Here is a 132,118-nt window from a genome sequence, read left to right as displayed (position 1 = left end):
GATTTCGTCTAAACAAATAAAATTGTTTTATTATTATTTCAGATGCAAATTTTGTAGGAAAGAGAATTTAACAATTATTTGGAAACGTGAAGATTTTTTCAAAATGTTGTTTGATCATATTTTTGTGCAAAATTTTAATGAATTGTCTCTGGATGGGGCGCGCGGTCTAAATTTCCAGGAAGTAAAATTTAAAATTGATTTTATCACTTTTGTGAGATTTTAGTTGTTCCTGAAACCAAATATGTTTCTTTTATTTTTGCTTGTTTAAATTTAAATTTATTTTAAATGGATTGATTAAAAACTTGGTCTTGACAAACTATCCCAACAATTTCTTCTCTGTATGTTCATTTTCTGATACTTAATTTTCTTATGTTCAATATACAATATATAAATACAAAAAAGGGGTATGCTTTTATTTCAGCTCCCGTTTATTCAGAACAATTAATGGTTAACAAATGTTCCTAATTTAATTGAAACAGTAAAAATCGCTTTTAGTATGAACTCAGAAAATTCTTATTTCAAGGTGTTGTTGTCCTAATGCTCATAGAAATTGAAGTAAACATTTTTTGCATAAGTCTCAGGTAGAGTTTTTTATAGTAGAAGTTTAAACAAATTTTTGGGTTCATAGATTAATCTAATAATTCTCTTAGAAAAAAATTAAAAAGATTCAACGCAACTTAAGCCAAAAATGAAGTCCAATTAAAAGGCTGATAAAAATAAGCTTTTTAGGAATTTTTGTAGAAGTAGTATAGACATTTAGCAAATAGGATTTTACAGTAAATTTCAATGACTGCTTACAATAATTTTTGAAGGGATTTATTTGGAATGTACAAAATTTAATTTTTAAAAATTCAAGGGAGACCGAAAGTCTTAAATAAAGTGGAACATTTGCTTTAATTTTTTCTTATTAAATTGTTTCCATTTGTTTTAAGAAGTCTTACATAAAAAAAATTAAATTATTGTGGAAGTACATGGTATCATGTACATATCAATACTTTTTACAGCTTCTGTTCTTGTAGACTATTAAGTCTTCCATAATATTCTGGACAAAAAGACAGAAAGAACAACTAAACCGCTTAGATAAAATATTTTGACTATCAAGTTTGCACTTCTGAAACGTGTAACTCCAGCCTATTCGAAACCATAATTAAGTTTTTAACATTTTTCCAGCTTTTTTTTTATTTTCGCAATCAGGGTTAGTTTAAAACTCTTCTACGATTCAAATACCAATTGCATTCAAATCTTGAGCAATTAAACAGGATAAAAGTATTGTCCTCACGAATTAACAAATTTTTTTTTTATTTAACGACTAATGCGGCATGCTAACTAAAGCTGAACTTATAATCAAGTATCTGTTCAAAAACTTAAAAATTGTTGCCCTTAGCAAAATGGATGTGACAAATATGTATACCTTTCTATAATGTTGTTCATGCATGTATCTCTAACACAAGGTTTAATTGTAAATAGACCGCTATTTGTCTAGCTGTCTTTTTTGAAACTGTCATATTTTAACATTTAAGAACAAAAACTACTCCATTGTTAAAAATTGAACGATACACACTTTAACAATGCATTTAAATTGTAAATTTCGCAGTCAAAGATCGTAGTTCAAAATTTGGATGCAAATTTTCCTGACCATTTATAGCCACCTAAATATTCTGTTGTTAAATGTTAATCCTTTTTACTTGCGACAAATATCAACTACATATATGGCAATTTTTGCATTCGTGCAAGATTTCGATATATCAAGTGCAGAGAGTATATTTATAATCATTAAACAACTGCTTACCCAAAATATTTTTAAACCAAATTGAAAAGTTTTATATATAAAAATTAATTTAAAAAAACCGCTCAAACGATTTTCGAATCTTTTTTGAAAAATCAAGGGTTTTTTGATTTATAAAATGGCATTTAAATTTTTGAAAAAAAAATTATTTTTCAGGTTAAATTTTGAATCTTAAAATAATTTCTTTTAAATTATTTTACTTGTATTAAATTAACCCCTCCCATCTTACTGTGCGTGAGCCGGAAAGACCGCATTATTTTGACAACATTTTTATTACATTTCTATCTTTTATTAAAATTTATTCATTTGGTACATATTAATGTATTTTTATAAATACCAACGATCGCCGAAATATTATCTTGGTATCTCTGTATATATGATTCTAAAATATTATTCTTTAAGAATAAGATTGTTTCACACATTTACTTGCCTTCGCCTGTATAAAAGAATAAATACTTAGTACAAGTTGAAGAAACGGGCCAGCAGCGTTGCCACAATGTTACAAGTGTAACAAAAGTGTTACACTTTTCTTAATTTGTTTGTATTTGTTACTATGTTACTTTTTTTTCTTTGTTACACTTTTTTCTCCAAACTTTTCTTTTCTTTAAAAATGTACTTTATGATTTTTTTAATCAGTGTGAAGTGCGCTTAAATAACACTTTCATCTATTTGTACACCTACGTCCTAAATTAGGTTGAAATCACCTTCATTCGACTCTATCGAACTCGTTCAGTTACAGTTTAGTCCAACTCTAGCTATCTTTCACTTAAAATTCAAACTCGATCTCTCAATCCAGCATATAAACTTATGTTTCTATTAAAAATAAAAATTGAGTTCAAGAGCATCCTTTGATTTAAATCATTTTTCTTAATTTGTTACATTTTTTCCCTTTTGTTACGTTTTTTAAAAAAATGTGTCACACTTTCGTGAAGCCCAGCGGCAACGCTGCGGGCCAGCAATAGTATATTTATTTTCTATTAGAATCACTTTTCAACGTATACACATTATACCTGAATAGGTATTAGGTACAACCTCTACAACTACTGCTTACGTGTAACTTCATAACTAAAATCCATAACGCACTAGAGCCTGACTGTAAACAACACATGAATAGCAAATTTTTGTACCTGTTCGTATGTTTTTTTTTTCAAACTTTAACAACAAAAAATAAGCTGAACGTTATAACTCCATGTTTGCGCTGGAAACTTGTAGGAAAGAAGGAATGTAATTGGATTGTAGTAAGTACCTTCTACCTACCAATAACATTCCTTCATTATCATCATAAACATGTCTAGTCTATATCTATCTATCTGCATAAAGTTGAGCACGCCAATGAACTATTCTTTATTTGTTTTAGAAACCTACCGAATTACACAACCAGTTCGCGATCGCTTTACAATTTAAACATACATGTTCTGCCTCTTTCTTATCTTCATATAATTTATTTTCCATCCTGCTTCTTCTAATATGAAATTAAAATAAAGCTATCTCAAAGAAAAAGCTTTGAACGAACTAGTTAAATGCACAAATAATTGTTTTCGTTAAGTATGCTTAGAAGTATTTTTTATTTCCGGGATGAATTTTCCTAGGATGAGTTGTGTCTTGGGATGAAACTAGCTTATCGTCAAATGGTTTGTATTCGAGAAGTTCATTCAAATACACAAACCATTTTCCTTAACATAATATTTTTCGAGTATTTCGTATTTTTATTACATTAAAAAAATTAAAAGTTAAATTAATTTATGTAAAACCGGTCTAACGATTTTCAAATAAAAAAATTGAAAAATGGAGTTTTTTTTTGACAAATCAAATGCAATTATCTTTGAAGACAAACTTATCTTACAGGTATATTTTTGAATATTATAAAGGTACTTTTTTAAACAGACTCTTTGCATAAAGGAGCCAGTAAGTGCGATCCAGTGGCTTATTTTATTTATAATACAAAAATGAAACCTCTTATTGGAAAACATTAAAGTACCTACTTCTTTAACAAAAGGGTGCTCATAAAGATGATATTTCATTCTTCATGTTAGGTACGAAAAACAAGTCACTCAGATATATTTAAAAATATGAAGGAGTTGTCTTTGTCAAGATGATGTTCAAGTAATTTTGATTTGTTTAAACTTCATTCGCTCTATTTTTCTACAGGTACCTACTTTCTTCAAGTATGAAATAACAATCATTACGTATGCCTACATACATATGCACGGGTACTTCCTTCATACATATAGCAACATCCTTAGAAAAACTTGAAACTTTATGAATTTCCTTTGAAATAATAAACATTTCATATATGCATTCATATATACTTTTCACATTAAGCACGATAATGACGAGAAGGAGTGACTACGGGTGGTGGTGGTGGGCGCACCATAGGTACGGTACTACGGCTATACCAAACCATAAACTAAATGAAGCAGGAGCATGTTTAAAAAAAAGAAAAATATTACAAAAACAAAATTAAAAAACAGAAAGAAATTAAAAAACAAAATGTAAAACAAAAAACGATATGAAATTGTATTTCTCTTCGGCAAATAGTTTGCCAGGAAAAGAAAACACAGGAAAAAGCAAAAGCGAGCTCTTATATATTCACTGCACGACTTTATCGATTTATCGCCTCATTTCCTCTGTTTACGTCAACTTTTAATTAAAATCGAGTGCCTACTCTTTTCCAACTATAGACTTACAATCAAAATATATACATACTTACATACATATGCGAACGAAAAGGATATAAAATGTTAATATGTATGTAACACACTTATACAATCACAATGTTTTGCCTAGAAAAACAAAATAACGCATGCAGTTATATAAAATATATGCACTGCATTGCATACTGCACACGTACATACACACATACATACATATATAGAAACCTACAAATACACCAAAAAATACTTATGCATGCACAAAATTTATATTGTTTCGATTTTACGCCACCGATTGGGTTGAGTTTCCTCTCAATTCACCCCCACTCAACTCAAGACTCCTTTTTTGTTGTTGTTGTTTTTTTTTATTTTGTTAGAAGTAAAGCTTTTAGTAGAAAGGATAAACATTCTTTTTTTTTTGTTCCTCTCAGAAGTACCCCACTTTTCGTCCACCCACGTCCCACATGACGAGGACGACGAGGACTAAGACGAGGCATGTGTATATCGCAGTAGATTCAAGCTAAGCGTTTTAACTTGTAAGGTGGCATATACAACAACAAAAAAGGAAAAAAACAAAAATAAAAATCACAAGGAAACTAAAATAACAAGCAAAGAAAGATCGTCCTTCTTGGAGTCTCCTTCAACATTCAACGTACACATACATGCATACATATTTTTAGATAGTCTAAGCTTGAGCCCAGGAAGAAGTCTTTCCTGTTGGGAATTCAAAATAAAAAGAATTCCAAAGAAAAAAAAAGAACCTACAAGGATGACGACGACAACTACGACGACGAGAACCAAAAAGGACTATATACAATAGCAGGATAGAAAAACAGGATAAAACGATACAAAACGCAACGAAAAAAAGTCGAATTTATATTTTAATCCATGCTTTGCTGATAGTGAATTCGTGGATCTGGATATAGTGCTCCACTTTCTTCTTCGAGATACCAAGGTCCTTATGGAAATATCAAGTGTTAGGTTAGATCCTGCAGCAGCAACAGCAAAGAAAAAGAAGAAGAAAATACCGATATTAAATGAGAAACTACTTATACTCTTATACGAGAAAGAAAAAATGCGGCAAGTTAGTGTCCGTGTTCGCATCCTTATATCCTTATCCGAACTCTATACCTACCGTGTCGTCCGATATATGTTTTTTCTTTCTAGCACCATACATACATAATACAGTTATAAGTATTAAAAACACATCATCTCTTAAGAACTTTCCTTATTCTATCCTTCTATTTTGTATTTTGTTGCTTTTGTAATTATGATGTCAAGAGTGAAGTGCTTTCTTTTAAGTCAGTATCGCGCATTGTGAAAAATGTTTTTTAAGTTCTAGAACTTTTGACGTTTTGTTTTCTTACACTTTATAAAAAGAAGAATAAGATAATGCAATGTAGGAGAAGGGCACCTCTTATTCCATCGAAAGCATTATGTTTATGTTTTGATCATTTTCATCATCTTGCGCAATACTTCTCAATCTTTAACCTTTTTTAACAATCTTAAATCTTTAGGAGTATATGGAAAAGATGTAAGTAAGTATAATTATAGGTACGTGTCAACTAATGATGGCACTTAAAAGTTTATGCAACAATATAAAATAAGTGGGGTAAAATTTCTTTCCATAAAGTAGGTACTTATGTGTGCACTTAAGATCTTTAACAAGTTTGAGTTGAACAAAAAATAAAACAGGGCCATCTTAATTATTCTATAATAATAATTAATCACTCTATATCTATAGGATAAGTTGGAACTTGAGAAAAACTACAATATTTGTATCGATAAGTTGGATCAATAAAGTAGCATTGACGAATAGTACGTGAGGCTTTCTGTAGAAGCTCTCTTTCGGTTAAGTTAATTGAATGCTTTCCTCGTAGGGAATATTATCAATTATGTTATGACAGAGCTCTAGTTATGCTTCTTTAACCCTTTTTAAAGAGTACTTTAAAGGTCAGTTAAAAATGTTAGAATTTAATTTTCTTTATTTATTATTTGGACTTTAAAGGACTTATAATTGAAACTTTTGGTTGAAGAAGGGAGTAGTTGACATTTTTTCGATTTTTGGTTTTTTCGAAAAATGAGGATGCCTTGCGAAAAATTTAAGTTCTGTCTTATCTACATACATATGTACGTTGCCCTACGATTTCTATATTCTTTTTTGGTGCTTTTATTTTTGATCTAAAATGGTTACTAAATAAAAACCGTCTAATATGAGTGGAAGAATGGGCTAACAGCACACTTAACTCCTTTTTGGGTGAAATAAAAATAACTTGAAAAAAAATGTATTTTTCATGAACGGCTTAAGTTGTTACTAACCTCCTTCTTGCAGATAAATAAAAACCCATATTTTAAGTGGTTATCATAACGATAAAGGTTCTTAGCGACTATGTACACCATAAACGGATGTTCTTGAAGCAAAACAAAAAATAAATACCAAAAGCTGAATAGATGTGATAAAAGAGTTGAGCATATCAGTCACCAAAATAAAATATCTGATCATTTAATCGACTTTACATATATTAACGAATTTCCAGACGATGAATCGCGCTACTCAGGAAACAAAAATCCAAGCAAACTCTCTCTCACCTTTGCTTTATAGCCTTAGATAGTCTTAACATTAAAAAATGCACCGAAAGAGAGAAAAATGTCTAATATTTTGTTATGTAGTCAATATTTGTACTGACAAATATTCAACAAGAAATTCAATCTGGCTTTCCGCCTACCAAGAAGTGATAGCTAAAAACCAAAACAGCTATAAGTACGGATTAAATAAATAAATTGGGTGGCGCAACAGTCCGTTGGGCCTAGTGACTGGCAACTCTCAACAATTCCTGTGTGCGAGTAATGTTGTCAAGAATGGAGGGGACCTACAATTTATATGCGGAATCCGAACGGCTAATTTGAGAAATCACTTTTTCATGACAAGAGTTACTCTTGGATAATTTGTCGATTCCTAGCAAGAGGCAGTACCCATGAAAAGACTTTAGATGCGTAGGCAGGGATCGAACCTAAGACCTCTGGCATGACAGTTCAACGCACTAACCATCATACTTAGTCCGGATTACAAAATCAAAAAATTGACCGCGAAAAAAATCTGTCCGATCCCAACTTCTCATATTTTAACTTTTGCAAACCATGACTTTAATAAAATTAACCACGTCTAAGGCATTTATGGTTTTATAATCTAGGAATCCAAATCATTACTTCTGATGCAGGATGTCGTATATGTCAACCTTGACCGAAGACGTTCTAGACAGAGGAAGCACCGAGGTAACGAGTGCACTCTATACATTCTTCCAAGAATGTGAAATTGCCAAAAAGAGAAAACATGAATGGACCGATACTTGCCCTCCGCATAACTCCTTATTTTGACGAAATATATTTTGAACTGATTGAATACAAATTTCCTGAAGTTAGCTGTACTTATTTTGACAGCGAAAAAGATTTTGGAAGAATCGAAAAAGAGCTATGAATACCGACAAGTAAAAAAAAGTTTCAGCACACGAAACACCGTTATAATTGACATGAAAAACCGCTTAATTTAATGTGATAGTTGATTTCGAAGGAGGTTTGTTCGTACACTACTAAATTAACATGTGCTTTTGAAGCGAGCTTGAAGCTCGCCTTAATTCTTTATATACTTGAATCGTGTTGAAAGGAGCTTGATTTAATTCGATTCCCGTCGGGGATCGGAGTCGAATCAAATTTGTGTAGAAAAACCTGTGTGGAGAAGTTGGTTTTACAGATAATATATTATGGTCTGTTTATTTACAGGTTTGTGTACACAAAATATAGTTTTATTTTAATCAAATAAAAAAAATCATCATGGAGTAGGTAGGAAATTCTTATATTATGCTGAACTATCAAACTATCTCACTTGCATTTATTATTTTCTCTTGCCAAATAAGCAAAGCTAGACCATTTTTATTAACTAAACTAAATAATATCAATAGTAACAGATTGATTTTTTTCCTCAATGAAAAACACTTGATTCCAAATGAACAACTACTCGACGAACACAGCCATCGAGATACGAATACGATATCAATCGTACCAATATTTTAGAACGAAATCCCATTCGTAGTGAGATTCCACTTTAACTTTTATCGGTAGTATTCATACTGCGGAAATTGTTTTTGTTATTCGTGTAAAATCTTACTATACCATTGATAGATTTTCCAACAAAACACGGGTATTGTTAAAAAGCTCTTATTTTAGTTGTTTTATTAGTTTATTCAATTTTATTTAGATTGGAATACGAAGAAAAGCTCTGAACAGATAACTTTAAGTCCTTATATCTCGAATTTGGATGGGAATTTTTTTATACGAAAATAAATGTACAAGTACATGTGCATTTTTTAGTACATGTTCAAAATGTCAATTCAACCGGTTAACACTTGTTTGAATTAAGAATCAATTTTAAAAAGAAGTTTGGAAATAAACGCGTTAGAAGATCTGAGAAGAAGAAAATCATGAACATAAATTGCAATATATTTATTATTAAAATCCCAAACCCGAATATTTAAGAGTTTTTCTCATAAGCCATAATCTTTTAGAAAATCATTTCTCCGATTTTAGTCAAACATTTAAATCTCAAAATATGTATGTTTGTAGGTTTTTCGAAAATATTCAGGAGGACTTTAAATAAAGCTTAGTAAACACGATTGGAAGATCCTTCAATAATGGATGAGCTGTCAAAAATTTCCAATATCATCCCATGAGGTGACAATTACCAATTTACTATCAAAAATTTTAATAGGCTTGTTTGATTAATCCAAACATTAGACAATTTTTTGGTAGAAAATTGACAATTTACAACCATTTTGTATCTTTCAATTGATAATTGTCTTGGCTTTAAGATAACAAAAAAATAAATGGACTCATTGAAAAACAATTTTCTCGTAAGATGACAGAGAACATAAACTTTTATTCCAGAAATGAAAACAACATGTCGTGCTAAAACATTTCATTTTTCGTAATTTCAAAACGTAAAGTTGGCTAATTTTTTTTCGATTTTCGTGGTTTTCAAATTCTTTCAAAATCAATATTTTTGTTGATGTTTCCTGCTCAAAAAATATCTTAAAATTAAAAATTGGATGATGTTGTTTGGAAAGTACATCATGAATTATCCAATTAAAGGACAATCGTCCAATTTTTTTGATAGAAAACTTGAATGACACTTTTTGTTCTGTCATTTTTGACATATAAAATTGGATGCTAACATGCTTGATAGAAAATTGGTTAAAATGTTTTGCAGAAAAATCGGCGAATATTTAAACATTTTCCAATCGTGTCTACTTAACTTAGAGCCTCAAAATAACTTTAAGAAGTCTTAGATAGTTACCTTGTGATGTATACCAAAATTGGTATGAATTCAAATATAATTTACTAACGGTTTTTGTTCATAAATAAAAAAACTGAATAAAAACAAAGTCACTTCGAATATTTTGCTCACAAAAATGATTTTACCCCAAAATTAATCAACATCAACATATAACGTTTTTGACATTGTGGTAAGGTTTTTTTTTACAAAAAATGAAGACCTATACACATTTTACTAAAAGGTGTTAAAAATTGATTTCCGACTCGAAAATCTTGGCAACAACCAAATGAACTGGTTCCAAACTAATCTATTTAATAAAAGACATTGTTTTTAAAATTTTGTAAAATGTTTAGAAAAATTATATTGACAGTTTTTTTTTAAACAAAAATCTTCAAAAATACAGCTTAAAATTGATAAGAACCGATTTTTGACTCGAATATCAAAAACATATAAAGATATTGATATCAAAATCATTTTATTCTGTTGTTTAAACAAAACACTATTTTTTTATAATATATTAAAACCTTAAAAAAATCGTTTTCGAATAAAATATCACGGTAACAAAAATGGATATTGAAATTGTTAACTTTTAGTTAATTTTAAAAAAAGAATCCATTTAAATCCTTTTTTTGAGAAGAACCAAAAACCTACTGAAACAACTATAAAAACTTATAAAAAAAAGTTTTCCGACTTGAACTTGAATTAAAACTGGTTTTACCTTACACAAATCATTGTTATTAATATTTTGTAAAACTTTTAAAAATATCCATAGATGGATACGAACGTTAAGTTATCAGTGTAATTTGAATCCCAGTCACTTTTTTATTTTTAACTTTGTTTAAAATCTCGCTAGAATTTATTTTTTAAAGAAATCGAGGAAAAACTTTTAGAAAGTAAAATAACTTAACGATGCTTGTACGTTAATGTATTCCTGAAAACTAGCGGTCAAAGTGAAGTTTTTCAAAAAAATAGGAATTGAAAGTTCTAGATCTTATCTCAGCTATTTCAAAATAAATAAGTTTTTTTTTTTGATAATGCTCATGATCTATTTTGTAGTGACGTGTAAAGACTTTTTACAACCTTATCTAATTTTCAAACAAATAAGAAGCCAAAATTTTAACTATAAGTCAATATCAATGACGGTTTCATTTTCGTTCAGTTCTGGACATCAATCAGAATCAAAGAATAATCGTCTATTAAATAACCAGGAGCATTTGAAGAATTGACTCCTGAGTGACATTTTTTTCAATTTTTGGTGAAAAATCGGAATAAGATTGAGCTACGGGTTGAGTTTTGATTTATTGTTTTTCAAGAATTTTCCATCGCTGAACGTGGATTGCAAAATTTATTTACCAAACACATAGTATATATTCATTGGTCAATACATTATCTTTTAAATTCAAACTTAATTATAGTTTAGTTCGAAATTTAAGAACTGGCCTAAGAGTTTTAATTTGAGTTGCATTTTTGACAGCATTCAAGTATTTAGTTGAAGCTTAAGAGCTGAGAGGAAGCCAGTTGAAACTAAAGTTGAAGATGGTCTTGATAAAGGCGATAACAAAAACGTTCATCTGCCATCACGTAATAGCAACGTTTCCGAGAAAAAAGCATCAAAATTACAAATTTTCCGAAAACTTAAATAGGGACGAAAACACTTCAAATACATTTCATCTTGACGCCTACGACTCGTCGATTTCAAATATGGTATCGACAGACGTGTAGAAGGCCACATTTATCCATTTATCTGCAGAGTATTAGTCGCATTCGAAAGCCTTCGACTTCCCGAGAGTGAAGCACGTCTTTACTAAAGAAGCAATAGTGCTAAACTCTTAAAGACCACGATTTAATTTTTACTAGTTAACCCATTTTTGAATTCTGACACTTGACTTTGATTTTGCATCAACCATGTGTAATTCCTGTCTGACTTGAAGTTTTGAAATTTTAACCAGAGTTCTGCTGGATGTGCACTTAAAGTGTTCAGAAAATTAATATTAAAAAATTTCTTATATTTAGAAAAACCAATTGTATCAATCTGAAGTCAAATACTGATTTGATCTTAGGTCAAATATATGTCAACATTTTGTATTTTTACATCCTTAGAAAAATCGTTGCTACTACATGGATTTTGATTTTGCATAGTGAAATGTTTAGTTTTTTCAAAAGTTATCATACTTTGATCTAAGTCAAAAACCAACAAAACTTGATATTGCAGTTCTGGAAATATACTATTAATGAACTTTAGAAATTTAATTTCTCGAATTAAACATAAATTTGCAATCCTAATTTAAGTATTTTAGTAAGGCTCATAGATAGACCACATAAAGTCTTTGATTCATATTTTTCATAACAACGACATCAAGTCAAGTCTTTCGAAAAATTGTTATCTATTTGAAGATCATATAAACCAGTTTCTTTTAAAGGTTAAATCCCTCCTGACTATTATAATAAATCAAGGTACTTCATAAGCAGTCCTAGTGCAGATCCACAGCTTGTAGAAACACCTGTCAAAACGTCAAACAAATTGTACACGTCACTGAAAAGCAGACAGAAATTCCATAAAAATTCCATAATACCTTCCTATAAAAACAATAAAACAATATATAAAATATATGTGAGAACCTTCCCAATCCCAATAATTCTTAGGTCATAATCAATTAAACTTTTTGAATACTTCACCTCAACCTACGAACATATTATTATTGGTATATTTTAAAATACCCAAAGCCAACTCCAATTGTAAAAACAATAAATATGCAATATAAAATTTTTCATTGCGGCACACAACATGAAACTTGTTAGCCATAAATTCAAGAAAACCCAAAATCACGTTCCACACCACCACCGACCGCACTCACTACTGACAGATGAACAAGTTACATTCGACAAAAAACATGGGTTTTAAAAACAAAAATGAAATACGAATAAAAATAAAAATAAAATATCCCAGCAAGCGAGCATTGTTCGATAATTAAGTCAATTAAATTATTTAGCTGTCAGTTGATGGTGGCTGCCTCTTGTTTTATTCATACGATTTTAATTGTTTCAATGCAGCAGCAGCACCACCAGTAGCTGATGTACGTACGAACCATCACTATACGAGGAGTATACCCTATACAACTTTATAGGTAGATAAAAGGTATACGGAGCGGAGGTACATCCAAGTGCAGTGATGCAGAAGTTTCCACTCCGGAATCAATGTAAGCCGAACAACAATAAGGCATTTGGAAGCAGTGACACCCACATTCAAATAAAAGGACGAGAACGAGAACAGCAAGGACGAGATTGTTACAGTTGCAGTCCTCACAAAATGCCACCACCTGCACCTGCAACTGCAACTGCTTTTGCACCTCAAAGGACACAACAAAGGATATACCAACCAATAGCATCTGATGCTACTTCACTTGAAAAACGTCAATTGTCAATGGAAAAGCCAGCAGTGAAAGTTTGTAGTCGAGTTTTTACCAAAGAAGGGGCTGATGCTGAAAATGTTGCCACTTGGAATGATGTTTTGAGTAGGAGCAGTTTTTGTAGTATTCGTAAAGACTACTCCAAGCACAAATTGAAGCAGGACCAAAAACAGAAGCAGCATCAGGTAAGTTTCTCTGATATGATGTTGAATTGCGTTGGATTTAAGGTTGTAACTACATATGTACGAGTATGTATGTATGTAAAGGGCTTGTAGAGGGTGGGTTTGGGTACAAAAGGTATGTTCAATGATCCTTTTGAGATCCTATTAAAATGCAAATTAAATTTTATTAATTCAATGCGTAAGAATATGAAAGTAATTTTTGTTTCCTTTTTAATGAATATTTTTCATGACCTATTATACATCCATTCATGTGAAGGACAAAGATTTTTTGGAGGTCCATTGTCTTTTATGATATGTACAGAAAAAGGTCGAAAAATCAACAACCGCATTGAAATTATAACAAGACAACATTTATGAGCCATTAACTTGACTCGGGATTCTATTAAAATAAATCTAAAAGGTATGCTTTGCCTTGCAGATCAAAGATGAACTAATTTGAGATTCGTAAGACGCATCGAAATCATAGAAACTATAGAAATGCTTTTTGTTTTATGAGGCAATGAATTATAGTAGCATTTTAAACCCTTATACGGCTTTTTCGAAAACAATTTGTAATTTAGGAAATACATTTGCTTAAAATTCCTAAACTCAAATAATAAAAAGCTGTTCAATTCAGCTTAAAAGACCCAATTTTCGATAATTTATTTGCGCCACAAAAGCAACTGAAATGCTAAAGGGGTTATTACTACCGCACCAGCGTTAGAACAATAGAAACGGATTTAAGAGAAGTCATTGGTAATGGAGTGCAAGTTTTTGATGTCAAAATGAGATTGTAATGCAGCCTTCATTCTTATTGTGCGGATAAAAAAAGAATATCTGTAATTGAAATTAAGTTAAAAATTAAAGTCGATAGTTTAACTGAAGACCAGTTCCAGAAATTCAAATATTAGGACAATTGATTGAGGACTGGAAAACTTTGGCTATTTCGATTAAAACATTGCGTTTAAAAATATTTAATATTGATAAAACAACAGAAGACATTAATATTTTTCAAGCTTCTGTCAGAACATATTTTTCTTAACTTAGGGATACTTAACTATTTTTCTAATAATGTTTATTGTGAGAATTCATGTTTTAAACGAATAAAGGCTTTGAAAATATGATACCCCTTAGAATAAGTAAAATCTTTCTTGCAATGATGCAGAAATCTTCAATACTTGTTTAATGTTAGCAACATCTGATAGAAAATTAATGTAAAATTTAACAGACAAGTTGATTTTCAAAAGGACTTTTTGGATTGTTTGATCCAATACAAGACAGCCAGATCCAGGTCTAGTCTAAGAACTCAACTAATAATTTGACTAATAGGATTCATACAAGCTAATTTCTGAGATATTTTATGCGTGCTACAAAAAGATTAAGAATTAAAAACTGTATTTTGTTTGGCAGTGTTTTATTTCTTACTATTTGCGAACCGCGGAGTTACTTTCATGATCTATTTTAGAACACGTTTAATAAGCATAAAAAAGGTTATGGTGAGCTATATTTAAAAGATAGAATCATGTCGTCGCAGACTTTGTCTACAAACTAACAAAGAGGAATAGTTCTGTAATACATTTTTTTAGCGTAACTTTAATCGTTTGAAGTGTATGCAGTGGAAGCTCTGAAAAGTGTAAAAAGTCGCTGATTTTGAATCATTTCTTATTGGTGCTTCCCTTGTATTTGTCTTCTTAGCGTAATGTTATAAAGCTTAAAGTTTTTTTGGGCGTTTTAACACTGATGGAATTTTTTAAATCGGACCAGTAGTTCCTGAGATCAGCACGTTCAAACAAAGAAACAAACAAACAAGCAAACAAACTCTTTAGCTTTATAGTATTTGAATAGGTTACTGCACGGCCACCTTGTTCCAGTAACAGAAACTTGAATATTTCAAAATTATTTCACTACCAGGCAATCAAACAAAAACACAGTTTACAAAATAATGCAGATTCAAAAACAACCCACGTGTTAAGAAAAGGGAGGGTTACAAAATAACTCAGGCTAGAAAAGAACTTGGCAGGAATACCAAAACTCGACATGAAACAGTCCCAGTTGACATTTCCAAAGGCTGCTATCATCGATGGTCGATTTTATAGTCTTGAAGGCAAACTGGTAAGAGCCAATTTAGTTAAATCAATAAATGGCTCAAGGAGTTCACAAAATACACTTGACATTATCTTATATGCGATTTTAAAAAAACTAAATACTTTATAGTCAGAACAAATAGTGTTTGAGTTCCACTCATCAGGAATACTTTCATCCGACCAATTTTGGCTACAAGTTGGTGCTCCTAAGTTCCGACTGTAGCCATCATCACCAGCCCTTGTAGATATCTGCTGCGGGATATCTAGTGCTACTCAAAACATATTTTCCTCGGGTACTAAGTGGATAGAACTGAGGCCGTTTATAGACGTGATGTCATGTGGGCTATGTCTTTCAAATGAACTACCAAACTATTATTAAGGTTATAAAATAAGAAGGGTTAAGAAATAACTCACGTTAAGAAATTACTTAAATAACGTCAAAAACCCTTAAAACATTAAAAACTGGAAAAATGTTCAATCTGAAAAATCTAGCCATTGAAAAAAACTTCCAATCGGAATAAAAGACATTTGGTATAAGACAAAATTCTGGAAATTTTTAGCGATGTTTTTTTTTCAAAGGTCCTGCCAAAAAACAGATATTGTTAATGATACCACTGGTCAACAAAATTATGTTTTTTTTTGGAGCACTAACAAAAACAAGATTTTTTTAAAGGATTAAGATCTCCTCTCGCATTTAAATTCTATCACATCAGGTTTTTAAATATGCCCCTTAGAAATGCTAAAAATAATAAAAATCAGAGTTTTCAAAGCTAAGTTAAGTCTCAAAATATCTCAAATCTTACTTTTCTAGATACACTTTTAATCATTTTAGTATCTTATGGTCATTTACTGAAACAAAACTTAAAGTAAGTAACTTAAGTAAAACGTAAGCGTTTACGTTGAAAATAATAAATAAGATTCTGGAAATTCTTATTATTATTTGTCTCCATATAAAGCTTTGAGCAAACCTTGAATTTAATACTTTCATAGTTATGAAAAATGCTATTTTCAGTTATTTTTGAATGCTGACTTCTATTATGAATTTTAATTTTAACTATTAGCTTGAGTTTGCAATAGGCGTTTTATTTGAATGACAATTGTCACACAAACCAATTGGTGTTGCGAAAGAGGTTATAGTAACGTTTTACTTAGCGTTATTCTACTTGACATTTAGCGGTTAGTGGAATCCAAATTTTTGATAGAAAAATGTCACTTTCATCACTATTGTAGGTGTCGTTTAAGTTTCCTTTTATGACGAGTAAAACGCCACTTTCTGTCGACGGAAAATTTTCAAACGCCTTGTGAAAAATTAAATAAAAATGCAAGTTTTTCTAATGGTTTAATGTTATTAATTTTATTTTTACTAAAGGGTGAAAGTTACGAATCCAGGTGAAATGAAAAAGCTCACAGAATTAATGGGATTAAATCCTTTAAATTAGAACAGAAAAAAACAAATTTGGAATCCGTTTCAAACACCCTCAATTCCTTGGTGCCACTGGTTAGAACGGTAAAAGAGTTGCAAAAGGTATGGTTTAATGCCAAGTTCAAAGTAAAACTTCATCGACTTTTTTCTTCTTAGGTGGTTCTGAATGGTGTTATTAGAAGGGTTCCAGGGGATAGCCTTTATTTAAATTATTCCTGTTGTACTAGCGATGTTCATCTTTTTAAATACTTGAATTTGTAAATAGCTGAATTTATAAATAGCTGCAAGATTTAAAACTATAGGCACCAATAACATGCTTTTCCTTTTCGGTACCTTTTCTTAAATTTCATTTAAAAGGTAAACAAAGGAGTCCTTATTCAACTTAAAGTATATTACATGCCTTGAAATAAAACAAAATTGAATGATTTGTCCCCTGACTACGAATCTGTTAAGGACTTGATGTCGATCTTATTCTTCTTCTCTCTCTAAATACGTTTGATTTTTAATTTCTATCCTCTTCAAAGCTCACGTAAGAAGCGTTATTTAACAATATATACATTTGTGATTTTTTTTTATAATTCACTAAATAAGTTTTATTTAAATTTTAAAATTGAATTTATTCTTTCGAATATCAATCTCTCATTATCAGCTCTTTATGTGGAATGCGTGAGGATTGCAAATAATAGCGTTTAAGCAACGTAATACGGACTCTTAAACGCCAAGAAAGTTACTCGACTCAAAAATTGACAATTGTAGTTTAAGAAAAACGCCTGTTATAATAAGTGTGAATATATTTGAAAATCTTGATATAATAGAATTCTTCAGACAACGACGATGTTCAATGGTAGACATGTGCATTCAAGAGGACACAAGCGTCCACAGGTTTTTCAGACAACGACAAGAACAAAACTTACTTTCATATCGTTTTTATCTTTTCTGTTTTAAAAACCGTTAAAGTAAAAATATTTTAGGGTTTCCTCTCAGGTTTTTAGAAGAAAGTTGAAATCTAACAACTTAGGGAGAATTTTTGAATATTTATGTAATAATATAAATATTTCAGCTAAATATTGAAGAAAGGTATTAAACATTTGAAAACCCATCAGGGAAATTTAACGAGTTTTTCAAATTTGTTAAAAGTAATATCTCAAATGTGCGCAGGTCAAGCTTCAAGAAATGAATAACAATATTCTCAATTAAAATAACATCTTTGGACCGTTGTTTCATTCCAAACATCAACAATTTAGCAGAAAAGTGGGTCCCCAGGAGGCTTAATTTGTGAAAGCTCAATTTTGTCTTTAAAAGATTCTATTAAAAATTCTGCATTGCTTAAAGGCTTTATAGTCCGAATTATCTTATGCTTATCTATTTAGTTTCTATATCCTTACCAAAAAAAATTTCAAAAAACTAAACTAGGTATAAAATTAATGGAAACATATTTTCTGTTTCACAAACATGCTCCAATATTTATGTTTAAACTTATTTTTTATAGGTTTGTATATTAATTCAAGTCCAGTTTGGGCTTTAAAAGAATAAATTGACATACTTTTATAAGCGGCGCTAAAAAGTGGAATATTATACATTTTAAATGGACACTTAAGATGACAACCTCTCTCGCAATGTCGATGTTAGTCGTTCCCCAATATATAGACCATAAGAGTTAAGCAGACCACTTGACGTCTTAACACCTCCCCAAGTAGGTTTGTATCTATCTATGAGTACAAGTTTTATATGGATATACGTATATATTCAAGACCGACGAAAAGAGTGTTGTATTTTTATCGTTAGTTTTATCGTATATCGTTTCTCATTCAATGAGGCTAATGTCCATTTCATGTTGAGGTATCCTTCGTTATCCTTGCTTGTTGTTGGGTGCCATCACCATCGCCGACACTGATGGTGATGGTGCTGTTGGTGGTGTATATGGTTAGATGTCGTTTTCGACGTCTTTACGACAACAAATGTCGACTTTTTGAGCCAAACCAAACTCAAGACAACGACAAACGGAAATTCTTATCTTTATCGATGAATGTTAGCAACGCTACTATTTACCACTATCCATCGTCGCAGTCGTCATTCGTCGTTCGTCGCTGTTCGTCCTTTCGTCCTTTATTTTTCATTTCAAATCAATTGTGAAGGACCAAGGAACGTTGGTATAAGAACCGTATACAGGTACACATATATCGTTTTGTTAGTTTAAAAAAGGTTGCAAAAATAACAACAAAATATTACAACCAAAGCTTGTATGAGAAAAAATTAAATATAACAAACAAAACACAACAAAAAAGGACTAACAAAAAAGGACGAACAAACATTGAAATGAACTTTAACTGGCACCTTTATGTACGAAAGGAAGCCATTAAGATAAAAGAAGGAAAATAATGTCGGTCTATGTCCATCAACAGGCAATTAAAATGCCCTTTTAACTGTTTCTTTTTCACCGTTTAAGCTATTTTTTCATTCTTTCTTATTCTTTCTATATCAGGTCTCTGTCGCTCTTTTTAAAGGTTTTAGTAATGTGGAAATGTGGTGGATTGGCTGGTAGATGGCGTTTTTCTTTTTATTTACTTGAATGGTAGAATTGGCGGTGGATGGCGGCAGTGTGATTGAAGTTTATATATTTTTGTATCCTTTCTTCTCACAATATTGTTATAAGGCTCTTTAATGGAGTTTCTAACGCTTATTTTCTGTTTGGTGTTGTTGTGCTATTTACCAAGGACAGGGACTTTATTTAAGGATTAAACCACTAAGCTAGATTTTATTAACTTTTATTTTAGATTTGTATCTCTATGGATTCAAATAATGAAAAATAAAAGGAAATCGTGCTTTTACATAGAAATTACATTCTTATTATATTTAGTTGTTTAATTTTTGAGAAAATTAAATATTACAGAAGAGAAGGTATGAGGTGTAAAGGAAAGTATTTTGTAAAGTCAAAACTACAAAGGTACCATTAAACTATCTTTGTTTAAACATTCCTTCTCATAAAAATATGTTTTAGAAATTTGTCAACCAAAAATGTGCCTATGAAAAAGCTTAGGAAGAAACAAAACCACTCATAAATATCCATATGTAGAGTTTCTATAAATAGTTAAGAAGTACATATACACAATTTATACCTCCCTAACTACATAGGTACATATGTAGATATGTTTTAAATAATTTTTGTATAGACATTTTTGATAGAAATCACTTGAACTTCAAAGAACATAGGAATGTAGCTATAACATATTCAAATATAAATATCAAAGAATTTATTGAAAATTGTGATGTTAATACTTGAGGAATTCTTTTGTATGGCATTTTTTTCTATTTTTTTGTTTCTGGTTATGAATGTTTTTAGTTTTAAGAAACTAACAGGTATTTTTGGTCTTTGAAGGCAATACTTGGAATTTTGCTGTTGAAAAATACTGTGTTCTTTTCTATTTCTATTTTGTTATTTTTAGAAATGGTTATAGATATGTAACTCTAGGTTACTAAAAAGCTAAACAAAAATATATCTTTAAAACTTCCTTAATAAAGCCATAGGTATTCCAGGCAACTTTTGATTAATTGAATCCCAAAGGCGAACGATATTCTTCACCTTTGGTTTGAAATGCAGAAAATTTCCGTTAATAGTTATTCCTGTTTAAGTAGTTAAATTGAAAATGCTGAAATTTTTAGACGTTTTAAGGTCTTTAACCTTATAGTTTTTAGAGAGATATTCCTAAATGCGCCAGTTTACCTTTTTATTCAAAATAATAAGAGATATGGACCTTAAACAAATTGTTTTTGAATAATAACATATGCAGAATGTATTTCTAAAATAATCCAGTTTCGGATTATTTTATTACAACAATTTGAGATGCAATCCACACTGATGACTGCCCGTCAGTCGATTTTTCTAAAAGTTCTACAAAATAGTAATAACAACATTATGTTTGAGATAAAAAAAATTAGGAGTCAATACCCGTGTTTTTTGGCATTCTATAAATGGTATAGTAGAAAATTCGCAAGAAAACCCATCGACAGTAGCCAGATTTTTGTATTTAAAAATTGATACAACAAAAAAACCACAAATAGAACAAAGTTTAAACTAATAAAATGGACATTTTTCAAGAAGAAATAGTAAGAAAATATCTGGAAATTGAGATTCTATAAAATAGATCATTTAACAATTGCATCTTTGACATAAAATAAAAACTTTAAAAAGGGGATTTGTTCGTAGATTACTACATTAACATGGGGTGTTGAAGGGAGCTTCAAGCTCGCTTCAATTGATTATATAACTGAATCTAGTTAAAATGAGCTTGATTCGACTCGATTCCTGTGGGGGATCGGAGTCGATTCAAAATTTGTGAAGCAAAACCTGTGTAGAGGAGTTGGTTTTACAGATAATCCATAATTGTCTGTTTATTTGCTTGTTTGTATACAAAAAATATAGTTTTGTTTAAATCAAATTACAAAAAAAATTGAACATGAAATAGATAGCATATTCTATGTTGCTGAACTATTCAATTCTTCATTGTGTAACATGAATCAAACTATTTCACTTACACTTCATAAGAAACATCGAAACACCATTCGCATTCTAGAAAGTGCTGTCAAACTTAATCATTTTTAAATCTTCTTGTGTAGTGGAAACAACAAAAAGATTCATTTAATCTAAACTGAGGTACACCTTTATTGGTGGAAACATACCAAAACTTAATTATCTTTTCTATTGTTTTCTCTTGCAAAATAAGACCAGTTAGTCCATTTTCATTAACAAAACTAAATAATATCAACAGAAACAGATTGATTTTTTTTTCGCCAATGGAAAACACATGATTTCAAATGCACAACTACTCAACGAACACAGCCATCGAGATACGAATGCAATATCAATAGAACCAACATTTGAGAACGAAATCACATAAATGTCGATAGATTTTCCACAAAACAAAACAAAACACCGGTAATATCTTTCTTTATTCTCATAATACTTAGTCGAATACCATTTTTTATCAGTTTTTTGTTGTTTTGGTAGGGTTTCGTGTTTTGTAAAATAAAAAAGCCAAGTGGATTTATATAAAAAAGAAATACTAAAAATATACAATCATATCTTGACAAAATAAGTACAGTGGACGTCCAGTATAACGAATGATATAATGTTCGAGGTCATTCTCTATATCGAGAGCGTTCGTTATATCGATCGACTTTTCCATTCAAAAAAATTTAAGTAAGTGGTTGATTTATTAATTTTATTAATAATTTTGGCACACGGAATTTTATTGAAATTTCCTTAAGTGAAACGCCTTTGTTGCACTCACCAATAATTTTGACTTTGTCCTTTAATGAAAGCCGAGTACGTTGAGATTTTGTGTTCATTTTAATATTTTGTACACAAAACTAAATCTACAAAATTATTACGGAGCGTTTCAACCAGACGAGACTTTAAACAACAAAAACACTGTTTAACTGCTAACATATCTTGCCGTCGTGTCATTGAATATGTGTGTGTAAGACCGTACATAAAATTCAAAGCTGCATAGCGATAGACAAACCAAAAAATAAGAATTCTAACAAAAATGTTTTAGTAGGCGATGCGAAGACTAAACGAAAAACAGAAAGCTTGTTATAGTTTTAAACCTTTGGCGCACACACATACATATGTACGAGAATAAACTTATGTGTTGACATGAAAATATATGCACAGATCACAATGGCAAGAAAAAAAATCATTTTAAGGCAATATATATACGCGTTCGTTATATCGGATAGCAAATTTTTATCATCGTTCGTTATTTAGAGATGTTAATGTAAATTTCAAAAGCGTTCGTTATATCGCAAATTCGCTATATCGGGCATTCGTTATATTGGACGTCCACTGTATGTTTTCAATATTTTTTCTTGTTCCCGAGATATGTATTCTCAATTTTTACCAATTTTATACCAAATGGATTTCTTTAAAATATTATTTTACTTTACCGACACTTTGTATAGAACTTTTCAAGTCAATACTTTAATTTGCACTGGAGATATTCGAAAAGCAGTTTTTAGTTTTTACCAGTTAGAATGGAGCACTGAGAATCGGATGTTTTTATAAACATCAAATGTTTGTATTCGATAAAATTAGTTTGAAGGCAATATGTTTAATTTTTGGCAAAATATTCGAGTCGAAAATCAGTTTTACGCAATCTTTTAATTTAATTTTTTTATGGATATAATTATTTTGGACGGAATACTAGTTTTTCAGTTCTTCTTGATTTTCAAAAAAAAATTATTGAATTTGTTCTATATTTCATAAAGATCTCCAGATGTTAAGAAATGTCAGCATTTTCGAATAGACGAATAGAACAGAGTACAATAATTATCTATGGAGGTTGAAAAGGGTTAAAAATTTAGTTAATCCCAAAAATCTCACAAATAAATAACGCTTTCATCTTTTAATTAATTTAATATTTTTCATGATGAAGTCGGTCGTACAGAACTAATATGAATTTATATTTTTCAATTAATAGTTTGCTTTTGAAAATTAAAAAAAAATCTTTTACTATTTTACAGTTTTATAAATCTAAAATCTAAATGAATAAAGATGCTTGAGTAATTTAAGTATCTTAGACACTAAAAGTGTAGAGTTAAAGTACAAGTGCGTCATCTATACCTAAAAGTTTCGAGAACAAGTTCAGAAAATTTGATACTTGTTCTTAAAAAATCTAGTGCTAAGGAATCTAACTTGAGTTCCAAAGCAAATAAAAGTACTTCCTAAGGAGCATATTTTGAAAATTCCGGGGACCTTGTTGTGCATTATCCAAAAACGTCTAGAATAAAATGTCTATATCGTATAAGTATTCGAGAATTGAGTGGTTTAAGTCCAACCAAGCAGAAAAGATTCGTAATTCCAATGGCAACTAATGCACTGTCATGAAATTTGGCGTTCCTTAGAATTGGTACCAAGTCTCAAACTAAATGCAAATATTTTGGGTTAAATTAAAGAAGTGATACTTTTCTTGTATACTGTCCGAAGAACGACTCTTCTCCGAATAAGATGGTGATAAAGAAAGGCAAGTTCTGTTCAAGCAAAAGCTTTCAAAGTGTTGTCAAAGAGATCTACACTTTTCACGCAAGCACTGCCGAGAGGATGGGAAATGAAAATCAATTCTTTATGAAATTTTTAAAAATTAAAAAAAACTCGCAAAAATGTCTGCTGCCTTGAATAATTGTATGAAAAAAATAACACCATATACAAGGAAAGTGGGAAGATACTACGCCCTTTAGTTATAACATTATATTTTAAACTTTGGTTCCTTATACCCATGGGCACATGCGACTCTGCCTAATTTCATTGCTCTAAAACACTTAGGATTGGTAGTTTTAACTAATGTCTTGAATATTTTTGTGGGTGGATATTACGCCCTCTTAATTGAAGTTTTTCTAATTTGTAAATTGTAACACATTCTGCGATATCAAGAAGTCGTTTATAATTTTGATGATCGTTCAGTCAGTCAGTTACAGTTTCTTTGCAATTTTTTGATTTGGAAGTGCTGTACTTTTGCCTACGAAAATAAGCAGTTGTATTTTATCAACTAGCTTAGAAAGTGTTACTTATTTGAAGTTTCGGGCGTAATTGGGAAATTAGGGGTTTGAGAGTCAAACATCGACTGAGATTGTTCCTGTAAATAGGTAGTTTTGCCAGAACTTTGCTGGGTACTAATGTGTCCTTTTATCTATGTCAGTCACAAAAATTAAGAGAACATTAATAAACCAATAATATCTGGTTGTATAATAAAGACGATGTTCACTATTTTTTACCTTTATTTGTCTCACTCTGGATATCGAAGAAAAACAAGCCTTTAAAATTTACACAAAATCTGTAATAGTTTAACACCAATAGTCTTGAAATTACCCATTAAGCATCTCAAATCATCCACTTCCCTCAACAATTTCTATGAAAATTGAACAATTTTTGCTTGAATATGTATCTTTTAGCTACCAAACCCATTATGATATAATAAAGCTTTTCTTTTTGTTCACATAAACAAAAAGCGTTTAATTAAAAATAAGGGTTTTTTACTGTACATAAATAATCCTTACATAAGAACTTAATAATAACAACAATAAAAAAACTGATAACTCAATAATTTTAACCCAAACAAAATTTATCAACCCTTTACAATTCCAAAAAAAAAAAATAAAACATCTAAATACAATGTTGTATGCACCACATTTGTACATTAACAATTCTCTTCGGGGAATAAAAGTTTATACGTAAATAAAATAAAATTATGATAACAAGTTAAATTAGAAATAAAACAACATTAATATTATTCTAACTAACATAACATCCCTTAAAAACCCTCTTTTGTCCCAACAAAATGAATTAAACCATCCCAGCAATGGGATGGTCGTTCTTCTTTTCCCATTTAAATTAGGGCTAACCAAAAAAATAAAACAAAAAAATTGTACAAATGTATTTTATTCCTTCTCCTCACTCCAGACCCCTTTTACCGTTACATTCTTATCACAATCTAAAAAGCTCACATATAAATAAAAAGCACAAAATGTTTTTCACATTTCAATTTTCCTAAAAGTAGAGATTAACCGAGAAGGATTAACAAGAACAACACCGAACAACAAAAACACCATCAATTCCATTTCCATATACCGCACAAACCAACCATACACTATACATATACGACACGACGACAAAACAATTACATGATTATGTTTCATAAATTTGCATAAATTTGCAGTTTAGTATCTTTTATCCTGGGCTTTTTCACCAGATTCACAATACCTCTCTATTCCCGTTTTCATCTTGTTTCTGTTTTTTTTCGACTGGCTCTGCCTCGCCTTCCAACAAACCGACAACATACTATAACCCATCCTGACACCATCATCATCATCAGATAGAAGAACATTCCTTCCCAAAAAAAAGAGGAACGCCAAGCCTCCCATATAACTCCCTATCTCCCTATACAACTCCTTATTTATATATAGAGCCATCGCGGCAGCACCCAAACCCCATACATTCATTCTTCGTGAAGCCATTGTGACCTCCTTTAGCCATCAAATACAATATTTTGCTATGCTATAGAATTGGTGCTTTAAGAACAATAACAACAAAATCAAAACTGAGCTGTTACAACAATAGAGTCACACCGAGCGCCGCGAGCCGCTCCGCACCGATGAAACGTTAAAGTAATAACAACTAAAACAAATGCCGTCATTCAATAGAAAATATGTGTACAGTTTTAGGACATACTCGTATACCTAGATTTAGATACTTCGTGCTTCCGTCAGAAGATTACAATATTCTTAGCAGGATTATGCATTTTGGACTTTCTGGGACATGACCGCACTTTTTTTTTTTAAATTTCCCACTTTAAAAGGGCCGATGGATCATAACACAGGAACAAAAATAAACTGAAAGTTCGAATTGTCAAACTATCCACTCGAATAGGCCGCTATTTAAGCAGCTGTCACTTTAGAAGCTGTCATATTTTGACATTTAACAATTGCAAACTACGGATTTATTGTGTAAATGTTAATAAATGAATATGGTGCTGCAACCGTAGCGTTGGCGGGCATTTGGTTGATATCGTTTACAATTTCTAGTAAGGTACCTTTCTTATTACAACGAATTAACCATCCAATGATTTCTCTCATTGGAAAACCCTGTACTTGAAAATTTTAAGTACCAGTACTTTAAGTACTTTAATTTTGAATTCCACTTTTTCAATTTACAAAATATTTCAGTTTCTCTTCAATTTCTTTTCAATTACTTCAAATGACTTGTAAACACTTCAAGTACTCCAATTCCATTTCAATTTCTGAAGTACTTTCCTTCTCAATTTTTCAAGTACTTCGAAACTCATTTAATAACTTTTAATTTCCTCAAGAGAAATATTTTAAAAGTCGAATTGATAACACATACTTGAGAAATGTAAAATAAATTAAAGTACTGTAAGTATAAAATATATAGAAACCAAGTACAAGTGCCGTGAATTTAAAAACTAGTACTCGTGCTTTTAAAAACTCGAGTAGAGCAGTATTTTATTTGAGTGCAATCTGTTTGCAATACATAAACACTTCAAATTTCTTTTAAGTCCCCCAAGTACTTTAACTCCCTTAAAATTTTGCAAGTACTTCCTTTGTAAGTACTTCGAATCTCGTTTAATAAATTCTACTTTTAGCAAGAGAAGTCTTTAAACACTGAATTTGAAATAGGTACTTGAGGATTTTAAAATTAATTGAAGGTACTTTATGATAAAAAAAAGTTCGAAATCAAGTAAAAGAACCGGTCAGTAAAATGTTCAAGTTCAAGGACGAAAAATAGTACTTGTATTTTACTTATGTAAGTACAAAAATTTAAATCATATTCATGGTGTGTATTTAAAAAATATTAGAGGAACAACCTTAGTTCAAAAACGAGCTGTTAAATTGTCAATATCGCAGCAGTATTGAGTCTTTATGGTTTGAGTCCAGATTAAGTTAGGTTGATGGGCTGATAATTGAAGGTCTGTATCTTAGAACGCATAATTGGCTTTACCACAGTGCGGGCCCTAACCGAAAAGATCCGTAAATGATCTAATCCCTGAATCAGAACAAAAATGTTTGCCAGGAAATTTGGAGTTCGTGAAAAATTGATGTTAAGTCACAAATTTAGTTCAATCAGCTGTAAGAATTAGATTGTGATTAAGCCCAACCAGTTCTTGAAATGGGGACATCAAACTGTTTTGTCAAGGGTTTGAACTTAAACCCTGAACCATTTTTCAAGAAAGAACTGCAAAGGAATGAAAAATCGTTTTTCCGTTTGATTTGACATAGAATAATTGTAGGTTTCCTTGACTCCTGTCAAAATACTTACAGGCAAGAATAATGCAGACTTTTAAATCACTACATTCGGGTTTTTAACGTGTTTTCATTGCAAATTAATTAATTTTTTAAACTGACAGCTGTCAATTTTGTTCTTAAGTTGTTTCCGTTTCGTTATGGCTATTGCGTCCCTGTCTGAACCACTTTAAACATTTTTTCACCCCGGTAATGTCTCTCGCAAGGAAACGATCGAATCGTCTTGTTACGAGTATATAATACTAAGTCTTTGTTTTTTGACACAAAATTGTAGGTTCCCCTACTTCCTGTCATTATTGAAACACAACACAGAAATTTTAGGGAGATGTAAATCACTAGGCAATAGATTTTTAAAGAGCTATCATTGCACGACAAAATTCATTAATATTTTCAACTGTTAGAAGTCAAATGTTTGGTCGTAAGGGTTTTCAACCCCATTTTTTAGCGACGTTACAGTCAGGCCGTTGGATTTTGTGGGTTCAATCCCTGCGACAGCTTAAAGTTTTTTTCATGGTAGTGCCGAAAGTAATTTTTGTCATAAAAAAGTGCTTCTCAAATTATTCGTTAGATATACAAACTATAGGTCTCCTCTATTTCTGACACAACTCGTACGCAAGAATTATTGAAAGTTAATAAGCCCTGATTTTCAATGAGCAAAATAGAAAATTGGTGACTGGAATGTCAGTTTTTAACGGACTGTTTTTCTATTGAGACTTAAACTTTCACGGAATGCGGGGGGTCATCCTGATTCATAGCTGTAATAAGGCCAATTACCATATCTTGAGCTGAAATGTTTGGAATTTCACACCTGACCAACTTTTAAGTGGTGCGTCAAAATAGAGAAACACCTAATTACTTATCTTTATCTAAAGAAGTGTCAACTCCAAAAAGACATTTTATAGAAGAGTTACGTGCGACAAGTCCTAAAAAACTTGGATAGCACATTATCACATTATCCATTAGCAGTTCTCACTAAATTAAATGACTTAACTACGCGGATTAAACTTTAATCCCTTACTGAAAAACTGTGCCTTAGAAAATACTGTACTTTTGGAGATTTGTGTTTCTATGGGTATTTTTATATAAGCTTCGCAAATACGGCCCTGCAAATCTAAAGATAAAAAAAAACCTCATACCCAACGAGCCACACAGTATACAGACATTATTTTATTAACTTTTTAGTGTTCATGCTTCCGTGGAATGATATGTGGTTTTTAGCCACGGTTTTCTGGGATCTAGGACGTTGGATGTCTGGACAAAGTCCTGCTCTACAACGACGATGAGTACAACTTCAAAAAAAATAAAGAAGTAAAATTGTGTAAATCCCTCCTGCTGCTTTGCTACTGCTCCATGCTGCTAAAAATAAAACTTTTTAACAAATTAAATATTTAACATAATATCCTTGTGCTGGGTTATTTATTGAGAAACACACAAACACACACATACACAATTTCTCACTTTCTGCAGTTGGTTGTATTTTATTATTTTAAAGGATTTTTCCTTCTGTTTTCTTCTCTGACAGAGCAAATCTTTACTATCGTCGTCGGGTGTATCCTTTGCTTTGGGGAAGGATAAGGATGTGGAGGTAAAGAAGGTGGTAGTGGTGGATTCAGATATTGCACCAGCAGAAAGGAAAGAACCATCGGTGCAGCGAATAACGTCAGCATCAGCAGGAGAAGGAACAAAATTAGAAGTGCCTTGCAATGGAAGTGTATCATCGTCGTCGTCCAACAAAAATACCAACAAAAACAACAATTCTGATACCAATGGAAACAGGAACAAGGACGACCATGATGATGATGACAACAATCGTCGTCGTCGCAGTCGGCTGGAGCTAAAGCTGGGACTGGAGCAGAACCAGCACCAGCACCAGAACCAGAATCACCAGAGCAAAACACAGGCAGAAGCTGCAATAATGTCGGCAGCTGCCTCAGCTCCAGAATTTATAACCTCTGAAAGACTAAGACTTGGAGATCAAATAAATTTTCTTCTATTCGATCCATATCGTACGTTAAAGTTCTTGATTACGGAGTTGAAATCAAGATTGAAGACCGTGGTACCAGGTAAGTTACACATTAAATACATACAAACACGTAGAATCGAGGATGGAAGGACCTTATGTGGTGTAGAATATGGGATGGGGATGGAGATTGCCGATACCGATACCGATTCCGAGCGAGGTGGTAGTGATGATGCTCCGAGCTGATTGTGTGGTGTTTGCGTTATGCATTATAGTTTTGTTGAACCAGCAAGAACAGGAGCAGGAGCAGTAGTAGTTGCATCAGAAGGAACACCAACAACAGCAGTTCAGAGTATAGTATAATAGGAATAGTGTAGCATTACGGATCCGGGTACATTTATCCTTGTTTGGTTTGTAACTTCATATATACGTGATTAAGTTGGAGAAGAAGGACGAACGTGGTTTCAAGGAGTGAATTAATATTGGGAGCATGAGCTAAGTTAATATTGTTTTTGTTGTTGTTGTTGTTGTGCCCTGATGACTATATGGGCTGATCGTTCCTCCTGACAAGAATAGAATAGAATACGTAGACAGACAAAGGCAGAGAGAGAGAGAGTGGGATAGAAAGGATATGGATGAATTAATTTAGTTATTAGAGCAAATGATGAAGACAGCCTAATAAGAGTTTTGTTACCAAACTGATTTTGTCTGGTGCACTATAGTAGATAACTAACCTACACACATAAACGCTATACAGTTGGCTGTCCTTTGCAGAGTTGTTAACATCATACATGATGCAGAATGGTTGCAGAATGGATGCAGAATGGATGCAGTGTGTGTGGTAAAGGTTCGTTAAGTCACGATAAGTGCATCATGTTTTTATTAAGAACTTTTGGTATGTGTAATGTGTATAGAAAGAAGGAAGTTAGTTAAGAGAAAAATTTACGAAACGTATATGGAAATATTTTCTATAAGGAATAAGGACGATGATAGGATTTTTATATTTTCATGTAATTAAGGATGAAAACAAAATTGTATTGTATGTGTTGTGGGTTGATACAAAAAAGAAAACAAAAACATGGACATAAGATCCTCAATCTAGGTCTTGTATGTTAATTCGGTTTTCAAGGAAATATATTTTGAAAACAGGTTATTTTCTCTTGCAAATTGATTTTAATTAGCTTCATGTTTCAGAAAAATTCACTATAAGAGCAAAGTTTTAAAGAAACCAGGACATTAATGACTTCAAAAGTATAGCCGTTTCTTTATGCGTTACGTTTGACAAAAAAATACATTACATTACATACAACTCAGCACATAAATGTACAGAGTAGAGAACACAGCACCTTGAGCGTCTAGACTATGCAAGGTGATAACAACACAAGACATTAATACAAGACAGAAAGACAGTAAAAAAGAACAACAGACAGAAAGAACACATGGCAACAGCACGCGGTAGGTTTCAAGACGGTACTCCATCTGTCTACTAACCAAGCTCATTGATGCTTGATCTCGGTGATCGATGGAAACCGAAGCTTTATCAGTGATTAGGCCGTTGCAGAACTGACAGAAATATAAGAGACATAGAATATGAAATCGACTTTGAATGGATAATGAACAAAATATTCACTGAGTAATCATAAAAGATTTCTGGAAACTTTGTCAATACCATCAAACAATAAGTGCCTAGTATTAAGAAATAATCGTAAAGCCAAAGACTTTAAAAAAGTACTCAAATGTTAGCAGATTTTATCAATACTGTTCACTATGCTCAATTATGTCAAAATCAAAGAACTTTGAATGAGTGTATTCTATTTTGTTTGATAGTATTCTTTCTCCAACTTTTAGGATTATTTCAGGTCATTATCTTGTGTGAACTTCTGTCTTAGTTTTTCCTAATTGTCTGCAAGAGGCATCATTACTAATTTTAAAGTCCGGACTTAGCCGTCAGAACATTTGTTTAATCCGAAATATTGTTTCGGTTTCAATTGCTGAAAACAAATGCTTCCAAAGAAATCCTTTACACTTTGAATGTGTTACATTACAAAAGTTAACCTTTTGTTAATATTTTTGCTGTTCAGATCAGAAGTTTATTTTTTGATTCCTGAAAATTTTGCTTAATACAATCGGTTTATGATTGTTCTACTTGAAAAAACTGAGCTCAGTTCAGTTTCTTCGCATTAGTCCTTGGCCTAGTCTATTTGGGCCACCTGAAAAACTATAATCAAAATAATTCTTCTCATCTATTGTTCCCGATCTAACTTTAGAAATTAATACTATAAAATGTAATACGCCTAAAATTGGTCTTATTTACATTTTGAAACTGGATTGGAAATTTAAGTATTATTCTTCTATTGAATTTGTCAATGTTGCATAGTTTTTTGGAATGCCATTTGATGCTGAAAAGTTGTTTGTACTTTGCAATTGCAAAGAATGTAGCCTTTTGTGTATTGTAATTAGAAAATTGATAAAATAGTGAAGTATGGAAAAAACATCAATAAACTTATTACTTACTTCTAAAAAATCAAGAGTGAAAATGTTGGAAACCTGAAAAACTGTTTTCAGTATTAACGTCCTAGACTATCAAATTTGCGGTACCAGAAAATACCGATTCCTAACTACTTCTCAGTACCTCTTTTGTAAATTATAACTTAGTAATTCCGTGAAAAAATCAATGGGTCCCAATTTAATCACTAACAACTGCAGATCTGTGATTGTTTTATGAAGTTGCTTAGAAACGAGTCCTATTAAATTCTCGGTTACAAATTATTGGGACTGGGTATTAGTACTTGTGTGAAAAATGCGTTGATATCGATTTAAGTTAGAAGTCTGTGAAGAAATTGTACGTAAATGATTGAAAGAAGAGAACGTTTATTTGTTCTAAAGTGCAAAAAGTATTTAAGCAAAATGTATTTCTATTTTTGGTTTCTACTTGTCTTTTCTGCTTTGGACCTTAAATTATGGACTGTGGAAACTGCCTTTTTTTAAACAGTTTGAAGCCTTATTCATTGCTTTTTCTTAAGTTTTACATTCAAATGTATTAAATTAGTATCTTAAAGAAGAAATCTGCTATTTAATGTAAATTAAAACGACTACTCGTCAGAATCGGCCGTCTGACAAGGGGAAGGCTGAAAGTAAGAAGTCTTCGACACACTTTTTTTTACATCAGGGCACCATCCTCTATTGTTTAAATATGCATTTAAGTGGTTATCACTTCGACCCCGAAATCGAAAAAATTACCATTTTCGAACGTCCACCCCCGCCCCCAGCTGAAAAAAAACCTGCCAAATGATTAAATTTGGCATAATGTTGCGTATCGGTATATCTACACATACATGAATATATATTTTGAATATCACTCCCAAAATTTGCTGCCGGCTCTTGGTCTATAGAGACACTTTGGGTTACCTTCTCCGAATCGCTCACAAAATGTTATTTATGCCATACCGTGCGTGCATATAATATTAACGAGTTTTCAGAATTTGTCAATTCAAATGAACCCAAGTTAGTGGAAGATCAAAAATTAGCGTACGATGCTATAATTGAAAATGTGGCAAATAACAGTGGTCAACTATTTTTTTTGGACGCGCCCGGTGGCACGAGTAAAATATTTTTTAGCCAATTTAGTATTGTCAAAAGAACGATTATCCTGGGAGTGGCATCGTCATGCTGCAACCCTATTAAATGATGGGAAAACGACTCACTCAAATTACCGTTGGCTGTTTCTTAACATCAACAGTCTGTATGTTCAATCCGTAAAAATGGTCCACTTGGGAAAGCTATTACAGGACACATTGTTGATTATTTGGGATGAATGCATCATGAGCCCTATATCTCATGCAGAAGCAGTGTACCGCACATTAAACGATATAAGAAACCCATGCAATATGATGGGTGGCTTAACTTTTGTTTTCGCTGGAGACTTTCACCAAACTCTACCAGTTGTAACAAAAGTTACACGTGCCGACGTTATTAAAGCGTGCCTCAAATCATCACCTTTATGGCTATCAATTAAAACTCTCAATTTGCGCTCGAATATGAGAGCACATTTATGCAATAACAGCGGATGTAATTTCTCATAAAATGTACTGAAATTAGGAGACGGAACATTTACTACTCCAATTGCAAACAGCTCTCAAGTGATTTGGCTCAAACTGTTCACAGTCTAGAAATTCTTATAGACACAATCTATCCCGAGATCGACAATCTTAAAAAAAATATCCTTTGGCTCTTTTCGAAAGCGATATTGTCACAGAAATATGACTCAGTAAATGGTGATTTTAAATGTTACAAATATTTGTTGACACCGTGTGCAACATCGAAGATACAGTGCACTAAACACATTTTTAAATTCCCTCAATCCTACTGGCTTGCCACCTCATAAACTAAAATTAAAAATAAGTACGCCTGTTATGCTTTTAAGACATTTAAGCCCTCCCAATATGTGTAACGGTACAAGACTATTTATCAAAGAATTAAGAGATAATGTGATTGTAGCAACAATCATTACGGGTCCCGCGGCCGGTGAGCTCGCACATGTTCCGTGGAACCCGATGATACCAACTGGTTTGCCCATATCTTTTAAAAGGTTACAGTTCCCTTTAAAAATATCTCTTTGCCCAAACAATAAGTAAATCCCAGAGACAAACTTTTTCCATAGTTGGTAAGGAAAGAGTGCTTTTCCCACGAGCAATTGTATGTGGCACTTTCTCAAATAGGATCTCCTGGAAATCAATACGTTTTTACGTTTTGCTTGCCAGCTACAAATACCACAGCCAACGGAGCTTTAAGATAAGCATACAATTTTTTCCTTAGTCAGTGATTCATGGTCGATTTAATTAGCATGCTTATAACTTAAATATCTGTACCTATTTAAGTCTACCAATGCGAAGCCTGGAAATTAAAGCTTCTCTTTCTAATATTTTTCAATCATACAAACATACAAAATAATATCGAAAAACATCAAGTTTCCACAACCTATTTGAAAATGATATAAACATTTTCTATTTCATAAATTAATTATTAAAATCCTTATGGTTAAAATCATTCACATCAATAAAGACTGTAAAATCAATCTCAGTCTCTTGTATATAATTGATTATTTTATTTTTAATTTCGGTCTACCAAAATTGAGAAATATGGCTTCACCTCGATTTTCTTCCAAAAAGAATATTGAAAACAATTAGAACTAAGGAGACTCTTGTTAGCCTCGGCCCGATTTCTCCAAAATCGAAAAATTGTATTCTCGTCTTAGTGTCGATTTTGATCTTGTGGGCGAGTCTCGGTCTCACTTTTTTCTCAATGATAGTCTCGTCTTCTCCTTGCTTATAGCTGAAAATATGTGCTTAGGTATTCACGTTGCCTTTTTTTAAGCGTCTCATATTTTTTTCTCGAATTTTTTCTCGGTTCAACTTATGTTTTAAATGTATTTTTGATAATAAAATCCGTTAGTGAGCCAAGTCGTAAGTTATAGAAGTTTGACAGTTTAAAGGCTGGCAGGTATGCTGTAAATTTAAAAATTTATCTCGATCATGGTTATCCTTCAATGGAATTTGATCTCATCGATTCGAAGAATGATTTTTAAATTTGTTGTTCCTCCGTCTAAAAAAAGAGTATTAAACCCGAAAAGAGCGACTAGACTATTGCCAAATTTCTATACAAAATATACAATCTTGGAAGCTTCAAATTGTCTCGCTTCTTGGCTAGCCCTATTTAAACGAATTAAGTACTTTCAATAAGGTTTTTGTCATACTTTTTTTCAGAAACAAATCGAGATTGTAGAAATGCAATTTAATATTATATTAAAGTAGAAAATATTGAACAATTTTGAAACAAAAATACTGGAAGTTTTTTCCCGGTCATAAATGTTTGCGACATCATTTTTAACGTTCTAAGGCTGCCTAGGGCCTTCAATTTTGTTTTTTTTTTCTTATGATTTATTCTTAAAAAGAGGAGCAACAACCAACAGAAATTTCTGAGTGTTTCCTGAAGATTTTGAAATCAGGAAAACATCAACTCTAAATCTCAAGCTCTCTCAACCAAATTATCAGACATTCACCTAAAACACTTAAACCAAAACAATACCAACAAATTAATGTTTACATTTTTGTTCTTTTTAATTTGTCGACTGGAAATATCTTGTTGGAAAAATGTAGGCCCCCTGTCATTAAAGTTTTATGTGACGTTAATACAAAAGCTGTAAGATAAAATTATACGGCTGCAATAAAAAGACAAAAATAAAATATAATACATGCCATGCAAAAATGTATAGATATTTTTTATTTTGTGTTTTCTGTCAAAAATTTTATTTTTTCCTTCTGTCTTTTTGTATATTCAAACAATATACCACAATAATAAAGCACATCCTTCCTGTGTTGTACAAGCAAACAAATAATTTCCACCTACATTACAAACAAAAAAGAAAAACATTTGTTCTTGTTTTGGAACTTAAAAAAGAACAAAATGTATAAGAATAAATAAATAAATAAATAAATAAATAAATAAATAAATAAATAAATAAATATACATATTTTCATTTACAGACGACATAAATGTTCAAAAGATCCTTGTAGAGATTCAACAAACCATCAAAAGGATAAGGATTCCAAATAATGCAACCGAACCAGTATTGCAACAGCAACCAGCAGCAAAAGCAATACGAAACACGACGCTAAAGGAGGCAGCGGAGGCGGCGTCAAAAACGACGACGACGTTGACAACGGCAACGGCGGCGGTGGTGGCGATAAATACAGAAGAATTACAACTACCAATGGCAATAGCAACGTCAAAAACGCCAACAGAGAAAGCGGAGGAGGAGGCAGAGGCAATATTAACGGCTGAAGCAGTTAAATACATTTTACCAAAAGAAAGGTGTCATGTAATCAAGGCAGGTACATTATATTTATGTTCCGTCGTCGTATTTTTGTTTGTCCTCCAACAAACTTACTTACAACATGTAGCAATCCTTTTTTTCTTTTTTTGGTAACTTGATAAAATATTGAACTTTCGGAAGAAGAAGGGTTCGGCGCTCTTTTTAATGTAAATATTGAACTTGTGTGTTCCAGTTGAGTTCCTTAAGGTTTCCTTTGATTTGCATATGTAAACAGTTTTTTTTTTCGAGTATAAGAACCGTCTTAAGCTTTACCGAATTTTTAATATATTCAACATATTTGAATAAATTGAATGTCCATGTTTTGTAAAGCGTTTTGTATTTTAATTTCAACTGGAAGTTGTATTTAAAAGTCTTAAGAGCAGTTTTTAATTTCCTATAGTCAATCAGCATCCGTGTCTTTTAAATTGAAGGAACATTTTGTATGATTTGCAGAAACTATGGAACTTTGTTTGAAAGTTACAACAACACGTTTATTTTGCTTTCATATGGGCTAGAAGAATGCAATCTTTTGGGAATGCAAACATTATAAGTCATTCATGGAGTTCAACTTACAGATTGCATTCATTGAATTTGACTAAAGATTGAGTCTTCGACTCATTTAATGAACAGAGCTTAAAAAGACTATAGCAATTTTGTCTCCATTCACCTAACTACAATCAATTGATGCACTTGAAAATCTTGCACTCACTTCAAGTCTGACACAAAAAATTCTCGTGCAAGGTTTACGTACTCACTCTGTGTAGTGAAATTGCACTTAAAAATGCAAGGTCTTCAAATTAATGCAAAGACTTCAAAAGAATGCATGAAGTCACAAATGATTGCATTCTTTTTTCGATCAAATAGTTAGCGGTTTAATAATTTGAAATCCCAATCTACTATATAAAAATTAGTCGGGTTTTCCTTCCTGACACTATAACTCCAAAACGCACGAACCGATTTCCACGATTGGAAAGGTCTCGGGCTCCGTGAGGTTTACAGCAGACAAAATTTTAACAGAAAAGCGGTGAACTCCGTTTAGCTTCTTATGGAAAGCTATTGTAAAAGTTCCGATTTGTGGAATTGAAATTTTTTAAATTTTTTGATGTTTCAAGGGCCCTATATTCTAAACCAAAGCTTACTTTTGGGAACCTTTTTAAGTCAACCATATCTGTAAAAACGTCAGAGATATCGACTTCAAATAATGTATGAAATCTACAATGAAGGAATGATTCTGATTGAGCATCAATGCTTGACTACTGCAAACAAGAATTGATACCCCAACATGCCATAGTTCCCGATCAAGTACAATGGGAAAATTGTTGATACAATGCAAGCTCATTGCTTTTGATGAGTGCACAATGGCACATACAAAATCACTTGAAGTACTTAACTTCATACTGAACGATCTTCGACGGAGTAACAACATCTTTGGCGGCTTGATGATATTGTTGGCAGGCGATTTCAGGCAGACGTTGCCAGTAATTCCCTGTGGAATTGAATGCTTGCCTGAAGGCATCAATTCTGTGAAATAATAAAAACATTATAGATAACCACTAATGAGAGTTCAACTTCAATACGAAACGAAATTGATGCACAATTTTCCAAACCAATGTTAGCTATTTGAAATGGAAAAGTGCCAGTTGATGCGACAACTGGATTAATTACACTTCAACGGCTTTTGCCGATTTGAAAATTCTCAATTAGCTCTTATTGGAAATGTTTTCCCAAACATTAGTAAGAATTATCAGAATTATGCTTGGTTAAGTTAACGAGGAATTCTCTCCGCAAACAATATTAATGATGTACACGCACTGAATTTCAACATTCAATCAAAAATCGCTGGCTATTTGGTGACATACAAATCCGTTGATTCCATAACAAATCGCGATGATGTCGTAAATTATCCAACGGAGTTTTTGAACTCTCTGGAGTTAACAGGATTTCCACCTCATAACTTGCAACTCAAAGTTGGATCAGTTATTATGATATAACGTAATTTGAATCCACCACGACTTTGCAACGGTACGCAGGTGAAAATGTATGTATTCCTCGAATACCAATGATTCCGACTGATCTTCTGTTTGACTTCAAACGATTGCAATTTCCGGCCAATCGTTTAGTGTTTGCGGGATAAATTTAGAATATCATTGTTTTTCACATGGGCAGCTATATGTTGCGTGTTCACCCGTTGGGAAACCATCCGCTTTGTTTGTGTTAATGTCAGACCAAAAAATAAAAAATGTTCTTTAATCAATGAAACGTAATTTTGCGAACAAGTATAACGCTTCGATTCAGTATTTACTTTGGATTCACTTTAATTTTTTACTTAGAGAAGCTCAACTAGATTACACTTCATTTTGTAATCGAAATCAATTTATTACTGTTGTGAAATGAAATAAAATATTTCCTTTTCAAATATAAAACAAAACAATTATTTTTCTTCATCAATCCCCAAACGAAATGTTACAAAAAACGAAGCCATCTGGTGGCGAATTTCCGATAAATTCGATGAATGCAATCTTTTCATTGAAGTCATTTAAAATGCAATCCCAAAAGACAGCATTCTTTTACAAGCCTCAAATCTATCACAAGACTCTTTCCTTTGAGCTGATGTGTTGTGATGAATGCTACCTTAGTCAATTTAGTCAAATTTCGAATTTCAGTGACAAAAAATACAAAAACACTATAAATAAAAGAGTTAGATGATCAAGTTTACAGTAATTAAACTTAGAACTCACGCCCAGATGATAGCACAATCAAACTTTTGGATTGATATTCAAACTTTAAAAAAATATTGTTTCCATCGTTTTTTTTACTGAAGGGTTGTCAAGGCAAAATAAAATGAATATTTCTGAGTTTTGAGCTTACATTTTTTGTCACATAAGTTAACTAAGTACGTCATAAGGTTTCAAGGAACTTCAGTTCTAAGGGAGGTGACCTTTTGAAATAAGGAATAACATATTTTTTTTGTTATTGAAAAATTAGAATCCTCATTTTTTGACCCACCCAACAAAATTGTACGGAGAATACTGCTATTTTAAAAGTTAAACAAATTCTTTCTATTAAATTCAATAAGGTAATTCAACAGCTCGTAGAGAACTAGGCCCTTACACTCAGTTCTTAATCATTCCATTGTGCTAATTATGGCAAAGATAGAAGGCATCTACATAGAAAGCACTTTTAATGACAAGAATTACTCTTGGGGGATTTGTCAATTTTTGGTGGGAGCCAGTACCTTTGAAAAACTTTAGGTGACACGACAGAGATTGATATAAAACCTCTGCCATGACCAGCACTAACCATCACGCCACGGGTATTACTGCTACTAATTATGACAAGATTAAAATTTGAAGACTGTCAAAATTTCCTGGTCTGCGCGAGTTGTTTAAAATGATAAAGTCTTTATGATAGCCCACGAACGTATCAAAAATTGATAAATATCAAAGTTAAACATTTCACCAATCAATTAATAAGACTCTTGATGATTGGTAATGTTCTAGACTTTTGTAAACAAACAGAAAATATACTATAGGCTCAAAATTAACTTAATGAGATACTGAATAAAGTTTCAATCTCAATATTTTCAACTATTAATCGAAAAATTGACATAAGCAATAGGAGTGAAACAAGAACACTGAATTGGAAATTTCCGAGTTCATTAAAAAGCTTCAAAAAGACTTTTTCAACTTTCTATAGCCTTTGGTGTTAAAATCTTATATTGATGAAAATTGTTTTTGTTGAACACATCGTTTATTTTTAAAAATAGATCAAAAATGTTAACTACAAAAACTTTGTCTGTAATTTTTCTTATGACAATTTTTTTCTTTAGCATCAATATTTTCTTAGTTTATTTCGGCAAATAAACCACTCATAGAAAACTACAATTTTCAAAAACTTGTAAGTGGATTGGAACGGTTACGAAGACTTCTCAGCTTTTGATTGCTTTTTGTTTTTATGAAAAAGGAAATCTTGAATGTGAAAAATCGTACATGAAGGCTGGACGGTAACCCTAGATTAAATCCCTAACTAGATTTGTACCCACAAACACAAAAATGTCGTCGCTTTGATTATTATAAAGAGAATGTGTGTAAATACAAATACAATCCACATACTTCTCTAGCCCCCACCCTTCCAACCATAAAAGCAAACGGCACCATCCCAATTTTGTTTGTGCCGCGAGATGTGTGTTTAAATAGTTGCTATCTGGATTTGGATTCTGGAGTAGCAACAATGACGAACGCAAGGACGAAGCTTTTTGTGTGTTATATTTTTTTTTTTGAGCAGTCTCTCTATTTCATTGTCAAACATGCTAACCAACCGCACCACACGACATCACACCACACATCGTCGTGCCTACCACCTACCTACCATACCACCTCAAAAAACTACCCTTCTTCTTCCCTAAGCGGACTAGAAATACAAATAAAAAAAGTCGACTAAAAAACAGCGGAATTCAATTCTGTCCAATTTTTTCTTTCTTTTTGATTCTCAGTTTAGAAACACATGAACAATTTTTTCGTCCTTTATTCACGATGGACGACGACACACGAACGATGACAGGTTTTTTGGGGTATAGGAAGTTTTGCAACTCTTCGCGTTTCTGTTATTTTGTTTGTATCGTGTTGTTTTTGTTTTTGTATTTGTTCATAGCTATGTTAAGCTTTGTATACACTACACATAAATTGATTCTAATGGGAAGGATGATGGCAAAAGCGCGCTATTAAGCAATTGTTGAATTCTTCAAACAGCTTGACAGAATTATTATATTCTAGATAGAGGGGGTATATTTTTTTAATATGAGACTCGTCTAGACACATAGAACGTAGTCGTCGTCGTCGCTCGTCGTTGTTTAAGATTTTAGACTTTGCATTTTATGTAAATTTCCTTTGACTATTATAATGTGACAGACGATGATGGGTAAGCGTTGATGGAAAACTATGTCAGAAGTGAGAAACGACATTAGCGAGAGAAAAAACATTTTAAGACAAAAGAAAAGAATAATTTAAGTTTGTTTTAGATTTTCACATTTTTCTAGACTTTCGAAAAAGATTTGCAGGTATCTGTTAGAAAAAAAAACTCCTCAAGACGTTAATAGTGCCGTATTTTTGATGTATTTTTACCAAAACAAGCTTAAACTTTCAAGAAGACACATAAAGCGAAACACTTAGTTTTTTAAACACCAACCTTAGCAAAGGGGTTCAAAGCTAAATTGTATGTTTTTTTTCGCAATTCCACTTTATATGGAGAATATGCGTTAAGGTTAGCGTCTTCTACGATACAAAGAACCATTTTTAGAACTGACTTGCGTATCAAAATCTGGCTGCAGAATTTTTCATGGCATAAATAAATCAGCTTTAGACTTTTTTTTTAAAGTTTTGAAATCTCTTAAGGGAGATATCTTCTGGTTTTTGATCAGTCTAATGTTTTATGTTGTCTTCTAATGCTTCCAGACCTGTATAAGGTTTGTCAGCATAAGCAATGACTTCATAAACAGTTATCGAGAGGCTTTAAATTTCGCATACGAAGTTGCCAATTAACAGAACCACTTCTAGAAATAAAGTTCTCAACGAATTGATTTTGCAATAAATTGATTGTTAAACGCGTTGTATGACAAGCTAAGCAGTCTTGTGGTAACCTAACTTTTTTTTTTTCTAAATATTTGATTAATATTTATAAACAAGAAATCAGTCACAATGTCGCGATAAAGCTTCCTATTGTCCAAAATAAGGGTAGCTAATTACTAATTTGGAAAGAAATATGGACCAATGATGCCTCCAGATGGTAAGCCACTGTTTAAATGGCTTTAGGATAGTTTTCGCTCTATAAACAGACATTTTGTTTATTAACCATAAATGAGCTTCGTTACTAAAAAGCGCAAAATGGAAGAAGTGCTCTAAGAACTTCTTGACAAGCATTTTTGTTTTGTTCAAAGCAAATTCCAACAATTTGGAACTATTGTTCAGATGATAAACGGTTAATAACAGTTTGGCATTTTGAGCTGTCAAATTGTACACAACAACAGTCTAAACTGAAACAAAAATCCACTCTTTTTATTAACCTTATCGAGGTCAGGCAACTCAAGAATTGTTAAGTTCTTAACATTGGTGATTCCAGAGATAGATGGCTTTAAAAATATCCATAATCCTGATTTTCCATGCGTCAAGAATTCTAAAAATATTATATTTGTAAGACTCTATTTAATGCAAATTGTGGCAATCCTTTTTCTAATGCACGATAAACGCAGAAGTAAAACATGCGGATTTTATGTGTAACAGTTTTTTTTCAAGTGTTGTCGACATCGCTTAGTTTTTCAACACGCCTTTGTTTTGCCTCAAAAAGAACAACCACCGGGTTTCACAGAAATATATGGTTGCTTCTCTTCGCCGTGTCGTCGCCGTACGTCATTGGAGAACGAAACTTTTTAATGAGAGTTGCATTTGATTGTCAAAAGTTGTCGCTAACTTATCACAACCATGATTCACTTTATATTGCTTATATGATTTTTGATGCAGCCATAAGCAGCGAAGCACTGCATCAGGGTTATTTCCAAATTAAGTCAAGTTCCACTTTCTGCAGATACTATCCAAGACGAAATAGTTAAACCAAAGATTCGGCCTCCTATGATCCTAAACTGTACGTGTTCTGTGCATAGGACCAGCATTCTAGGTCCATCACATTTTGTATCTTTGGGGTTTTATTTGGTGTTTACATTAAAAATTTAATTTTTGTTCATATAGTTTTTGAAGGGTTTGGTTTTTTTAGGGGATGTAGCGACTTTTAAGGAGGTAGGTAGGTAGGGTAGGTATGAGGCATTGAGTCGATTACTTTTTTCCTTTTTGTAGACCAAGTTTATTTTTCTGCATTTGGCAAAAAGCATTAAAGTATTACTTCTCAACTAGAATAGAGTATCTGGAGTTTGTGCAAACAGTTTCGAAAGTATCCGCAGAATAAATTTTATCCATTTTCATCTTCATCCTTTCACGGGATATGGATGAAGGATGAGATGATGGGGATGGGGATAAAAATGGGTAAGGTTTTACCTATCTCGCCTTGGTCGCAATTTTTCGTTGTTTTAGTTTATCCTCGTATCTAGTAGATACTCGTCGTAGGTACTATCTGTTCCATGTACCGTTCGTTGTGATGTGGTGCTTTTAGTGGATGAACTGCTTCCATCTTCTTAAACCACTCTCTTTCTGGCATTGGCGATGGTCATGGACAAAAGTTTTTCATTCCATCTGCTAGAGGTATATCTATAGAGGTTTTGCCAGAGTAGAGGCTATACTGATGGTCCCGGTCCATGGTTTTAAGCTCGTTGCTGGTTTATAGATTTATATATTTATAGGTTTTATACGGTGCAACTCTATTGCATTAAAGTTGTTTGGTTAACTTTGGATTTCTTACTTTTTTTTGCCTTCCCATCATTTTATGTGTTTTGGTTTTATTTTGTTCTTATTTTTAGTTGAAAAGTTAAGGAAAAATTGCATGAAAGAATAGTTGTGAAGCGTTAAGTGTACATTTCAGCAAAAATTGAATGAAAGATGAAACGGATATCTTATCTCTTTTTCGTTCTATCTGTGGGTAAAACAATGGATTGTGGTAATGAAATTTCATTACGTAAAGTAAAACCTAACGAATTGATATTTTAAAACCGTTTTCTTTACTTTTCGTTACTTTTTGTTGTTTTTTTTACACTATTTTGTGGGGGAAACATTGAAATAATGCCTTTACTTTGAGGGATATACATATATTTGAGTATATATAAGAGAAAGAAACTTTATGAAATTGTTGGTTTAGGTTTTGAAAATGTTCAATTTACCTTTTTTATGGTTTTATACTCATTCAAACAGAGGAGTTCAAAAATGCATCCTATAGAGAAAAGGATTCAATTCTCGACGCTCGTCCTTCGTCGTTGTCGGCTTTTCATATTTCACGTAAAGTTGATTGAATTTCCTGTTGGCCAAGTTTTCAAAAAAGAATGATAAGAGTTGATTATTGTTCTTCACTGTATACTTTTGTTGGTTACGCAGATTTTTTGGATTCAAAATGGATGATTTTTCATAATTAAAAAAGCCTTTTTTCATTAGACCCCTAAAAATGAATATACTCGTACTTACGCCAATTATTAGTTGAATATTTTTTTTAAGATGTAAAGACCAACAGAATGAATTTTAAAGCATTAGGCACAGTGTTATGAATGCTCACTAGCTCTACAGTTCTGCTACAGTTTTAGAGCAAATGATTATATGAAACTAAGTATACATGTATCTGCGTGTTTTATTTCGGTTCAGGTAGTTCGGTTTGTACTTTGATTTTAGCGTCAAACTTAGTCTTATTGGTATTAGATTTAACTAAACTTGAGCAATTCAAAATATCCCAGACGAATTCTGCTCATAATAACCGAATCATCAACGTTACACTGGAGAAATCCGGCTCTAACGACCAAGAAACTATAAAGGTAGTTGGGTTTGTATGTTGGTTTCAGTCGCAACTAATTTAATCTGTAAAATTTAATACATCCAAGACAAATGCTGGTCATTAAAACCGATTCGCCAACTGTAAACTAGGAGAATCCGGCTCGAACGACCAAAAAACGGTTTAGGCAAGAGGAGTTTGCAGTTTGGTTTCAGCCGCAAATTAAGTTACGTTTTTGTTGAGTGTAATTAAATCTGGAATATTAAATACATCCAAAACAAATGCTGCTGATGTACACTGAATCTCTAACTGTACACTGGGAGAATCCAGCTAGAACGACCAAAATATATGAACTAAACTGTCCAGACTCAATTCTATAAATTCCATACCACAGAAAAAGGTTGGAAATTGTTTTTGCGGTAATATACTTGGTTGTCGAATATTATTTAACAGAGCTTCTAAGTATTTTGAGTTTTGTTTTCAAGAAAAAAGCAGAACGATGTTGCATTTTTATTTTAGCTTCAAAATAAGGAATATTGATATTAAAGACAAATTAACTTAAAAAAAGAAACACATCCGAACTAAATACTTCTCATTAAAATTGAATCTTCGACTAGAAACTGCAGAATTCCAGCTCAAATGACCACAATGTATGAAATAGATTTTTTATAAGTGATTACTAAAGTGCTCCACTTGTCCTTTCTTTTTTGAAAGTTATAAGACACTAAAAAACGACAGAGGCTCTGAAAGTAAGTTATGGCATTTTAGTAAAATATTTGTCAAGGTGATGAAAACAAAATTAATAGCGAAAAGAAAACCGAAGATTCTACTTCATTTTAAGACCAACTTTATGGCTTGTAAATTTGTGTCGTTTTGTTATCGTTTTAATAGAACAATAATTGTTAAAAAGTTAGATTTTTCAGGACCAAAAATCAATTTTCTTCAATTAAACACAATATAAAATCAATCTCAATTCTCCTAATCACATATAATTCATAATTCGCATTGCTAAAATTTAATATATTTGAATTAAATAACTGAAGAAATCCGGCTCGAATGACTAAAACTTTTAAATTAAGTTATTTAGATGCAGTTACCAAAGTTCTCTTTTTGTTATTTTTCAGTGAAGTTCTATTGCTTCTTCTTATTTCATACTATTATGAGCCATTGTAAGACCACAAGGCTTTGGAGATTGGTGTTGACATTTAAAAAAAAAACTATTTTTATTGAAGGAAGAAGAAGAATGAATATCGAAACGAACACCGAAGATTCTACTTAACTTGATATCCAACTTCATCGCTTCTAGAGAAGTGTGGTTTTTTTGTCGTGTTCGAGAGAAAAGACTAATTTTCTTCAATTAAGCAAAAAACTTCTAGATTTTGCAAAAATATTTTGCAGTTATTCATTTTAATATCATCTCTTGCTAATCCCAAAATTTTATATTGTTTTTGTGTGTAATTAAAAAATTTAATGCATATCAATCAAATGCTTCTGTTTTACTCAAAATATTCAAAGTTCCACCGGGGAAATCCGGCTCGAACGACCAAAATGATTTAAATAAATTGTCTATTTGAAACAACTAATGTACTTCGTACTTTACTTAAGATCTCGAATAAACCGGAGTTTTGTATTGTTTTATGTGACTTAAAAACGACAAGGCTCTCGGAGGCCATAGATAATTTTTCAGTAAAACTATTTTCATTATAATGGGGAAAATAGTTTATAGGCAAGAACATACAAAAGATTCTTCATTTGAACACCTTTTAGGGTGAAGTGACAATCGTAGTAAAGGCAATTTTTCCATACAAAACGTCAATTTTTAACACAATTTTTTTTTTTAAATTTTGTAAAATAATTTCGCAGCTTTGCATTGTATTTTAAAGTTTTGTTAGTTAAAAAAAAATACCAATTCAATTTTTGACCCATAAAAGTTACATGTATATATTCATATATGCTCCTATACTATACTCAAAAGTCCTTGTACATGACAGGAACCTATTTTTATTTTCATACATCAATAGACCCCCCCCCCTCCTCCTCCCCCTCTACCATCAATTTTCATGCAGAATAACCAAAAGCAATAACATTCGAGGTAAGAAGCCCATCAAAAGATTTATTTGATTGTGAAGTTTAATGAATGACAGAAAACTGGCCAACACATATTCCGCTTCTGCTTTTCTACTTTTTTGCCTGCCCAACAGCAGTGTAAAGCACCAACAGTTATATAGTCAGCATCAGCACGAGCTGTGCAGTATAGAGTAGAAGTAAAATGTACTGTAAAAGTACAGATATACGAGAATGTACTATACATAGGAGGCAGTGCCAATGCCAGAAGAAAAAAAAAGTAGAACTTTGCGGGCAATTAGCTGACTGATTTCATCCCTCACTGACCTACCAAATAAAGGCACTTTAACATGGCCGAAAAATAGGGACTAACATACAAGCAAAACACAAGCACACACACAAATTCACACACTAAAGAGTAACAAGACAAAAACAACAACGACGAAACTCAGAAAAAAACACATTCCAACAAAATTGCTAAAAAAGGCAACCAGTCAGCAAATTTAACCCCTAAGCTAAGCTCTTCATACATCCACCATACATTCACCATACATTCACCATACACATCATACAACACATATATAAAGAACAAAAATAAAACAAGAAAATAATCAAAATAATGAAAGCTACAAACCATCCAAGCCAAGCAAAGCAAAGCAGCAGGGGGCTGGGGATAGCTTTATAGCAACAAAAATCCTCCATTGACCACATGAACTATTAATCTACACCGCAGGGCAAGTGGGAATGGTTTAGGTGGCTGTTTTTTTTCCTTTCGTTTACCCTTCTGTTCCATCCCTATATCCACATGGTTTAGGGTAGGTGGTATACGAGAAGCAACCATCAGACCATCGAAATCAGAAACGTTTCGATAAACATTCATATCACACACATGACTTAACGCACACTCATAGTTTTTGGGGTACGTGTTCGTGCGTCTCAAAGCCCAACTGAGATATGGAGTCACCACTCCCTCCCAGTATCAGTGAAAAAAAGGGTAGATTTCCCTCGAAACGCCAAACAAAAGCAATTGGATGCAGCGTTCTCTTGCTGGACAAATTCCCGGTACTGGGTGCTTGCAGCTTAATGGACCAAAGGTATAATCATTACATTTGGCCCTTCTAAAAATTATGTTAAGGGGACTTGCTATACGATTGCTACGATTGCTCCGATTGGGAAGTAATACAAAAACAAAGCAAAGTGAAAACTGACCAAACACCGAATATTCTCGTGGCATTGACTGGAATGTGTGCAGTGGTATTTCACACAGATGATGCTAGTTCAGATTCAGGATAAGCAAAATTTCAAACAAGGTATAGGATGACCTTTGGAAATTGGTGATAACCCTTAAAACAAGAAAAATGCAAGTACAGGCGTATGTAATATATTTCTTGCTCAAGACAAATTCAATCTGTTCAAACGAAACCTTCTCCATTTTATTATGAGTAATTTAACCAAATATATCAGGTGTACCTCAGGGCAGTCAAATGAGCCCACATCTTTTTTCTCAATCATTTATGCAAAAAGGTTTTTCCAAAATGTTTTCTTAAAAAAATGACCTTCTTGGGAGTTATTAAACCAAATACAAACAAAGTATTTCTTCAAGATAGCAGTGTTTCCCACTCTGAAACCTGCTTTTCTAATACAAAATAATTCTCCAACAAAAATAATATTTGTTGAAAATTTTTCTCCAATTCTATCAACTGTACAAAAACTGAGTAAAATATTCTTTGAGCATAAGCATTCATTTCTTAATCGATTATTTGGATTGTATTTAGAACTTCAGAAAATGGAGGCTTTCAGCACTACAGTGACGAAATTTTAACAAAAATTTTCAAGCGTACCTTAAGGCAGTTATGTTGGCCCACTTCTTTTTTTGTTGTCATTTATTTATGTTTTTAAAAGTTTTTTAAGCAGAAATCGGGGTTCTCTGTTATGTGTTTTCAGCATAACATTACCAATTGGAAGTTTTCCCCATTGAAGTACCAACATTTCAAAGAAATAGTTTAATATTTCTCACAGAAGTCAAATCGGTCCACATTTTTTGTATGATTTTCTCAGGAAATCAAACTGCCATGAAATTCTTGGACTCTGTTCTAACAAGCTCTATAATAATCCATAACTGTGAATTATCTCTAATGAAGATAGCACAACAGTTAAATTTGTAACTTAGCTGGGTGTTCCGGGCCATAGAAACATTACAGAAAATTGAAGCTGATGAACTCGCCAAAAAGGGATCGGTACAACCCATTCTACCACTTTTGGCTACGCGTAAGCTTTTGCTAAAACAAGACGCTATAAAGAAAACCATCATCAAATGGCATAACATCACTATCTATCAGGCCTACCCTAGATTTAAAGATATTGCTCTATAATCGGTATTACAAGTAAAGACTGCTTAATAGGAGAGCACCACGCAGCAAGGCGTATTCTCAAATGACTAAAGTTGCTTGAGATTTCAGATTTTGCAATAGCTTAGAGGAAGAAAAAGTTCTTCATGTCCTCTTTAGCGACTTTAATCTAACCTAACCTAACGTAAGCTTACGAAGATCAAATGGAAGCAATTTGGCACTGCAGTTGAGAAATTTTCACAAATTAATTCAAGTGTTCCTCAGGGTAGTCAATAAGGTCCACATCTGCTTGCTTATTCTTATTTAATCATTCATGTACTTATATTAAACAATGTTAAGAAGAACTTGGGAAAATAAAAGCATTCTTAACTGTAGCAAGGAAATTTTAACTAGACGTTTCAAGCGCTAAACATTTTTTTTGCAGTCTTTTATTTAGAGCTTATTTAACTTCTTCCAGAAGAACTTTAAACATTGTAAGTGTGCCAAAGACAGTCATATTGGTACCCACCTTTTTTTTGAGTCATCGACTTGGGCTGTCTTAAATAATTAAAGTAGAAGTTAAGCAAATGTAATCATTTTTCACTGCATTGTCGACATTTAGCCCAAAATTTCAAGTGTACCTCAAGGCAGACTCGTGCGTCCATATTCTTTTATTAGTGGTTTATTTTGGATGTATGAAGCATTTTAAGCAGATATTTTAACCACATGTTTTAAGTATTCCATTTAACTCAGTCAATTATCCAGGTTTTATAAAGTATTTTGAGTTGAACTTAAGGAAATTCAAGCATTCTACACTGCAGTGCCGATATAATAACCAAATATTTCCACGGTCATTTATTTCGGCTGAATTAACTTGTTTAAGTAGAAAGTGTTCCGTAATACAGTCATATGGGTCCATCTCTTTTTTCTGGGTGGTTGAGTTCAGCTGTGTTAAGTATTTTCAGCATAACTTTATTGAAAATGTGAACATTGTACGCTGTAGTTTAAGTCCGGAGGTCCACATCTTTTTTCTAATTTGTTTATTTTGAGAATATTTCAACCAAAATAAATCAATCAACAGAACATTTGCCCAAATGTTCCACAGGGTAGTCATATAAGTCCACATCTTTTTTCTCAGTCATTTATTTCGCCTTTATGAAGTTTTTTAAGCTTGATTTAATATACAAATACATTTTGTTTTTTGTTATTTAAATAATATTAATCCATTTAATTTAATTTAGCTTGAAAGCACATTTTGAATTATATTTTAGATAACTTATTTGTTTTTCGGTCTTTTGCGTGATAGAGTAAAGTTGGCAAAAAATTAAATATAATATAAAACTATGTATAAATTATTTGCTAAGCTGGTATAATTTATCTACTCGCTACGCTCTCTGTTGTAGTCGAGTTGGATTTTTAAATATTTTTTTTTAAATGGTGAATCTAGTTATTCAAGCCCTGTGGTATTAAATTATCTTATTTAATACTATATAACGATGATTCAAAGTATCTATGCATGTTTTAATTTTGTGTCCTCCATTTTTTAATCTACATTATCATTTCGTTCCGCAACTATAGCGTATAATTGTGTGTATAATGGTAAAAAGGGGCTTTATCATAGTCAAAATTCAACAAAACTAAATATAATACCCTTGGAGCTTTTTGCTCTGTATTAAATTAACCCCCTTTTTTAGTTTTATTTAATAAAACTTTTTTACTCAGATAGCTATGTTATTATAATCTACAGGATTGTGTATTATGATGGAAGTATGTTAAATGTATGTAAATAAGGTTTTGAGGTATGCGACGAAAACGCGGACGATGGAATGGAAAAATTTTCAAATATTAAATTTTCCCATATAGCCCAAAAAATATAGATATTCGACAGCAGACATGAGGAGGACCGCATATGCAATTTTAATATCAATTTATGAGATTCGCCATCTAATAAAGAGCAGCAAATGTGACCGCTGAATATTTAGTGGTCTAACACTTTTGCCGCCTCATAAACTCCAAACTTATTCCCTTAGAAAAACATGCAATTGGTTTAGGAGGTGGAGGAACATACTTTATAGGACTCCATTTGGGATTCCCTCCCTTCCCATAGACATCTGCAACACCAACAAGAATTCAGTTGGGAATAGTATAAACCACAATTAGAAATTACCCAATTACAGGAGAATCCATTTAACGCTGGATGTCGCTGATGTAGCTATGTCCTTTTGTAAATACAATACTGAATAGGGTAATAGAACTATGTATGCACGAGTACAACTGTTACTCTCAGGTAAAGGATAAAGTTTCAAAACAAATACATTTGTTAATTAAACAAGCATTTAGACTAGGAGTGAACTCTTTTGGTGCACTGCTGCAGATGCCATCAGTTGTTCTACTTTGAATATTTACTCGTATAGCAAACCGCCGCGTTATACCTTCTGTCGAGTTCATGAGATTCAAAATTACAATTACAAGCACCGAATTTAATTATGAATTTTATATCATATTTATTCGAAGCTTCTTTGTTCGTTCTTGTACTCTATCCAAACCCAATCAATCATTCGAACTGAACTTTTTTTCTTCCATATCGGTGACGTAGACCACGACGATGACGAGACGGTGTGCAATTGGGTGGCTTTTGTTATGTCATTCTGGTAGAGACTTTTTTTGGAATTTTCTTTCCGTCATTTTAGTAATCTTCATGGCTAGAGTAACTTGACAGTTTTCTCATTTTTACTAAGAGTAATGGAGGAATATATCAACTTGACATAATTCAAAACTGTCAATGGACCATGATCTCTGAATTCCAAAGTGGCATATGAGTGATATGGTGTGAAGAAGCAAAAATCAAAAGTCACACGGAACAAGACCTTATACTATTTGACAGCTTTGGACGAAAGAAACAGCAAATACTGATTTATGTAGTTAGTTAAAAATTGGTACAAATCAGTAGAAAAAAACTTAATTGCAGGATTGAAATTTACTTGAACTGTAGTCGTCTTGTGCTTGAGGAAAATCTTAAAACAACCAATTCTAATGTCTAACTTCAAAACAATTTATTAAAGTCCTTAAGAAAGAGAAATTGATATAAAATTTTGGTGAACAAAATTTCATTTGTAAAATGACTAACTGACTTTAGTATAGTAGTTTTTATTGTAGCCAAAATATCACATTTCTTTCTTACCTATATTGCACAATTTACAGAGATTGATATACGCTATCTTACTACTGCCAAATGATGAGTTTTTTAATAAGTAGTTTTTTACAAATACAAATATAATTGAAGGAAAAGCTACGATAAAAAACCTTCATTAAATAAAAAACTAAAGATAAATGATAACAATAAAGAGCGTGTTATAGAAGAGATGAGAGAAGGGGCTGCACACAAGTAAAACATCTAACAATGCTTTTTACATAATAATTTTTACATAAATAATAAGTACATTAAACTAGTGATGAAACTAGATTATTGAACATTAACAAAAAAGAAAAAAAAGGGAAATCAAAAACAGAAATCTTAACAAGTAATCAAATGAAAGTGATAAATAAATAACAGTAATGATAGTGCAAATTTACAGATAAATAATAAACGAAACATTGAATAGTTATTTAATAAATAATAATAAAGAAGCAAATAAATAAATAAATAAATTAATAAATAAATAAATAAATAAATAAATAAATAAATAAATAAATAAATAAATAAATAAATATATAAATAAATAAATAAATAAATAAATAAATAAATAAGTAAATAAATAAACAAATAAATAAATAAATAATTATATAAATAAATAATTATATAAATAAATAAATAAATAAATAAATAAGTATATGAATATATAAAATCAATCTAATTAAGAAATAAATATATTCATAGAGTTAAAAATAAATAAATAAAGTAATAGATAATTTCATAGATAAAAATATGCATGCGGAAAAGAAAACTTAATAAATAATTAAAGTGCTTAATATGACGCTAGGTCTGATACCAAGGCATTGTCAGAAGATATGCAAGAAAAGTTATATTTTTCCTTAAGTTTAGCAATTCGACTAGATACCATTTCTATATTAGTTAATGCATGTAATTCACAAGTTGAAAAATGCCAAGGAAGATTAAACATCATTTTCAAAATTTTATTTTGCGATGTTTGTAACCTACGAATATGACTGATTGCACAATTACCCCATGCTGGTGAACCATAAAAAATTATTGCCTGAAATATAGCTTTGTAAATTAACAGTCTTATTTAAAAACGCTGTATAGAGCCTACATAAAGTTATGTTATCTCTATAATGCCTCTAAACGCAAAAATGCTATTTATAAAACTTATACAAGGTTGCATAGTCCCATAATAAGCTAAACGCGTTTTGAGGTTGAATAGAGCCTACATAAGGAAATTATTGTTATTATTATTTCGTAAATGTCATTTTGATTTCTCTTCTCTCTTTTTGAAATTAAAATAAAAACAATAATGCCTCTCGAGTTTAGCTCGTGAGCCGAAGAAACGAAGAATCTAAAAAAAATATAGATTTTCGAAAGAGAATATCATACAAATAATTGGAATTATTTTGTTATATTTTAGTTGCTGTGACAACTAGCAGATTTTATAGTACTTTTGGCACTTTTTTTGATATAAGCATTGTATAACTAAAATTTATAGCAGATTTTTTTATAAATAGGAATTTTTGCAACGTTACATAGAGCCTACATAAATCCTTATTCACTGTATAACTATTCATCTGTTTAGCGAATTCTATTAAATAAGACTGTAAAAGTTTATTTTCTTTACTCAACTTGGATTTTCGATTGATAAATGTATATAGTATTTTAATTGTTAAGTTAATCTTTTTAATTATTTCCTGGACATGTAAGCCAAAGGTTAGTTTTGTATCTAGTGTTACTCCTAGGTATTTTGCAGAAGATTTCCACTCGATGCCTATACCGTTAATAGAGATCATTGAGCTTGGCAAGAAACAGGATTTTCTTTTTCTAGTAAAAAAGATGGCCTGAGTCTTAGAAGCATTGATCTTTATTTTCCAATCAAGAAAATAGTTTTGAGTTGTATTTAGGGCAGATTGCAAGTTATTTCCAATAATGGAAGCAATTGAATCTGTGGAAAATATACATGTATCGTCAGCGAAAATAGCTGTCTCGCAGTTTTGGAGTCTAGGAAAGTCATGAGTGAAAATAGTGTAAAGAATCGGGCCCAAAACAGAACCCTGAGGAACACCTGCCACACAAGTAAACATATCAGATACAAATTTGTTCACAGACACTATACATTTTCTTGAGTACAAAAAGGACTTTACAATTTTTATCAGGTACATGGGAAAATTAAGAGCATACATCTTATGAAGAAGTCCGTCATGCCAAACAGAATCAAATGCCTTTTCTACGTCAAGCAATATCATACCTGTACTTTTTCCAATACAAAAATTTCTCTTGATATGGTTTGTAATACGATGGACTTGATGAACAGTGCTATGAGAAGGCCGAAAACCAAACTGTTCAGGGGGTAAAATATTATTTCGGTCAATAAAGATCATAATTTTTTTTTTTTTATTAATTTTTCAAAGCACTTGCTTAAGGAGCTTAGTAAACTTATTGGTCTGTAGTTAGCCGGCATAGTAGCAATTTTTCCAGGTTTTAAAATAGGAATAACCTTAGCAACTTTCCATTCGCTTGGAAAATACCCAAGCTGAAGACAAGAGTTAAACAATGATTGTAAAAATATAAATCCTGATCTGGGAAGGTGTTTTAAATACACGTTTTTCAGTTTGTCAAAGCCCACTGACTTTCGTGTTTTCAAAGAAATCAAGATGTCTTTTATATCGTCAGTTGTAACCTGATCTATAGTATTGTTAGCAGCACTATTGTTAATGAAATTAATTGAGTTTGAAACTAGAGATTCCACAGAAATGTTACCTGTAGTGCTGCTAGCTAACAATTGATTATTACAAAATGTTTCAGCCAGTGCATTTGCCTTTTCAATGCCCGACATCATGATTTGGTTTCCTATCTTAAGTGCGGGAATGTGGGAATTACGTTTTTTAATTACTCTTACTACATTCCAAAATGGTTTGCTAGATTTTTCCATTCCTAATAGTTTTTGGTTCCAGGAATTATTTCTGAATTTTGATATGCCTTCTTTAATCAAGGCATTAATATTTTGGAAGCACTGCCTTTTTATTAATGTTGACAGCACTGAATGACAAATGACAGTTGTCTATTGGCTACGTTGGACAACAAATCAGAACGCACCATGATTAGTTTGTGTTGTTGTGAATGCATAGGAAAAATAAATAATTTAAAATAGAAATTTTCAAGAACAACTACTAATTGTTTCTTTTATTTTGGTTATTTTTCTAATTGAATAAACAACACAAGACACTAAAAACTACAATTTAAATTTTATCCTTAAAGTTGTATGGATCAAATCTTAGCAGTTCTCAAACATATCCAACTTTCAACCAAATGAATGAAAAAGACAATTAGATTTTAAAAATCCGGAAGCCCTTGCTTTTTATTGAAAGTGACAGCTCTGTATAGTAACTGACGGATAGTTATTGACATTAACCACGTTCGGTAAAATATCCAAAATTATTCGGATCACGAGTTTTTTTTTAAGTTTTTGGTAACTATTAGAAAGAAAATTTCAAGTTCATTTAAATACAAAATAGCTGACCATTTTTTTTTTGAACTCAGTTACTTTAGATTTTAAATAAAAATTAGATGGGCCATCTTGTGGTTTCATCATAGCTACTTTTGACACTGACAGCTGGTTTCCTCTGGAATTCTTAACAGAAAGTCAGTATTAATACCTTCTCAAATCAAAGAACGTTGGGAAACATTAAAAACTTATTTCCAAAGCCGAGATGAAAAGAACCCACTGCACCACCTTTACACAAGTTTGTGAACAAAATTCTTGATACCGGTATTCTAATAATCAATACCTTCACACTGGCCTTAAAATAATTCTGTAAAAAGATCTCATGTCATTCGCTTACAATTTACAATGTATACCCCTCTAGTAGTTTACGATTTAGAACAATTTTAATTGGACAAAGATTTTGGGCAACAATTGTTTTTTTCTCGTTCACAAACGAAATTTCCTCATCTAGGGCTCGGAAAACCAGTACGTTATTTTCGAAAGTATTTGGAGTGCTGCCATAATTGGACCTTTTTATTTTGAATCTGAGAATAATGTTTCTGTCAGTTGTTGTTACAAAGGCATGGTACTCAACTTTTTTTTACCAAAGAGACATGAATTTGGACAACTTCTTCTTTTTTTAAAATGGTCCTCCCAGCAACTATCGATCTTTTGCACACTGAATTTCCAAACCGTGTTATTAACCACTTGGCAGCATCGAACCTCCGATATGACATATTTTAACATTTTTCCTAACAACTGAGAAACAATTTATGCACTTGATGAGAATATCAAATAAGCTATAGCTTGAAACTTCCAACAAGGTCTTGCAAAAAGTAGAAAAAGTTATACTCTTTTATCTCCTACGAAGCCTGCCAAAGCAGCCACTTGAACTACCTTGTATTCCATAATTTGAAGCTCTGAAGAAATATAGGAGAAAACAGGTAAAAGTTCTGACCAGATATTCAGACCTATTCAGAACCCTCTCATATAATTATGAAACACAGTTGATCGCCAAAATGTCATTTGAAATGTTTTGTCAAGCTTCCTATGTTATTTTTTACATATTTTTAATTGTTCGTGTTTTTTTTGTTTTCGGAATCTATTTTAAATAAAAGAGGCTGGGATGCGACCCACACTGATAACTTCCCATCCCGTCTGTCGATTTGTCTTGCTTAAAAGTTTGTCTTTATGTACTTGTATCAATTTTTACCAAATTTGGGTACTCTTTTTGTAGATTTTATTTTTTATATGAAAAAACGGACTTTTGGATTTTTATATAAAAATTATTGAATATCGAAAACAATATTTTCTGTGAAATAAAATAAATTTCAAGCCAATATTTTTAAGCTTTGAAAAGCTATTTGAGTCGAAAGTAAATTTTTACGAAGTTTTAGTATGGTTTTTTTTTGGAGTTTTATTTTTTGTAACAAAAACTGTCAATTCGATTTTTTTAAATTTTACCAACAATATTTCTTATGAGATAAAATTACTTTAAAGCCAATACTTAAAATTTTTAAAGAGATATTTGAGTCAAAAATCAATTTTTACCAACTTTTATACATTTTTTTTTATGTTTTTATTTTTTGTAAAAAAAACTGTCAATTCGATTTTTCTCAAAATTTTTCAGAATGTTGAAAACAATATTTCTTATAAGATAAAATAAGTTTGAAGCCTAAATTTAATGTTTTTGAAAAGATATTTGAATCGATATTCAATTTTTACGAACTTTGAGTAATGTTTTTTTTAGATTTTTATTTTTTATAAAAAAAACTGTCAATTAGGTTTTTCTCACAATTTTATCAGATGTCAAAAACATTATTCTTCGTTGCACAAAATCGTTTTAGAGATAAAATCATATTTCAGTCGTAAAATTTTGGAGGTGACAAATTTTTTTTTCAGTTTTATTGATTTAAAAAAAAACCGTTATATTGATTTTTTTCCAAAAATGCACCTGTTTGGTATCACGTTACAATCTATTATATAAAATTTAATTCAAGTCTCTAGCGTTTTTGGTTCGTAAGATATTTAGGGTTAACCAAAATTTTCACCTTTTTTTCAAACTGCTATGGTAAAAAAACCACCCACGCAATTTTCTTGAGAGCCCTTTCTGCATCTTTCTGCCTTTTTATCTGTATAACAAAATTTATTTGAAGTCGATATCTCTTCTGGTTCTTGAGCTATGGACGACGAAAAAAACGTCGCGAACGTACGGACGTACAGACATCTTTCTAAAAATCTTTTATTTCGACTGTATTAACCTTGAAAATGTCGAGAAATGTCAAAATTTTCAATTTGACAAATCGGACCCATTACAATAACTTCCTATGGGAAGTTAATAATGATTAAAATCTCTTACCAAATAAGTAAAGGGGTTTCTCAGCAAATTTCACGGTTATTTTATCATCAGCAAGACCAAGTTCTGAGCTAGTTCCAGTGTGAGAACTTTGTTCTCCATATATATGAGCTAAGAACAAATTGATTTTATTTTGACAGTTCTGTTCTACTCAAACGCATTTATTTTTCCAAAAGACAATAAGATTTTATTAATTTTTAAGCACTGGCTGCGTTCAATCTCAGACAGAAAGGGTATCCGGATACCTTTTTTTTTTAGTGTTTTACGTGTAAAATAAAAGCTGATCAAAAACAGCTGAGATGTCAAAAAAGGAATCCAAAAGTAACCAAGAATTTCTGGGGTATGTAGGTATCTGACAGCTGATTCATCACATGGTTGAGTTTCAAGAAACTTGAAAATTGATTTCAGCTTTTTGTATTTGTTGGTTTTGTGTTAAACGTAAATCCTTCAAAACTGGAGATTTCGCAAGTAAATTATTAATTTAATAGAATTCCAATTGAGCAGAGAGAAAATTTAACATACATTACAGATTAAGGTTATCTCTTATTTATTAAATTGTTACGCACCAATGAACTCATCATCGTCCGACGAATCAGTTGAACTATTCATTAAATGTTTTATCTTACAACAATTTTGACTTCGAAGCTTAAATGTTTCTCTGCTTTTTGTGAATATCGGAAAGTTGTTTTTAGTTTTTGACAGCTATATCAATACAGTTATCCAACAAGGTTCTAAAAATCCACCTATCCAACACGAGAACGCAGCCATTGACTCTAAATCGCAAATGACAGCACTGGATTTTACATTGACAATATGAAAGGTTGACTAAAAATTAGATGGGCCATCTAGTGGATTCTTTTTAAATCGATCGAAATCTTAACAGAAAGTTCAAAACAAGCTATGATTTAAAAAGAATCCACCAGATGACCCATCTAATTTTTAATAAAAATGAATCACTTTTAGCTTGAAAAAGTTTGGAAATATAAAACACTTATTTCCGAAGTGGGAAGTTCTTAAGGAAATTATAACTTGTACCTTTGTATGGCCAAATATGAGCCCAAGCCTATTCTTTTCGACACAAAATTGTAGGTTCGCTTGATTCATATTCTTTTGCTTAGAAGAGGGTAACTCAATAGGACCTAATACTTTACTTTCGCACACCGATACGTACAAAATCATTTAGTTTGACGTTAAAAAATACATCAAAAGACCCTGAAGTAAGATTGTTTTGAACTATAACCCCTTATGTGGCTTCACTATTCTATTTTAAGTTTAATTATTGTTAGATAAATAAATAGAAAAAGAACAAATTTATAAAATAATATTTGTGCAACACTTAAATTATCATAACATTTTTCACAGCGTCATCGTCTCATCGTCAGAGTCGCCGTTGTCGGTATCATTTCGAATAAACAAAAATCCTTTAGAAAAAAAAATAAAATAACAACAATCCAAAACAACTTTGCAGTAGAATTCATTACATCAAAGACATTTCAACGACATTTTGCCTCCATCCCCCTGTCTCTGTTTCTAGATATCCTGTGAAACCCTATAAGTTATCTAGACATAGGCACAGTCTTTCGTGCTTAGTTAAACAAGAGTCCCCTTCTCCATCTCTTTATGTCTTTTTAGAAGTATCTTCCTCAAAGATATTTCATTAGCGAATGGATCCTTGAGCAGTGGTATTATAACTCTTTTGGTTTGCAGCAGTCTACGAGTCGAGTATAGCAATCAAATCCATTTAGACCATCTAACAAATTAATGACCATTTATATGCTTTAAAATAAATTACGAAATGGCAAAATGGAAAACTCTGCTGATGTAAACTTAAACTGCTGCCAAAAAATTGTCTTCCTTCTCGAGTACAAAATTCAAAAACTCAGTACAAAAAGAAAGAAAAACTTAACTAAAACAACAAAAATAAAAAAAGAAGGAAAGGAGGGTAGAAGCGAGTCAGTTCACAATTACCAACTCGAGCCGTAATTATTCCTTGGTTTAGGCACAGGCACATAGTCAGAAGCACAGGGACATCGTGCTCGTCATCTTCAGCATCCAACATCAGCATCAGAATCAGCAGCAGAAGTTGAAGCAGAAGCGCCATGGCATAACCCAGATAATGTATCGCAGTTAAAATTGTTTTACATGGAACTCTGTCTGTGCAACTGGGCACAGCTGGAAGGATTTCAGTGTCCTGGACTGACTGGACGAAGCGACGACGACGACGACGACGGTGACGGTGAACAATGAACGGTGATGATGGAAGAGTGTCCTTTATTTTTTCTGTTGTTGTTTTCGTCCTTTTTTGGGGAACTTGCTGTTCAGCATTGCGAAGCGAAGAAATGCAGAAATAATTGGGCATATCCTTTAATCACTTGACTTCAAAATGAAAAGGACAAGAGCAGAGAGTGGCGCAAACTGAAACTTGTAATGGCCAACGGAGCTCCTATATAACATCACAGTACAACTATACACGAGTATAAGGCTCCGCTAGGCTGATTGGGATTTGCTGCTTTCACTCTTCCTTTACTTGGCTAGCAAATGACGAGAATCTGTGTCATGAACGTGCGTCTTTTCGGACACATTTGTTTCAGCTTTTTCTTCTCCTTATTTTTAATTTTTTTGTCGTCCTTTTGCAGTCTGGAAAAGGACCAAATTATGGATTTGCGCTAAAAAATAAACTTTTTTTAGTTTATCGTTCAGTTAATTTGGGCATGAAATTGCTCTTTTGGAAAAAGGAAGTTACTTGCTTTATGCTATGCACAAGGCAGGGCATAAAACATAAGTAACGCGCTATGTCATTTTCGAAAGCGAGGTCTGGTTCGAGTTGGAAAATGTTTTTGATTTTTTACCGAATTATGTTTTTAACTCAATTTGATTTAGTTTTACGCAAACGAAGAAGATTCTTGTGATAAATGTTTGTCATCCTTCACTTGTCTCAAGAAATTTTACTTTTTTTAGAGAAGTTGGTAAGTGTGCTTCTTCTTATAAAAAAGAGGCATTTTTTGAATTAAGATTTTATGAGAAGGAAGGATGGGTATTTAAAAAGAAGAACATCTGTTGAATTATATACCTTATCAAAAACGGCTTAAACTATTTTCTGTTTTTATTTTTTAAATTGAAACTTGTGGAGATTAAAAAGAGATTTAATGAATTTAACGCAACGCTAAGTAGTGGATTATTAAAAAGGCATTAACAACGTAACTGTAGAAGAAAAAAAGAACAGTGAAAAATAATTCTATCCATTTTTTTCTGCTAAATCCAATTTCATTCAAATTCCAAGAATCTAAAGTTTTGGAAAAAACATTTTTTGTTGTGAATAAATGGGAGGAAATTTGAGAAAGAAAGGGTAAACAATTTTAGAGAAATGAGGAAACAGAATTGTTACTTATTTGCTTTGATTTAATTAAAAACTAAAGAAATCTTCTTTAGAGAGGAAAATATAATGTTTTTGAATGACAGCTTGTGATATCGAAGCATAACAAAATGACTTTCAACTTCTGTCAAGGTAGAACCTGAAACTCTACAGCTTTTAAGCATGTTTGAATGGTTAACAATAAATAAATAATATTTTTCAGTACAAAAAAAAACTCTTGAAGCAGTTTTCAGTTGACCGCAAGAGTCAAGAACTTTTTGTTTCTTTTTAAAAACGGATATAAATGCTTTCGAAACGAAATTCCGATTTAAGCATTTGTATTATTTTTTGAAATATTTAATCTTTAAATAGATATAATCTTCGAGATTGAAGATTTTAGAATTAATAAGAATCGTCGTATCTCCACCAAAAATGAGAATGACTAAAGCCAGGAATTTAAATGTAACCGAAAATAAGTTTCAAGCATAATTTTTGCTAGTGTTTAAAAGTTGATAAGCTCTAACTCTTATTGAAAACATCAATTTTAATCGAGGCCGACAAGTTCAATCTTCAATGATACAGAAAGAATTTCCTTTAAAAGAAATATTGGGGAACCTATCGAGTGTATCTGACAATGAAATTGCATTTTTCCTATAGGCTTGATGTCTCTAATTCATATTATTTTTAAATTAAAAAAAAAAAAAAAACATCCACAATTACTGCGAAAATTGAACGTACATTGAAATAAAAATAAGTAACTCGTTACTTTTAAAATTAAAGATGCGGCATTTTTGTGAAATTTGTTTTAGTTTTTTTTTATATATTATATATTTAAATGCAATTATTTGGGTTTGACAGAAGGCAAATTGGTTCCCCTATTAAACTTGAAGGAGGTTAAGGGAATCTTTGAAATCATTGACACAATTATAAGAAAATAGTAATTTCTTGCCATTCTATAAAAAATATATGTACATATATGCGTCAGTCCTCAGAAATACTGAATTTGAAAGCAATATTTATTTATGGTATGATGTTTAGTGCATTGGACTGTAAGTACTGGGACGCCAAGTTTCGGTCAGTTAATTCCAGTGACCTTACTATGTTTCCTACAATCTAGGATATTCAGGAAAAAGAACGATAATGACCTTCCTTGTCTGAAACTCCAAAGAACTGACGAGAACAGAGACGTACTCAGGACAGCGCAAATAGATCTAGAAGAAGCCATCTTTTACAATGACTTTTTTATAATTGAAGATCCGAAGGAAAAAGTGGAGGCGGTAGGAGCTGGTTTCTAGCAAGTGTACAAGGTGAATGTTAGCATTCGCCCAACCACGACTTGGAAAACAGAGCCCTACTTAATCACTTTTACCTTCGAAATGATATACATGGCGATTTGAGAACCGCGGTTTCAAACGGTTCAATGACAATTCTTTGGCAAATTCCATAATCGCCGAGCAAACGGGACCAAGTCCCTTGTTAGTGACGAAGGTTGAGCTTCAGCTCATCTTCAATTCAATAAAAAACAAAAAGTCAGCAGGTTTCAATGGTATATCCAACGTTGTACTAAGACATTTACCGATGGAGGCAATTGACATTTACACCACACTCTTCAATAATGCACTGAATAATGCTAATTATCCAGTGTATTGAAAGACCACTGTGGTTCATCCTCTTCCGAAAAAGGGAAAGGACAAATCCAACTCGTCGAATCTTCGGTCGATAAGTCTTCTTCCGAGCATCCGCAAATTTTTGGAAAAGATCATCAATAGGGCTCTGACTAATTGGGCTGCGGACAGCAAAACAATTAAAGATAAACAGTTCGGGTTCAAGGCGGGTCATGCCACAATTCATGTTGCGTCTAAACTTGAAATAATTGGGCATATCCTTTGTTTTTGATATCCAATGGAATAAATCAAAACAACAATGCACAGGTGCTGTTCAGGTCGATTTGGAAAAGGCGTTTGACACCGTATCGTTACCACAACATTCTTAATTAAAAATGGTCTTCAACGGGTATCGGTGAATTTGCCGATTCTCTTTAGCCAGTGATCTGATAGATAGTCTTACAAAGGCAATTGCGTACGCCGACGATCTAATTGCGTACAGAACGGCCCGAAAAGTTGAGGTTATTAGAATTCTCTTGCAGCGTGATTTCGACAAGATTCAGCGATATTGCGACGACTGGAAACTGAAAATAAATGTCCAGAAGTGGGAGACAATTCTGTTCCGGACTCCGTTGGCTAGGGCCACGGTGGGATACGTGCAAGAATTGGCACAAGATGGTCATTGCTGATCTTCACGGGCAGCAATTAACGAGCAAAAAGTCGACAGACCTAAAAATGTTGCTCTGGCCAGGACCAGGGGAGCCTTCGCTCTGAAGAAACGGCTGTTTTACAGCAGTCGGCTTAACCCCAGAGTGAAGGTTATTTACTTTATGGCCGTCATACGGCCCACGATCGTTTATGGTTATCCTTTGTGGTTCAACGTTGCCCCTTCCCAGATGAAGAAGTTTCAGGTGTTCGAGTGGCAGTGTTAACGACGCTGTACCGGCTTATATCGAACAGCCGAATCTTCTTATGTGCATTACTATTCCAACGAGGTCCTATACAACGGGGCTCGAATCAACAGAATTGACAATTTCGTGATAAAACTCGTTCGAGGTCACATTGCAAGAGCTATGTCTTCGACCAACAATTTAATTTTCGGGGTGTTTTATCCCAATGACGAGTATTTTGAAAGTGCACGTTTGAGCGGCTTCATTCCACCAGAAGCATTCCTCTTTTTTTACAGATGCGGTCTGATACTGGATAGATGGGCAGTTCCGTTAATTTACCACGTCAGACGACAAACCGTGGATAAGCGACTCCTGTAAAATCGCAACGTGATGGCACAAGGCGGAGCAGAGTTCCTTCGGCTCAGTAGGGACCGAACTAATAGGGTGAAGCAGGAGAATCAGTTTTGGTGGCTTCAATCGGGTAGATCTTAGGGCCAAAAGGCATTAGAATTGTTTAACTTATAGTGTCCGTATGGGACCAGTAAGTTAGTTGTGAGTTATGGATAACTAGGCTAGTCTTATGAATTTTTGTCTAGCTTTAAGATAGTTTAAAAAAATAATGAATAAAAATAAATTAAAAAAAAAAAATGGTTGATAGTAGTAAGTCACTAGGGTCTAGTTATTCTCTGTTAATTTATAATTTATTTATTTTATTTTCACCAAGAATGCCAGAAATCAGCTCAAAACCCCACCTCAAACACCGAGCTTTAATACCATTTAAAATTTGATGATACAAATCAAGCGACGGATCAAGAACTGCAACCCAAAATTTGGAAAACTAAACCCCCTTATAAAAAAAACTGTTTCGAATCGATGCCACGAGTATTGGAGGTTATGCAGGTTGTGATAATGGCTTATGGTGGTCTATCAAAATATTAGTCTTCCAAATTGTAATTTTTGTTCTTGTTTTGGTCTTCAAATAAACATTTAATTACGTGCCATGTATTTGAAGATTTTTTGAGTCTTTTCTTTTGTTAATTATTTTTAAAGTTTATTTTTCTTGTTTATATAACATAAAATATTATCAATCGTTCAAAACAACAAAAATAATTGGTTTTATTTATTGTACACTCAATTTTGAGAGTAACGTATCTAAAATCTTGAATAGTTTTTATTTCTAAAAAAATAATGTGTTTCCGAATTTCTAATTCATAAAATTCGAAAAATCTTCAAAAGTTGTTAGATTTCAACTATCTCACATAAATCTAAAATAAACGTTGAATAATTTACGCTGAAAAGTTTTTGAAATATGTAAATGCATGTATTTAAAATATAATGTTGAACAATGTGAACAGAAACTTAAAGTGAGAATTCTGAATTGAAACCAGCGCTAAAAATTATAACTCCAAAATATCGTTTTTAAAACTATGACTTTACAAAATTTAAAGTTTTTCAAAACTTTGTATAGAATCTCATAACTAATGAAGATTTCAAAAAAATAATTTAGATACTAACATGGTTAAAACTGAAATCTGAAAGACAATGACTGTTTTTTTTGTAAAATCATTATACAACTTTTTTTTAAGAATGAGAACTGTGTTGGGTTCAAGCGAAGCCTTAAAAACACCGTTTTCAGTTCTTAACATTCTTGAAAAGTCACTGAACTTTGAATTAAACAAATTCAAATTTATTTGTTTCATGTATTTATTTTCTCAAATATGATTTCCAGCATTTTTTGAATCCGATCAGTTGAAATTTTCACACAAAATTCCAACACAAAGCATCAAATTCTTTAAGAGTTGCTGATTTTTGAACACATACAATTTTTGGATAACATATTAAATGTAATGGATAGATTTTAAGTTACACAAACACGGGAACCATTTAACAAGACTATTTCTGAAAATAAAGTTGTCAACGAATTTACTTTTCAATTAACTGATATTCAAGAGCGATTTTTGATATTTGAATCGTCGTATTTTAACGAAATATCGTCGCTTTTTCAAAAGAAACAGGAACTGTCTGTTGTGCTAAACTGAACCATACAGTACATAAATTAAGTAACAGCCAATCGTTAATGGTTTACGAATTGTCTTCGCTCTATAAACGGCAAATATTCTTATTGACTAAGATATTTAACCAGAAATGAGCTTCGTCACTAAATACGGTAAAGAAGTGTTCTATGCATTTTCCAGAATTTAAAAGCGTTGTTTAGTCTCTAAACGATTCATGATGAATTTCTAAACAGAAATCTCAACACAGTTTGTCAATTGTCAAAAAACTGAAAAAAAAACATCGTAACTTCCCATGCAAGCAAAAAAAAACCTATTAGACTGTAAATCCACCGAAATCGATTTGCAATTTTAGGGAAGGAATTTCCTTTAGAAGAAATAGTAAAGGTGATAATCTCAGGTTTTGTATCAAGTTATCAAAACTACAACCTTAATTTCTCAATATCCTGAACTAAGAGATATTCAAAAGAAAACATTTGTTCTTTTTTCCATTGAACTCCAAATATTTATGGCGAAGTTTTGTCACAATTTCTAAAACAAAAATGTCCTTAAAACGTTTTTCTTTTCATTTATACCATAAAGCATCCATACATTGTACAAAAACACATTAAGATTGTCTTCTATTTTATTTATTAAATATAATTCAAATCCTTACAAAAACAAATTTATCGAACTATTGAAATGTGTTCTTTTTGTTTGTTCATTGTTCACTCTCTTGACAAGAATTTAATTATTTGAATCCTTGAAATCACACTAACGCCTCTTATTACATACAAACCAAACCAAAAGAAAAAAATCCAGATGTTTCTCATTTCCCAATCGAACTTTGCGGTCTTTGTGTTGTCCCCATTTATCTTTCAAAAAATGTAGATATATATCTAAAGGAGCGTATGGTAAGGTTGGACAAGTATAGGGCGTTATCTAGGATTTACTATACCCGGACCCGATTAACAAATTTTCTATCTTTTACCTATTTTTCTTTCTACTTTATTTCTTTTTCTTGCTTTTTAACTCATCCTTTTTGGGTTTGGCCAAAAATTCAATTCTTCATTCTGTAAACCTATTCAAAATGGAAAGTATTTTCAACCCCCCCTCTAGAGATTTCTCTTTTCATCCCCCTCCTCACAATCTGTTTCACTGTATATTTATGTAAGGTGAAAAGGGTAAATGTAGTTTTACAATCGTACACCTCCGCACAATTTCTTTTTTGTTAATCCTTTCCAAACGAACCACTCCATTCCACTTCACTCCATTCGCCTTACCTCACCTCTTCACCCCTTTCCTCACCTAGCCTTATCCTGCTTAAAATCCTTTCTTTTGCTATGAGTTGCAGAGAAAAAAGAATTAAATAAGAAAAAAATATGCTTTGGCAACCAACCGTCGAATATCCTTTCGATAACCGATTTCATTCTGGTAACCACTACTCACTACTCTACCATCACCACATCCTTAATTTTTGTTTTTCTTTTTCATTTTGCTATGAATAAACAGAGAGTTGTAGAATATAGAAGATGGAGATGGAAGAAGGAGAGTATGGAAATAGCAGGACGAAGAAGAAAAAAAAATATCGAAGGCGTAATCCTATGAGGACGATTTAATGTCATTATGCGATGTGAATCATTTTTATTCGGTTGCAGGAGGGAAGAAAAAAAATGTGAAATATCCTTCGAACTTCTTTATCATGCTCGATTCTGGTTTTGCCATATCTCTACCACCCATCCCCCTCCCTGCCTTATCGACTTCAAAATCGACATCACTATTACTATACTTTTGCCTTAATGCTACTGCTGCAGGACCTTAGCTCTTTTCGGTAGTTCCTGCCTTCGATTATAAAAGATAACGAATATTTTATTGAGTTTTCCTGTTCCAGATCCGGTTCATTATAAAAACGAGAAAATGAACGATGAGGAGGCATTTTGAATTTGACATATAACTTTACTTTTCTTTTTCCCTAAAGTTCATTCATTATAGTCCTTTTTTTTCGTTTCTCTCCTTTGTACACCACAGAATGATGATTCTTTGAGAAATGATGCGAGGAAAGTTAATTCGTCCTGCCAAACAATAATAGCATCACAGTTATTGTTGGAAAATGAAAATGTTGACGCTTGCCAAATGTGTGAGCATTATCAAGTCAACCATCAAAGCACACTAGGATGTAATCAGAGCCGAATAAATGAAAATGAGAACGGCATTGCACCAAATAATGATGGCGGTGGTGACGGTGGCGGAGAAAAGTCGAGTATGGAGAAGGAGAAGATACATTCAATTGGGGCATACCATCATCAGCATCAGATTCAGAATCAAAATCAGCATCAGGAACGATCAAAAGATCACCGGAAGGATATGGAAGTGCAGGAGAGCTTCAGTTGCAAGTACGTATAAGTTAAGCTACAGCATATTACACTCAATGTTCAGTTAAGCGTTGATTAATTAAGTATATTGAGTTTTTAATTTCTTTTCATTTCGAAAACAATTTTGGTGGAGGTGTATTTTCGATGAAAGAGATACAATTAATTTGGTATGGAAAATGAGAAAATCCTTCAAACTCACAAAACAACAACAAGAATAGTGATATAAAAGGCAGGGATTTACATTTCAGGACTTTCAAAGCTTTGAAACGAGACTTCACAAAGTATAGGTTACAAGAACGATTAAAAGTAGTAAAAGAGAGGCAAATATTACAGTTCTGTATTTTGAGTTTTAAAATACAACAAGTATTTAGTAAAAGAAAACAATGTAACTTGTAAAAGGAAAGGTTTGCCATTAATACTGGGAAGCAATATCAGGAAAATAGCAACCACTGTAACAATTCGTACATTGCTGCTCTATGGCGTCCAAAACTGTTCAATGTTCATCTTTAAGGTCCTGAATCAATTATGAAGTATTGGCGAATGTTTTTTGTTTCAATAGCCCAAAAGAAGAAAATCTAAAGGTGTTAAATAATAACATCTCTTGGAGAAATAATAATGTCAGGAAATTTCAACCGCAAAATTATATCTGTTTTTGAAATGAATTTTAACAATTAATACCTTTTTTGAAGAATGTGTCGTTCCATTTTGTTTATTGGTTCATGTTTTTACTAATTAAATGTGAAAAGATGATAGCTTCAAAAGAGACAGCTGTCTAAAAAGCTATCGTTTCAAAATAAAACCTTTTAAATTACTAGGACACGCCAAAGGCCATAGACACCCTTTGGAATTTTTCCAGGAAGGTGGTTAAACTACAAAATTTTTATGGTTAAAAAATTGAAGCTTAGCTTAACGTCATATTTTACAGAACTCATATGAAAAATACGGGTACGTATGCCCCGCGTAAAGGAACTTTAATACAGGTAGGGACAAATTAGGAATTAGTAACTATAAACGCAAAACATTTCGAAACCTATTAATTATTCAGTAACTATAAAATCGGACTTTGCATTAAACTCAGTATTTCTGCATTTTTAGTGAGTTGTTTATGACGAACGTTGAACTTAAAATGGCAAAAAATTGAAAAACCGCGAGATTTTCGAGTTTTGCTCTTTTTAGGGACTTTTTTTATTGTAATTATGTTTCACGCTTAGAATACTAACTTAACTTTCATTTAAGTTTGAAATAAAACCCTTGTGTGTTTTGTTTGGAAATGTCATACCTAGCAAAGTAGAATGGAGTATGAATGACAAATACAACATCCACAGTAGAATCACTGCGGATAAAAGTTAAAGTTAAAGACATTGTACTCTTTATTTTATTATTGAAAGTAATTCCCTGGGTTTTCAAGAAAATATATTGGTACGTTTTGTATCGACTTTGCATGGACTGTAGAAACATTTACTATCAGAACTAAACCTAAAAGGTACCATTTTAATGCCTACGGCAAGGATTCTGTTACAAAATTATTTTTGTAATAATTACATAAAGTAGGTGGTGCAACAGTATCTAAGACCTTTCTACCATTGCGAGTGTGTGCGAGTCATTTCAAGGATTGAGGAGACCTACAGTTTTTATGCCGTGTTTAAACTGCAAATTTGAGAAAGCAATTATCATGATAATAGGCGTGTGTTTTTGGCATCGCTATCAGCAGTCAAATTCGATTATCCAAAAAAACGTATCCGTAGCCGTTTTATTTTATTTTTAAGTTGGTAGAACTTTTTTAGCTGTCAGATAATGGTCGCATTCACAAAACTAGTGGCTACGTAGTCAAGGGGTTCTGATTTGCTAAATCCAACTACAAAAGTAATGGAAATTTCACCTCCGACGTAATGTAAAAATGTCAGCTACAAAGTTAGTATACACTGGTTTTGAAGTTTTACAATTAGCTGCTCGGTAAAGACACAAGAATTCAAAATGAAATAAATCTTTCGGTATTTAAAATCAAATATAAATCAATCACATTACATTATATCTTCTATTTGGTTTTATTTAATTTATAAAGAAAAAAAAAAACACATTAAAAAGTTCTGTAAACACAAATGTTTCCTATTTTTTATATTTGTATTTGTCATTAATATGACAGTTCTGGATTGACTAGCTTTGCAGTGCAATTTTGCATTCACAAAGCTAGTTTATTTTAGACTACGTAGTCACTAGCTTTGTGAATGCGCTATTATTATTATGTACTTGATTTATAATTTTAAATAAATGCTTATTTACCTTTCTTCCTGATTTTCCATCTGCATTTGTTAAAAGTTTGATTTGTTATTTTGGTTTTGGTTTTGGATAAGTTTTTGACATATTGGGGTATGTTCGTAGATTTAGTCAGTGGTCGTTCATGAAATTGAAGTTCTTATATGCATTTATATGCAGGGTCGAAAGATCGAAATTGAAATTCGTTTGTGAAACTTTTGAAGTTTAATTTTGACACACTCATGAATCCAGGTGAACTGTCAAAAATTGTGTAAATAACCTTTACTTAACAACGGTAAATTTTGGCAACAAGTGGAAAATTTAAAATACTACAAATAAGCTTTGTTCTTTCTACCGCCAAAAACCAAGAATTAAGCTTTCTGCGTGAATGTTTTTTATTGTGTGGTAATAAAAACATACAAAATATTTAACTTATGTCATTTTCTAATTGCTTTTGAAATGTTTGTGTAAAAATATCTGATTTTTCTTGGCAAATAATACGTATATAAAGTCTAATTTTGTAGTTTTTTTTTCACAAAACAATAACAAATGTTTATACAAATGGCAAACAGAGAAGTATATTTGAAGTGCGTGTACTCTTACCTATGTGTGAATTTTGATAAATATAAATTTTTTTTATTCTCAAGCTTCAAATAGATCATGAAATAAGAGTTTTTTTTCACTTATTCGACTAAATTTTAAAGGCATAACTACAACGAGCAATAGGCGAAAATGTTCAAAATAATTTGTGAAAGTAGTTCCACCATAAAATTAAAAGTAATGATGTGAAAGCTTAATTTTTGATTTCAAAAACAATTTGTGTGGTTTTCTTTAAATTCAAATGGCCAAATGGCGTTACAAAGAAAAAAAAAATACTCTTGTAAATGTCCCATTTTTTGCAAAAAGTGGCCGTTGAAGTTGTACCTTAAATCTCGCAAATATTAAATGACATTTCAGAAGAAAAATATTAAACGGCATAGACTAACTATGGCTCTCGTTTCTTAATTTTTGAGTTTCAATATTAGTGCAAAATAATCTTACATAAATAAAAGAACGCATTTAAATTGCGTTGCACTCTACGAACAAAGCCTTCGAGGCTCTTTGAGCTATCGGATTATCCGAGTTAGCAACCTAAGAAATTCAACTTTTCTGCGATCGAGTATCGATACTCGAAGAAATGTCAATTTTTTATCCGCAGCCCTAAGTTTAAGTTTTATCCGCAGCTGTGTGTTGTATTTGTAATACATTGAAGCTTCCACAGTAGATACGGACAGCTGTGCCAAAAAAAAACACACCTAATAACAATTCTTAGAGGATTTGTCAATTCCTGGCAAAAGGCAATATAAATGAATTAACTTTAAGGTGGCGCAGGCAGAAATTGAACCCAATTGAACCTTCTCACTAACCATTACGATATTGGCACTACAAAATTATTTTTCTTAGATTTTGGTCTAAACCACGAAAAAACTAACTCTAAATTTGTATAGAATACATTTTGTTATTATCGGGTTTCCTAATAGGGCCTTGACGATTTAGAATTCAATTTGTGAACGCAACCTTTCATTATTCACCGAACTATAATTGTCTATCTATTCAGCAAAATCAACATATTGACAAGAACGTACAACAACTTATAAACATTTTCTAAATGATTTCCGAGTCAGTAACCACAATTTTCAGCCCTTCGTTCAACTCCAATTTTTAAACGGAATAATAACAAAATTTCTAAGACAACGTGTCAATCGAAGTGTCGAAAATATCACCTATTTGTTCAGGCATTAGTAGCAAACGATCCAAACCAGCCAATAAAATGGTTCTCATGAACTCTGGAGTATTTTGCATAAGGTTTACTCCCATAAAAGATAAAGCTGATTAAAATATTGAAGGTGTCAAATTCTTATTAGAAACCGATTCAACTGTCAGATGTCATAAGATGACAGTTTCAAAAGTGACAGCAGCTTAAATAGTTTATAGTTGGTCATTATGGTATCATCAGTTTTTTAGGAAATTTGTGAAGTTAAATGAGGCCCTAACATCTTCTATCCTCACTCTGTGGATTCATATTGATGAGCATTTCTGCAATGGATTGAAATTATCAATTTTAATTCATAAATCGTATGAATTGATTTGGGAAACGTCAAACAAACATTTACATATATAAAAATAATTTTAAAAATTTGCATTGGAAATGTGCATTGCTGACGAATTAATTGTATGAAACAAAATTTAATTATTCAATTTCCCCCTGCAAATCCATTTTCAAAAAATACAAAGCAACACTCTTCATCCGGTTTTAACTGATTTTGTATTCATATCCTTTCTCCCATAAGCCAGAAATCTGTTTTAAGCATTAAAAAGTTGGTCATCGTACCACGCTGTCCCATCCATCGTAATGCAAATAAGTTTAAAGTTATATAAATTACTTCCGATATTATATGAATATTCAAAACCAAGTATCTGATAGTAATTTTTATTGATAAAACGAACCTTCTACAGAAATACATATTTTTTGAAATTATAACATCAAGAAGAATCCTTCCCTTATACATAAAATATAGATATAAAAGTTCTATACCCCGAAAGATAAGTGTAGACAAATAGAAACGTCAGCAAAATTAGTTAAGACAGTAAACAGAGACACATCATCGTTGCATATGCTTATCTATTGAAATTCAGGTCGTTGGTCTGCATCTTTGAACCTCTGAACTTCTGCACTTCCCCAGCAATTTCCTGAATCTCTCAATCTCATCAGAATCCTTCTGCTTTTTCCAAAAACCCTCCTCAAGGATTCAAGGAAGGGACGTAAGGTAACTTTCTTTATATTTTTGAACAAGGCAAAGATATATCATTAGCTCTGCTCGCTCTTGTCCTCAAAACAGGATGCAAAGCGTAAACATTTTTCAAAATCTAAAAACAGGAAAAAATATCACATTACTTTGCCATATGTCATTGTAATGTGACTGATGCAAACTGAAAAAAAAATACTAAAAAAAGGATACAAAATAAACTTTATATGCTGTGGAATGTATCTATGTATGTATATAAGGCTATAAAATGTAAAGCTTTTGTGTGTCCAACAACATAATTTATGGCTTAAATGTCCTTTGAAAAGGGGAGCTTACTGTGTGTGTCACTCATTTTGTATTCATTACACAGCCTGCATATAGTATATCTCATTAAATTCCCTCCCGCAAATTACATAGTCATATTCATTCATTTATTCAATGAATGGAAAACGCTTTGCTTTCAGATGCATTTAGACATAAGAGAAGACACATCACCAACCCAACCAGAGCTAGAACCACACCGCCCGTGCCCGGGCAGCCACCTCAAATCTAACCCATCGTTTTTCCACCCTCATCCTTCATATCCTTTATATATCCACTAGTGCCACAGCACACACATCTACATGTATATTTTGTAGCATAGCAGTCAGTCAGTCATGAGGCTCAGGCTGACGCTGAGGCTCAGGATGCATTCATGTTGGGCCATATGATGATGAATGATACGTCTCACACTTAGTATCCTGTTTCGCTAATTTGTGCTCGGTTCTAAAGACTCGACGACTCGACTCAACTCGGCAGGATACATGTTGTTTTAGTACAAAAAAGAATGCAACAACAAAAACGGAAAATATGGAAAATTATTATAAGGGCAGGAGAGAGCGAGCGGTTGATATATTCTATTTGGCATTCGTTACTTTAAACTACATACAGCTGTAGCCAAAATAATAAGAACAGCCCTTGATTTTGTAGTACTTACGTTCTCAGCACATGAACTTATGAGACAAAGAAAATCTTAAATTTAACTATTTAATTTTAACTTTAAATATATTGTAAATGTTTCTTACTTTGTGACTTTTAAAAAGTTACATTGGTTTTCAGGATTTTGGAGTTTATTTGCAGCAAGTTTCATAAAATGCTGGTTAAACAAATAGGAACATTTGACCAATGACAGATTCAAGGGAAGGAGAATGTGGGACTCCCCTAGGCCATAAAGTTCCCAAAGTTTAGTTGCATAGCCAATGATATTTTTCACGGAAAATCGGTTTGTTTTTCTGATCTTCCTTAAAGTATATATATACAAAAATAGTGCGATTAATTTTTTAGATATTTCCAAAATTTAAAACATAGAAACACAATAATTCTTTTTTAAATTATTTTCATAAATCTATTTATACAACTGAAGTACCCGTGGCATGATGGTTAGTGCGTTGGACTGTCATGCCAGAGGTCTTGGGTTCGATCCACTTATGCCATCTAAAGTCTTTTCACGGGTACTGCCTATTGCGAGGAATTGACAAATTCTCCAAGAGTAACCCTTGTCATGAAAAAGTGATATCTCAAATCAGCCGTTCGGATTCGGCATATAAACTGTCCCCTCCATTCCTGACAACATTACTCGCACACAGGTATGGTGGAGAGTTGTAAGTCACTAGGCCCTAGCTCTCAACAGACTGTTGCGCCACCCAATTTTTTTAAATTATTTATACAACTATTACAAAGGTGGAGAGTTTGTTTGTTTGTTTGATTATTTGCTTGTTTGCTTGTTTGTTTGTTTGAGCCCTCTAATCTCAGTAATAACCGAATTGATTTAAACAATTCTTTTAGTCTTAGGTAGCTCATTTATTGAGGAAGTATATAGCCCATACAATATCACGGTAAGAGTAATACTAGCAGAGAACCAATTAATAATGTTTGAAAATCAAAGATTTTTTTTGTTTTTTGAGACCTTCGAAAACGGTCAAAGTTTTGATAGTTCTTACAAAAAATGTCCCCAACTTGTTAATCTTTTAAAATCAAGTCACTATAACCTTTTTTATGCTAACCAAATGTGTTCTAAAATAAAACATGCTAAGAACGCCGCGAATTGCAGTTAGCTCAATAATAAAGAGAAAACAATCAAATAGAATAGAAGTGCACATTAAAAGTTTGGGGTTTTTAAAGTGGTATATTTCCAAAAAAAATAAATATCAAACTTTGAGAATCTTATAAAGTATTTAATTTTTTTTACAGTGTATAATTTCTACTATTGCACCAATATTTCAAAATACGACTACTTTATATGCAATGAAATATAAATATCGATATTTTCGAAAGTCTTCGGTGATCGTATGTGAAATACCTTCCAGTTTAACAACATTCTTAGGTGCTCTATTGTTTTTGGCTTTTTCGAAGAAAGAGTCACTTACGAATTGATATTTTTAAGTTAGGTTAAGGTGGCTGCTAATATAAAAGCCAACACACTTGAACCGAAAGTTGGTCGTGATACCATATACATCTAAAGAACTACTGTACTCGTTACAACTATGAAGTGTTTGAGACAATCAATAAAAAAAAAATCGTTTTCCAAATTTTAGCAATTTCTTTTCTTACTTTTAATTTGGACCATTGATGCAAATGCCAACTCGCACAGGTACGAGGTGGCAATTGGACTCGAATACTTTAAAGCCTCTAATGTTAATTCAGGGTGTTCTTAATTTCCTTTTTATCCAAAAGGTATCTAAATTGACAAACTTAAATTCCAGTTGCAGCATTCCATCAGCAGATAGATCCGGTAGACTTTCCTTCAGCTTGATTGCCAAATTTGCCTCATTTACAGCTGCACTTAAAATGTCTGCGTTCAATTTGAGTTTTTCGACGTCTTCTTTGCCAAACATTATCTCCGCAATATCTACAGCCGATGGTAGAATCAAATATTCAGCAATAGTATGAGGTTTTCCAGCCTTAGCACACGAAAAGCTACTCGATAACTAGCTAGCAATGCTTTCTCATTTACGTTATACATCTGTACTATCGCAGTTTTATGAAGTTAAAGAGCTTTGAATTTTCTTTCAAAAAACTCCACGTTCTTATTTTTTTTCATCTGTATGGTTTGTTTTGAGGTGGCGTAATAACTTTGATGGCTTCACTGTGATTTATTCCCAATTATAGTAAATCAGAATTTCAAATAACTGTTATCATACAGACGTTTTTTCTTTATTTTTTTCCAGTTAGAAGGGGACGAATCTGTTGGCCTAAATTAATTTTTTTTTTATTAATTTGGTATAACGTTTCTAAGTAAAAATAGTAAATATTATTTTGACCACAGCTGTACGTTCATAAGTATATTTATCTCAGCGATACGTGTTTATGTACGTAACACATTAAGAAAAGTTGTCTTACACTGCTAAGCATATTCAGTTCTATACCGCCGCCCTCTCTGATGCCATTGAGAAAGCATATTCTCTCTAATATACGAGTATTCGCCCGCAATCGCATTAGTTATGTTAAATAAAAGTTCATGGGACCCCTTAGGGGCCTGAAGGGAAATGAAGAAAATTAAAACAAACAACTATAAAAAAATGATAAAAAAAGTAAGAAATAGTGAGTACAGAATATGGTACACACTATAAATTGTGTGTGTAGGGTTGCCTCCTGCCTTGTACTTCATTAGGTAAAAAGAAATAAACTTTTTCTACACATCACACTTCGGAAGAGGGAGGTGGTGAGAACGAATTTATTCTGTCAAATGCGTGCAGCAGCAGAAGCATCAGCAGGACGAGCATTCAAAAGTCTTTCAATAAAAAACGGATACTGTTGTCCTGAACTTATTATTTCTTCATAATTAGGTAGGTTTTTTTCTAGTATAAAAGAAAGAAAAAGAAAAACGTTACGAGGCAGTTTGGCCATGTGAAATTTTGCTTCTGGTGGTTTATGAATGAAAACCTACTTTTGTTTTATATTTTAAAAGCTTATTTAGTCAAGTTGTGATTTAACTTCATCTTATTCCTCGAAGTCTTGTACAAAAACATTTATTTTACAAGAAGAGTGCGTGAGCTGTTTTTAATATTAAGAAGTCAGTTTTAAAAAATAAGAATAAAAGGTCTCTGAACTCGTCTTGGTAAGTATACCAACATAAAATCCTCAAGTAAAGGGTGATTTTTTTGAGGTTAGGATTTTCATGCATTAGTATTTGACAGATCACGCTGGATTTCAGACATGGTGTCAAAGAGAAAGATGCTCAGTATGCTTTGACATTTCATCATGAATAGACTTACTAACGAGCAACGCTTGCAAATCATTGAATTTTATTACCAGAATTTTATTGGCAGAAAATCCGCTTTTTTATCGACAAATTTTGTTCAGCGATGAGGCTCATTTCTGGTTGAATGGCTACATAATTAAGCAAAATTGCCGCATTTGGAGTGAAGAGCAACCAGAAGCCGTTCAAGAACTGCCCATGCATCCCGAAAAATGCACTGTTTGGTGTGGTTTGTACGCTGGTGGAATCATTGGACCGTATTTTTTCAAAGATGCTGTTGGACGCAACGTTACGGTGAATGGCGATCGCTATCGTTCAATGCTAACAAACTTTTTGTTGCCAAAAATGGAAGAACTGAACTTGGTTGACATGTGGTTTCAACAAGATGGCGCTACATGCCACACAGCTCGCGATTCTATGGCCATTTTGAGGGAAAACTTCGGAGAACAATTCATCTCAAGGAATGGACCAGTAAGTTGGCCACCAAGATCATGCGATTTGACGCCTTTAGACTATTTTTTGTGGGGCTACGTCAAGTCTAAAGTCTACACAAATAAGCCAGCAACTATTCCAGCTTTGGAAGACAACATTTCCGAAGAAATTCGGGCTATTCCGGCCGAAATGCTCGAAAAAGTTACCCGAAATTGGAATTTCCGAATGGACCACCTAAGACGCAGCCGCGGTCAACATTTATATGAAATTATCTTCAAAAAGTATGCGTTTTTTTTTTTAATGTTCTCAAGCTCTTAAAAAATCACAGTTTAAATAATCCCAGAGTAGGTTAATTTTGAATATATGTATTTTCGTGAATGTAGAACTATAAAGTAAATTCAACTCGTTTAACAGAGCCTGCATGAGGAATTCAAAAGTTCTAGACATACAAAATCAAAAAATATTTTGGTCATCTAGTTAAAAAAACATCCCATTTAGGTTTTAGGGCTATTTCGTACTCATTGGTTATTTGAATTTGAAGTATCGATTCAAACGTATCTTTACTAAATTAGTATATTGCCAAAGGTTAGTAAAAGTTGATCATTCTGCAATCAAATAAAAAATGCAAATCCCTGAAAATTACTCCTGAAAATTTGTCTGTCAATTCCTTGATTCCAAAAGTCTAATCTCTAAAAGTTAGGTTTTGAAAAAAAAAAATAGAAACCATTTGAGTTCTGTCTGATTTCTTCATCAAGCTCTTAAGAGTTTAAACTGAGGCTTAGATTTACATTTGAGTTTGAACTTCGATAAGTTAGACCCTCAAATTTGTAGTTCTTCCAAAGACCTTCCCAACGTTTTTTCGTGTCCATAGCTCAAGACTCAGTAGAGATATGGACTTAACAGATAATAATGCAGAAAGATGACGAAATTACTCTCAACAAAATTTGGGTTAGTGTTTTTTTTTACATAGCAATTTAAAAATTTGAAAATGAAAATTTTGGTTAACCTTTAATATCTGACGAAAAAATAACGCTAGAGACTTAAATTAAATGTTATATTATATATTATAACGCGATAACAAACAAATAAATTTTTGAACAAAACTCCAATTAAATTTTTTTTTATAAATCAAAAACAACTGAGAAAATTGAAAATTGACATTTTTTTTATTAAGAACCTAAACAAAATTAATAAAAGTTGGTAAAAATTGTTAAAAGACTCAAATATCTTTTCAAAACTTGAAAATATTAGCTTTAAACTTATTTTATCTCACAGAAATTTTAATTTTCGATATTCAGTAATTTTTTTATAAAAACCCAACAATCCGTTTATTCATAAAAAAATAAAATCTACGAAAAATAGTACGCAAATTTGGCAAAAATTGATGTTCGATTATCGGTATCTCGTGATCAATAGATCAATTTGTATTTGTTTGTATAAGAAAGAAAACATTTTAAAAAAAGCTACTGAAATTGGTAAAAACTAGTTTTCGACTAAAAATCTCGTTAGCAAAAATAGATTTCAGAATCAAGCTACTATTTCATTATATGCAAAAACACGACCGAAAGAATTCTAAGTAGAAATTGGCTACAAAGTGCTACGAAATTAGCAAAAAAGACTTTAGAACTCAGCTCTACATATTTAACCAAGTTCGAAAATTATTAGAATTAGAATTAAAAATGATTGTAAACACAGTTCTGCAAATACGATTAGATTTAAATACATGCTCGAGTTTTTAATATTTTAAGAATTAAGTTCTAAAGATAAACCGAAAATTTTTAAGAATTTTTTTAATTTATTTAAGAATATCGTCAAAGAATTTGATCGTTAGAGTTGCTGATAATCTTCAGTCAGTGATACATCTGAAAATTGTCAATTTGTCAGTTAGTAAGTAAAAATTAAAGACTGCGTTGATAATTTTCATAACAACCGAAAGAATTCCATCAGGACTTGATTTAACTTTAAATACACCATTTGCAACTTTAGAATAAGACACAAGTTGGTGAGATGAATTGACATTCATTTTGAGATTCGAACGAAACGTTGATTCGAGTAACTAGATCTATTGGTTCAAATGAATTTTGTTTATTTTGAGATTCGAATAAAAAATATTAATTCAGAAAAACAAAAAAAAAAAAACAAAGTAAACAATGCCAATAGTTTTGTTTCTTAATTCTAATGGCGAAGAACGAGAAAATGTTTTTAGAAGAAGGAATATGGACGCATCAAATCCGTTTGAGTTTGACGATTGAAAGTTAGTATCCTTACCTATAAAATTAATGTGAATTTTTTCTATTGCAAAAACAAATCATGGTGGACTTTCGCCTCAATAAACGTGCATTTAAATATGTCTTGAATGAGCTTTCTATCGAGATATAGAGGGGAACTTCTTTTTCCATACCGCCCATTTTAATGCTAGTTACAACCTTGCGCTTTTTTGGCGAAGGAGGCTACCAATTTGGAGCGGGAAAAGATGCACTTAAGGTGTCCCAATCATCAGTATCTAAGTGTTTTAAATAAACTAGAAGTCAAACTTGGCACAAAATGGATTAACTAAAAATTAAACCACGAGGAAAAGGAAGAAATGAGACGATATTTCTTCAAAAATAATTGGCATTCCGGGAGTAATAGGATGTGTTGATGGAACGCATACTGCCATCAAATCTCCTGCATTGGAGCTGAGACACTTTGCCCTTTTGCTAACATCGGATTCTTCTTAATCAACCTTATCAGAACTTCTTCTTTTTGCTCCCTATTGCTCCAATTGGAATGTGACGGTGCCCTTTATAAAATAACATAAAAATCTCGTCAATATAACCAATTTCATATTTCTTTAGCTATTCACTGGAAAACATCTGAACGACACAAAAATGACAATTGATTCGAAGCATTTGAAAGTCAAAGTTTTTTAAAAATGAACTTTCGATTGAATTAGCAATCTTTAGAATCGATCGAATCTCAAAATAGAATCTTCTCGAATTCGAAAAACGAATCTCAAAATGAGCGTAGTTTTGAATGTTATTGAAAGTTTCTACAACGTTAAAAGAGTAATGGTGTTCCAACTATTAGATGCAAACAACGGAGGTGACATGAACGATTATATATTTCTGAATCATTTGTATCAAAAAGAGTCTACTATTTTGGGTCTTATCATTTTAAAATATTTTATCAGGCAATTTCTGGTGAAGTGAAATTACGTTATAAGTTATTTCGTGTGTTAAATATCAACTCAAAGAAACATTTTTCTTTTTCGAGCCTACATAACATATTTATATAACATCTATATGATTGCAAAAAGATAATAATCATTTTAATTGACATCACAACCTCTTGATAATAATTATTTTGCCATTAATTTTTCAAGCCTGTATAGACGAATCGAATACGCCTCTGCATATATCGTCGTCATCCTCATCCTTATCCACATCATCGTCAGTCTTCTTAAATATTTAAGGGGTGTATATTGAATAGGTATGAAATGCACACAAAATACGCCTCAATTCTATAATAAATCGCATACCCTTAATTTATCATCATCATCGTCGTCATCAGGATATGTGGATGTGTTCAAAAACCAACCTGGCCTATCATCATAATTCAGATAAAGTCATATCAAAGGTAAAGGGGTTTAATGAATCAAGCTAAATATAAAAAAACAGAAGCATTTTTGCTTAACATTCATATAGCTTTTACCTCTTTTTACCACGCCCATCAGGAATCAACCAACCTATAATAATAATAATCATTGAATCATCATCACATTCGTCATTAATAATATTTATTGAGCGACAAATAATTTATTTGATGACAAAAGTGACATGATTTTTCTTTATATTTGATATCATCATCATCGTCAGCATCATTATCACAGTCACCGTCATCGTCATCATAATTATCATCATAGTTCATCCAGATTCCAGACACAGAGAGAATTAAGGACATTTTTATCATTTTATTGACACTTTTTTTTTCTTTTTGCAATCGGACCATGTCTCATCGTCCTTGTCGGTCGGTCGGTCGGTAATCTCTTAGTCCTCGTTCAATTGAGTCCTGTTCTTCTATTTGGCTTTGGTTTTCGGCTTTAGCCGTATAATAAAATTAACGAGGTGGATTAAATTTAACAAATTCGTGTCGTACGTTGTCTGAACATTATTATATCAAACTCAAAATCCACTCAAATATAAAGGCTCGATTGATAGTGTTAACACGAATAGAGATAGTCGTCTAGATGAGGTCTTATAGGGCTTATCTTAGCTACCAAAGCGAAACTAGGATATATTAATTTAATTCGATTGAGAGAAATTATCGGCGACACGATGATAATAATTCTTATACTTTGAGAACAAGGCTTTTTTCTGTCACTTTGATTGACTTAAAAGCTTTATATTGATAGTGTGGACCTTGAGTAGGTTGTTTTATTTTAAAAAATGAAGACTGTCATTTTATTTGAACACGCAGTTTGAGTGCAGAAATATAAGGCGAAGAAGGGTTTGAAATTTCGTATGCGAGATAGTGGTAACTGGTATCGGTACCGTTCTAAATAATGGTGTGAAAAGTCTCATCAAATTTCATGTCTGTGTCATAAGTAATGAAAAGCAAAAGGTCCCGAAATCCAATGATCGTCTAAAGGGTGACTTTTTAGCTATTATCTTTTTGGAAAAATTGGTTTTAACAGCTGACGCACGATCCGTATTTTGTTTCTCTGTCAAACATCTTCGATTTTGTCTATAATTAAATCATGATTTGTATTACAAACGGACAACTCTTGCAAATTATTGAATTTTATTATCAAAATTTGTGCTCTGTTAAGGAAGTTCATCGCGGTCTTCTTCCATTTTATGGTGAGTTTAATTGACTTACTGAAGCGGCTATTCGGGCTATTATGACTAAATTTAGCACCAAATTTACATTATTGGACATAAAACCACCAAGACGCTTACGTAGAGTTCGAACTCAAGTGCCGCACACAGTACGCGCAACAATTAACTTATTGAGAGGCGAGTTCGGTGAACATTTTACTTCACGTTCGGGACAGGTCAATTGGCCGCCTTGATCGTGCGATTTAACTTTTTTTGTGGGGCTATGTTAAAGCTCATGTCTATACACACAAACCCGTTTCAATTGACGCATTTGAAAATAACATTTAAGTATTTATTCGTGAAATACCGACAAAAATATTGGAAAGAGTATGCCATAATTGGACTAAGCGGATGGACCATTTGAGGCTCAGTAAAGATCAACATTTGCATGAAATAATCTTCAAACATTAAATAATATGGACCATAATATCGATTCAAATAAAATGTCATACATTGTTTTTTTAACTTTATGTGTTTTTTTTTTGAAAAACTTTCCTATAGCTTTTAAAAATCACCCGTTCTTATAATTAATTAAACTTTTTTCAAGCATTCGATTTGTGACCGTTTTTGTGTGATATATTTTTTCATAAGCTTAACCATTTTGAAAGAAAGATATTATTTTGTCCCCAAACACTTAACTCAAGAACTAAGTTTAAGCATACTTTGTTGTGAAACTTTGAATAAAAACAACTTTAAAAAAATCAATCAATAACAGATTTTTAGTTTTGAAAGAAGTTATATGACTTTTAAATTCAAATAAAAGTTGATTAAGTTGTCTTAAACTAGAAAAATAATTATTATTAGGTTCAAGATTATCAAAAACTAAAAAACGAGAAAAATTAGGGTATTTAGTTTATATAGGGTTTTTTAATAAGGCTGGGTAGATGCTTTGTGTAGATGTAGTGGCGTTCACACTTAGCGCCATCTTTCTGGAACCACTTGTCGTCTAGGTCTACATGGTTTAATTTGCACCATAAGAAATTAGTTATCATAGCTATGCTTGCTGCTGACCGTGACTGCCTCACCAAGGTCATTTTCAAAAAGTACTACCCAATTAAGTCGCCGGCCAAAAATCCACACCAAACGGTAACTTTTTTGGTAAACATCGCGTGGGTTGGTGTATGTCGTCCCAATTCATCCAAAAGTGCGATTGGTCACTAAAGATGATTTTTCGGACAAAATTGTGGTCCTCTCTAAAACGACTCAAAGTCCAGTCAGCGAACAAATGGCATAGGCTATGATCAAGAACTTTGAGTTCCTGAGTCAGTTGCATCTTAAACGAGTGTAGCCCCAAGTCCTGATGCAAAATTCGTCCAGTTGAAGTCTGCGAAAGGCCAGGGCGAGCAATAAATAGCATGCCTCGGGTTCTGCTGTACGCACTCAAGGACCGCGGCGATTTTTGGGCCAATCTTGCGTTCCTTGACCGTAGAAGTGTTGGCTGACTGTTTACTGAACCGGTTGTCTCAAATTTGGCCACAAAACGTTGAATAGTCGACTGTGAAGGGCCACCACGTCTATCCTGAAATGAGCGCAATACGTGCAACGTTTGCGTTAGTGAACACTCATTTTGATAATAAAGTTTTATCAATTGAACGTGCTGTTTAATCGTGTAAATTGCAATGATAATTTGTCATAAACAATTGGATAATAAACAAAAGATTTGACAGATTTCACCAAAAAAAAAATGGGCACCTCGTGGGGGGGGGGGGGCAAAAATCTACTCGCTATAAAAAAGAACCCTGTAGAATATTTGATGTGCTTTCCAAAAAAAGATTTGATTTTAAATAGCCCTCTGTTTGGACAACTATCACTTTTAAAGCTGTCATCTTTAAACATTTCATTTTAAACGTTTCAAAAAAGTGTTAAAATTGACAAATTAAAAATTATTAATTAAAATTAATTAAAAAATCGACGTTTCCACGAGTCATATTTCTCGAAATAGTGATCATAATTTCCCATCAAGATTTTGATGATATTTAAACACATTAAGACTTTTTTGTTTGAAACCAAGTTAATGCTAAGGACTGTGGCAAAGCTCTGCAGCTTGATTCAAGACCTTAAAGATGGAAAGATGTGTAGATTACGGTGACATAGAACCGCGAACTATGCATGAAAAAATCATAAAAAAATTATGGCCACCTTGGCTAATATCTTCTTTCATTGTTTCACCAACAAATATGTTTATATTTATCTGTCTTAAAAAATAATCCTTGTTTATTGATTTCAAAATGAAACCTCCGATTGGAAAACACTACACATTAATAAAACAAAAAAGAGGTTTGGATGCGACTTACACTGATAACTTCCCATCCTGTCTGTTGAACTATTTTAAAAACAATTTTAAATTAATTACAATATTTTGCATATGATGAAATAGTTTGTTTTCAAAATCAATTTTAGTTAGCAAGATTTTTAGTCGAAAACCAATTTTAATTGTTTAGCGATTAATTTGAAGTCAATGTCTTCTATTATTCACGAGATTTCGAAAACCGATAATTTTGACAATTTCGCGTCGTATTTTTTGTATGAAAAAAACTGACCGTTGGATTTTTATAAAAAAAATGTACAGAATGTCAAAAACAATATCTTCTGTGAGATAAAAATACTTTGAAGCCAATATTTAAAATTTTTTAAAAGATAATTGAGTCTAAAGTAAATGTTTACCAAGTACTTGTGTTTTGTTTTAGGTTTTTATTTTTTGTACAAAAAATTCTCAAAACTTTACCAGATGTAAGAAACGTTATTTTTTATTGCCCAAAATTATTTTGGACATAAAATCAGTTTTTGTTCGTAAAGTTTCCGAGGTGATAAAAATTTTGTTTTTAGTTTTATTTTGATTTATAAATGAAACCATTGATTATTTTTTTCCAAAAATATATTCCTTTCAATTCATTTCGACAAATTGGACCGATTGCAAGTTTCTCAAAAAGGTTGAAAATATTGAAAATACTCGCAACTTTTACACTTTTGAGTTCCGTTTATTAATAGAAAAAATAGTGTTTGAATCATTGAATATCAAACAATCAACAAGGTTCCTTAAGGAACGATGACTTTTTGGTGTGAAAACTTAATCTTTGCAGATTCTTTTGTAAAACATCATATTCATTGAAGAGAATTATTTTAAAATTGGTAAACTCAAACATTTCATACAAAAGCAAAAACTTCTTCAAAATTCCACTTGAATACAAAAAATAATCTTTGCAAGCCTTTTTAGCAAATAAACAAAAATATTTCGAGTACTGCTCGAAAATCAGGAAGTTGTTTTTAAGACTTTTATGAAAATGGCTAAATTTAAATAATTTGATATATATTTTTGTTTTTTTTTTGCTGTTCAAAACCTCTGCACCAAGCTCCTTTTTTTTATTATTTCTTTTCTATCTTAGTGCAGTCCTCTATCAGGTCTTTTTGTGGTACTTGAGAAAATAAAAATATTTTTTGACTTTGCACAACTCAATATATCATTTTGAATTCAACCTGAGCTCTAAGTAAGATTGCTCATTTTGCAATGTGGCATTTAATTAATTCTTCTTTTCTTCCATTCAATGTTTTCAGTTTTCTTTCTTTCGTTGCATTTGTTCCTTTCGTTCGTTTTTGTTCAACCCTTTTTTAGTTTCTTTAATTTATTTCTGGCAAACAGGGCGTATACTTGTTTTATTTTCTTTCATTTTAAAGCTAATAGTTCTTCTGGCATTTCATTTAAAAATACGTTTACATGAAGAAAATAAACTTTAAACATTTATTTTAAATGCATATAGATTTGTTTATGTGTATGTATTTCTTTTTACAAAGGTCTTTGCAAGATACAATTGAGATTTTAAAAATTAAAAACAATCCATTCTCGCGTGACACTCAAAGGATTATCGCTCAGTTGGAGACTGAACTTTCCAACTTTCAGGTAAGTGAAAAGGATAAATGGAATCTGCATTATGTTAAAAATATAATTTGTCTCTTTAAACCAAAAACATATACATACATAGAAATCTTTTAAACATATGTACGAGGACTGGATACGCGTTTATATTTTTGACTTTATGCTCACTTTATTTATAACAAAAGAAATTACAGCAAAGGACAGAGGAGAAGAGGTCAAACATAAAAATTATTAAATGTACAAATATATACACACACTTTTTCAAATACTTTTTATTATTGCTTTCATTTTTTTGTATTTCTCATTCGTCCTTTGTACATATTATATGACAGCGGGAATTGCAAAGGACCTCTTCCTCATCGTGTTTCTTATCTGCGCCTTCGGATGGCAGGCCTTATGGGGAGTCCACCGGTGGCGGCGGTGGTGGGTCAGTTCAAGAAAATTCAAAAGTGCAAAGCAAACGTGGTTTGAGTCTGATGCTAGATAAAAAACAAGGAGAAAATCCTGATGAACAAAAAGGAAACGAGGAAGAACCAACTTTGCAGGATTTTATAGCGTGAGTATTTTGCAAAGAAAATATGAATTTTCAGATAGCTTTTTTTTCTGTTCTTTTCGTTGAGCCTTTTATTTTTGTTTAACTTTACTTAACCCTTTGGACAAGAAGACATCAGCTCGCAGTACTTGGGCTCTTCTATGGAAACGAAAAAAAACGACCTGTGTTATAAAAAATCATGGTCGACCACCACCACCGACGGACGACGGACGTTGGACGTCGACGGACGAAGGATAAAAAAAATCAGCTTATTGCAAAAGTTATTGTTTGAGTTCCTTTTTTTCTGTTTAGTTTTTCAAAAAAAAAAAATAGGAGAAAAAAGAAACTTTTAGAAAAATGTGTGAGCTACCGATTTCAAAACGGAATGAAGAAAAAATAAAAAGGACTTTAGTTTTTTCATTCTCTTCTCTCTTTTTCTCACTCTCTTTGTCTGAAATATCACTACATTCTTCTATTTTGATTATTATTATAATTTAAAGTTTAGCAAAAGTTTTGACAAAGTTAGGGAAATAGTTTTGATTATGTTACCTATACTCACAGTTGTCATATCGAGAGGACGAACACAAAATTAGAATATTTTAGTTTATTTATTTTGATTATACATACTGATATTTTGAAAATTTGATGAAGAATATTATTATGTGTGTCCTTATTTAATGTCCATGATTCATGGGATCACTTACCTGGAAATAGAAGAAAAAAAAAGTTAATATCAATGATTTGATACATTTTTTAGAAGAAATTGAATGATGTTTGAAAAGAAGATGGTAATAGGTTTTTGTTTTATTTATACAGGCTTTTTTAATAAGAAGTTTCATTTTGGAGAACACGCTATTTGTGCTGCTGTCACTTTTGAAAACTATAATCTTTGCTAAAAATAGAACAATACACGGTTCAACTACGGAATGACAATTTTAAAATGCAAATTTGCGGTTTATTAAAAGAGCAAATATAACTCATAATTTTTCAAAAAAAGGTCTGATAATTTGTTATCAAATTTACTTTAAATTGTTTTTCTTAACTTGGAGCCAATACATTACAAATATTGAACAGCTCTTTTGCTTTAAAATTTTCTCAGGAACTTAGAAACCGAATAAGATTATTAACAGCTTAATTTTAAAATTTACATTTTTTTGTAAGATAGCTTAACTTCATTGATAAAATGCGAAAAAGAAATAATAATTGGAGCTCTGAAATAAGGTTTGAGAAACGAGGAATACATTTTTGACTCTAACGTCTAAATAAAGAGAACTAAATTGTAAAGGTATAAAGGTTGATGAAGTTGCTGTGCAAAAACTCCTGTTGAAACACGATGCAACTCCTTAAAAGAGTGTATCTGTTCAGCATACGGGAACCCTACTAATACCAATGTCAAGTTTGAGCGAAAGAAACCCTGGTTTGTTATTGATTGTCATAAAGCTCGAAAATCCTCACTTAAGCTACTCAACATTAACAGAAAATATAATCTCGATGCAAGCAGAAAAAACTATTGTGAAGCAAATAAGAAGTACAAAGCCCTGTAAAGAAAAACAAAGATCGTACTACCAGTCGACTTGCAAGAATTAACACAGCAAAAGATTGGTGGAAACTGGCCCAAGAGATACGCGGTAATCCTACGAATACTGGAACCCAAATTACAGCTTTTTAATTCATGTCATATTTCGAAAACTCTCTTAATTCAGATCGATTAAGCAGTCGAGAATATTCCTGTGAAACAAATCAAGTTGAAATACCTGCACTTGATTATCCAATTGATTTGAATGAAGTAAAGATTGCCATTGAGTCTTTAAAAGAAAACAAAGTTCCAGGTGTAGACGGCATTCCAAATGAGTTTTATAAAAATGCGAGTAATTCTTTTATTGGGGAGGTTCATACTTTGCTGAAAAGAATCTACGAACAGAAACAATACCAACATCCTTCAAAAAATCAATTATCTTTCCGCTCTTCAAAAAAGGTGACGCTAGTCTTGTATCTAACTATCGTGGTCTCTCATTTTTAGATACCCTCTACAAATTATTCACCTCAGTTCTCCTAAGCCGCCTCACTATTTGGATCAAAAACAACAATATACTCAATGAATTCCAGGCTGCATATCGAAAAGATTAAAGTACTATTGATCAGATTTTCAATCTTTTATGCCTTATTCAGCTGCAACTAAAGCCAGAAAAAGAAACTTTATGCTTGGTTCGTAGATTTAAAAGCTGCGTTCGACAATATTAACAGAGAAGCTCTTATTCACAAACTTATAACATTGGGCATCTCGATGAAAATGGTTAAAATTATCAAACTATTATACCAAGATACAGTTGCCGCCGTCTGGGATGGAAACAGTATCTATAATTTCTTTGGAACGAGCAAACGCGGTAGACAAGGTTGCGTTCTGAGCGCTCTGCCTTTTGTCTTGTTCTTAAATGACCTACATTCTGAACTCACCATCTTCGTATGCTGATGAAATTATAATTTTGGCTGAGAGTCCAGCTTTACTTCAAACAATTATAAACCTCTTAAGGAGTCCTATGCTGCCTGCATTAAGCACTGAAAACCAGTAGCAACATTACCTTGCAGCCATCAGAGATGCCGCCTCTGAAGTGCTAGCTTTCACTCGGCCACCACAGCGAAATCCTTGGTTTTGACGACGAATGCGGGCAAGCGCACGCAGCGAAACAAGAGGCATACAAAACCGCGCTGCACAAAAGGACTAGAGCTGCTCGCGAGCTCTTCGAGCAGAAGAGGAGAGAGGAACACCGGCTCCTTAGACGGAAAAAAAGAGAGCATAAGAAGCGCGCGATCGAGGAGATAGAGGGAGGTCACAACAGGAATGAGGTTCGTAAATTTTACCAAAAGGTAAAAAAAACCTCCCAAGGGTACCAGTCACGAACCGAAGCCTGTAAAGACGATCAGGGGAACATCGTAGTAGAACCGCAGTCGTTGCTGAGAATATGGAAAGATCACTTCTCAAAATTACATATATAACGGCGATGACGAACCGAATTCTGCTATAAGGGAAATGGAACCACTCAACCTAGGCGATGTAAATCAACAATTCCGCCTACCCAACCTAGACGAAGTGAAGATAACTATATCTAAACTGAAGTCATACAAAATTTCTGGAGCTGATGGCATCCTTGCCGAACTATTAAAAGCAGCAGGCGACTACTTGGTAGGGAGCATGCATCAACTCATCTGCAAAATATGGTCGGAAGAAAGCATGCCTGATAAGAGGAATCTCTGCATAGTGTGCCCGAAACATAAGAAAGGAGACCCTCTTAATTGCACCAACTACAGAGGCATCAGTCTCGTTAACATTGCGTATAAGATCCTCTCTGCCGTTATATGTGAACGTCTGAAGCCATTCGTCAACAACCTGATTGGTCCTTATCAGTGTGGCTTCAGACCAGCAAAGTCCACTATCGACCAAATATTCACACTACGGCAGATCTTGGAAAAAACCCAGGAGCTTCAAATCGATACCCACCATCTCTTTATCGATTTTAAAGCCGCGTATGACAGCATCTATAGGGAAGAGCTCTACCGAGCAATATCTAGTTTTGGCATCCCTGTCAAACTTATCCGTTTGTGCAGAATGACGATGGAGAATACACGCTGCTCTATCAAGGTCGGAAAAGATCTTACCGATTCATTTGATGTCAAAAAAGGTTTCAGACAAGGCGATGCACTGTCATGTGACTTCTTCAACATCGTTCTGGAAAGAATTGTGCAAAACTCAACCCTCAACACTAGAGGCACAATCTTCAAAAGGTCCATCCAATTACTCGGATACGCGGATGATATTGACATAATTGGAAGATCGAAGCGTGATGTCAGTGGAGCGTTTTTGAGCATTGCGACGGAAGTGAAGAAGATGGGTTTAGTTGTCAATGAGGGCAAGACCAAGTATATGGTGTCATCAAAAAAGGACACTGAACAACGACGTCTTGTACAAAACGTCACCATGGACAGCTATAACTTTGAGGTAGTTAGGGACTTTGTCTACCTAGGCACCGCTATTAATGCAGACAACGACACCAGCGCTGAAATCAAACGAAGAATAACTCTTGCAAATCGCTGCTTCTTTGGACTTAGAAGGCAATTGAGAAGTAAAGTCGTTCCTCGAGCATGTAAAATCACCATCTATAAGACACTCATCATCCCGGTACTCATTTATGGCGCTGAGGCCTGGACCCTGTCAAAGAAAGATGAGAGCGTCTAAGGATGCTTCGAGAGAAAAAATCTTCGGGTGATTTTTGGTCCTGTACGCATAGATGGAGAATGGAGGAGAAGATATAACGACAAACTGTACGGGCTGTACAGCGAGACTGACCTAGTTAGCAGAATTAAAGTCCAACGGCTAAGTTGGCTAGGTCATGTAGAGCGGATGGACATCAACGCTCCAGCCCGGAAGGTCTTCGAATCCAATCCCGAGGGACGGCGCAGTAGAGGAAGACCGCGACTCAGGTGGAGCACCCAGGTGGGAGAGGACCTCAACCAACTTGGCGTGCGAAACTGGAGACACCTAGCTAGGGACCGAGCTGGCTGGAGACGCATGTTGGTTGAGGCCCAGGTCCGCCCCGGACTGTAGCGCCACCTTAAGTAAGTAGTAAGAGTACGAACACATTTGACTAACCATAATGTTATAGCTAAGAGGACTTCATTAAATTTTTAACACAATCCAGGGCTAACTATAGAGCCTTGGGGAACTCCACAAAGAATTAATAAGAAGTCATAAATCGCTTTAGCGTCTGCAAGATAGATAGATAGATAAGCTTCTGTTGATAAGTTATAGATTTTTTGTAACTTTAAACACATACATTTGTGATCGATGGGATCAAATGCCTTTAAATAAAAGTACCAGAAACACCACTGTACTATCGTCTACGATGTTCTTGTTTTTTTTGATGTCGTGAAGTATTGCCGCACTACTGTGACCTGACCTAAGCTGTTATGGAGCTAAAATGAATTTTTGGAAAAGAGGGGCCGTAAGCTGTTTCTGCATTCAATTTTTTCAAAACTTTGAACTAAAAAGGAAGGATAGAGATGGGACAGAATTCAGTGTTCGAAATGGTTTTAAGAATTGCAATCATTTTTGAGTCGAATTGTGTCAGAGAGTTATTATAGATGTACGTGATATTTAACGAAATAAGTAGAACATTGAATGTAAGTTATCAAAAACCTACAGTACTTGGTATGAAATGAATAACTTTCAACGACATTTCCTCAGTAGTTTCACAAGAAAACCCAAAGTAAGGCCCAGAGTTCATTGATGAAAACTTTTCAACCAAACTGAGCATAAATCAAGTGAAAGTTGTCAAAAAACCAACTCAGAAAATAGAATTTCCATATTGAAAACCACACGTTCAAGAAAAATATCAATTATAGGCGCAATTTTAAAATGGAGAATTTGGATAGAGTAGTAGATTTCATGGAAATCAGTCGTGCATTTAATTTTAAGAAGTTTCATTTTGATATTTGAAAAACAATTATTTTTTTAAAAGAAATAAATAGAAGTTTTCTTTCATCGGAAAGGAAAAAGCTTGCCATTAAGAATGATGAAGATTGTCAGCTAAATCGCAGCCAAGACCATAATAGCACCACCATATGTTTTCATGAAATTTTAAATGACCAATTTTCATATTTACGACTTGATAATTTCACGAATTTTATCTTTAATGTTTTGATCTATTGGGAAACATTGGAAAAAAGTATAAAGACTTTAAATCACAAGATCTCGGTGGATCACCTCCTTTGGAAATTACATGGTCAGGAAACTTGCAATATTCTAATTATTTTATTGCTGTTGTTGTAGGTTAAGCTTTCTTGTTAAAGGCAAACAGCATTGACATCAATATCTTTCGATTACATTCATAAAATATAGCAATGTCATGTGCGTATAAAAACCACACTTAACAGCGAGACTTTAAAGATTTAAAGGCTTTTTAACAATAATCATTGCCCCCAGCCTTAAATGCGATCATAGATTGAAGTGAAATCAACAAACTATGGTCTTCTAGAGAAACGCTGGCTACAAAAGGCAATAATCTCAGTTATTCGATTCTTTACACAACTTAGATCATAAGCCTACATTTTCAACCTATTTTAATACTGTTTTTAAGGTTGTAAAAAATACAATCTTTTATAACTTCAATAGAGAGATTGAAATTCAATCCTAAAGGAATTTAAACTTGTAATCTTCAACCATCATTTTTCTTTAAACATTCAAATGCATTCAATAATTGCAATCATTTGAGACTTTGAAATTTCACTCAAGTATTCAAAATCTTCAACCAAATGCTTCAAGTAATTGCAAAAAATGTCTTAAGTCTCAAATAATTGGAGACAAAATTATATCAGTCTTTTTAAGGTCATATGATTGCTGATTGGACTGGATCTTTGAGTTGAATTAAATAAATGATTTACTACGATTGCATTCCCGAAAGATTGCATTCTTTTAAAATAATCGAATAGCGTAATTTTCATGTGTCAAATCCCCCAAAAGCTATTAGCTTCAAAAGTGACAGCTGTCGTATATTTTCTCCTTTTAAATATCTAGCTCATAAAATGTCATGCAATTGTTCACACAATTTCTTGAGTGTTTTCTCTGTTAAAAAAAAGGAACAAAATTATAAAAACCTACTTTTAAAATTAAACTTTTTAAGAAGCTTTAAATTTACAATACCAATTCTAATCTTTAATACTGAACAATTGAACAATATTCAAAGAACGTATGTAAATCACACAAAAAGCTCAACTCAAAGTGAGGACCTTTTTTACCTCACAACTCTCACAACTTAATCATAATCATTTAAATGTTCCAAGTTTTTTCACAAAAACAATACGAATTTCTTGAACTACAAAACGTTTTCTAACCTTTGATTTTTTCTTTTAATTATTTCTTTGTTTTATGAAATTTTTATTAAAACACAAACAAAATTTGTTTGACTGTGCAAAAACAAAAACATCTTTCTCAAAGAGTTAATTTCATTTTCTTCAAATCAGTGTAGAGTTTTTTAATTGGGTTTTTTCTTTATTCAACTTTTTAAAAAAGAAACATTCAAGAAAAAAGAAAAAAAATCAATTCAAAGCAAACCTTTGACCAAAAAAAATTAACTATAAATTTATTTGTTTTTATTTTCACTTAAGTGACAAACTTGAAGTTAAGTTTTCAAAACATTGCAACAGACCTAACTCATCGTCAACTCGAGACCGAGCAACTGCAAGCATTTCAAAAGAATACCAAACAAACTTAAGGAGCCCCACTCAAATGTTCTGCCATTTGGAAAAAGAAAAGTTACTCGTAAGTTCCCCCAACCCGCACAATTTTATCTTTCAAAATAACAACAACAACATAAATGATAAAACAAAAATTTTTTTTAAATAAATGCATTTTATTTTTTTTTTCTTATGAATTTCAGCTCATACAAAAATTTCGAACATCAGAAATGCAAACCATCCAGGGAGATCTTAATGAACTTCATGTATTCATCAAAGACCAATTGAATGGTATTTACAGAAGCATCACACGAGAGAACTATCAGAATTTAAAGTACTTCTCTAACGACCAGAGTGAGACTTGGAGTTGGAGTCAGAGTCGTAGTCAAAGTCAAAGTCGAAGGACTGCACCGTCTGACATCAAAAACAAACAGAAAAGTCGACAAAGGAATTTTCTTACCTTGCAACATGACAAAAAACAACAACAACCGGAAAAAATACAAGCTAAAGGTCTGTCGTCGCTACCACCACTGGCGCTGCCATTATCATCATCGCCAACGGTATCACCATCTTTGACAGCACCGACATCATCATCGGTTTTATCATCAAGCCAACAAATGCATGAGGGTGGAATCTCACTGCCATTGCTATTGCCAACGGAGTCAAAGAAGAAGACAACGGAGGAGCTAAGGTCCATTTGGCCAAGACATTACAAAAAATCATTATCATCATCATCATCATCGCCCAGTCCAGATGACAACGGAAATGCAAACAACACCAAATCAATGATGAAGCAGAAACAGGCGGCAGCGGTGGCGGCGGCGGCATCATCAAGTTCGTCGTTCAAGCTATCGACAGCATCAGCAGAATCAGAAGCGGTAACGGATGCAAAGAAGCGCCACCACCACCATAACCATCGTCACCATAACATTAGTGACGTTAACGTTAGAGTTGACAAGCTTGACAAGGCGGATAAAGCAGTTTGTGGGAAAAAATCAAAGTACTCCCACAACCTGCAGGTTTATGCTCACCATCAGGAACACCTCTTTGCCAACTGCCGTGATGCTCATTGTCGATTCAGAGACACGCCCTTTTGTAGCGACAACCATGATGATGGTGGCAGAAAATATCATTTCTCAAATGTCGTCGATTGTAGGTGTCAGCGATGGAGGCTGCGAGGTTCTTCTCCTTCCCAACCCTGCCCTCAACCAACTCAAATAAATGACAAAGTTCAAAGAATGATGGGTGCGCGGTCTACGAGGCCATCAACAACAACTAAGAGCGATATTAATTCTACAAAGAAGACCTCTCTCCTGTGTCCATGTCCGTGTTCGTATTCGTGTCCGGGTCAGTATTCAGGTCCTGCTGTGATGACCCACAATCAACGCCATCATTGCCATCAACATTTATCCACGACGATGACAACGACGACGACAGGAATAGCTCAAGACCGAATACAGTTAATATCTTCATCGTTACCCGCACCAACATCAGTAGAAACAGCAGGAGCCGAGGCAGCAGCAGTAATGATAGCAGCACCATCATATATTTCGACAAGGCCAACAGATGAGGATTCAAGGAAAACTGATGCCGTGACGAATGCAGCCGTCAGAGCCATCATAAAGGATGCTTACGCGACTACTGTCACCACCACCACCGACGACGCCGCCGCTGCCATCATTGTCGCCACCAACACTGCCACAGCAGCAAAAGCTGCAGGACACTCAAATGGAATTAGGGAGCCATCGCACCACCAAACCCACAATAGTTGGCAACGTGTTAACCTCAAAAATCCCACTGGCTGTCAGATGAAAAAACAAATTTGCGGTCCTGATGGATACGAGTGCACAATCAAAAACACCAACAACAACAATGACAACCGCAGCAACTATCCCGAGATTCACGATTGCCAAAAATGCCGGGCCAACAGCATCAATCCCTTTTGTGGAGGACTGGATTTGGATTTGGGTTTGAGTTTGAGTTCGGATTCGGCTAAAATGCATGTAGTTGGAGCTGGCGCTGGCGCTAACGCCGCCGCTGACGTTGATAATGGTGCAACTGCATTTGGTGTCGCTACTGCATGTGACGACTTCGACTATAAATGTGACGATGAAGTGGACGTAAACGACGACGAAGATAGGGGTAACGATAGAGATGATTTCGGTGCTGGTGGTGATGGTCCCATTAATTGGAAGGGAGAACACAAGTCGCTAGCCGATGGTAAGGAAAATTTCACATGTCATCCCGAAAAACGACAGCGGCAGAAGCAGAACCAGAACCAAAAGCAGAGGAAGAGGCAACAGCAATGGCGGGAACAGACGACACCAAGGCTGCTGCATTGCTGTGTTGCACAATCAGCGCTAGCGTTTCAAACAGATTTGGATGATTTTAAGGAATTTTTGGGTAAGCGAGAGGCTGTTTTTTTTTGTTCTTATTTTCGTTCGTCCTCATTTTCAATATTATGGAGAGATAATGGTTGTGCCCAAGGGGTTCGTTAGTGCTGCACACTGCACATGCAGTTCCAGATTCAGAATCAACAACAAGGACTACGAAGACAACTACGATGACGACGACGACGTCGAGACTACGACGACGATTACGAGGACGACAATGATAATGATGATGAAGATGCGACGATGAAATAGCATGACAATAATTTTGAGAAAATTATTTATTAAGTTTGTTTAGCACTTTTGGTCTATATAGAAGAGTATAGGTCCTTGTTTCTGTTATCTCAGCTGTGAAAGAACAAAAATCATTGCTCCTTTTTCTGTATGTACGTATAGAACTACAACAATTTAAACATAGTTTTCTTTTGTTTAAACTTATAGCTTTTGTTGTCCTGAAGAGAAGAGATATTTCTAAGTTTAATTGTTTTAAGAACTTTGAAAAAATTTAAATATTCGAACTTATAGAACTGGAACTGGGCAAGCAAGTATTTTGGCTTGAAAAAGTTTGGAATTGTAAGCCTATAGAATAACAAACGAAGGGGTTAGTTAACTTTAGAAACGTAAATGTAAGTTAAGAGTTCCATCAGTTATTTTTGTAGAGGGATTTCTGCAGTAATTTATTCAACTTTGTACATTTTAGGATTTTGAGGCAGGGAATTGAGGATTTTAGGAAAATCTTTAGAAATAATATCTTGAAATTTCTTTTTTTTTAAGTACTGAAGTGAAAAAAACTTGAACTTTATTTTGTAATTGTTGAATCACAAAAATGCGGCATTAATTTTAAGAATCAAGCTGACACCGTTTGACACTTAAGGTATGTGTAAGTTATTTTTAGATTAGTCAATACTGTGACAGCAGCTGTCAATTAGCTAAAAAATAGCCAACAAATCGTTTAAAAAATAATGTTGTGTTGGCAGATTAAGTATGAAATTAAATTAATAACTTGACTGTTAGATGATTAGGTGATTAAATTTTCATCACTCACTGACGATGTTTTATACATCATAATTATCTATATATCAAGCATTATGATAATGACAGCTGTCAAACATTATGACAATTAGGTAATCCACTAAAGCGAGCAACTGTCACATTAAAAAATGCAAACGCCTTCTTCCATTGAAGTTTCTGGCGATATTTGTACACATAATAATTGAAAGTTCACACGATCGCCTCATTTCCGACTTTTCCGAAATTGTTTTTCTTGACAAATGTGACAATATTTCAACATCTGGCAATTGTCTGTTCTTAGTTTTAGACATTTTTAAATGGCGGAAAAGGTTTGTTCATGAACTATTTTAGGCGCGTTCAGATAATTGCTTCGATACAGAGGTTCTTAAGAGGTTATTGTGTATTTTTTGAAGTGAAATCAATGGATGTTTATTTTATTTTAAAAGAAAATTTCCCATTAACAATGACAAATGATATTAGTCAAATTGCTGAATTCCATCTTTTAAGTCTTAAATAGATTGTGGTGCAATGACATAAGGCGTATATTTCACGTTGAACAATATCTCGGTGACTAATTATGATCTTTGAGAAATAACACGGTGGGGAAACGTTTCTTGCTAAATTGCAATTATAATTTCGATGCCTATGTGACACGTAAAATTTGTATCATTTTTAGAAATGACAGAGTTTCTACTTTTTAATTGTCCAAAGTGACAGCTTTAAAGATTACAACTGTCAATACAGAGAAAATCAAAACTATAATTTGAGACCTTTTAATAAAAGTGCAAGTTGCTAGTTTATTCTCATAAAACATTGACTTTACATATCCACATTTAAAGTAATAAAGAGGTGTCCAGAAAGTCGCACGAACAATGGGGCTTGTTAACAGGGAAATATACGTGTTTAATGATAAAATCTCTCATTTGTTGGGACCAAATGCGATTGATGTTTGGCTGATTAATTGTTGGACTTAAAAACCAGTCAGTAGTCGATAACTAACCACGTCATTCAACGTAACTGCAGTGCTTTCCTGGTTACGAAAAAAATAAGGATCGGTGATGCCACTGTTGCAATTTTGTATTTACTAATTGTAAAGAAACTAAAAAATAAGAACACTTAAACAACTTAAAACGGCACATAGAAGATGTGCACGAGTTATGCTGAAAGCCGTACTGCCAAACAACAGCGGCAAAGAGGCAAAATGACCCGAAATTGCAACAAGCAGCAATTAAGTGCTGCCACTAGGACGAGCGTAGTGAGGAAATAAGTTCAGTAAATATAAATTAATCGAAGCGTCGAATAATTTAGTTGCGTTGGAATTTTGATATCACGTTGATGTCAAAAATAGGATTTTAATTGAAACTGCCACAGGGGCGTTCTTATGTTCCTGAAATAAAAAAAAAGGAAATTGCAAAGCTTTATAGCCAAAAGGAATCACTGAAGGATAGGCCTAAGAAACCTTACGATATAGGAGGAAAACTCAGGATGTTTTCGTATTATATAAAAGATATTATGGACGATGGACCGTTAAGGTCTAATTTCCCACAAATAAAATTGGGATTCCCAAAAAAACTAACACTATTAATTGAAGACAAAAAAAACTACTTTTCTTTTTTTATATTTTTCTAGTACAGTCACAAACTTGATACTTTTTCCTTTACTTTCTATTCTCTTTGTTTATTTTTTTAACGACACTACTCAACTTTTTATTTTCGTCAATTTTATTTCACTCAGTAAAAGTTCGAAATCCACAATTTTTGAAAAGAATTGAAGTTCATATCATAAGAGCTGTCCTGCCTCTTCTTTTCTAATTCCCGTCATTTTAGCTTTCAGCCAATCTGTAGTGGTGGATCTCAATCACTATTTCAACAACCAATCAATCGGAGATCGGCTTGTTAATATCAACTTGTGATAGATTTTCGCGGCCCTTCTTACCCGTTCTTTTTCTACAGCTAATTGCAAGTCATCCTAATATTCGCGAAAAGTAAATGTCAACAATTTAGAAGCGTTGTATTAAGGAACTGTCAAAACTAACGAACCAGAACTGTCAACACATTTTGACATTCCTAACTGTCAAACCATAGACAACAAGCATTAAAAAACTTGACATGCACCAAATAAGTCTTATATGGATAGTTCATAATTATCAGAACTCCGAGATGTCTGTATTTTCAGAAATATATTCAGAAATAAAATAGAAAGTGACATTTCTGACAGTTTTTAACTGACATTTGTAAAATCTGGGAATCATGTGGACGTAGCCTAAGGAAACTTTTTAATGGCGGAAATGATTCGTTTAGAAATGTTTTAGTCGCGTTCAATAGAGTGCTTACAGTATGATAAAATTTAATATATGTACCTAAAACTTCATGCTTAAATACAATTTTGAGCTAATATTTTCTAGAAGAATATTTTAAAGAAGTTTATAAGTAAAACAAATTAGCTTACTATTAAAAACTCTCAAAAAATTACCCTGTACCGAATTCCCAGCAAATCAACTAAAAGAATTCAGCTCCAGCTGGAACTTCAGTTTCACTTTGGAGTTTTTCAAAATAATCTAACTCTTAATCTAAAATTAGGTCACTCTTTGATGTTAAAAAAGTAATTGTATTCATTTTCCAAAAACTAAGAATATAAACCTTCCTCTATAGGTGTGGCCAATGTTCCAATATTCTAAAATCCCTAAACTAATTTTCAAACATTGATTCTTTGTGTCTTTTTAACTTTTAGCCAATTATTGTATCCTATTTGCAGTTCAAATATTATAGCAACCATGTTCATGTTCACAGAGAAAATCCTCCTTGCTTTTCGAAATAACCCTCTTGAATTCACATATTTCCAAATTTATACAATATTTGGCCCAATTAAAGTGTGGCTAATTTAAAATATACGCAATCCATGTTGTACTCTAAAAATACAAACAAACGCTACATCCCTTTTTACTGTACAGTGCATACTTGTACATTTGTGGAGCACATAGGAAATAGATGAAAAACCCTTAAAAGAGAACCACTACTGATTGAAATAGAACAACGTTTTATTAATTGGCCAAAAAAACTTCTATACGCGTTTTAGAACTCTACGATATGTTTCGAAATAGATATGTAGGTATATGTGTTCTAGAGAGTATACATATGAGTGTGTGTCTGTGTACCAATGGTCTATATTTCTATTGCGAAATTGCTTTTGCCATTTTATTACACGAAATATTCTAAATTCTTTTGCAACAAAAAATAAAACACAACAATAAATAAATAAAAAAAATATTTGCTGAGGAAGAAGCCAATTTCAGTGTTCTCCATTTTGGATTTTATTTGCAGCAAATACCGCTGCATGTTTGGCTAAAAAGCATCAAATACAATACATGCATTTTAGTGCAAAAGACATTTGCACTTGATAGTAATAGAATGTTAATTTTAGTGTAGGCGAGGTTCTGTGGAAGAATTCGGACAATTCTTTTTTTTTTTTTCAATAAAACTCTAAACAGTGGGGTAATTTATTAGTCATTTTGGAATAAAGATTTGGATGGCTGACATATTAGTTTTTTGAACTGGGGATCCTCCCCTATCAATTAAATATACCGTCTTTGATTAAGGGCATTTTTTAACAAGATTATGAAAACATCGATGTCTAACGATGATAATCTATTTCAAAATTGAAAAACTCCTACATTTGTAAAGCCGATTTTCAAAACGAATAAGATTTAAAAATGTTTTACATTTAACTTTAATTCAATATGAAATCAAAATGAGACTCAAACTAAAAATTGGAGTTCTTCCGTTTGCTTTTTCGATATCAAACAATTTCTTTTTCGAAATTAAAGTGAAATGAATTTCAGTGTTCTACATTTTAATCAATCATGTGATTTAAGGTCAGCTTAATTTGACAGGTGATATTTTAATTCGACAGTAGAACATTTTTCTAAGACGGAAGTAGTTAGTCTCATTTAAAATCCTTTATTAGCAATAGAATACACTTAATTCGAGGGAAGTTGCAGCTTTTACTTCGTAGTTGAGAAAACGGACAAAGCATTTAAACCGTAGCAGAGTCTTCCACAGACGAATCTTTGAAAAGTCCATAACAAAGCACAACGCTGCAGCTTTCCGTAATGCAGTTTTAAACAAAAAAAAATTAAAACAATGGAAATTATGACAATCAAAAAATTATTACAAATAATAGAATGGCAGTTTTTTTTAATTTCACTAAGAGTAATTGGTCTGTTTCGGGAATTCTGCATAACGTTTGTCAGCATTTCGGCAGTTATAGCAGCTATGAGTAGTACCCGTAATGGTTAGTACGTAAAACTGCCTTGCTGAATGTCTTGAGTTCAGGCCTGCCTATGCCACATTAAGTTATTTCTTTTCGAAGATATTGGCTCTTGCCAGAAATTATTTGAGAAGAAGTACTTTCTTAAATTTTGGGTCGCATTTGGCATCCCTAAAATTACTCGCACACAGGATTGGTTGAGAGTTGTAAGTGTATAGGCCTAAGTTCTCTACGAGTTGTTGTGTCACCTTTTTCATTTTATTTTTTAAATCGATTTTATATATATAAAATCTCTGTATCCAGTACTAACAATCTTACTCAGTTTTGGCAACTGCTGTTTAAAGTTAATTCTAAGCCATTTTTCATATAAGGTTACGAATACAAGGTTGTCGGTTAAATGACCACTCCGGGTGCATTCTGTCAAAATTTTGGGCATTATTTAAGCTATTTCAGCTCCTATAATAGCTGTGAGTCCGCGAACTTATTTGGCTTGCTGGCATAAACTTTAATTTTCGAAAATAAACAATTTTTTCAGCATTTGTGGTCTCCTCAACTTTGAAGAAATATGGTCCGGTAACGATGGAAACACATAATGACCCAAACAGCATTTTTTCTAGTCGGACAATTTAATTTATGTATAAACTCCTACAGAGAGTATCAGAAAATGAGCCTTATCTGTAAACACTTACATTTTCAACAATTGAAGAATCGTTTTAAATGTAAAATCCAATGGTTTCAGCGCATTCTTTCGGTATGTATCGATTCATTTTTAAAAATGCATAGAATTGCGTTTCCGAATTTTGTCAAACTGTCAAAATAGACTGACAGTGTTGAAAAAAGGTACGTCCACATGGCGCAACCTGTTTTTTTAACTCGTAAAGGGTTAAAAATAAACGAAACCAAGGATTTTAGTAAAAATTGTTGGTCACTTAGGGAAAAAGAGGATCAGAAGCTACCCAAAATAATGTCACTTCAGAGACTTCAAAAAGCAACCAATCAAAACTTGAAGACAAAACTGATTTATATCCAGACATTTAAAAAGTTCAATCAATTTAGCAGTATTTTTGAAAGGCTACATTGTGATGAATTGGATTGGATTTTCTTAAAATTTTAACAACACCACTGTCTGCTATGACAACCCTAAACGTCGAATACTCAATCTGTGAGTTGATAACTCTCATGCTTAAAACCAGGATCATCAACTCTAAGCTGGGGGATTATTTGCAGAAAAAGGTCTGTCAGTAGAGGCACTCACACCGAAGTTGGAGCAACACGGCGCACTATAGCGCTAATTGAATGTCAGTTTAGGTTCTCTTGAGATCGCCATTTCTACCTACCTACCTAGAGGCACTTCCAAGTTGGTGTTCTGTCCCCAGGGAATATAGTGGTTCACAAATTACTAATATCCCTTGAAAGGGAACGCTACAGAGTGGTTGCATATGCCGATGATGTTGCTATCGCCGTCACAGGGGAACATCCTAATACACTGAGAGAACTCCTCAAAAACGCACTCAATATGTTTACTAGATGGGCTGATCACTGCGGACCTCGTCCTTTTCACACGGAACACGATCCCAGTAATTGTACCTTCTTCAGTAAAAGGTGTACCACTAATTTTTACCAATGAAGCCAAATTTCTTGGTCTGATATTGGACACAAATTTAAGTTGGAAATCTTATATTCAGGAAAGAGTTCTCAGCTCTTTTCCAGAGAGAGCAGCTCTTTTCCTTTGCAAGAAAGCCATAGGAAGCAAATGGGGTTTTCAACCTCGCATAACCTACAGGCTATACATATCGGTCATCCGACCAATACTTATGTACGGGGTTGCAGTATAATGGACTGCACTGGAGAAAGTCACATACTACGACAAACTCAGCAAAGTCCAACGCACTGCATGTCTCTGCATAAGCGGGGCATTGAGAACCACACCCTCAGCAGCGTTAGACACTCTCCTAAATCTGACACCCCTCGAATTTTCAGTAAACAAGTGTCAGCGAGTACAGCTATAAGACTCAACACCTCGTCTCCATAAACCAACAACGATGTAGGGCACTCCATCATTTTGAACCTCTTTGGTTCTATACCAAAGTACATAGACTACACTTTCAGGTATCTATTCCATCCAGAGATGAATTAGAAGACCAAAACTTCTGGATGACAAATGCATCCATTTTTATACAGTTGGATCCAAGACAAATGAGGGAGTTGGTAGTGGTGTGAACTCAGGAAAGCTTAATCTAAGCATCTCATTCCGACACTCTTATCATTATAGACTCTTCCAAGCGGAAATTTTAGCGATCAAAGAGATTCTCTCCTGGCTAAGAAAAAACGTGATATCAACTTCTGATATCCACATCTTCTCTGACAGTCAGGCTGCTATCAAATCTCTTGACGGTGTCTCAACCAAATCTCTAACAGACCTCGATTGTCGAACGTCTCTTATTGAGATGGTGCAGCAATTTAACAGTCACCTATATTGGGTGCCAGGCCACAGAGACATCACGGGAAATTGTAGAGCCGATGAACTCGCTAAAAATGGAACCATCAGGCCTATTTCACCTGAAAGGGAGGAGATAGGTTTACCGGTAGCTACATGTCAGCTTCTGCTAAAAGAAATAGCTTTCGCGAAAGCAAGCTCTAGGTAACACAATTTACCAACAAGTGCAGCCACAAAACTCATATGGCCTTCTAAAGACTTGTTATCTCAAAGCAGACTTCATATTAGCTCCCTAATAGGTGTCCTTACGGGACACTGTCTTATATGCAGACACGCAATACGACTTGGTGTAGCCTCAAATGACTTCTGCAGGAGCTGTTTGGACGAAGAAGAAGAGGAAACAATCTCTCACATGCACTTGCCCTGCTCTTTCACTAAGACGGAAGCTTCATCTGGGAGACTACTCTTTTGGCAATCCCAGTGAACTAGCTAAAAAGGATATCAATATCTCCTTCGCTTTATAAAAAGCTCATAATGGTTCTCTAGATTCATGTGGTATCACAATGGGCCTTTTCTTTTGACCTAAGTGTGTGGATTCTAAACCTGCAGCCACGTTAACCTAACCTAACCTAACTAGTATAAGATAAAATACATATATTTCCAGTCAACATTCTCCAAAAAAAATGTATTTTTTGAAAAGAAACTGTCACCTGGTTTCACTGTGGATACACCCACTTTTAATTCCATTTAACAATCAAACATATTCAAAAAGTGGGCGTGGTGGCTTGCCCTTTATCAGCATTTGCACTCAATAATATTGAACTCCTTTATTTTCTACAAGCAAATGTGTGTTTCTAACTCAAAACGTTTTTGTTTATTTCTTTTTACAAAAAACTCATATAATCAGTTTCAATGTCCTTCAGTATAGTTTTCTACTAGTTGATTTAATTCCACTTCTGAAATTAAACTGTCCCAGTGTGAGTGAGCAATAGCACCGAACAAACGACATACCAGTAAGCGCGCGGCGGGTGGTATATTGCATTTGTACCATCAGACCAAAGTATGTATCGAAGCTTTCAATTCAATGATGGATATTTACGGCATATCGGGCATCAACAAGAATAAACTATAGTGTTCTTGCTAGAAGCAGCAGGAGCAGTCTAGAGAGTGGAGCTACTGTATAGTCCTCGAACGAATGAACGAATGCTCCAATGCTCGAAATTCAGTCTGTTCTTGATGGTTCTTCTGTATACTCTGAGAACTGAGTAGAGAACTACCACCTTTTAAAAACGGAATTCAACTTTTTAATTTAAAAATACAACCCACTTCCAGCCTCAGACCCCAACACCCAAACGCCACTTCCATCTCTCTCCTGATTTCATTTCACAGTTTGATAGAAGGAAAAGGCAATGCTCCTCCATTCAATTGCTTTCTTACGGTTCAACTGACTCCTTTATTCAATATTCTATCTTCTCTATATGGACTAAGGTTGAACTAAAAATACATATCTATACAGACTTATTGTGTACCAGAAATAGGTATGTTTGAAAAGGAGGGTTTTTGTTTATATGTCGGGCGGTCGTCGAATTAAAGTGATTAGATTGAGAATATAGTACATTCAAACTGGCATATTGAATGTCGAAAAATTGTACTCGCCACTTTGACGTCAATTGTACTACCGCCCGCCATTACCACCATCTTTATACGAAATTAGTCCGACGTCGTCGCCATTGCATTTAAATTGCACCGAACTCTCAGAAACATTTTAAAATAGGTCCTTGTCGCTTATTCACCCGCGCCAATTTGTTCTACTTGCTTTTTTTGTATGGGAACATAAAAGATGGAATAAGAGCGTATCCTTGCAATTCGTATAAATATAACAACACACCAAACATAAGGATGTGTACCTACTTGTATCCTTTTCTATTTATGGTATGTATGGAGTTCGAGGAGTTCGAATAAGGAGAGCGATATTTTTCGCCGTTTTCATCGCAATAAAGGCGATAATTTATTAGTTTATTATGTTGCTTGATGTTTAGTAGAAAGAACGCTCGCGTTTCTTCGTCGTCGTTGTTGTTGTTGTTTTGTATTCAAGATGAATGTGTTCTCGTTTTGGTAAAATGGTGCATTGGCCAAAAACTTACATACAAATATATCGTATACTGGTGATTGCACATAAGGATACCTAATATACCAATATTCATTTTTATACTATTGCTGAAGTACTTAACATAAAGTATAGGAATTTAAATTGCTATAGCAGTCATCTTAGGACTTGATTTAAGCAGATTTACGGTGTTCCTTGAGTTCCTTCTTCTTTTTTTTGGTACGTGATTTGTGCGATTACGTATTTTTGTTTATATTTTTATTTTTGTTTGTTTCCAATAAATATTCTTATACGTATAGAATAGATTGAAAATAATTTCTGAGTTGATTTTAACATTTTATGGTGCATTTATTTATGGTTAATGTCTTTTTCCGTGTTTGATCTTAGAATTGGGGTTGAAAAAAAGTTTTAAGGGTTCAATATTGAGAAAGAAAGCAATCGTGTTTTGAAATAATTTAAAATATTAGGCAGAATTTTTTAAAGAAATTGTTTTTTTTGTCTTAAATTTGAAAAGAACTTTGTAATTGGAACATTTTGTAAGCGTTAGGACTTTTCAACTAAAATGTCATATCACCCAAAACAATTTTTTAAACATTTTGTTGTGCAAATGAAAAGAAGAAGCGTTTGGTCTTACTGCCAAATAAAAATACGAACCACACTGATAACTTCACATCCCTGTCTGTCGATTTGTCTTACTTAAAAGTTGTTAGTTGATTTATTCTTCCAAATTTTAAAATTAAAAAATAAATAAATTTTAAATTTAAATTTTAAAATTACCAACAATATTTTTCATATAAAGAAATAGTTTAGTAATGTGTTTCAACATTTGGGCATTCTGACAAAATTTTTATTTGTTTTGGGCATAACGAAATTTTGAGTTTTAAATTTTATAGCCTAAGCGCGAATTTAAAAACGAACAAAATGTCAGATCGCTTTATTTCACTTTAAAGAAAGCGAAATAGGGCGAGTTTTGAAAGTGTAATAAAACGATATGATTTTCTTGCTCAATGTTTGAGCACCCAGCACTATGACATAAAAACTGCCTCCCTTCCCAAAGTTTCTTTAAATGCAGATTATTCAAATGTAAATAAACTGCATACACTCAATTTTCCTGATCAAATTTTCCCCAGTATTGCTGGTAAAAATGTACCAGAATTCTGATAGAAAATACCGCGACTTTTTACTCAAAATGTAGCTGAATTCTGGTAGAATATTTAGCTCTACGCCAAATTATGGTAAGCGCCTTATGAAATTATGAATTATGCAGAGCATATATTTATATTTAATATGTCCAAGAAAAAAAGGAATACAAATTTTTTCTAAACTAAATTATCGGAAGCGCCGCCGTGTAGTTTACTATTATTTGGCGGGAAGGGCTTGATAGGTATACTGTACTGTTGTACCAGCGGAACATTTTTTCACTCTGCAGCTGCAAATAAATAGATTGAACTCCTTATGCGAGAGGTGGGGCTCGCATGTTAACACAAACAAAACGAAAATAATTATTTTTGAAGCGCGTCAAAAAAGAAGGCTGCCGGAAGAGAATTGGTTACTCAATAACGAACGCATTGAAGTAGTCAAGAGTTTAAATATCTTGGAGTTTTGCTTACGCAAAATTTAAATTTTTCTAAGCATGTCAAACAAAAAAGCAAAGAGGCTGAAATTGCGTTGAGTTTATTATGGCCAAAGTTTTTTGCCAATCCAAAAATCGATCTTGTGTCAAAATATCGGGTCTTTCAAGCAACTTTCAACACTTGTATGTGCTACGGTGCTCAAGTTTTTGGATACTTGGCTCTCGAGGAGTTTGAAGCAATTCAAAGACTTTTTTTAAACGTTTGTTTAGACTACCAAATTCAACACCAAATTATGCTATTAACGTGGAGTCTGAATATATACTCAAAACCTCAAAATAAACTCGGATTATTTAATAAGAGTGATGAAGAGGGATGAAAGAAGTCTTTATAAAACCATCTTGCTAAGACTAATGCAATCTTATGACACCCCTTTCAAAGAATGGAGTCAGCTATCTATCTCACATGAAGCTAACTTAACTTTATTGGAGACAAATGTAGATGGATGGAGCTCTATGTTTGAAAATGTTACTGCTAAAATTGATGAAAGAAATCAGCATCTCACTAAAGCAACGTCAACATCCTCCAGGAACACCTATAGGAACCTTAATCACCAATTACTATCAGAAACTAACTATTTCAATAATGAATTATCGACCGAAGCTATAAGTTATATCTTCAGTGCACGAGTTGAAATTTTAAATCTTAACTATGTGCCTCATAGAGCTAATCTTCCACAAATTTTTAATTTATGTAACAGAAGAGAAATAGAAGATATGCATACATCATTTCATTGCGGTATGCCCGATATTACAGGACATTCGTCGATAACATTTAAATGAAAGCCATCTAACTGTAAACAGACTTCAGGAGATATTAAATAGTTCGCTAGAATGGTCCACCCTGTTTAATTTCTGTAAGCACGTCCCACATTTCCGAAATAGTTTCCAAACGTGAAGTCTAATCATTCGGCTTACCATTATTTCAAACTTTTTTATTTTGTGTTTTAAATCACTTTAAAGTTGACATCATTTTTGTGTTTCAAATCATATCAAAATTTTTAATGATTGTTTATCAAGTTTTTTCTATTGCTTAGCTAATTTATTTTACTATACGAATCCAACAAAATTATTGTATTATTATTATTAGTTTTTTTTTTAATTTTTAATATTTTTTAAATTATAAATTAATTATTTAGTTCAATTATTTTACTTTTACCAATTTTCTTTTATTATGAAATGTCAAATCAGTCAGAGTCCTTATTCTTAAGTAACAATTATTGTTAAACTTTAATAAGAAAAAATAAAGAATTTATCTATCTATCTATCTATACTGAACTTAAATTTGATGGTGAAATGCTCTAGAAGACTTGTTTTTATCTACGAGTAAAATATATACTAGACAATAAAATCCTTGTTTTATATACCAGAAAAAATATAATTCTTAAACTCTCAGAATTTCTGGTATTAAGTACCAGAAGACTGGTTTTATCTACCAGGAAAAAATATACCAGAAAAAAATTTCCTGGTTCTATTTATCAGATTCCATCTTCATTTTACCTGGAAACAAAATAAGTTCTACCAAGACGCTGGTAACATTTACCCGAAAATTTTCTGTCAAAAAATGTATCAAGAAACCAGATTTCTGGTAAATAAAACCAGATTTCTTTTTACCATGAAATCTGAGTTATTGACCGCGAAATCTGGAGTATTTTACCACATTTTGTCCTGTTTTTTCTACCAGGAAATCAGGTTAAAAAGAATTTCTCCTGGTTTTTTTTATTGTTACCATAAAATCTGGAGTTATTTACTACGAAATCTGGATTAATTTACCAGTTTTTGGCTGGTATTTTCTTCCAGATTTTGTTTTTTTTTTAATTCAATAAAATCTGTGTAGAAATAAGTTTAACTGAGTTAAAGTCGGCATAAGAGTTAATCCTTCAAATTAATACGTTAAATTTTGAAAAATCAAAAAAAGCTTATACTAAATGGATAGAGCTATAACTTATGTCCACATCATTATGTAGTGTAAATCTTAAAGGAAGTTTTTGAAAAGTATGATAAAACATGACTTTATTTTTCTGTCGTTGTTTTTCAACAAAAAAGAAACATGCAATGCATCCTTAAAAAAAATCATTAGTAATCATCTAAACAATACTTAATTTGATGATATGGAAAAACATAAGTGCACAGAAAAATAAAATTAATTATTGTCATTTTAAAAAAAATCATTGGAGCAAAATGTCAAAGCCATTTAAGTATTCATAAGCTTGAAAGATAATTTGGTCAATTTTAAACGACTTTAACAACTCGCTGTCTTTTGGTTTTTTTTTTCGAAAGTTAAAATAGAAAAAAATAATCTACTAATGGAACGATTATAGCTATCAGTAAAATCCATCAATAAAATTTGTTGTTTTTAGTTTTTGAACATGTTACAGATTTTTTTCTAGCAAAATATTGATGCAATAAGATGAATCCAATATTCAAGTATTTGTTTTCAAAAAGAAACAATGCATTTAGATCGCTATAAACGCTCATCAGTAAAACATTTCAAATTCCTCCTGTTTCAAATTTTACTGATGAATTTCACTGATAGCTAAAACCGACCCCTTAATCTTAATTTATGACTTCTGACCGTCTTTCTGACAAATCAAAATAAAAGTTGAGTTCCCCTGATTTATAGTTTTGTTTGATTAGTTTTTTCGAACTATCACTGTTTAGAAGTGTTCAGATTAAGAGTTTACAATAAAATGAAATTAGAACTTGTAAAAGATTAACATTTTAGAACATTAATTTAATAGCTAAATATTAAGTAAATTGACAAATACAATTCTGAGCTAAAAACCACGAGTATTTTTTTTTGACTCCTTTATTTTTAAGACATTTTTTTATTACTAAAGTGTTTTGTGCAGCTTTTGTAGTGTCTGCATTAATCTCTTGTATAGTGTTTTTAAAAAACCAGTTTTTTTTCAAATTAAGACATTTTTTGATTGAAATTTCATAAAAATATATTGTTTCGTTTTTAGGAAAATTCGAATTTTCGATTTTTGACCAAACAAAATTATATGGAGACAACTATTATTTTTAGTTTTATAAAACGCCTTAGTTGAATCTGCTTTCAGAAATTTGCTAAATCTATATGATTTCTGACACATAAAATGAATAGGTGCGTTCTCTAGATTAAGGTTTGTTTCTTTTCATGAAATCTCACACTTTCAAAATGTTCAGGGTGCACTTTATTATAAAAAAATTAATTTTTGGAACGTCTAATACATTTTTAAGAAAATGGTCAGCTAAAAAAATTTTGCACCTTTAACAAAAATTTGCCTTAAATGTTGCACCAATTTGTTTCAGCATCTTCAAGTTCAAGACAATTTCTTAAAACAATATTTTTAAAGAGCATTAATTTCTCATATAAAAAAATATATAAATATTTTAATTACCTGATCATCTTCAAATTAAGACCTAGCAGAAAAATTATATTTCTTGAAAATAGCATAGGATTCTGTTCTATTTTTCGACATTGAATAGCCTGCAATTTTTTCGGCCAATTTTGACACATAAACACAACTCTGAAACGTCATTCGGTGCCGATACACATGGAAAGCAAAATCACTCTATATATTGGTAGCCATCTTGTTTTTTCTACAAGCAAGTTAAATCAGCTGATTAAGGAGTTCCTTCTACATATGGATGTGTGAAAAACTCGGGAGTTTATTCAAAAGGGGGTTTGGAGGGTAATACTTACTAGGGCTTATAGTGTTTTTGACCAACAGAATACTTTAAAATCGTAGCGTTAAACTTTAGAACAATTGTATAATTTCGTTGGTGTAGAATTTTTTTGAAAATGTACGTAAAGCAGTTTACCAAGTTCAATTTCGACAACGTCCGATGAGCTCACAAAAAGTTGTTGTAGGGTTAAAAAAAATTGTTGAAGATAACCTAAAGTTGGAGAGACCAATAACGGCACTCGAAACCGCTGGTTACTGTCGCACTTTTTGCATTCAAAAAATAAGGCATTAAACACGTTTATTTGCAACAAGACGGGACATCTCGCTGAACTGCTAACATCATGTTTTTGCAGAGCAAGTTCTTAGGACGCGTTTTTCAAAAAAACTAGTGTATTTAGAGTGGCCTCCTTGTTTTTATTTCATGATACTAAAAACTCAAAACTTTGAATGTGAAAATATTGAAATCCTACCTTTCAGAAGTGGAATTAGATTTTACGCCATGTTGCAGCATGAAAACTTTGAAGCTCTCATTGCGTAAACAAGTCCAAACATCACCATTTAAACCTGAAAATGTCACCCTGTATGTATTGATATAAACACTTTTTTAATTTTTTCAAAGTCCGTTCGAATGGTTTTGTATTTTGTAAAGTAAAATTAAAATTAAAAAAAAAAAAAAAAAATTCGCGGGTACTGCCTCTTGCGAGGAATTGACAAATCCTTCAAGAGTAATTCTTGTCATGAAAAAGTGCTTTCTCAAACTAGCCGTTCGCATTCGGCATAAAATTATAGGTCCCTTCCATTCCTGACAACAGTACTCGCACACAGGAATGGTTTAGAGTTGTAAGTCACTAGGCCCTGGTTCACAACGGACTGTTGCGCCACCCCATTTGATTTTGAAAGTAAAATTAAATTCGTGTCAAATAAAATATTCTTAATTATAACTTCAAGCAGCAAACTTCTTTCTTCAATTGAATTTTCCCGAAACTAGTTTTAAATTGAAACTAGATTTAAAGAAGTTTCGTGTTTAGAGTTGTTCGAAAGTTTGATTTAAAAAGATAAATTAAAATAGCGTTTAGATAATAACAACTTTTGTGACATTTAAATCAAATTTCTGAGTGAATTAAAGCTCGAAACCCCTTACAATCTTATTTTGAACGTAAAATTATTGGAGCTAGTTTTTTTCATTAATTTTTAAATTTGTATTACTAGTTACAGTCTTCTTAAAAATGCTTTACTAAATAGCGTCACTTCCCTTATCATTTTTAATCATCTTGAATATGGTCTGTAATCTATCAGCATTTTTAAAACTGACTTTAAATTTTGATATTTTTGAATAAGAATTGCTTGTGAAAGGCATGCTCATTATTTCCTGGCTCAATACCAATATTCTAAGAATGTCATTAAATGAATTCATGTGAGTATGCCATTAAAAAAAAATCTGAGTTGTATGTTATATTTCTGCAATTTCATCACGAAAATGAAGCATAAGGCTATACACACTATGACTGACTGACATCAGTCAAAATGTGTTCCATTCTTAACTCAAACAAACCTTTGAAAACAACTCTATTCGTTTTCAATAACAATAAATCAATATTGTGAACTGATTTATAAATTCAGACCTAATAATTAATCAAAAGTTTGTAAGGGTGTGCTTTCAATACTTAACAAACTGAATTTGGACATAACTCACATAGTTTGACACCTTCCGTTTGACAGAAGAAAACCTGCCATAAAATTAACTCAAACAAATTTCCTGTCACATTTTCTTTTGTTATCTTCTGATATAAGGTAATTAAATCTATAAATTATTATCGCTTAATATTTCGTGCTAATCAAAAATGTGAGTACCTACCTAATTCAATGTTAATTCACGATATGTGTCACTAATGTTTAATTAGCCTTATTTATAGTATCAAAACCACTTTGTATTCGGTTTCCTTTTTATTTATATTGTTCTTCGTGTTTTCTCACTAACAATACAAAATATAAATCGATTTTCAACTCAACAAAAAAAAAAGTCTCACCAATAAAGTGGCATAGTATACATATGTTTTTAGGTATAGCTGACAATATGCCATAAAAATAAACCAGTGCTCTCTCCACTTAAGACTTAACTCGTTTTCCTATAAAATTGCTCGTTTTAAGGCGCGTTATGGTATAAAATGAAATGATATTTAAATGAATCCGACGCGGCTCGGCGTGGCGTCCATTTAAACACTTTAACTTTACCCCCAATAAAATAGAGTGCTATAATATTTTGTATTCTTCTTCGAGTGATTCATATAAAAATTCAAATAGAATTATGGCAACATAAAATATGTACATAGTATAAATTCATTTTAATGTCACTAATGATTTGTCAAGAGGACTGTGCCTCTGACTCTGACTTTAACTGAAGCTTTGTCCTATGTTTGTTTACATGATGGTTGTATGTAGTTGTATTTAGACTTAGTTATTATCCTAAGAAAAAGGACGAAACTTTTTTCCGGAAAAGAAGAGAAACAAAACGATTTTGTTGCCAATTCTTTTCTCGCTCATTTAAGGTTATTTACTTGTGTTTTATTTGCTACTAAAGCTTCTTTTTCAAAACCAACAACTACAAAAACAACAACGACAACTCTTAAGGACGAAAACGACAGTGGCAGGGAAAACCGACAACGGGTATGTTTTTACATTTTTCATCCATTAAATTGTATGAACCTGATCGCTTAGATGGAAAAGACTGTTGGCGACAACGACGAAAACTATTGCCAGTGTCCGGCATTCTGAGCTGTTTTCAAACGACCAACTCTGCCAACACACTGCCACACCGCCGCCGCCGCACCGTTGTTCCACCAGATTTTCTATATCCTCACAAAACAAACCAACCAACGAAAACGACAACGACGACGAGGACGAAAACGAGGACGAGAATAAAAGGTCCTGCAAAGCCAATTCGAGTGTAAATGGTCAAAGTGAAATGAAATATACGACTGTTGCCGAACGTATAATTAGGCAAAGAAGTACTCATGTGCCACTTGAACTTCCGTTCAGGGTTTGAGTTTTTGGGGGTTCGGGCTCGGTCCGGGCTAGGGCTAGGGCTACTATTTTGCCAAGCACGAACTTCACAGTAGGTAGGTACACACGGTGCAATTTTCAGCGGTTGTGTCACGCAATCATTTTCGCTGGTACTGGCGTTGTTGGCTCTGGTTCGCGAGTCATAGATCATTCAGAGAAGAAAGGACAACCTCTATGTATATCACTGCTACGATTCAGGATTCATGGTTTTGGAAAAACGGGGGTTGAGGTTGAGTTTTCAGATGGTTATTTTTGGGGTGGGTTGGAGTTTTTTTTTTATTCAACATCTGCAGCTTATTATTAACTCACGACACAACTTGTGGTCGTGACAAATTTTGCATTTTGTAAGGACAAATAAAGGATTCTTTTATATCATGAAAGAACTCTGCATTCCGATCACATTATTCACATTAGTCAAATAGTTGAGCGTGGAAAGAAATCGCTAAGGATATTTGTCAAAATCAACTATTTTATGAAGGATAGCGTTAACGTTTTGTCAAAACTATGTATGTTTTTTTTTTGTTTGAAAAAGTTTCCATATTTTTAGCTGTTGTTGGTTGATGTAGATGCTCAAAAAATTCTCTATATTACACACATAATATCTGTACATGTACTCAAGACGTAGATATATTTTAAAAAGCTCATGTTACTGCTTCTGTATTGTAGTAGGAGAAAAGTTTAATGTTCAACTTTTGCATCATGTGAGTGAAAAGAAGAAAAATTGGTTGAGTTTTTGGGAAAAAAAAAAGGAGAAATAAATAGAAAAGTTGTATGGTTTATTTGACAGACAAGTATATGGTTAAGATAAGGACCTGCTTTAAAGTTTGGAAAAGCAGGAAGATATTTCACAAAAGTGTTATCTGAGGTGTACTCCATCAGTAGGTATTTAAATGTGCAAAACAAGAGATAACTTCATTTGAAAGTTTCCTTACCTGAGGTGCAAAGAAATTATTATTTTTTTGTATCTTGTATGTAATTCAAATGTAACAAAAGTACACCCAGAACCATTAGATAGATTTTAAAGGATATCTTCGTTATGCTTTGGAATAGATTCTTTCTTCTTGACTTTTGTTTTGAATTTATAAGAAATTACTCAGTATTTACTTTGGAGAAGTTGAAATTTTAAAATCGTAGTGATAAAGATCAAAATTTCTTAAATTTTCAAACCTTATACATTGGCTAAAATGAAAATATTCTTTAGTAGTGACCTCTCAGAGGTTGAAACTATGACAGAGTAGATGCATTTATGGTACTTCAAAACTTTAATAGACCTCGAAAATCTTAAGTTGTTCTCAAAAACCTAATTTTGTTATATTGAAACGAATAGTTGAATATTTTTATTTTCAGACAAAATTTAAAATTGAAGAAGGATTTTTTGTAGTTTTAAAAAAGATACCATTTTTTTACAATATTAGATTTATTTTTCTTGGATTTTGTTCAGAAATTGCTCTTTTTTAATTTTTAACATGAAATGGCGTTTTGGGATTGAGTTTTTTGTTTTGTAATTGTAATTTTAACGTAATTGTTTTCTTTAATTAAGTTATCATTATTATTTTAAATCATACAGACATTTCTTTGAAAAATTACTTTTGAACGAATTAAATTCTATTCAATTTTGTATGCATCTGATGTTTTCTAATTTTGTGTTTCAACTGATGAGTATTTGAATTTGGCTACAAAATAAATTAAAAAAGAGGTTGGGATGCGACCCAAACTGATAACTTCCCATCCAGTCTGTAGATTTGTCTTGCTTAAAAGTTTGTCTATATTTACTCGTATCAATTTTTACCAAATTTGCGTACTATTTTTTATGAAGAAACGCACTTTTGGATTTTTATATAAAAATTACTGAATATCGAAAACAATATTTTCTGTGAAATAAAATAAGTTTAAAGCCAATATTTTTAATTTTTAAAAAGCTATTTGAATCGAAAGTAGATTTTTACCAAATTTTGTTAATTTTTTCATGTATGTTTTTAATTTTTTGTGCAAAAACTGTCAATTCGATTTTTCTCAAAATTTTATCAGATGCCAAAAACATTATTCTTCGTTGCACAAAATTGGTTTAGAGATGAAATCATATTTCAATCGTAAAATTTTGGAGGTGACAAATTTTTTTTTTCAGTTTTATTGATTTATTAAAAAAACCGTTATATTGATTTTTTTCAAAAAATATGTCTGTTTGGTATCACGTTACAATATATTATATAAAATTTAATTCAAGTCTCTAGCGTTTTTGGTTCGTAAGATATTTAGGGTTAACCAAAATTTTCACCTTTTTTTAAAACTGCTATGGTAAAAAAAACCACCCACGCAATTTTCTTGAGAGCCCTTTCTGCATCTTTCTGCCTTATTATCTGTATAACAAAATTTATTTGAAGTTGATATCTCTTCTGGTTCTTTAGCTATGGAGGACGAAAAAACGTCGTGTACGAACGTACGTACACACACACGCACAAACATCTTTCTAAAAATCTTTTATTTCGACTCTAGGGACCTTGAAACGTCGAGAAATGTCAAAATTTTCAATTTGACAAATCGGACCCATTACAATAACTTCCTATGGGAAGTTAAAAAAACATAAACAGTTATGCATTTCGGGACGATTGTTTGGCTAAATTACAATTTATTGTTGATCTTAGTTTTCGAAACGGAATTGATGAAGATTTTGGCATCGATTAAAGTTTAGTTTTAAGGACCCTTAATCGAAGTTACTGAAACATTTATAACTAAAACAAATAAAGAGAAAAGTATGAATTAAAGCATTCCAGGTTTTTAAAGAACATTGTGTTTTATTTTGGTTTGAAATTACTTGAATAAAAAAAACTGTCGAATGTAGTTTTCAAAAAAGGTTTACAAAATGATGATATACAATATCTTGTACACACAAACAGATTTGATGTTAGTATTTCTCAAGTTGTTCGAATCGAAAATCAAAGATTACTAATTTTATGTAGTATTTTTTAGGATTGTTGTTCTATTGATATTTTTACAAGCAGCGTTGTGTCAAACAATTCCGCCGTAATACTCGACTTCTAGGAAAGCAAATCAGTTTACCCTTGCGCTTGAATTTCCGAAATACTATCAAGTATTAAATATCCTTTTCAGCCGCACGTCAAGAATGTGGATACTTTACCACAAAGTATTTCGAACGTGCAGACAAAAACGATATATTTAAATTCTTGGGACCTTAAAACGTAGTGAAATGTAAATATTTTCAATTTGACAATACAATTTCATAAGAAGCTAAGAAATCTTAAGACATCCCGTGCATAAGAAAATAAATAAATAATTGTGTACTGAATTCACCCTCGAAATGAATTAAAATATTGTGTCGTATCTTCAACATTTTCTATCCGATTTTAAAGAATGAAAACTCAAAACATAAGAAGAACATTACAGCCCAATATAATTTTTTAAAGTACTATTTCTGAAATGTTGGATTAAAATAACACTAAACAAAAACCATGGTAATCTATTTACAACAAGTATACGCCACAGTTACCGTTCATTTATTTTCAATATCTACGAAATACAATCTATTAGGTATAATAGATTATACTACTTAAGTGTATAATGAAAAGAAAAGTGATAAGATTAAGACTATTTCTCCTTGGTTGAAGAAATATCTCAAAATTTGCATTCGAATCTATGCAATTTTTATATTTGAAAAATGATTTGTGACCACAGGCATAAGCAGGTAAATGCTCCCAAGTTAATCCTAAAGATTTACGACCTATAAGTCTATCATCATTCCTTCTTAAGACCCTGGAAAGATTGATCGATATCCATTTAAGGGCACGTATCGATACAAGACTTCTGTCTTCGTCTCAACATGCCTACTGTAAGGGTAAATCGGTGGAAACAGCGTTACACACTTTAGTACGCACCATCGAATATTCCCTCCATCATAAAGAGTTCACTATGGTTGCTTTCCTTGACATCGAAGGTGCCTTTAACAACGTGGACACATCTGCAATCACTTCTGCACTGACATCTCTAAATGTAGAGAGTTCGATTCGGGAGTTAATTCATTTAATGCTTACTAGCAGAATAATTAATTCAAAACTGGGCAACTCTTCTAGTAGACGATTCGTTAGTAGAGGGACACCGCAAGGTGGTGTTCTATCCCCTCTCCTCTGGAACCTAGTTGTGAATGAAATCCTAACTAGTCTGGATGCGGAGGGTTTCAGAGTGATAGCCTATGCGGACGACGTTGCTATAGCAGTTTCAGGAAAGCATCTTAATATCCTAAAAGAACTCTTACAAAATGCCTTGGACAGACTAATACTCTGGGCTGATCGGTGTGGACTGGGTGTTAACCCACACAAAACCGATCTGGTCTTATTTTCGAGGAGATACAAAATTCCATTTGTCAACCCTCCTTACATTAAAGGAATCCAATTAAAATTCTCAGACGAGGCCAAATACCTAGGTCTTGTCTTAGACAAAAAACTAAATTGGAAACGCAACATACAGGAAAGAGTCAAAAAAGCTACTGTAGCTCTCTTTTCTTGCAAAAAAGCTATTGGTAATAAATGGGGTTTACAACCCAGAATCACGCATTGGCTATACACATCGGTAATCAGACCGATTTTAACGTACGGTGTGGCAGTATGGTGGACTGCTTTAGAGAAAGGTATAAACAGGGATAAGTTGAATAAAGTTCAACGTTCAGCCTGCCTATGTATAAGCGGATCGCTTCGCACGACCCCGTCTGCGGCACTGGACACCTTGCTCTACCTTACACCTCTTGACATATTTAGTAAACAAATAGCTGCAAGCTCTGCTATCCGCCTCAATGCTTCGTCGCAGTGGACTAACAACAACATTGGCCACTCCGTAATTCTAAGGTACTTAGAATCAATTCCAAAGCACACAGACTACACCATCCCCCAACTACAATTCGATAGAAATTTCCAGATTTCTATACCTACCAGATCTTTTTGGGAGGATAGGACATTCTTAGAGGATGAGTCAATCCACTTTTACACAGATGGCTCAAAGACCAAAGAAGGGGTTGGTGGTGGTGTGTACTCTGAACGACTGAAATTAAGTCTCTCATTCCGCCTTCCCAATCATTGTAGCGTGTTCCAGGCGGAACTTTTGGCGATTAAGGAAGTCTTGTCTTGGCTCAAAGAAAACGTGATATCAACATCTGATATCCGTATTTTCTCCGACAGCCAGGCCGCTATCAAATCTCTGGACTCAGTCTCTACAAACTCTATAACAGTCCATAACTGTCGATCATCTCTAATGGAGATGGCGCAACAGTTTAATATTCACCTTTGCTGGGTGCCGGGCCATAGAGACATTCCAGGTAACTGTAAGGCAGATGAACTCGCCAGGAACGGTACAGTACAACCCATCCTACCACGTTTGGCAAGTACTGGCATACCAATCGCTACTTGTAAACTGCTACTAATGCAAGACGCTGTGAGGAGGGCAGGCACCAGGTGGACCAACATCACCACGTGTCAAGCCACAAAAAACATCTGGCCAACACTGGATATAAAACGTTCAAGGTGCTTGCTCTCTCTAAGCAGATCGCATATAAGCTCGATAATAGGTGTCATAACCGGACACTGTCTAATAGGAAAGCACGCCATGAGACTAGGCGTGTTCTCAAATGACTTTTGCAGAAGCTGTATGGACGAGGAAGAGGAAGAAACGGTTCTTCATCTTCTCTGCACATGCCCTGCTCTAGCTCGAAAACGCAAGAATTACCTAGGAGAATTCTTCTTTAACGATCTAAACGATCTAAATCATATCGGGATAATCAGCCTCTCACGTTTCGTAAGAGACTCTAACTGGTTCCATTGAGCTTAGGAGGAAGCCTCAAGATTCATGTGGTATCACAATGGGCCATTAAACTGGCCTAAGTGTGTCCGTTCCATCTTGGACAGCCACTATAACCTAACCTAACCTAACAGGCATAAGACTCAACAAAGAGGAATATAAAGTATTTTCTTTTAATATTTTTTTTATAACAAATTTCACACCATGGATAATTTGTTTTTGCGTTAGGCATAAAGGACTTAAGTTAAAAACTGGTCACACAGACTCAACGAACTTAAGACGTTAATGTCAATACAAATTGAATTTTTCTGTCTCCTTGGCAGATGACTAAAATAATACGATATATTAGCAGTTGTTCTAGACTTAAGTTGTTAGTATAAAACAGATAAATCTAAAAAACGGCATTACACCTAAAATTTAATTTTTTGAGTTAAGACTGTTTTACCTAATGCCAAAGATTTATTCTTTTTAATTGATATTTACAAAAAAGAACTGAAATATTAACTAATTTTTTTAAATACAAAGTTCCAAAATCAAATTAATTCACTTTTCTAAGAGTGTTTTTGTTAGATTTGAAGTTTTCAAGAAGAAATAGAATGCATATAATTGATGTTATTGCTTGAACCATTGGCAAATTAAACTTAGCATAAATCAAGTGACAGCAGCTGTCAAAAAAGACCGAACAAATATTATTAAATTGAAAGCCACACGTTTAAAAAACAACCTTAAAAACAAGAACAACGAATTATGTATATACATTTGAAAAAAATTAAATAATTTATTATTTTTTTCCAGATGAAATCATTCTTTCAACACCAACAACGGATTGAAACAAAAATTACAGCCTTAGTTACAATTCTGTTTTATAAATATTTATTATTTATTTATTTATTTCATTTATTATTTACTGTATATTATTTTTTAATTGTTTATTAAGATAGTTTTTTTACAAAAAGCGTTTGAATAGAACGATTGGTCTCAATTTTTACATGTAAAATAATTGTATTGAATTAAATTAGTTGGAACTTCGACTATGAATTTTAATATCGTAAACAATTTGATTTTATAATTACAAAGTTTTGCTTTTCATTTTTATTTTTTCTTATGAAAAAAGAAAAACTTTATCGTTACAATTTTGTGACGTACATCAAGGTAATTATGTTTATAGTTAAGTTTGTTTTGAATAACTTATTGATTATTTGTCTATTTTATTTTTCGATTGATAATGAAAAATAACTTTATCGACTTTACATAATAATCATCACTGCACTTAACGACCATTTGTAATTAGTGACAAATTTTTCATTCAAAAAGCGAAGATTAATTTAAACATTCTTAATAATTGTTTTAAATTAAAACCATTAAAAAGTCATTAAAAGGTTTATTGTGGTAATAATAACATATAATATTTGTATTTCTAAGAATGTTATAATTAAATAGTAAAAATAATAACCTATAAAACAACTATTAATTATATAGAGAAACAAGTCACAATCAAATTATACATCAAGTCTTCATGGTTTTATCTATTACGTCAAGTATTTGAAATTCAGCATTTTATAGTTGAAAAAATTAGGCGTTTTGAGGCTATATACATTCATGAAATTAATTTTATTCAATAAATCTTCATTACCCGTGTTTTTGACATTCTATAAATAGTATAGCAGAAAATTACCAAGAAAACGCATCGGCAGTAGCCAGATTTTTGTATTTAAAAATTGGTACAACTGAAAGAAGATCTGTCAGAATAATAAAAAAAAAACACACAAATAGAAGACAGTTTTGTGAAAATCAAAAGTTAAAATTAACTTAGCAAAAAAACTAACTAAAACTAATAGAATGGACAATTTTCAAAAAGAAATTGTAAGAAAATATCTGAAAATTGAGATTAGACATAAGCTTAGACATAAAATCAAAACTTCAAAAACGGGGTTTGTTCGTAGACTACTACATTAACATGTGGCATTAAAGCGAGCTTGAAGCTCGTCTCAATTCTTTATATACCTGAATCGAGTTGAAATAAGCTTCATTTGACTCCCATTGGGAGTTGGAGTCGAGTTAAAATTTGTGAAGAAAAACCTGTATGGAGGAGTTAATTTTACAGATAATGCATTATGGTCTGTTTATTTGCAGGTTTGTGTAAAAAAATATAGTTTTGTTTAAACAAAATTAAAAAAAAATTGCACATGAAATAGAAAGCATATTCTATGTTGCTGAACTATTCATGTCTTCATTGTTTAACACGAATCAAACTATCTCACTTGCACTTCATAAGAAACATCGAAACACCATTCGCATTTTAAAAAGTGCTGTCAAACTTAATCGTTTTTAAATGTTCTTGTGCAGTGGAAACACCAAAAAGATTTATTTAATCTTAACTGAGAAAAACCTTTAGTGGAAACGTAGCAAAACTTAATATTCTTTTCTATTCTTGCAAAATAAGCCCAGTTAGTCCATTTCCATCAACAAAACTAAATAATATCAACAGTAACAGATTGATTTTTTTCCCCAATGGAAAACACATGATTTCAAATGCAAAACTACTTGACGAACACAGCCATCGAGATACGAATGCAATATCAATCGTACCAACATTTGAGAACGAAATCACATAAGATCCATTCGAGACTCGTATAAATATCCAAAACCCATACGTAGTAAGATTCTACTTTAACTTTTATCGAAAATTAAAATGTTTCAACAGTCTAGTTTAAGTTTTTAGATTTTAAGTATATGTATATTAAGAATTGTTAACGTTAGTATTTAACGAATTATAATTAAATAAACCAATAAACGAATGTGGTATTCATACTTAAGAAAAGGTTTCTAACAGAAAAGCACATAAAGGATTAAAAGCAATTTTTGATCTTATTACGAATTCGTAGTCGTAGGTTATAACATCAAGTTTTTGGAAAACATATATTAAACAAATTTGAAAATAATGTTGAAAACGAAAATTTCTCCGTTTGAGCACATACATACACTGCCGCTCATCTGAATAGGTTCACAAATATTTTCACCACACTGATGGCCTCCCTTCATATGTTTTGCAATGACACATCTTTTTTACATATGTAATGAAAGAGCATCATTATATGCTTGTTTTGGGAGACAAAAATGTGTCTCAAAGCTTACCGTTAGTCTCCCACGATAGCTAGACTAAATGTAATCATAAAAACAAGCATTTTTTTGGCTCATCTGAATAGGCTCAACGGATGAAATGCAATAAAACAATACAAATTATTTGAACTCCATGAACCATTATACCCCTTTGTGTTGTATGATTTTTTAACAATAGTTAATAATGAGTGTTGCCACTTTTTTTTAATATAAATTATCGTAAATTCCATTCGGAAAGGAATTATACGATTTTGTATTGAAGCGAAATTTCTGACCAGGCTTTTTTAATGGCTGCGATTAATGACTTTTTGTCTTTGAACTCCCTCCCTGACTCTTACATTTTACCTAAGAGAAGTCCCCACACATTCTTTATTATATTAAGGTCAGGGGAGCATGGGGCCACACCAGCATCTCCACATTTTGGCTCTCTATCCACTACCTTACTGCCCTCGCTGTGTGGGTAGGGGCATTATCATGTTTGAATGTCCACGATATTGGTCCAAAGAGATCAGAAATGTGTGACAAGATCTTTTCTAACACACCTTTATAAGAATTCGCATTCATTTTCGATGTGACAAATTGGAAGCTTTAAGGCTCCGTAGAAGAATTTAGCTCCCCACACCGTTACACTGCCTTCACAGCTATGCCGTCGACTTAAATAAACCTCCCATTTTCGAAGAGCATAAAAGTAATAATTATAGCCGTCAGGACCCTCTAAAATTAGCTTTTTCTCATCTGAAAAAATCACTGTTTCCACTCTGACTTCCACGGCATGAATTCCTTACGGAATTGGAGACGATTTTTTTCCTAGATTCGTTAAGTGTTGGTTTTTTTCTGATTTTTTTCTTTTCAAATGAGAAGTACTTTTAATAACGCGTTTTACCGTAGCCAAAGTGCAAGTGACGCTGTTTTTTATTTTTCTTTTTGACGCGGAATCACAAGAATTAGAAGCTGTTCTGATAATAGCACGTCTATCAGCCAATGATAAGGCCGTATAAGTTCTTCCTTTCATGTTTTGTCCATAATATTGCATATATCGCAAGTAACTGCCTACCAAATTTTGAATTCTTTTGAATTTCTTCGCTATAAGTAGTTGGCTTAGGCCTGATTGCCGAAATGCTTTTATTTTGCCTTTTTCTTCCTGGCTTACAGATTTTCCGCGAGCCTTTTTACCGTTAATATGAAAAACACACTAACTTTATTGACAGATAAAATTTCGATCACTATTAACACGCAACTGAACACAAACTGCAATTTTTGCTGTTGAACCTATTCAGATGAGCCAAAAAATGCTTGTTTTTATGAATACATTTAGTCTAACTACCGTGAGACACTAACGGTAAGCTTTGAGACACATTTTTTTATCCCAAAACAAGCATATAATGATGCTCTTTCATTACATATATAAAAAAGATGTGTCATTGCAATATAAAATGATGAGAGGCCAACAGTGTGGTGAAAATATTTGTGAACCTATTCAGATGAGTGGCAGTGTATGTATTTACGTATAGCTAAATGAAGTCTCCTAAGTCATCTTTTAACGTATAAGAAATTACGAAATAATTGCGATTCTAGAATGACCTAAACAGTGTCTGGAAGATACAAAATTTCTGTTTTCTAAAACCGTCATACAATTTGTTGTTAAGGGTTGCTTTATGTTTAAACTTTGCCTTAAAAAAAACCGTTTTTGGTTGGCTTTATAATGTTTGAATGGCATATTTAAAAAAGCTTATGTGATAGAAAAAAAAATTTGAATATAGTTCAGTTCAAGACTTCTCAATCCTTTATAAAAGTATGCTTTTGTTTTTCTGCACCAGAAATAATTTTGTTTTCTGTTGTTATTGAACATTAAGCTTCCAGAATAAATGAATGATGTACACAAACCTTTAAAAAAATATGGCCTACATCTAACTTAAATTTTATTTTTGACCTATTTTTTAAACTTAGTTTGAAAATAAAAATAATATTGACTGTCAACAACAGATTGACATTAACTTTAAATAATAAAGATGATTTATTATTTGTCATTTTGAGTTTTTTTTCAGGAGTCCGATTTAAATAATTGTTATATTTTTAATTAATTGTTTATGGGAAACATTATTTATGGTTTCATTTATTTTAATTTGACATTTCGTATTTGCTGAGTTTTTTTTTGTTCAATAGAATTCATTATAAATCATATGACAGCCTGATATTAAATAAAATATTATGTATGTAGATACCTTTTTGAAAAATTATATTTTCTATTTTACAAAAGGTCACCTCTACAGGATGAAAACCAATATTATGTAATATCTAAAATCTATACAAACAAAAAAAAAGTTATGTCCTACATTATAAGTATTCATTCATATTACATATTAGATGTGTATAAACATTGATTCATATTCATTGTTCTATGATTGCACACAGTACACACTTTGATTGATGGTGATGTATATCCTTGGAAATTGAGATTTTCTTTTAATCAAGGACAAGTCCTCATTTAAAAAAAAAAGACAACCATAAACATAAATGATTAAATAGTTGTTTTTTTTTTTGTTGTTGTTCAAAACAAACAACAATATTATGACAAATGAGAAGTGTTTCAAATGTGTACACGCATTATTTTAGAAAAATTGAAAAACTTTGATTTTAAATAAACAGAAATAATGATGACGATATTCCATATATGATATTTGACATATCAAAAAAGAAAAACTTGTGTTCTGATTTGTAGTTTGCTTTGTGAATTGATATTAGAAAAATCACTTAAGTAATTATGTTCATATATTTTTACAAAATAATTGGAAAACTTATGATGTTTGAAATTAAAAATGAAAACTATTGCAAACGACCCATTTGCTTAATCAAGGAGACAGCATGCACGCCACCGTCGAAAGTCAAAAACGAAAAATAGATTATAAAATATTGAATTATTGAAACTAAGGAAGTGGCCTGATAACAAGACAAATATTTGTTCCGTTCTCAAAAATTCGAAAGAATATTAATTCACTTGATACTTTTAAAGTTTTTGAGAAGTTTGGCACTAAGCCCTATTTGAAAATGCCTGCTTTTGGTACTAAAGAATCTATCTATCCCTTGTGATAAAAATTACCTTTCTAACCAATAAAAGTCGTATAGGATTGTTGTCAGTCGAACAAAACTCACAAAATAAATAATGGTATGCCACAGGGTTTCGTTTTGTCTCCTACTCTTTTTCTTATATTCTAAAAAAAGATTGTCTATTTAACTTTTAATCTATTTAACAGTTTCCTTGAAGACAGTTCCCTCAGTTGCTCATTAGAATCAGATCTTAACAGAATTGTTTTTCTGTGTGAACTAGGGCCTCACCCAACAAACTTTCCATCTAGCTCGGTCCCTAGCTAGATGTCTCCAGTTTCGCGCTCCAAGTTGGGTGAGGTCACTTTCCACTTATGCGCGCCACCTGATCCAAGGTACTTTCATCCTCTTTTGTCATCGTCCATGCTTCTACACCGTTTAGCAGGACTAGGATGATGAGGGTCTTATATAGCTACACTTTGGTCCCTCGAGAGAGGACTTTACCACTCAATTGCTTTCTTAGCCCAAAGAAACAGCGATTTGCAAGAGTTATTCTTCGTTTGATTTCAGCGCTGGTGTTGTTTTCTGCGTTTACAGGGGAGCCTAGGTAGACGAAGTCCTTGACTACCTCAAAGTTACGTCTGTCGATGGTAACGTATTGACCAAGACGTCGGTGTTTTAAGTCCTTTCTTGACGACAGCATGTACTTTGTTTTGCCCTCAAAACCATTTTTGCCTCAATACTCACAAAAGCCCCATTGACATCACGCTGAGTTCTTCCGATTATGTCAATGTCATCAGCATATGCCAGTAATTGGACAGACTTTTGAAAAATAGTGCCTCTAGTGTTGACGTGTGAGCTCTGCACTATTTTTTCAAGCCCGATGTAAAAAAAAACCCGCATGACAGCGCATCACCTTGTCTAAAACCTTTTTTTGACATCGAAAGGTTCTGTTAAATTGTTTCCAACCTTTATGGAGCAGCATGAATTCTCCATAGTACCCGTGGCATGATGGTTAGTGCGTTGGACTGTCACGCGAGAGATCTTGGGTTCGATCCTTTTCTATGCCACCTAAAGTTTTTTTCACGAGGAATTGACAAATTCTCCAAGAGTAGTTCTTGTCATGAGAAGTGCTTTCTCAAATTTGCCGTTCGGATTCGGATTAAAACTGTAGGTCCCTTCCATTCCTGACAACAGTACTCGCACACTGGAATGGTTGAGAGTTGTCAGTCACTAGGGCCTAGTTCTCAAACGGACTGTTGCGCCACCCAATTTATTTACTTTTTTATGAAGTCTCCATGATCATCCTGCAGAAACGGACGAGTTAGGCAGGGATGCCCAAACTAGACATGGCTCTATACAGCTGGTCCCTGTAGATCCTGTCATATGCGGCCTTGAAATCGATAAAAAAAATGGTGGGTGTCGATTTGGTGTACTTGTTTTTTTTTTCCAGAATCTGCCGTAATGTGAATTTGATTGACTGTGGACTTTCCTAAACTAAAAGCACACTGATAAGGACCTATTAGGTTGTTGACGATGGGCTATAAACGTTCACATATTACGGCACAGAAGATTTTATATGCGATGTTAAGTAGGCTTATTCCTCTATAGTTGGTGCAGTTTAGAGCGTCTCCTTTTTTCAGGATCAGACAAACAATACTGAAGTTACGTTCATTAACATTGACATGCAATTTATACTTCTTTTTTCTTGCACTAACATTTAAATACGCAATGGCTCACTAAGACATAGTCTAATCTTAAGGTCCTATTTTCAATGACATTTTTCAAAAATTTGTGGTCGAATATCGGCAATAACGTAGTAAAAATTGTCCTAATTGTGGTCAATCAGACCACATCAGACTAGTAACTTCACATATCACCACAAAAAATAACCAAGCAGCTTTAAAACGGTCCTAAATAAAATTCGCACGATACGTTTTTGATTTTCAAAATAGAATTTGCACAATTTGAAACCGTTTCTGAGGCATCAAAATGAAAAAAAATCACTTGACATCTTACAAAATGACCGCCAGTGACGCCAACTCAAATTTCTATCCCTATAAAAAAAAACACACGTTATAGCCACACATTTTACATCATACGAAAACAGCCACAATGCTTCATGCCTTTTCTTTTTCTACCGATATTTTTACAAGCAGCGATGTATAAAACAATTCTTCCGTAATACTCAAACTTCTAGGAATTCAAATCAGTTTACCATTGCACTTGAATTTCTGAAATCTCTAATGCCATTTTTCAGAAAATTCGAATAATTGATTTTTCACTAAAAAAATTGTAAGGGGACTGCTGTTATTTTTGGTTGAAAGAAAAATGAAAACAACTCCTCAAACAGACCATTTTTTCAAGTTTTGATTTAAACCTTCGGTTCGAAAATATTTACGAATGCAATACTTTCTATATAGTTCATAAGTATCATAAGTACAAATAACGGATTGCAGTGTTACAAGATGCAATGGCTCTAGAGTGGAAATCATAGCAGTTTTTAGGAAATAAGTATATATGGAGTTCCGCAGGGAGATGTTCTTGGTCAATTTCTGTTTGTTATTTGCTAATATTTTTCTAAAAACCGGATTCTAAGATCAAGCTTGGTTTCCAAAAAATATTTAAGTTTAAGATTATTGATCCAGGCACAACCTTATAGTACAGTTAATAAAGGTTTTCACCCCGAAAAAAATCCAAAAGATTTGAAACTTGGCACACTTACTGAGGGATGTCTGGTGATGAGAGCTCTAGCGACAGTTAAGAGAAACATGGAGTTTATTTCAGTTTTTCACGTTTATCTCGAAAACTATTTGTCGTATCAAAAAATTTTGTTCCACAAAATTAAAGCTCATTAAATGTTATAAAAAAAAAGCTTACAAGATTTTTTATATCTGTTATAGTTTATAAAATAACTGTAGTGAAGGAAAAAATACGGTTTTTTTGGGTTTATCTTGAAAACTATTTGTCGTATCAATAAATAAGATTATTTTTTGATACGAAAAATAGCTTTCGAGATAAACTTGATAAACTGAAACAAACATCATGTTTCTCTTAACTGCCGCTAGAGCTCACATCGGATTCTTGGGGACTTTCTTAGGGTTATCACCAGACATCCCTTAGTAAGTGTGCCAAGTTTCAAAACTGTTGGATTTTTGTTGCGGTAAAGTTTATTTGTTTCGTTCATGGACTGGACTATTAATGAATGTTAATTAAATTAGCGATTCCTGAAGTCAATCATAAACTATTGAAGACAGAGTACAATCCAATCTTCTTTATGAGTTAATCGTAAGTATTTTAATCTTCCCCTATTAGAAAGGAAAACCTTGAAAGCACAAAATGGTTAAGCATCTGCTCTGACACTATGAACATTGATCATATCTTCTCAACATATATCTGGCCGATACTTAATATTGATGTTTTTATTATCTTACACACTAAGCCCAAGATATAAGGTAGGTATAGGTCTTGGTTTGTATATTCTATGGCCTTTAGATACGATACACACAACTTATCTTCTTCTTTATCCTGAAGTGATTTTCAAGTTTTTAATTAAAAATTAATAGCCATGCAAATATCTCTCTTGACATTTTCTTGTAAACGATATAAAAAGTATAGAAGGCGTAAGACCCTCCTTCCTGCCTAGTCTATATAAATTTTGTTTTCCTTCTCCTTTAACTTATGTATCTTTATCTATACCTTTAGCTAGTACCATACCTAGACTATATTCAAGTTATAAGATCTGGGTAATTTGAAAATGAGTTTGTTCTTTTTTTTTCTTTACAGGAAATATATATAAGGATGTTGTATAATTAGGTAGTTTATTGATATTTTATAATTACACCCAATATGGTTCCTCCTGCTTGGTCATAAGGTATTTCGAGACCTATACCTATAATTTCTTTTCATGCTCAAGCAATTTTATGAGAAATTAATGTGATAACTTAGATGGGAGAATATAATAATTATTTAATTTAGCCTGTTTTCTGGTTGGAAAAGCTTAAATATGGTTCGAATACCGTCTACATTCCTACTCTTGTGCTATTGCGATACTGATCAAAATTGAAATGTAAATTACTATGTTAAGCTACAGGGTAAACAAATTATTGTGTTTTGTTTGTAAATTTTTGGTAGACAAATTTAATTATTATGACTCAAAGTTTTGGTGTTGTTGGACTAAATAACAGAGATACAATTTAGTTGCACAAGTAATGGGTTGTTCAAAAAAGAGGTTCTATTATAAACAACCTGGTATTAAGATGGCTTTCACTTTTAAAGGTGTCATTTTTTGACATTTGACAAGTAAGAACTACGTTTTGATGAAAAATAGAGTGGTACAAATTCAATCATTAACATTGACTAAAAAAATGCATTATGGGCTCAGATAATTTCTCTAGGTATTAGTGACAACAAAAGATGCTTTAAAAAACAAACAGTTTTTTAATATTTAACACACTCCTCAATGGCACGAAATGCCTTAAGCTAACCTCTTACCGGCTTTAACAACACCTAAAAAATTTGGCAAGTTATCAACCAGGGGCTTAGGAAGAATACCTCCGAAAATATAGCTTAAGAATGAAAGGTTGATAGAAAACTCTTATCCCAAGAACCCTCAGAAACTCTGATAAAAAAAACTAAACGCCACCGAAATATTGGTGCGATTTCGGGTCTAGGCAATCCAGGTGGTCTGGACGATCTTTGCAGGAAAGGAGTAAGTGGTGCGGGTTGCAAATAATACATTCGGTAAATAGCAGAAGATCTTACTCCGCAAGATAGAAAGTGGATGAGAAAATAGTAGATCAAAACTAGCCATGACATCAGACTGCCGTTATCTGAAATAAATTGTCTGAATTTTTAGAAAGGTTAAAAGCCTTTTATATTAATATTGT

The 132,118-nt window shown here is 32.7% G+C and overlaps 2 protein-coding genes across 2 annotated transcripts; both read left to right on the top strand.

Moving 5' to 3' along the window:
* Positions 1–12,493: 12,493 nt before the first annotated feature.
* On the top strand, positions 12,494–36,272 carry LOC129944440 (uncharacterized). Its single transcript, XM_056053867.1, has 2 exons — positions 12,494–13,355; positions 36,153–36,272. Exons 1-2 carry the CDS (start codon positions 12,933–12,935, stop codon positions 36,159–36,161), a joined length of 432 nt encoding a protein of 143 aa, XP_055909842.1. The 5' UTR covers positions 12,494–12,932; the 3' UTR covers positions 36,162–36,272.
* Positions 36,273–36,375: 103 nt separating this feature from the next.
* Positions 36,376–122,107, top strand: LOC129944439 (uncharacterized). The gene is made up of 7 exons (XM_056053866.1): positions 36,376–36,500; positions 68,156–68,520; positions 86,856–86,961; positions 87,270–87,493; positions 94,628–94,781; positions 94,900–97,099; positions 121,863–122,107. The coding sequence occupies exons 2-7, from the start codon at positions 68,261–68,263 to the stop codon at positions 121,895–121,897; spliced, it is 2,979 nt and encodes a 992-aa protein (XP_055909841.1). The 5' UTR covers positions 36,376–36,500; positions 68,156–68,260; the 3' UTR covers positions 121,898–122,107.
* The last annotated feature ends 10,011 nt before the right edge of the window (positions 122,108–132,118 follow it).

This window comes from Eupeodes corollae, chromosome 2 (genome assembly GCF_945859685.1).
Source record: "Eupeodes corollae chromosome 2, idEupCoro1.1, whole genome shotgun sequence".
NCBI lineage: Eukaryota > Metazoa > Arthropoda > Insecta > Diptera > Syrphidae > Eupeodes > Eupeodes corollae.
Note: the sequence above shows the minus strand (reverse complement) of the source record. Positions and strands in the feature narration are given on the sequence as shown.

What these genes read in the sequence shown, in the direction of transcription:
- LOC129944440 (XM_056053867.1), top strand. Translation starts at nt 12,933, where the DNA reads ATGCAGAAGTTTCCACTCCGGAATCAATGTAAGCCGAACAACAATAAG.
- LOC129944439 (XM_056053866.1), top strand. Translation starts at nt 68,261, where the DNA reads ATGTGTGAGCATTATCAAGTCAACCATCAAAGCACACTAGGATGTAAT. An exon ending in CAGGAGAGCTTCAGTTGCAA is followed by an intron (nt 68,521 to 86,855) that starts GTACGTATAAGT and finishes CTTTTTACAAAG; the next exon opens with GTCTTTGCAAGATACAATTG. An exon ending in TGATTTTAAGGAATTTTTGG is followed by an intron (nt 97,100 to 121,862) that starts GTAAGCGAGAGG and finishes ATTTTTTTCCAG; the next exon opens with ATGAAATCATTCTTTCAACA.